Here is a 105,348-nt window from a genome sequence, read left to right as displayed (position 1 = left end):
ATCATGTTTCTGTTAATCGATTAAAATTGTTTATGCTAATTGATTAAAACTATTTTTGTTAATCGATTAAGATTGTTCAAATTAATCGATTATCTTCATCCTATAATCGATTAATTAGGGGTGATTCAACATAAATTGTTGAGTTTTAAAAAGCGGCTATTCTAACCGCGACACCTATTCAAACCCCCTTCTAGGTGTATTGTAACCACTGATACCAAACATAAACTTGTCCAAGGATATAGCTTTTCAATCCAAAAACAACGGAAAAGTCTCAAGTTTTACATAAGTCAAAAGCTCCTTAAAGGTTCACTTGATTTCACTATCACTCCCTTTAACCATGACCAACAAAAATTACTTTAAAAAGAACATAAACTCAACCCCAAGAACAACATACTAAGAGATGATAAGTATCTTTAGTGCAATTTGCTGATCGAATTATGAGACAACTTGTAACGCCCCGAAAATTACTCCAACAATATTGCCCAAAAATGGGTACAAAAAATTTTGTAATGTAAAACTCCTTCATTTACATTTGATTCCTTTTTGGGACATCACGTTAAGTAACCTAAATTGCGGAAAAGACAACAATCGTTACCTAATGGTAACCAAAAGCCACTTAATATATCGTAGAATAATTCTTTATTGAAAATGACAAAAAATGTTTACACAAAACCAAAGGCGGAAATACAATATTTGTCCTAACTGAAAATATATACCATAGAAATCAGCGCATTAAAAGTACCCTACACAAATACCCCTCTCAAAAGTAAAATAGAAATGGAAATGGCTACTAGTGACTAGCTCTGGTGTTTGCGGGTTCACTAGGGCACTCGCTTGGGTTATCCTCCGTCTTAGAATCGGAGGAGAAGTATACCACCTCGATGGAGTCCTCTCTATAGACTAACTCTACACATTCCTCCTCTTCGGCTTCTAACTCCTCCTCTTCAGCCTCCATCTCCTCTTCCAGGTCCTTGGATTCACCCTGCGACCTACTTCCCACTCTCGCACCTTCCTGAAGATCGGGCATCATCTTTCGAGCAGCTCTCCTCTCTAGTGAGGAATTGAGCAAGTCATCCCAACTCCGTCTCCTAGTAGATGGTCCTGCAGCAGTGGGTTCGTGAGGAATCACATACTGAATGGATGGTTTAACAGGTGCTAATCTCCGAGCAGGTAAGGTGAAAGAAGCCTCCAAGTCCGCATGATGTGAAGGAAAGTACATCGTAGAGTCAGCATAAACCATCTCTATCTCTAAGGCACAAGGGCCTATGTAGGTGTATCGATGTCCATCACTGCTCCATGTCCCCTCTTGGGACATCGAGAATCGGTAGCTCCGAATCTTCGGGGTACGATCCATCTGAAACGAGAACGCGAACCGAAGACAAGCAGAAAGAAAAGGGAGTAAGACATCTAATGAATTTATTCATTGACGGCGTGGAATTACACAGAATATCACATCTAGACAGGCATGCATAATAATCGCAATATATATCTCATACATAAATGCACAATGATGAATAATGTTAGAACTCTGATCATGGGCATCAATATCCACGATCGCAATGTATGAATATTATGCTCATTTCATCCATCCTTACACCAATGTCCTCCCAATAAACTATTTGGAAATAACAATGAGTACAGGTCCCATAACAAGTCGATTTGAATGCACCAAAAATTATCCTGCAAGGATATATGATCGATCTGTTCGGAAGAATTGTCCATTTCAGGACGGTGTCGTATCAAACACTTTCTGGGCATCCTTCTCATTGATCCTGATTGCAAAGAGGATTGTTAGAGATCGTCTAGTTTGCACTGTGATAAATGTCCAATCTAACTGAATACCTTATCTAGGAATACAAGGGACTCGTCTCACCTAGACTCGCCCTCAAGACTTTGCTGACGAATCACCGCCATCACCGTCCCTCTCAATATCGCGGGGCTCATTCGTCTCGCGTAAATTTACTCTCCACTACTTCGTTATTCATAATGAGTATGCACACTAACCGCAATTAGCCGATTAAATCTTTTAATCAGTCTTATATATCGATCGGCTCATCCTAAGATATCTCCCAAAGGAATGCTTCATGTGGGACTCGATCTTACGTTATCACGTAATATAGGAATAACATCCCTACCACTACGAACCATCATTGAATTATCCTAGATGGCCACATGGCCAAGCCTCTTACGGACAGACAACCTTGCTGTGTGGTATCATGTAATCATTTTTAGGCATCGCCTTGATCATGATGTCATCATCGGAATCCTTGCCCGAATAAGGCACAAGAATAAAGGTAACTTTATAAGTTCGTTGATTTGGGTATCGGGCTCCTCGTTCAAGCCAATCCTACTTCACAGATGGCCTCAACATTTTTGGGAGAAGGTTCCAACATCAATCGCCATCCAAGCTTCGTTTGCGAATACTATGATTTCTGGACAATCAGGATGAGAATCTTTATAGAGTCTCAAGACCTGGACATATGGAATGCGATTGAGGAATGACCTTATGAACCTTTCACTGTTGTTAATGGTGTCAGGGAAGTAAAGCCAAAACCCTCTTGGAGTGATGAAGATAAGAAGAAAGTGCAATATGATCTCAAAGCCAAAAACATTCTCACTTCAGCCCTAGGTATTGACGAGTTCTTTAGAGTGTCAAGTTTCATATCTTCAAAAGAAATTTGGGACACTCTAGAAAGGATACATGGCACAGAAGAAGTAAAAATGTCTACAACAAACAGTGAAGCATCAACATTAGGTCAAGACTCCACATGCTCTATATTCATAAAATTAGATCATGTTAAAGGTGCTTGTCCAAGATTACAAAAGAAACATACTTTCAACAACAACAAAAAATAAGAAGTGCATAAAAACAAATGTCATATCAGAAGACAATGATGCTGGTTCAAATACATCAATTAAGGAGCAAGCACATATTTCCTTGATGGCTTCACACCAGTCAAACAATGATTATGAGGTTAGTAACTCTGAACCAACTGATAATTTTTTATATGATGAGTTACAAAATGCTTTCAATGATTTACATTAAGAATATTGTAAGCTTTCTAAACTTTTCTTAAAACAAAAAAAAATGAAATTTTTAGTTTGGAAAGCCATAACAAAGTTCTAAAGAAAGATATTGAAAAATTCACTTCTTCATCATGTCAAAAATGTGTTGCTCTTGAAACTAAAGTTTCAAGATTATGTCTTGAACTTAATAAACTCAAGAAGAGCAGTCACAATTTAGACAAGATCATAAATGTCCAAAGATATTCAACAGACCGTAGAGTTCTTGGCTATGCAAATAGTCATATGGCTAAAAAAGGGAATATCATAGAAAAAACAATCGTCGGAAACACTATAATGTTCCATAAAAAAAGTGTTCATACTAATCCTATTTTTAAAATAAAATCTTGGGCACATAAGCATCTACCTAGTTGTTCTTACTGTAATAAAATTGGTCACACACCTAATATGTGTCATATTAGAAAATATGGTGTGTCATCTCACCAATATAAATGGATAGAGAAAAGTGCTAACCCCGTAGGACACAAATCACATTGGGTACCTAGAATTTCTTCTTAATATGTTTTGTAGGAGTACTTGAAAGCCATAATCAAAATGTGAGATCATGACAACGGTTGTTCAAGGCACATAACATGAGGAGACTCAAAATTATTTTATGATACTCTTCAAGAAACAAAGGCCTTGTTACCTATGTAGAGAACATCAAAACAAAAATCCTTGGTATATGTAACATTTTTATTGTCTTTAAATCTAAGGCCTTGATATGACTATCTAATATGTTTTTTACTTGATAAAGGCTTTACTAAAGGATAGGTCGGCACTATATTATTTATTATAAAAATAGATCATCATACTCTACTTGATCAAATCTATGTTTATGATATCATTTTAGGTTCCACTAATGATCTTTTCTGTAGTGAGTTTGGTAAAATGATGCAAGGGGAGTTTGAGATGTCCATGATAGGAAAGTTGAACTACTTTCATGGACTACAAATCAAACAGCTCAAGGATGACATCTTTGTTTGTCAGTCTAAATATTGCAGGGATCTTCTGAAACACTTTAAAATGGATGACTACAAACCTATCACCACTCCTATGGGTTCCGCAACATACATAGATGCTGATGAGACTGGTAAATGCATTGATATCTCTAAGTATCGAGATATAATTGGTTGCCATCTTTATCTTACTGCAAGTAGACCTGATATCATGTTTAGTGTTTGTCTTTGTGCATATTATCAATCACAGCCCAAAGAGTCACATCTTACTACCGTGAAAAGGATATTAAAATATCTTAAAGGCGGACTTGATGTAGGTCTATGGTATCTGAAAGGAAGTCTATATGACTTGGTAGGATATTCATATTCAGATTTTGTTGGATGCAAAACTAAGAAGAAAAGTACAAGTGGTACTTGTCACATTCTCGGAAATGCTCTAGTCTCATGGTCTTGTAAAAAGCAAGCATGTGTTGCTCTAAGTACTATTGAGGTAGAATACATAGTAGTAGGAAGTTGTTGTGCCTAAGTGTTTTGGCTCAAGAAACAATTGCGAGATTATGGATTAGACTTAGGATGTATTCCCTTACGATGTAATAACACTAGTGCTATAAACCTAACAAAGAATCCGATTTTGCATTCCTGAACCAAACATGTTGATATAAGGTATGACTTCCTTAGGGATCATGTCCAAAAGAAAGATGTTCTCTTAGAATTTGTTGAAACACATGACCAACTAGCAGATATCTTTACTAAACCTTTAGCTAAAGAACTTTTTTATAAATTTAGATGAGAAATAGGCATTCTTGATGAAGCATATTTGTCCTAAGCATGTTTATATATATTTTATATGCTTTATTATATGTATCTCATGTCTACTTATGCTTCTATGTGCTTTAAATTTCTAAACTTTACTATTTTTGAGGTGTGTAATTTGTTATTACAATATGGTAATCGATTACAAGACATCAGGTAGCCTAAATATTCAAAAACTGGTCACTACAATCGACTAATACCTTCAATTAATCGATTATTGGCCTGGAAAGTGAGTTAAAACAATCGATTTCTCAAAAGTGGTAACTGATTACACTCTGCACTATTTATGGCAAAATCTCATATTTTTCAAACTTCATCTTCTCCATTTTCACTCTCTCAACCGTGGTAACCCCCTAACTTCGAAAACCCATTATTCTCAATCGTTTTGAGTGACTTTTTAGTTGATTAATACTACATTTTCAATTCTAAAATATTCCAATCATCATTTTTGTGTTTAGTGGTCTAAATAAAAAAACCCAAATCTTAAAACCTCCAAAACCTAGTTTTTCAAAAAGCTCAACTTCATGGCTTCATCCTCTAGAACCAAGAAACAACATACTAATGTGACACAAGGAAAGCAACAAATCTCTGATGAGATCAACACATTGGACTTGGCGCGACTACTTGCTAACGAGGACCAACACGAAATCTTGAAGGAGCACTTCATGAAAAGACCCATTTTGACTCCTAAGTAAGGTATGTTAAGTTCTTTTGAGAATAATGATTTTATTTTTCCTACCCTATTTAAGCAACAAAGACTCTTTGAGCTTTGTGAAATACATTATCTCTATTATCCTGAACTTGTAAGGGTATTTTACTGCAATTTAACCTTCAAGAAGAATAAAATCTTCTCTTTTGTCAAAGGCAAAGACATTGCCATAGACTTCAGAACTTTAATTTCTATTTGCGGTAATATGCCATACATAGTGATGATAGTATAATCAGGCATTCAGTTTGACTTAGAAGGGTATAATAAAATGGATTTCTACTACTCTATGTGTAGACATTCAAAAAGTTAAATTGAATTGCGTAAGCAAAGGTCTGTCGGTGATTTTGTTAGAAATCAAAATATTTTACTTGTTGGAAATTTAAACCTAGAGGACCATATGTTTCTTTACTTTTTGAGTTATATCATGGTTCCAAAGATTTCAAATCATTCACAATTAACTGATATGGAACTACAATTGATGTATGCTATCAAACATAATGTGCCAATTAATTGGACATTAATTGTAATGAAACAAATGTGAGCCTTTAGAGGTGATTTTGAACCCTTGACTTATATTATTCTCATAACTGCTATACTTGAGTATTCTAAGATACCACTCGATGTTCGGGATAACAAATTTGATGTGGATGTGATCCACAAGATGAGATTCTTTCGAGATACCACCGACATGATTTATAGCAATCATGGTGATCAAGAGGCTGCTAACCTAGAAAATCCTTATGTTGACCCTCCTACTTGACCCTCGTTTCGTGCTGAATCTTCCTCCTCTGACTCCACACCTTCCAATTAGATGATTAAGAATGACTTGTTTTCGCTTCAAGCCTACATCACTACCAGGATGGATGCTCTTGATACTGCGAACCATCAAGTCCAAGATGGGATTTGACGTTTGTCAAACCGATTGGATTGCATGGACTTAGATGCTGAGTGGGATAGTCCATATTCTAAGGAGTAGTGGTCTAGAATTTTGCTTAGTTTGTTGTTGTTGTTTTTAAAACTAATGGTTTATGGTTGTTAATTTTTTTATCTTAACTTTTAGTCATGTATGAACTATGATTTAACTGTGTGAATAAATGTTATGTTATGTCATGTTTATTCCATTATCTTATAGCATTTGATATTATTCACAAATTCATACTATGTTTTAAAAGAATTTCTAACCTAACCTTTCTAATCAAGTCAAATATATGTTGTTACCCTTTGATATATATATAGTATTGGGAACCTAGCTTTTCTTATTTTTGATGAAGTCAAAAGGGGGAAAAATTGGAGTTGTGTATTTTCTTTCAAAATTTCTTAGGCCCATACATTAAAACAAAGGGGGAGCATTCAAGATAGGGGGCATACTCAAGTCAAACAAGTCATATCATATGAAGTATGATGTTTTTCAAAAAAAAAATCAAACACAAACCTTTTTAAAAGATGTTTGTTAGTCATCAACAAAAGGGAGGAGATTGTGAAGAAGATCTTGCTCCTGACCTTGCCACGGTTTTGATGAAGACACCAAAATCACAAAAAGAAGAAAAAGGAAGAAGACTATGAAGAAATAGAATATTCAAGCTTCAAGGAAATTATAGATTAAGTTTCAATAAGTACTTCTATCCTTCCACTCAATTTATACTTAGTAGCAATGCTCAAAGAATTCAAAATTATTTTTATAAAAATTGAATATATCTTGAAACAATGTCAAAAATGCTAAGTAGTAAGTTACTTGGCCTGTGTAACAAGTTATTAGATCTAAGTAACATGTTACTAGAACTACATAATAGGTTACATGACTAAGAAAATAATTACAAAGCGTAACTGACATTTAGTAACTAATTAATGCATTGTATTAATTGATTATTACTTGGGATAAAAAAATTTGGCAATCGATTACACAGTCGTGACAATCGATTACCCATAGTTGTTGGAAACCATATTTTAAAATTTAAATGAACAACTTTCATCTAAAGTGAATGAGTTTCATTCCGATCGTGTTTCCTCTTCATGGAATGATACTTTAGCTTATTTGAAGCATATTTAAAGACATTGAGACAATCAATTCAAAACACAATAAATAGAACAAATTTTCATAACTTAGTTAAACAATTTCTACACTTTTTTGCAACTTTGTTTCCAAACTTTAAGATTTTTTAAAGTTGCTTTAAGTGCTAAGTTCTAAAGTTTCAAACATATAAGACCATTGTTTTACTAAGTATATTGAGAGGAAAAAGGATTGCAAGTTATAGCATTATCAAACTTGTAAAGGCAATCCTCTCATTGATTTATTCTTCATCGTGTTGTTAACATTTCATCACAAGAGTGTGGTGAGAAGGGGAAAAGAGTTCATTTGGAAAGGTTGTTTTCTAAGGGTAGATAGTTGTGAGTATGTAAGGTACAAGGGTCTCAGAGAGAGAATTTGTAATTGCAACTCAAACTATCTAGTAAAATCTCTTGTGTGGCAAGAGTACTATATGTAACCTTCAGTGGACGAGAAGGTGAACCAATATAAAAAAATTTGTGTACTCTTCTTCTTCTACTATCTTTGTGTGCTTATTTTTTGTCTGTAAATTGGTTGATTTCTGCATCAACATTCTGCTACACAAACACTTTGATATTTTATAAAAAAATCGGACATTTATCCCAACAACTAATTCCTCCCCTTAGTTGTCATTTAATATTACAACTAATCTTTTCTTCAAAAAAAAATCACAATCTTATTTGATGATACTCAAATTTTATTACATCAAATTGAATTGTTTTGCCATTTCAACAATTATTCCCCCTACTTGACAAAGTATGTAACTTGTCAAGAGCAAGTTTCTTTGTTGGTTGTGGTTTTAGACAAGATAGAAATGATAGTTGTGTATCAAAGAAGATTAATCATAGATAGCAATATATATTTTTATCAGCGATAATTTCATTAATGATAAAATAGAAGAAGATTAGGAGATAATATTTCAAGGAGTAATTTTGGTGGATTGAGATAACTTCATAACATGATTATATAGTATTCCAATTATCACCCTTCATCACATCACATATTAGGTTACACTACATCTCTTATTGGCTACTTATAGGCTTCTATAGGCATAAATATTTTCTACATGTTTCATGAAAGTAGTGATATATCATGATACTAATTCAACCTATTATCTTATACTACAAAAAAAATTAAATGTCATAAAAAATACTTTAAAATGATACTTTGTGACATGTCACTTTTTTTTATGGTGTAAGAGAAATTGTTGATTGTTTTTTAAGAGAATTTGTTGATTACTAAATATAAAAATCTATATACAAGCTACAATTTTTGTACATACTACATGCTTATAAAATTCTTTAGAAATGTGTATCACATAATACCACTTAGTAAATGTCACAAAAGAAAGAAATAATATTAATCTCCCTACAACAGATAATGTGTTAGCATGCCCAACCCGTGGATCCGAGACTACAAATTTCAAGCACATGAGAGGTAAAGAGAATGTCGTAGTGGATGCATTATGAAGAGCAACATCTTAAATATGGGTCCGTGAACATTATAGATGTTGGAATGTTAAGAATTTTAGAGAAGTTGAAATTGCATTACAATCATGTACAAGTGTGATCACATCTGTCACATTTCCCTAAAATAGTTTTTAATGTCAATGCTTTGGAAGTATCTTAAGACATAATATAGAAATTTATGATAATAACTATGGGTAAAACTCAAATATGAATCTAAATAATAAAATAATAACAAATCAACTAATAAATAACAAGATACACATAAATTATAAATAAATTTAAATAAAATCTTAATAACATTTAAGCTAAATCTTAATAAACTTTAAGCTTGTTACAAATTATTCTTTTAAAAATAAAAATAAACAAATAATTATATGAGTCCACAAAATTAATAGAAATATGTTGTAATTGTGAAATCTGCAAGTAAAATCACTAGAGAATAATCGTCACTAATGTGAAAAGAATACATTAGTGACATAATTTATAATTGCGAGAAAATGCACCATTAGAGTGATCGCCTGCGAAAAGAGAAACCACTAGTATAAAAATCATTGTTGGAAAAAAGAAATCACAACTAAGATAATTTGTCAATGGGAGAAAAGACACAATTAGAGTGGTAGTCACTGGGAAGAGAACTCAATAGTATAATCACCATAAGAATGATCATCAATGAAAAAAGAAGTTAATGCAGATATAATTCACCACTTAAAAATAAGGCATCATCAGAGTGATCATTAGTGAAAAGAGAACTCAATATATATAAAACGAATAAAGTGAATTTTTTGTATTACATCATGTTCATATTTGTTTATTTGGATAACTATTAGGTTGAAGAAGAAATGAATGAGTACTAATGAGAAAATGATACGATAAATAATCAAAGTTCTGAATTTTCTACAACTCAGTAGCGAGATTGTCATGAGACATGTCACAAAGGATGAAGTCGCTTTGATTTATACCATATAAAAATTTGTGATGGTAAAGATTAGTCAAACTCAGATATAAATCAAACAATAAAGATCATAACAAACCAAATAATAACTAATAAGATAAACATAATCATAGGAAAATTCAAATAAAATGAAACTAACTAATATTATATAAGATGACGTTCTATTCTAATCAGTGACGGTGCTACATGCACCTCAGGGTGTGCAAGAGACCCTGAATTGTTTGAAAAAATGTGTCTAAAATATTTACTTTTTTTGTAAACATGACATATTTTATGGAGTTGTACTAAATAATTTTATATTATTGTGAATATATAATTTAAATAATTTCATAATCGTTTCTCAAAAACGAATAACTCAATTGATTCTTTGTATATCTTGTTTGAGTCTAACCAATTAGTTCTCTAATTTTGATATGGGAAAACTGAATGAATTTGTAAAGTTCTATCTATATGTTTTTTGTTCAATTAATTTGGTGATGCTTGATAATCAACCTCAGAGTTATATAAATGAAATGTATATTAATATTGAATTTGATTCTTTAAAAGGAATCAATTATTTTTTAGAAAAGTTGTTTGAAAGTATCATTGTATACTCATTAACTTATTTTTTTAAATTAAAAATGATTTTACTTATTGCCACAACAACAGTAGAAAGAGTCATTTCAACTATGAAAGTTATAAAAAATAGGTTACATGATCGAATGAGAAATGCATGGATGAAAGACTGTCTAGTCACTTATATTGAGCGAGAAGTGTTTAATAACATTGACAACAAGTTGATAATTTAATGATTCAAAATATGAAGTCACATATAGATCAATTATGAAATACATAATTTATTTGATTGATATATTTAAATTTTGTCTTCATAATCATATTTATTATTTTAATTTTTAACATACGGCACACACTCAGTCTTTGGGTCCTAGATACGTCACTAGTTCTAATACCATATAGAAATTTATAATGATAAAAATTAGTTAAACTAAAATATGAATCCAAACAATAAAATAATAACTACTTAAATAAAAAATAACAAGATAAACATAAATTATATAAATTCAAATAAAATAAGACTAGGGTAGTAATAACCAAACTTACTAATTTCCCAATTGGATCATACGAACCATCATTTTTTTGAATTTTACCGAAAGAGGCTCCCATTTTTGGATTTTCTTATTCTATAACATAGCAATAATGCCCTCTCATTCTACTTTGAGAAGCCGATTATTTACTCACTATGTGGCCATATTTTAAACATAATTAAATATTTTATTTAAAAACAAAAACTTTTCAAAATATATAGAGAGAAATTAATTAAGATAAAAATTAATAAACTGCAAACACTACTCTTCAAAAGGCAATGTAATCCATTATTCATGCACGTAAATTGAATCTGTTCATAAAAACCCATTAAACTTTATAACTTTTATGAACATATATTATTATATAACTATTTTGTCCCTAATTATCACAAAATTTTTAACTCTTGGTATCAACTCCAATATTGGAGAAACAAGTAATACAAAAATAAAAGAAAAAATAACATACTAAAACAAATTTATCTTCTTAATTTTTATAAAATTATACTTTTACTATTAAAATAAAAAAGAGATAAAAAATTTCATCTTTCACTTGAGAAAATCCTCCTTCCCCTTATTTGTAGATATGATCATTTCACCATGCACGATATTTATCTATTTGCCTTGATGATATGAAGTGTCTGCTCTTTGTGTATGCTGCCTTGATGGCCGGATCTATACTTCTGCATCACCCCATCCAATGCAGCCAAATATTTGATTGTACAAGATAGAATAGTCAAGAATCACAACTCCTTCATTAATAGGGACATTTGTTTCACTTTCCAACTCCATAATAAGTTCATCATTGGAATTCCAATCTATGTCATCTATGTAAATATCAGGATTAGGCAAAGATATATCACAGGGAAGGCCTTTAATAGATGCTGAAAACCTCTTTTTGGCGTTGTCAAATGCATCTCTGCATGCAGAATCATCCCAATTCATCACATTTTCATGTAGCGATAAATAGTTCTTGGCTTCAACTAGCTTTTTCCATGGAACTGCGCCTATTTCAGTGCAAAACTTCTTTTCCCATAGAGGCACTGTTGGCACCCATTTTTGTTTTACTGTGAAAAAAAGAAGGAAAAAAACAATTAATTGATCAATATAAGAAAGATCTTCTATAAGAGACCATGATTATAAATTCTATCATAAATACAACAATAAAAATGTGTGCTGGTTTTTAGAAAGAAAGAAGAGAAATTAATGAGTTGAGAGCAATGAGATATACTCGTGAGGTAACTTTAAAGTATTTCATTCTCCTCCAAAACTCAACTCGCAAAAGTCATGGTTTTGGAGGTGAAGAAAATGTTTCAAATTTATATCACAAATATATTTCATGGTCTCAAATCTTTTCTTTCTCTTCATTCTATTCTAAAACTTCACTAGCAAATAAAACCTCAAAGAATGCAAAATATATTATTATACACACTAACCCAAAGGTGGCTTCCTGTGATTAAATGGTCGTGATTTCCTCAAATTAGTAGCCATGATCGAAAGGAGATGAGAAAGAAATGCAGAAACTGAACGAAAAGTCTTGTTATTTTAAGGTGAGCGTAAGAGTAACAAACTAAAATAGCATAAAGGATTTGTGATATATGGAAACAAAACAATTCATTGAAAGTTAGGCAAGGAAGGGTTGCAATATATATAAAGTGAACAAAGTAATCTTTGTATTAGATCACGTTTGTTTATTAGATAGCTATTTCATTTGTTTATTGAATAGATATCTCATGAAATTTGAAATTGTTAGCTTTAGGAGAAAGACACATTAAAAAGTGAGGTAAACCAAAGTTGCAAATATAAATCTAATAGATAAGATAGTAACCACCTACATAATAACATAATAACTACCAATAACATAAACATAAACAAGTTTAAATAAAAAAAAGTAATTAATTCTAGATTTGATAATGTTAGGATAGCATTTAGAAATATATGATAATATAGATTGGTGTTACTTAAATATATATGAATCCAAATGATAAGATAATAATGTCCAAGATAATAACTAATTAAGAAGATAAACCTAAATTATAAATAAATTTAAATAAAATAAAACTAACTAATTATAAATATGATAATATTATATGAATACAAATATAATGACAACTTACTCATTTCAGGAGCATGCCATCCATTAATGTTTTGAATTTTACTAAAGGTGGCTAACATTTTTGTATTCTCTTATTCTATAAAAAAAAAATAATGCCCTCTCATTCTAATTTGAGAGGCAGATTGTTCACTGAATAAGTATGCACATTTAAAACATAATTAAACATTTTATCAACAAACAAAAACTCTTCAAACTATATATAATAACGTCCTAGATAATAACTAATTAAGAAGATAAAAATAATTATAGATAAATTGAAAACTAACTAATTATAAATAAGATAATATTCTCTTATTCTATAAAAAAAATAATGCCCTCTCATTCTAATTTGAGAGGCAGATTATTCACTGAATAAGTAGGCACGTTTAAAATATAATTAAACATTTTAACAACAAACAAAAACTCTTCAAACTATATATATATATAGATAGATAGAGAGGAATTAATTACGATAGAAATTAATAAACTACAAACACTACTCATCTAAAAGCAATATAATCCATTATCCAATCAATAGCACATACAATTAATTTGTGGGGGAAATCTATAAAAACCAGATAAGTATTTATAAATTTGATCACCACAAAAAAAAATTAAAAATTAAAAATTAAAAATTCCCATTATGCATTTTTTTAATATTGAATGTCTAATCAATATTAATTTAATTTTTTTATATATCAATATTATTTTATTATCCTTTTTAACTCTAGAATTTATTTTCCTTTTCTTCTGAATCAAATTGAATTTTGACAGTGTTTCCTTCACATATCAATTCATTTAATGTTAACTTTACACATTAATCAATTTTACTAAAATGTAAAGTTTAAAGGTTAATTTGCAGGAATAAATAATTCATAATAACTATTTGCAAAAATATAAATTTAAGAGGTTTTCATATACTTTTTCCTAAAATAAATTAAAGAAAACCAAAAAATTCAATATCTTCTTCTAAATACTTTTATCATTCATTATTAATTAGGTTTAAAAAGTCGTGTAAGATAATTTTTTTTATGAATTTAATATATATACATGGTTAGTGTAAATATTTTTGTATTGTTACTATATTATTCACCCCTCATTTAAATTATTTTTTTATAAAAGTTAATATTGATTAAATATGAATGTTGGATAATGCAGTGACAATATATAGAAGTCATATATTGTTAATGCATACATATTTTTTCTCATTTTTTAGTCAACTAAAGTTTCAATTTAAGGGAGTCATAAGGTGGTTCGATGATTAAAGATAAGAGTTTAAGGAATAAAGTGAGTGAGGTTGTGGATTCGAGTCTCACCTACAACAAATTTGAAAAAAAAATTATAAATTGGTTTGATGGCTAAGGACAATGTGTAAAGTGAAACAGGTTAACGTTTCTAGTCTTCCCCGCAACAAAGATCTCATTCCAACTTTAGTCTAAACTTGGACATCTTATTTTTTTTATAGAGAAAAGGGTTATGGTATCGAATAAATATCTATTGTGCCAGATTATGTTTTATATGTTGTCTTGAGTCAATGATAACAAAAATAATAATAATAATAACAATTATTTAAATTTTTAACCGACGTAGCATTTTTTATTAGTCCGTTTTAATATATGAAACATGATCTGAGACATCATATTATGTTTTGTTATGTGATGTAAAAGTTTTTAATATTATTAATTAATATATCATTTATCATGTATTAGTGAAAGCTTAAACCAACAAGTGGCAACCAAATAAGGATGTCAATATGGGCATTGCCCGCAAAAAAATGCGGGCATGGCATGGTATCTTTGTCTGTTAGTCAATATTGTCCGGCCCGTTTGCCGCTTTATTAGCGGGCATTTTAAATGGGCTCCGCGGGCTGCCCGCAGACATTACATGCAACCCTTTAAAATTTTAATTTGGCACAGTGGCCCAAACTTCTTTACATTATTACATATTTATATATTTACATTTTCAATTTCTTTTATTTTATCCACCCACAGCCACAAGGAGTCAGTGACCGTGTTCTACAAAATGCATGCGGGCCGCCCATTAGCCCGTTTTAAAACGGGCAGGACATGACTTTTTGTCCGTTAACCAATTGCGGGCATGCCCTGCCCGCTTAAATTATTGCGGGCATTTGCGGGAGCGGGCTAAACGGGCCGGTTGGCCCGTTTTGCCATGCCTACAACCAAACAAAAGAGATAATTGCCACCAAATTCATCTACATGCACCATCAGTGAAAATATGCAAACAAAACCGTCCAAAAAGGAAATATCTCCAAATTTAACTAACAATTTTATCATTTCCAAATGAATGTGATGTTCTAGCTTCGATCCTATGATTGTTAAAACCTTACTAATCTGTCTTCGTGAACCTTAAAGCATACTACCTAGTTGCACACTTGCACCATTGTCCACTACTTTAATCATTTCAAACTAGGTGCAGCCACAGTCTCGTTGTTCTCATCCCCAATTCCAAAAGCTTGAAATGGTAGTATTGGCTGCATAGATGTTATATGTTCAGGTTACTCGAGGAAGGAACAGGGATTATGTGCCAAATCATTATGTCTTTATGTTCCTAGCCAAAAATGGTTTTAACAATTTTCGTTTTAACTAAGTGATATTTTTTCAATAGATCGGAATAAGAAATTGAGACAAGAATGAGACATGTGATTTGTATCTTCTAGGAAGAGAGTCTATTTTGAAAACGTGACCACCAATGATTGTTGTTTTTCGAAACTAGAATAGGAGGAGGGCACAATCAAACTCAGACCCACAATTGAATTAGTATGGGATAACATCAAATTTCGGTCAAAATTGCGGAATATTGTGAAAAAATGTGAACGCAATTATAGTCACCATACTGCTGGATATGCTCTTAAACCTTAATATTGGTATCACAATTACGACTAAAACGTACAATTTAAAACAATACTATAATTACTAGACATGTGCTTTAACTGAACCAAATGTTTCAGTCACATTCCATGTTACTATGAAAGACATTTACTAATCCTTTCTTCCATGATACTCAAATTTTATCACATCAAATTGAATCGTTTTGCCATTTCAACAGTTATTCCGCCTAGTTGACAAAATATGTAAATTGTCAAGAGCAAGTTTCTTTGTTGGTTTTGGTTTTAGACAAGATAGAAATAATAGTTGTGCATCAAAGAAGATTGATCATAGATAGAAATATATATTTGATATAATTATATTTAGAGAAGTAATTCTGGTAGATTGACATAACTGCATAACATGATTACATAGTATTTCAAATATCACCCTTCATCACATCACACATTACGTTACATTGCATCTCTTACTGGCTACTTTAGGCATAAATACTTTTTCTACATGTATCATGAAAAGATGAAAAGATAGTGATATATCATCATACTAAATCAATATATAAATTATCTTACACTACAAAAAAATACTTGTCATAAAATATACTTTAACATGACACTTTGTGGCATATCACTTTTCTTATGGTGTAAAAAAAATTGTAGAATGATTTTTTATGACAATACTTCTATGAAGTACAACAATTATCATCACTAAATACAAAAATCTATATACGACCTACAATTTCTTTTACATACTACATGCTTATAAAATTCTAATATGTATCACATATTAAGACTTAGTAAATGTTACAAAAGGAAAGAAACAATATTAATCTCCCTACTGTGTTAGCATGTCCAACACGAGACTACAAAATTCAAGCACATAAGAGGTGAAGACATTATCGTAGTGGTTGCATTATGTTGAGCAACATCTTAAATATTGGTGTGCCAACATTATAGATGTTAGAATGTTAAGAGTTTTAGAGAAGTAGAAATTGCATTAAATTTTTTGTAAAATTGTGATTGTATTTGTAATGCCCCGAAAATTTCTCTAAAAATATTGCTCAAAAGTGAATAATTTTTTTTGAATAATATAATATAAAATTATTTTCCTTATATTCGTTTCATTTTCGGGACATCACTATAAGTAAATAAATTGTGGAAAATCGATAACCATTACCTAATAGTAACCAAAACATCTCAACAAATCTTCGAATAATTATTCATTGAAAGAGCGTGTTACATTAGTACAGAATACAAGGCGAAATGAACTATTGACCCTCTATGTTGATTAACTCCACACAATTCTCCTCTTCAGCTTCCAGCTCCTCCTCAGCCTCAATCTCCTCCTCCGGGTCATAGGACGAATTATGTGGCCTCATCCCCACTCTCGCATCTGCCTGAGGTTCGGGCATGATCCGCCAAGCGGCTCTCCTCCATGGTGGGGACATGATCACGTCCTTCCAACTTCGTCGCCTCGTATGTGATCTCGCAGCAGCTGGTACGTGAGGAGTCACAGGCTGAGTAGATGATACTGCAGGTGCTGGTCTCCAATCAGGCAAGGTGATGGAAGCCTCCAAGTTCGCATGATGGGATGTGAAGCACATCGTGGAGCCATCACAAACCATTTCCAACTCTAAGGCACAAGGGCCCGTGTAGGTTTATCGATCTCCATCAATCTTCCATTCGCCCTCCTAGGACATCGAGAATCGGTAGCTCTGAATCCTCGCTGAACGATCCATCTGAACAAGAATGTGAACCGAAGATAAACAGAAAGAAAAGGGAGTATGATATCTAATGAATATTATTCATTGACAGCATGGAATTACACAGAATATCATATCCAGACAGACACGCATAATATACACAATATATATATCACATATACAAATGATGAATGCTGTTATAACTCAAACCATGAGGATCAATATCCACGAGCTCAATGTATGAATGCTATGTTTATTTCGTTCATCCTTACGCCAATATCCTCCCAATAAACTATTCGGAAATAATCGAGAGTACAGGTCCCATAACAAGTCGATTTGAATGCACCAAATTATTCCTTGCAAGGATATATGATCGATCTGTACCAAAAGGACTGTCCATTTTAGGACGGTGTCGTATCAAACACTTTCTGGTCATCTCTCTCATTGATCTTGATTGCAAAGAGGGGTTTTCAGAGATCGATGTGGTATATAATCAATACAACATCGTTTGTGAAGCGTTGTTAATGATGACTATATACTACTACGGTCAAACTGAAAGCGCCCGAAAGCACTATTATACATCTAAAATAAGCATTGTTGAACGGCAAATCGGGCATAGTGAGACACTTATGAGTCGGGTTAATGTTTTAGAAAGTAACAATCAAAAGAAGGCGACTGAGGGGCATCAATAGTGCGTCAGTCCTACCATCAAGATAGATGCACATTTGCTAGTTATAGCATTCCAAAGTTAAACTTATATTGACTAGTTTTCTTTTTTTTTTTTACCTTTTTGTTTAATTAAACTCGTAATATTCTAAACTAACTAATACATTTGAACTAACATTTAGAGTGTCAACAATTGCAATTCATATTTGGATATCTCATCTAAGCATTTAATGAGTATTGGTAATAAGGAGCATAACTTACTAGATGATATGCTATATAATACATGTATTGATATTGTAGTAGATAGTGATGCATTGATATCAATTCCTATCAATGATATATTAATAGTGGGAGGGCCATAAACACTTATGTGGCTTGACCAATAAACCTTGTAATTGTAGATCTTAAGTATAGTTCAATATGATTTTTGAAATTTTCAAGTACATACGGCAATGAAACAATGTCTCAAGATACAAGGGTGTCAATGACATCCCCTAAAAGAGTTAAATATAACATTTTCAAGGTGACTTGAAAATATGACAATGATTATTTGTTCACTATCTACTTCTGAAGAAGACTTTCTCCCCTTCATTACATAAAAATGAACTTGTGAGAAAGAGATGGCAAACAAGTGAAAATAGAAAGTTAGAAAGTTGATATCTACCATAGTGTGAGACTAATATTACTAGTGTCAGACTAAAAAAAGACTTTATATTTTAGAGTAAATTACACTGACATCCCCTGAGTTGTAGTGAAATTACACAAATCACCCATCACTTTTCTACACCTACACAAACGCCCTCATTTTTTATACTTTCATTACACTGACCACCCCTGCATGAGAAATAAGTGTAATTTTGTGAACAAAAAATGTGATAAATGCAATTAAGTTAAACAAAACATGATATATTGTGGAGACCAGTACAAATAGTATATGAGTCGATACATCTTTATTATTTTTGGTTTATTACGATATAGTATAAGAGCGATATAAACAATATCTTTTTAGAATTGTTGATGCATTTTGTAACAAAAAATAATAAAGATGTATCGACTCATATCCTATTTGTACTGGTCTCCACAATATATCATGTTTTGTTTAACTTAATTGCATTTATTACATTTTTTGTTTACAAGATTACACTTATTTCTCATGCAGGGGTGGTCAGTGTAAGGAAAGTATAAAAATTATGGGAGGTTTGTGTAGGTGTAGAAAAGTGAAGGATGATATGTGTAATTTCACTAAAACTCAGGGGTGTCAGTGTAATTTACTCTATATTTTATCATTTTTAGTGAGATTGAGTGTTATCATCTTTGAAAAAAACTGCAATTCATGTGATTATTTAATTCTCAAATTTGAGAAGGTTTTCCATGTTATACTACACACAATACATGGTTATTTACACTATTCTATTTCCACATGTACATACTATGACTTGAAATTTTGAATTATAACTTTTATCCCTTGTTGCATGCATGCTATAGACTTAGACTATTATGAAGTTTATTCGGTGACGTTGATAAAATATCTATTCAATGACAAGTATAAACACTAAATATATAACCATTTTGAAGCATGTAAACCATTCTTCTTTAATTAATGAAAATCAATTTACGAAACCTTAAAAAAATTAATACGAAGAATAAATTAAAGCTATTGCCATATATTGAAATAAACACATTAATTTTATAATATGCATCATGGATGGTGATTTCTACTATTTGCTTTGTTATTGTACATATTTTCATATCGGTATTTGAAAGTAGCCATCCCTTCTCCAGCGCATGCAAGCAAAAATGGATCAGAAGTTGAAGTATGATTTCTACTAATGGCTTTCAATGTTGGCTCTCAATTGTATACTAAACTTGATGGTGACAATTACCATGTATGGCGCGTTCAGCTTCTGTCTCTTTGAATAAGTTATGACCATATGAGTTATATAGATGGTAGTATGTCATGCCACTCCGAATAGTTGGAGGTTAATGCTATTGTCATAAATTCTGCATTCACTCATTGGGTTCCTCATGATTACTAATCTTGCACGACATTGTCTCCTTTGTGGCTGCAATAGTGGTCACTCATCTTGACGCTATCAAAACTACTAAACGTGCGTGGGATACACTCAACCATGTATGCAAGTTGATCATGTGTCCGCATCATGGCTTTAAAACAATGCATCACCACTATTAACAAAGATAAACAATCTATGGCTACCTATCATCAGGGGATTAAAGCTATTGTTGATGAACTCTCTATCATTAATCATCCTCTTTATAACACCGATCTAGTTATTTACACTTTGAATGGTCTGAGTGTTGAATACAAAAAAATTTATGCTGCTCTTTGTAGTAGAGAAACACCTTTCAGCTACGTTGAACTACATGAGAAACTCATGGATTTTGAGACAATCCTATCTCGTGAAACCAATCCTACTTCTGATACATTGGTTGCTACAACTAATGCATTCACTCACCAAAGAGGCCAATCAAGGCACAAAACAGTTTAATGGATAGACATTTTCATCGGCTTCCACTCCTCATAAACAAGTTGTGTGTTAAATATCGTAAAAAATCTAGCCATGTTGCCAAGAAATGCTATAAAATTAATGGATATCCTAAGAGGAATGGAAACATACCTTTGGTTAATATGGCCACTCATCAGCCTCCTATGCAGAATTCCAATTGGATTATGAATACTAGAGCCTCTCATCATGTTACACAGGATCTTCAACAACAAACCTTGGCTAATTCATATCTAGGGTCTGATTAGGTCATTGTTGGTGATGGCACAGGTTAGAATATTACACATATTAGTCATTCATAGTCCTACCAAAACTAAATATCTTTCTCTTAATCAAGTCGTGTGTGTTCCAAATATCCAATCAAATCTTTTTTGGTTTCTAAATTGTGTCAATCAAATTAATTTTCTGTTGAAGTCTTTCCTTATTGTTTTGTTTGAAGGATTTAAAATTGGTCCAGACTGTTTATCATCTACCATCACCGCCTCTACATCTCATCAAGCTCACACCACTAGACTTCATTCTGTCTCAATATGACATCATAAACTTGGTCATCCTTTAACTAAAATAATTAAAATATGGTTGATAATCATCATATTCCAATAAATTAAAGTTTCCTTCTTCACATGAATATAGCTCCTGCCATTGTACTAAGAGTCACAAGTTACCTTTCTCACCAAATCTTTTGAGCTTATTTATTTTGATGTATGGGGACCAGTTCCTTGTTAGGTCTTTAGATTGTTATCTTTACTATTTAATTTTTGTTGATCACTTTTCAAAACATGTATGGTTGTATCCAATAAAACATAAGTAAAGAGTACTATTTAAAACAATGTTATAAACTACTAGCCATGTACTTTAACTGAAAAAAATGTCTCACTCACATTTTATGTTACCATGAATGACATTTACTAATCCTTTCTTCCAAAATTTGTGATAATCTTCTTTTGGATGATACTCAAATTTTAATACATCAATTATTGGCTTCTGTAGGCATTAATATTTGTAATAAATGCTTCATGAAAGAGTAGTGATATAATTATACTAAATCAACCTATCAATTCTCTTACACTACAAGAAAAATGACATGTCATAGAGTATACTTTAAAGGTGTATTTTGTGACATATATTACTTTTCTTACATTATTTTTGTAGGAGTAACTCAAGTGAAAACATTTTTCATATAAAAACAGTGAGAACAATAAATATTGGTCTTACAACCATATAAGGATGATTAGAATTAGAAGTTAGTTATTAGTCCAATGATCATTTCTTTTGATCTTGATCGTTCAAATAAGATTTAATGATTCATATTAATTATTCTTATTTCTCACAATAACAATTATTTTCACCAGAGTCACTTCATGTTTTTTTGTTATGATAATACTTCTATAAAGAACGCCAATTATCATTACTAAATATAAAAATCTATATACAAGCTACAATTTTTTCACTTGCTACATGTTTATAAAATTCTCTAGACTATGACATATTAACACTTAGTACAATGTTACAAATTAAAGGAAAGAGACAATATTGATCTCCCTGCAACAAATACCATGTTAGCATGCCCAACCCCTACACAACAAATTTCTAGCACATAAGAGGAAAAAGCAAGGTGGTAGATGAAGATATTCTGTCTCTATCTCTATTAGTATCTCTATTTATGTCTCAAGCTAATCAAAATGTCTCTTTTTATTGAAAAAATAAAAATAAAAACATAAATTTATATTTTTTATATTATTTGATATTACTTCATTAGATAGGGACATGAGGACAAAGTCCTTTTGGAATAGAGGATCCCCATCCACAAGGTGGCAGTGGATGCATTATGAAGAAATTCCATTATCACATGAGTGATATTTTCCCGAAATAGTTTGTAAAGTCAATACTTTGGAAGTATATGAAACCATAATTATAAAAAAAAAATTATGATGGTAAAAATTGGTAAACTCAAATATGAATCGAAACAATATGATGATAACGAATCAAATAATAATTAAAAAGATAAACATGAGTTATAAATAAATTAAAATAAAATGAAACTAACTAATTCTAGATAAGATAATTCTCTTTGAATTCAAATATCCTCTAACATGCCCCCTTAAGCTAAAACTTAATAAACTTATTACAAATAATTTATTTAAAAACAAGAATAAACAATTAATTCTATGGGTCCATAAAATATTTAGAAATGTGTTGTAACGGTAAAATCTACATGTATAATCACCACAAAACAATTGTCATTGATGAGAAAAGAATTCACTAGTGAAATAATTCATCATTGGGAGAAAATGTACCATTAGAATGATTGTCACTAAAAACAAAAAATACTAGTATAATCACCATTGAAATAATCATTGATCAAAAAAGAAATCATCACTAACATAATTCGTCCATAGCAGAACATGTACCACTAGAATGATCGTTGATAAGAAAGAACTCAATATTATCACTATAAGAATGATTTTCAATGGGAAAAAAGTTAATGCTAAGATAATTCATCAATTGGAGATAAATCATCACCAAAATGTTCATTGGTGAGGAAGAACCCAATATATATAAAAAGAAAAAAGTGAAATATTTTATTATGTTACATTTGTTTATTTAGATAACTATTGCATGAATTTTGAATAGTTAGGTTGAAAAAAAAATGAATGAATATTAACACGAAATAACACGATAAAGGGTGATAATTAATCGAAGTTCCAAATTTTTTCACCTCAGTAGTTGGATAGTAACAAAACATGTCTAGAATGATAAAACCGCTCTAATACCGTGTAGAAGTTTATGATGGTAAAAATTGATCAAATTCAAATATAAATCGAAACGATGAGATAATAATGAACCAAATAATAACTAACAAAATAAAGTAAATATTATACATAAATTCAAATAAAATGAAACTAACTAATTCTAGATAAGATAATGCTCTGATACGAGTGGTAATTTATGATGATAAAGACCGGTCAAACTGAATTTTGAATCTAAATAATAATATAATAACAACCCAAATAATAACTAATATGATAAAAATAAATTATAAATAAATTCAATAAAATAACACTAACTATTTCTAGGTAAGATAATATTGTAAGAATTAAAATATCATCTGACAATAACCCCAACTAACTTATTTCCAATTGGAGCATGTCTACCATTAATGTTATGAATTTTAAGCAAAAGAGGCTCCAATTTTTGGATTCTCTTGTTCTGCAACAAAATAATAATGCCATCTCATTCTACTTTGATAAGCAGATATTATTCACTGAAATAAGTAGCGATATTTAAAACATAATTAAACTTTGTATCTACAAACAAAAACTTTTCAAAATATATAGGGAGAAATTAATTACAATAGAAAATTAATAAACTGCAAATAGTCGTCTTCAAAAGGCAATATATAATCCAGTATTCACTCAATAGCACATAGCATGATTCTATCTTATGATCGTGAAAATCCATAAAAAACCAATAAATTTTATGATTTTTGTAAATAGATATTAATAATTATTTTTTATTCTTAACTATCTTTTAAACTTTAATTATTTGTGAAGTTGACTACTGTATAAAGAAAATGTTAAATTACTAAAATTAAACAATTCACATTGTGCTTTTTTTAATATTGAATGTGAAATCATTATTATTTAATTTTAAATTTTTTATATTGTATGCCCCTTTTTAACCGTTCAGTTTATGTCCTTTGCTTCCCAATCAAATTGAATTTTGATGGCAATTTCTTCCTGATAATAATTTAACTAATATGCATTGTTGTATATCTAATGTCGATAATTTTCTTGATGTATTATTAGTCATTTAACTATCTTTATATATGGACCAACTTCACTAACATATAAAGTTTAAGAGTGAATTAAGAAAGAATTCATGGTAACAACTTACAAAAGATAAAGTATAAGTGGTTTTATACATTTTCGCTATAAAATAATTAAAAAAAACCTAAATCTTTTATGGTGCCTGCTTACAAAAGATAAGTACTTTTTTTTATCATTAAAGTAAATTTGTATTAAAAGAGTACATGGTTAGTTAGCCCCAATACAAAGTTCATCACAAATTTAGCCTTAACTTACATTGAATTTTATAATTTTTTTAAGGGAAAAGAAACAAATATATTAAGCCAACACAATGATTGAATTTTATAATCTAACATGTTCACATGTTCCACAGACAACATAATCCATATTATATCTTAACTACTCAAATCTGAACCATTGCAATTCATTGATATCCTTGCATAGAGTAAAGAAAAATAACATAGCATGACACTTTAATATTTTTATTCACAATGAAAGAACATTTTTATTATTGAAATTAAAAGGAGAAATAAAAATTCCACTCTGGAGTCCTGGTGATGAACTTAGTTGTTGATAAGTTCATTTTACCATGCACTACGTTCATCTATTTACCTTGATAATATGCAGTGTCCGCTGCTTGTTTTTGCTGCTTTGATGGGTCTTCTACTTCTGCATCACCCCATCCAATGCACCCAAATGTTTCTTTGTACAAGATAGAATAGTCAAGAAGGACAACTCCTTCATCAACAGAGACATTTGTTTCACTTTCTAACTCCATAATAAGTTCATCATTAACAGTGGAGTTCCAATCTATGTCATCTATGTAAATATCAGGATCAGGCAAAGGTGTGTCATAGGGAAGACCCTGGATAGAAGCTAAAAACCTCTTTTTGGCATTGTCAAATGCTTCTATGCATGCAGAATCATCCCAATTCATCACATTTTCATGTAGAGATAAATACTTCTTGGTTTCTACTAGCTTTTTCCATGGAACTGCACCTACCTTACTGCAAAACATCTTTTCCCATTGAGGCACGGTTGGCACCCATTTTTGTTTTACTGTGAAAAAATTATAACACTTAGTTGATTAAAACAGAAATCACTTCTATAAGAGACCACTATTATCAATTCTATGATAAATACAACTATACAAACACTTAAAACCTAAGGGTTTGTTCCAAAGTCAGTTTTTGGAGGAAAGGAAGAAAAATTGAAAACTCGAGAGGCATAAAATATAATTGTGATATAATTCTGAAGTTTTGTTTTTTTCTTAAACCTAACTCGCAAAAGGTCTTGAGTTTTGGAAATGGATGAAAGGTTTAAGAATAATATCACAAATGTATTTTATGACCTCAAGCATTCTCTTTCTCTTCAATTTGCTCTAAAACCTAACTCTCAAAACGTAACCTCAAAGAACGCAAAATTTGATATAGACACTAACCCAAAGGTGGCTTCCTCTGATTAAATGGTCGTGATTTCCTCAAATTAGTAGCCATGATCAAAAGGAAATGAGAAAGAAATGCAGAAACTGAAAGAAAATTGTTGTTATTTCAAGGTGAGTAGAAGAGAAACAATCAAAAATAGCAGAAAGGAATTGTGATATATATAACCAAACAAAGGGGTTTCCACAAACCAAAACAAAATCGTACAACTGTGAGGAAGGAAGAGTTGTAATATGGCGACAATGACAAGTTGTAATGCTTCTTTCTTAGAGTGAGTAACGCACTATAATCATCATCCTAATTTGTATTTATATACCTGGCCCTAAGTTTTCATGCTGAAGTAGGAATTTGTGACTTTTTAAGGAAAACATTAAAATCATTTTACAAAAGCTAAACCTTCCAAAAGTTGTAGTTGGTATTCCGAAACCACCATCAAATCCAGCTATAACCTTTTCCTAGTTTGAACCCAAATGTCACTACGAAAACTCGTCTTGGTTGAGGTGCGTTGCATTTCCCAAAGTGGTAAAAACATTTTCATAAAAGCAAAGTGGTATTTCTAAAATGGTTTTATACTTTTATAACATTGTTTTTCTAAAATAGCTTTTTCATTAAATTAATTTGAAGTGTTTTCTATAAAAGAAAAATATGTATCCACTGATAATGTAAGAATTTTTTACACAGTCAGTACATAATCCATCATTTATTTTCAATTATCATTAATCTCTTACATAAAAATTATACAAATGAATGACAGATAATACACATATTGTATATAACTCTTTAAAGTGTTAGTACATAAACATTATCCTCTTTCCTATAAGTATAAATTACAACCATTTCCCCACGTTTGAAAATAGAACGATTTTTACATAAAATATATATTGTGATTAATGATTTCTTAATAAAAAAATGTAACTAAAAAGGAATGCTTTTACAATACGTTTCTATGAAATTAATTAATTATTTACTTTTTATTAGCAAAAGATAATTTTATAAAAAAATGTACGTAGATATACACAATATTACAAAAATTAGGTAGTGCTAATAAGTAAAAAAAGAATACAAGGAAAATGATTAATAAGTGTAATTAATGTCAAGAAAATTGTAACAAACATGAGACTTGACATCTCATTCTGAATAAGATATTCCTCATCTTCCCTTTCTCCGATGATCTACTCAAGATTTTATATTTGCGGTCTCTATTATTTGTTGTACTAACTTCTGATATGAGTTAAAGATGATATTATTTTTAACAAACTAAATAGACTAAATTGTTGCTGATTATATGATACTTTAGAACTTTGGACACTTTTATCAATTAGTATATCCATATAATTAGTAAAATTGTATTTGAAGTTATTTGTTCCAAATGGAAATATTTTAAAATAAAATATTTTTTTAAAAAATATTTTAGAAAGAAATTAACACGTATACTTAAAATAATTAAGACGTGTGGAATACTAGCATGCTCCTAATCCAACTACAAGTTAATCCACTTATGTTAATGATAAAGAACACAAGGCTCAATGATATTTAGGATTTCTTGTATAGTTAATAAATATTTTTATGTGGAATACCAATTAGGACTCTAAAATATTTTTCTAATATTACTTTAAATAAAATAATTTTTTATTTATATATTCTTTTTCATTAAATTAAATATTTTCAAAAATAATTTTTTTTTCAGATCACATTAATATAATTATTAAACAATATATTAAAATTAATGTTTTCTTAATGAAAGACAAATTTGAAAGTAAAAAATAGTTTCTTTTATTATATAATTTTTTTATGAAAACGGTGATATGTTTAGTGGATAATTATCTTCTACTAAAATTAAATAATTTTATTTTAGATATTTATTTTTGAAATGAATAAAAGCATATTTTCTATATTCAAAATAAACTAGTAGACCATGTAAGAGCATATATAACGCTCAAGCACCTTTATGAACTTTAGATAGAATCATAAAAGTAAAGTGAGTAATAGGTATTTGTATCATTTGTAAAAATAAATTTTCTTAAAATAAGATGAATTTTCAAATATAGTTTCTTTATAAAATCCTTTTTCTAAAATAGTTTTTCATTTAATGAATTTAACTGTAGTTTATAAATTTCAATTTAAATTTTTTTATCAAATTAAATTAGAAATATTTTATTAAAAATATATTTGTATTAAATGTATATTAAAAAACAAATTTTATAATGGAAATATTTTTATAATGAAAATTTGTGAAAACATATATATTTTTTGTACATCCATTTTCTCAAAATAAATTGCTTTTGAATTTCAAATAATAATTTTGAAATAAACAAAAAGATTTTTTTTGAAATCAATTAAGGAATATATGAATGAATTTAAGATGCAAAAAGTTCTTTTTATCCTAATTGATATGAAGCTAAACTCCATCTTCGAGGATGATAACTTATGTTACGTACTCGGTAAGGAAAAATTTGTTCCTTATATTTGTCAAATTCAACCAAATAAAGATTGTCTCCTTGGGTTTATAGATGAAATAAGAGTAAATTACACTGACACTCCCTGAGTTTGAGTGAAATTATATAAATTATTTCTCATTTTTTTACACTTACACAAACCCCTAATTTTTATACTTTTATTACACTGACCACCCTGCATGAGAAATAAGTGTAATTTTTTAAACAAAAGATGTGATAAATGCAATTAAGTTAAACAAAACATGGTATACTGTGGAGATATGTCCAAATAATATATGAGTTAATACCTCTTTATTATTTTTGGTTCATTACGATATAGTATAAGAACAATTTAAACAACATCTCTTTAGAATTGTTGATCTTATAACAAAAAATAATAAAGATACATTAATTTGTTTAAAAATTCTCTCCTCGAAACCCTTGTACCTTACACACTCACAACTATCTACCATTGGAAAACAACCTTCCCAATTGAACTTTTTTTCCCCTTCTCGCCACACCCTTGTGATGAAAAGTTAACAACAAGATGAAGAATAAATCAATGACATGATTTCCTTTACAACTTTGACAATGCTATAACTTGCAATCATTTTTGCTCTCAATATACTTAGTATAACAATGCTCTTATATGTTTGAAACTTTAGAACTTAGCACTTGAAGCAACTTTTGAAATCTGAAAGTTTGGGAACAAAGTTGCAAAAGAGTGCAGAAGTTCTTTAACTAAGTTATGAAAATTTGTTCTATTGATTGTGTTCTTAAATTTAATGTCTCAATGCCTTTTAATAGGCTTCCAAACAACCAAAGTTTCCTTCCATGAATAGGAGACACGATTGGAATGAAACTCATTCACTTTGGATGAAAGTTGTTCATTTAAATTTGAAAATCCGATTTCCAACAACTATGGGTAATCGATTGTCATGACTATGTAATCGATTGCCAAAAGTTTCTATCCAAAGTAATAATCCATTAATACAAGTAATAATCAGTTACTCATTGTAAGTTATTCTTTGTAATTGTTTTCTTAATCAGGTAACATGTTATGTAGTTCCATTAACCTGTTACCAACTGCCACACAGTTTAGCTAACATGTTACTCAGATCTAATAACCTGTTACTGAGGTCAAGTAACTTGTTACTTAACATTTTTGACATTGTTTGAAGACTTATTCAATTCTTGTGAAAATAGTTTTGAATTCTTTGAGCATTGCTACTAAATGTAAATTGAGCATAAAGATAGAAGTACTTATTGAAGACTTAATCTATAATTTCCTTGAAGCTTGAATCTTCTATGTATTCATAGTCTTCTTCCTTTTTCTTCTTTTTGTGATCTTGGTGTCTTCATCAAAATCGTGTCAAGGTTAGGAGCAAGATCTTCTGCACAATAGCTTTTGGTGGACTAGAAGGTGAACGTTATAAAACATATGAGTACTTTCTCTCTTCTCTTTATTCTCTTACTTGTACTGTTTTAACTGAGCATTGTTTATGCATCGTTTTTCGCCGTAACACTTTCTGATTTTATAGCAAAAAATTAGCCATAGAACCAATCAACTAATTCACCTCCATAGTTGTCATCTAATACTTACAAATTGTTGTGTAAAAGTTGTGAATGTATCTAAGTGTCTAAGTGTCTTTAAATAGATCTCCAACCAACCATCATACCCCTATGTGAAGGTAGAAGTCGATTGGAATAACATCCATTCCTTTAGGGTGAAGTTGTTTCAGTTTAGATTTGAAAATTTGCTGTAACAGTTTTCGGTAATCGATTACTTCAATAGGTAACCGATTATATAAAATTCCAAATGAGTAGTCGCTTACTCCAATGAGTACTCAATCACTCTGCATAGAAAATGTAGGCTAACTTGTTACTCAGTTTGGGTAAAATATTACTCAGTCCCTCTAACATGTTACTTGGTTCCAGTAATCCATTACTTGGTTCCACTAACATGTTACTTAGGTTCAGTAACCTATTACTCAAGTCAAGTAACATGTTACTTCGTTTGTTTTAAAAATTGAGTTCATTTTAATTCCAAGTTAAAATATTTTTCAATTTTTTTTATTAATTGAGCATTTGCTCAAACATCATAAAAGACTTTAAGAAGGAAGTGCCTATCTTAGAAGACTTTGATCATATTTTTTCGAAGTCTTTTTCCTTTTTCTTCACTACAACAGATTTTGTATTTAGTGGAGGTTTTTTATGCGATTACCGGAGGTTTTTAACCTCCACAGTTATGACCGTTAGAAACGTTTTGCGGAGGTTTTAGAAAACCTTTGGTACCTACACATTTGCAGCGGTTTATTTGTGGAGGTTTTTAACCTCCATATTTAAGGAGGTCTTTTTAATGTTTACCATGGAGGCTTTAAACCTCAGATGAGGTTTTTGTAGTATTTACCATAATTTTTGTAGTGACACGAATTTGCAATATCAATTTTACATATAAATACAAAAAATATTAGAGATAAAAATTTACAAATACATAATTGTTATACCTTTATGATTGTATCAAAGCAGGGAGTAAAATAAGTAGAAGGTTTAATAATGTGCGTACAAATCACCTTGTCCCAATATAACATTTTGCTCCTCTAATCAGCTTCCAATAGGAAAAATAATCACACAGATATAAGTTTTTTTTGAGAACTTCAGCACCTCAAACATGGGCTATGCCAATCATCACTTGGTTCTTGAGGTACATGAATATATATACAAAAAATGTTCTATTCTTCAAGCAAGGATCTAAGATTCTGAAGTCCCTCAGCAGATATGCTTCTTCTGACTCTTGTTCTTTCTACAATCAGAGGTGGGGTGGATTAGAGTTAAAACATGCCATCACAACAGTTAAGTTATATGTTGATGCTCTTTTCTTTGCTTCTTGTACTATTTCCTTGCAGCATAGTTTCTCATTATTATGCTCTTGAAGCCTCCTTCTTGCAAAATCTACAGCATTTTGGCTACTGAAAACATCCTAGATTCCATCGCTACCGATTATCAAGAATTCATCTTCTTTGGTTAATGTGGTTAATTTAAGTTCAGGTTCAGCACTCAATGGTCCACCTTTCACTAGTTTCCTTCATTCCTTCAAGGTGCCAGTCACGTATAGTGCGACAAACACCTAACTGACCGTTCAGGTGACCATCATCAACAAATCCACCTATGATCTTTGGACATTTCGAGAGGGATACAGAGTGATATATACAAGAATAAATCATAAAAGATGTTGTGCCTTGATTTTCGATCAAACACCGGCTACACAACTAAGGAAGAGGTTAAACACAATTTCGACATCTCCGAAAAGATTTTGAGAGGGATACAGAGTGATAGATACAAGAATAAATCATAAAAGATGTCGTGTCCTGATTTTCGGTCAAACACCAACTACACGACAAAGGAAGAGGTTAAACACAATTTCGACCTCTCCCAAAAGATTTCGAGAATCATACCTTCACCGATAAGCAATCTATAACATCTGCAGTTATATAAATTATACCTTTGTTAGACTTAGAATCAACATCAACATCAACATCCATCTCATCATCCTCACTGTCAACCTCTCCAATTTTATTTCTTTGAGTGGTTCTTGAACCTGGTAGTATATTATCCAAGTCCCATAGCTGTTCAAAAGGAAAATTCTTAGCAGTTCAGACACAGAGAAAAAATGGTATATTAATATTCCTTATAAGCATCTTGCTAGGATATCATTTACAAACAACAATAACATTGGTATGCATCAGATAAGTTAAATCAGTTACATTATAATATAAGCACCAACACCTCAAGTTGGGGAAATTCTTATATAAGCTTAATCTAGACTAAGCAAAATCAGCATATCATTTTACATTAAGCAATTGCTTCGACCTTTGTGTTACACAATTGCTTCATCACTGTCACTTAATATTACCTTCAAATATGAGCAGTTTGTGTAAATTACTTAATATTACCTTTATGTAATAATAATTGAAGGCTGTTGAACTTGAGAATGACAACAAATTGCCCGGCCCCTGGCCAATAAAATGTCCACACAAGCTTACTAGATCGTGATCATTAATCAAGATGTGTATAAATAAGCCAAAATTTAATAGAAGATTGACACATGATTAAATTCCAAACACAAGGACCAGTGCTCTCATACTGCAAAATACTCAGGATGGTACAAAGGCCTAATGATGCTGAAATAATCATGTTATGTTATCTGCTCACCTTCAACATAGTATCAATAGAATTAGGTAAGAGATCAATGAACCGATCACTGGATATTTTCTATTAGGACTATCTTTATATAGGTTATATAAAGATTTTCAATTAATTTTTTGAATGCAACCATCACAGTGCAGCATGGTCTTCAAAACCACCATACTCTAAAACCAACCACAAATACTAAAAATCAATCTAAAATTGAAAAAAAAAACGCCAATTAACAAAATAATACGAAAAAATGACGAGATTATGACTCAATTGTAGTGAAATTAATGCTCTATTTTGTGACTGCTACCTTTTTCGGTTTTTTCTCTTCTGTCTTTTTGTCATCGAATTTCTTCTCTTTTGTCTTTTTCTCATCGGATTTCTTCTCTTCTGACTTCTTCACCGATGGTTTATAGGTGTCGGCGTCTTTCGTAGCATTTGACGAAATGAGATCGACGTTCTTCTTTGTTTTCTCGACCTGTTTATCTCGTAACATAGCGGTGTCAAGTTTTCCGATCTATGTTATGGATGAAGGTGAGTTGGGGAATTCTTTCACGAATTCGGCAATTCTAGGAACAAGAAGTAGAAATTCTTAGGAAGAAGAATTTGAACTATCTTATTGATTGAACCAAGAATTACAAGAAGAAGAATGTGTGTTTTGTAGCAAATGTTAATGAATGAATCAATAACTTGCTCTACAAGTTACTTATACAAATCAACCAAAACAACTAACTTTCCCTTCAATTTTCTTTCCAACTAACTAATCACAATGACTCTTCTACCCTTACAATAATACTGCTCTTACAATAATACCCCTAACAATCTATTAGCGGAAATATAAGCCCTAAAACCACATCACAATTCACAACACCCTAGTGGAATTAGCATAACATTAGAGATGAATGTAGTGTTTTGTGTGATCCAACTAAAGTGCCTCACAACATGAGAAATTTGCACCTTTGTTCCATCTGCCACTGTGACCATTAAGGGTTGTAAGTCATCAATCTTGCATCCCATCTGTTTGGCCATGTTGATATCAAAGAAATTGTGAGTACTACCACTGTCAATGAGTATATGTAATGGCTTCTTGTGATATCTCCCTGTGATTCTCATAGTTCTAAAATTTGGTACTTCAGTCAATGCATTGACAGAAATTTGAGGCTCATCAAATTGCTCACTTACCTCCTCACTGGCACTGATCAAGCCCTGGCCTTCATCATCTGCATCCTCCACTTCCAATAGGTGGATTTGTAATTTCTTATGTGATAACCCATGCTCAGGTGAATAAGGTTCATCACAAAAGTAGCATAACCCCTTAGCCATTCTCTCATTTATGAAAGCTGGAGATAAGTTCCTTGCAAACCTTATTTTTGGTTTTAACTGCTCCGGTTCTATAATTGTACTTGGTTTAAGTGTTATCAATGGCTTTTGTGTCACTGATGGTTTGACCTTTAATGTCAACCCTACTTCAGCAGTACTATTATGGGAAGACTCATATAGCTTAGCCAATGCAAAAGCCTTTCTCATTAATTGTGGTTGGAACATCTTCACCATCATTTGCACCTCATTCTTCAACCCTCCTAAAATAGAGTAATTATTGCATCAAACTCCTCATGATACTCACTAATTGACCCATTCTGCCTCAACTGCATTAACTCGGCTATGGAATCATCACAAATCTCACCAAATCTTTCCATGATTACCTTTGCATATTCCCCCGTCAACCAGGCAATGAATTCCATAATGACTTAACACACGCATGATGTCATTTCAATGCCTTCTCTTCAAAATGCATAATAGCTAATTTGACTTTAAATTCTTCAGGAGTATCATCAATCATAAAGTATGTCTCACATTGGTAAAGCCATTCTTTTACATTATCCCCACTAAATCTAGGAAAATCGTTTTTTGATAACCTAGTGTGGCAAGAATAAGGAAAAGATTGATCTTGCCTATTTTCCCGGTCTGATTGGTAATGCTTTGATCTCCATGTTAAACTTTCCTCCTCCCCATGCTTCGGCAAAAAAATTTCAACAAAGTTCTCTAAAGACTCTCCTAATGTTCTTTGTAAAGAACTAGTCAAATCCACCAACTTCAACTCCAATCTTTTAGATATGCAATTTTCAAGCCTTTCCTCCACCTCCCTTGCTGCTGCTTGCATACGTGTAGCTTCTGCCGACTTGATCCTGTCCAATACATCAGAGTGAATATCATGAACCACCAAAGCCAAACATTATACTTGGAATGGTTGTGAATTAAGAAGGAAGGGGAAACTAGTAGGGGGCCAGGATCTAGTACTCAGACAAGAATTACTACAATGGCTCCACGATGCTACTAGAGGGGGTCATTATGGTAGGAATGCTACAACTAAAAGAGATAAATATGTCCTGCACTGGACGGGATTGAACAAGGATATCAAGCAGTTCATTCAACAATGGTAAGTATGCCAACAATGCAAGTAAGACACACCTAATACTCTTGGTTTTTTTGCAACCCTTGCCCATTCCTGGTCATGTTTGACAACACATTACTATGGATTTCATAGAAGGTCTTCCTAATTCACAGGGTAAGCAAGTTATCTTTGTGGTGGTGGATAGGCTTAGTAAAGCTGTTCATTTCATGTCTTTATCACACCCTTATACTGCTGGAATAGTGGCTCAGTCCTTTATGGATAATGTTTTCAAGCTACATGGGTTCCCTAACTCCATAACAAGTGATATGAACCCCATTTTTATTATCCAATTTTGACAAGAGTTGATGGCATTCCAAGGAGTTCAACTCAACCTATCTATAGCTTACCATCCTCAAACAGATGGACATATTGAGGTAATGAATAGATGCTTGGAAACCTACTGAAGGTACATGTGTACAGATTCTCCACAATAGTGGTCTAAATGGTTACCCTTGGCTGAGTCATGGTACAATACCACCTTCCATACTTCAATTCAAGCCACTCCATATGAGATAGTTTATGGACAAGTGGCTGATAAGCATAGAAGTGATAGGGAATTCTAGGTGGGAGACAAGGTCTATGTTAAGCTTCAATCCTACAGGCAGATTTTAGTGGCTGCAATGGAAAATGAAAAACTATCTCCTAAGTATTTTGGACCCTTTGAAGTATTAAGCAAGGTAGGAGCTGTAGCCTACAAGTTGCAACTACCAATTCATTCGAGAGTGCATAATGTATTCCATGTCTCTCAATTAAAGAAGCATATTGGCCAAGCAACTGTTGTTGCATTCATCCCTGCAAGCATAGCCGAAGGCACAAAGATAGAGAACCTGAAGCCATTTTGGACAGGGCCACAGTGAAGAGAAGAGGTAGGGTTGTCATCAAGGTCTTGGTTTAGTAGAAACATCATCTACCTGAAGATGCTACATGAGAGTTTTACTTTGTTCTATGTAAATAGTTTCCTCATTTCCATTCTTGAGGACAAGAATGTTTCTAAGTAGGAGCAATGTTAGGGGTATTATTGTAAGAATAATATTATCGTAAGGGTAGAAGGATCATTGTGATTAGTTAGTGGGAAGGAAATTGTAGGGAAAATTATTTGTTTTGGTTGGTTTGTATAAGTAAATTGTAGAGCAAGTTACTAACTCACTCATTAACATTTTCTACAAAACATACAATCTTCTTCTTGTAATTCTTAATTCAATCAATAAGACAGTTCAAATTCTTCTTCTTCTTCCTAAGAATTTATACTTCTTGTTCCTGGAATTGTCGAATTCGTGATAGAATTCCCCAATTCACCTACATCGATAACAATTTCTCCCTACTTATAGGTGTTGGCGTCTTTCGTAGCATTTGACGAAATGATATCGACGTTCTTCTTCATTTTCTTGACCTGTTTATTTCGTAACGTAGCGGGGTCAAGTTTTCCGATCTATGTTATGGATGAAGGTGGGTTGGGGAATTCTATCACGAATTCGACAATTCTAGAAACAAGAAGTAGAAATTTTTAGGAAGAAGAAGAATAATTTGAACTATCTTATTGATTGAATCAAGAATTACAAGAAGAATATTGTGTGTTTTGTAGAAAATGTTTATGAATGAATCAGTAACTTGCTCTACAAGTTACTTATACAAAACAACCAAAACAACTAACTTTCCCTCCAATTTCCTTCATAACTAACTAATCACAATGATCCTTCTACCCTTACAATAATACTGCTCTTATAATAATACCCCTAATAATTTATTAGCGGAAATATCAACCATAACTTCTTCCATACCTATATGTGACACTATCATTATTCCATATGAAGAAGAGGAAGAAGTGGGAGTGTGATTGGAAATGAGGGTTTGGAGAAGATTGGTTTATTTAAGCGTGAGTATTTGAAGAAGATTGGTTTATTTGGGCGTGAGGGTTTGGGCATGTGAAAGTGAGTTTTTTTTTTGTAATGAGAAAGTAATGGATATTTAGTATTTTTTAATTGATAGTGGAGGTTTCAACCTCCATAAATTAAATAAAAACTTCCGCTATATATTTAGTAAATGGTCTAGCCCACCTCATTTGATTATTTGGGGAGGTTTGAATAACTTCCATAAAAAAACCATCCATAAAATGCAAATTTTGGTGTAGTACTTGTTTTAGGTGATTTTAGTGTCTTCATAAAAAACATGTCAAGGTCAAGTGCAAGATTGTTTTCACATATATACTATATATAAAGGCAAAACGTCATGGATCAGACTAATTTCCAATTCTGTATTTTACCTTTAACTTTTTTTTTCATTTTTACAAAAAACCATATAATCATAGGTAACCATATAATTAACACAATAACCATTTATTCACCTTAAATTTGGCATTATAATAATAGAGTAGTGTATATTCTCACATTAGAAGATAAGTTATATCCACAGTCAACTAAAAATGTGACATATGTCATATTTGTTTTTTCATCAAATATTATATCTTATATTTTATTAAAATATTGTTGACATATCAATCTATTATACGTGAACATAATCTATATTATCTTCTTATAGTAAGAGATATTTTATTTTCTTAAATTAAATATAAAAGAGTATAACATAAAGTATCCCAATACAAAAAATATATCCGAATCATTTAAAATGAAATGTATAATAACATAAAGTAAGAATATGGTTAGGCAATCATGAAATATCTTGTCAACATGTTACTTATTATAATATGTAAATGAATTGTGTTAAAATTATTGACAATTTTCAATCCTCCCAATGTTTCTTCTCATCATATTGTTCCCAATATGAACAATAACAAATAAGATAAATATACAATACATATAAAACCATTTGATATATATACAATACAAACATAATATCATTTCATAAATATCATTTTTTCGAGCCACAAATTATAGATATGGCTGCATCTGTCTTCTATATACACTTCCTTTGAAATGAGATTAAACAACAGCGTGAACATTACAATTAAATCCAACTACTCTAACTGGAGTTGATTTAATTCCAAATTTGGTTCTGACACACCCTCCTTTTCTCCACGATGAAGAGGACGGTGATGATAAGCCTAGAGATGTTGACAATGGTGATGTTAAACTTGGAGATGATGAAATTGAAAATATTGGTCGAGAACTATTTTTTCCATATCCAAATTGGTCATCTTGGATCAAAGGGTTAGTTGCCCTAACCGGAGGAGAACCCGGAAAATAGGGAGGTGATGATGGTTCATGGTTTATACAATAACCCTCCTCCAAAATGATGTCTACAATCTCTTCCCATGATTTAGAATCAGAATCATCACTTTGTTGATAAAATTTCCTTTTTGATGACGTTATAGTTATAGGCATGTCAGGGAAAACCATAACTCGTAGAGGCTTAGGGCAAAAAACAGTGTCCTTCATATCATAAAGAGTAGAAGGGCCTCTCATTTCTTCTAGGGATTCCAAGCCAATATCCTGAAAATTGTAATGATTCATCTTCAAAAGAAGAAGATTTCTAAGGAAGATAAGACCCCTTGAATAAACATTAATACTTTTTTCTAGGTCATGCAAAGTATGACAAATTGAAACCAATGAAAATTCAAGACTTATAGTTTAAAATTTTCCAAATACATAGACTTTGGTTTACAGTGGATGTTCTGTGTGGTACTATGTGTAAGGTTTACAACTCAGAACAACTAAGATTTGAGTAAATTAAAATAACAGAAGAGAGAATAAGTAGCATTGTTATGGTCGTTTTGGGAGATATAGCTATTATATCAAAGTTTTAAGCGGTTAGTTAACCAAAATTAGAAGATGACTAGTGGTTACAATACAGAGTCTATCCGCATAAAGGGATATGTATTGGCAATAGAAAACACATTTGTATTGGTATATCATATTATATTTAATATTACCTATTTTTATAGCAATTAAAAATAAATGCAAGTATCTAATCATTAGTGTTTATGTGTTTAAACAAAAATGATTCTAACACATTTTCTTTTTGCGTTTAAACAGAATTTACGTTTCAAACTATTAGCCGAAAGCTAATATTTGATTCATTGACTTGATGAGTTTTACAATACTGAGTAAAATATTTTTATTCAAGGAAGGAATTGAACCAATGTGTGTATGCAAGAACATAAGATGGGGTGCTAATGACTCTTCACTTCGTGTCCTTTATGGGGAGCTAGATGAATTAACCACCCATTTGTTTTTCTCTTGTTTAAAATCATACAATGTTTGGCAAAATCTTTATTTTTGGTTTGGTCTCAACTCAACCATTCATAATGATGTTAAGATCAACCTCTTTATTCATGCAAACATGTTATGGATGACTAACAAGAATAAACAAATGTGGTTATCCTTTTGGTTTGCAAATACTTGGTCAATTTGGTATAATAGAAACAAAATTATTTTTGAGAACGCACGACTCCATATTAATGATGTGTTGGAGCTAATTTTTTTACATGCTTGGAATATCCTCAATGCTCGGTTCCATAATTTCTCATTCTCTCTTGTTGAGTATGTCTTGAGCCCCTCCAATTGTCTTCTTCATTGTTAACTTCTAGAAATTTGGTGGACAGGAGTACCACTTGTTCTCCTAATTATTTTTTTAATAAAATTAATTGCTGATAAAAAAAGAACATAAGATGGAGTCGATCAACAACATAACACAAATGGGGTCTCAAGATATTTTCTTATTGACATAGGACTACACCAAAGATCAACATTGAGCCCTTGCTTGTTTACATTGGTATTGGATGTGCTTACTGAGCATAATCAAGAACTAGTACTTTTTTTGTTTGGATGATATTATCTTAGTGGAAGACTCGAGAGAGAGAAAAATTAAATGGGAAGTTAAAAGTGTGGACACGAGCTTTAGAAACATATGGACTTCCAATAAGTCGAAGTAAGATGAATTTTATGGAGTGTAAGTTTAGCACGAGACAGACAAAATATGCTATAGATATAAAGATTTTGGGATCATATCATACTACAAGTCACTAGATTTAGGTGGATTGCATGAAATAGAGGAGTGTTTCAAGAGTCATATGTGATAAAAAATTACTACTAGGTGTCAAAATTTGTTTATGTGAAGAAAATTAGGTGTTGGAAGCTAAGAAAATCAGGTTATACAATTGGAAGATCAATTTGGGTTTCCCTATGTACCAGTGCATTGTACTATCTTAGGATTATGTTGACATTTGTTAAAGGAATAACATGTTATGATGATATTATGACTGTTTCAAATATTCAGTATGCAACATTTAGATATGCATGCTTTGCCATTGGCTTATCTAAGGATGATAGAGAATATATTGAAGCTTTAAGAGAAGCAAATGATTGAGGTTCTGGATTCTACTTGAGGAAATTATTTGTCACAATGCTTTTATCGACATCTATGAATAGGCCAAATCGTGTTTAGAAAAAGACATGGCAATGGTTATCTGGTGAAATTCTTTACAATAAAAAAACATCTCCAATAATCAAGGTATCCAACAAGTGGGTTGCCTTTTTCCAAAGTGATTGTGGATATAGAGTATGAGAATCTACCTGAATTATGTACTAGTTATCAAGAAATTGGACATTTAGCTTACAACTGAAGGAGAAATTACAAAAAAGAAGGGGTTGAAGAACCCCCCAAACCTACAACAAAAAAGGCTCAACATGTGCAAGAAACTCCACAGGGTGTGAATGATAAGGATTTATTCATTAACCTGGAAATAGATACCAGTGAGGCTAATCTTATTGATGGAATGGAGAATATAGGTTTGTCTCCTCCAGATGAGGCTCAAAATGTGATCTCCTCTGATGAGGAGGAAAGGTTGGGCACTAGAGATGAAGACTCCCTAGACAATGTCCCTCCAGAGACAATGGTGAAAGTTGCCAACACAATTAAAGGAAAGGAGATCAATAACAATTTCACTATCCAAGCAGATACAAGTATGGTGAATCCAATAACTGCTAGAGATATGAAAATTGTGGGAAGGTTATATGCTGATGATGACACAATTGAGGAGGTCGAGGAAGAAGGAAGCTTTACCAGTGTCTTTTTTAAATCTCAAAAGAAGAGAATGAAGAAAAAATGCAACTCAGAAAGGATTCACAATACCTGAAAGGGTACATATTTAAACTCTGCTCAATGAAAGTTACCTATTGGAATTGTAGAGGTTTTGGTAACCTTAAAACTAGTTTAGTTTTAAAAAATCTATGCTTATCAAATTAACCTAATTTGTTATTTATCTCAGAGTCTATGATATCTCCTCAGGATGTGAATAACATATTTTGGTCTAAGCTAAGCCTAAATTTTTTTGTGGTAAATGATAGAAGTCCAATGATTGCAAACATCTAGGGGTTTTGCAGAGCTGACCTCACCCCTAATGTTATTTCCAATTCTAGTCAACAATTGTCTATTTCTATAACAATTAAGGGGAACTCTGTTAATCTTTATGGTGTTTATGCACACTCTAATTACATTCAAAAGAGGCACCTTTTGTCTGACATTCAGTCCATAATGAGTTCGCAGGATGGTCCTTGGTGTTGCATTGGAGACTTCAATGTAGTCATTGGTGCTAATGAATGTAGGGGCTTTAGACTCCCAAGTAGAGGTCCCTCTAAGGAATTCAAATCTTTCTCCAACAATGCAAACCTCATTCATTTGGACACTAGAGGAGTTGCCTTCACTTGGTCTAACAAAAGAAGAGCCTATGCTCTAATTGAGAAGAGGTCGGATAAAAGCCTTTATAGTGATGATTGGTTAAATTCTTAGCATCATGTTTCTTGTTGTACTCTGCCTAGAATATCTTCGGATCACCATCATATTCTATTACATGCTTCTCAGTCAGTTGTTGCTAGGAAAACTCCTTTTAGATTCCACAAAATGTGGTTGAATCATCATGGCTGTAAAATAGTTGTGGTTGAAGTTTGGAGGAAGGCTTTCTTTGGGTGTCCTATGTTCATTGAATCTGAAAAGCTAAAGCATCTAAAAAAAGAGCTGGGGGATTGGAACACCAATGTTTTTGGCAACATTCATCAAAAAGTGCAAGTTGTTTCAGCTTCTCTAGACACAATGCAAAACACAATCTCTATGTATGGTCTTGATCAAGGTCTTCTGGATCAGGAAGCAACTACTCAGAGTGATCTAATTCATGCTTTAATAGTGGAGGAAGATTTCTAGAAAGAAAAATCAAAACTAAACTAGCAAATAAATGGAGATAGGAACACATCTTTCTTCCATAAGATCACTAAAATTAAGCAGGTTTATAAATCCATGTCATTGATAAAATAGAGGGATAATATCTTGACCACACAAGAGGACATTGCTAGTCATGTGCAAAATCACTTAACTCGGTTGTTTGCCTCAGCAAATGACACCTCTACTAATAGCTTGATCCAATATGTCATTCCTAATATGGTAACTATGGATGAAAATAGCATGCTTACTTCAAATCCAACTATTGAGGAAATAAAACTTGAAATTGATGTTATGAATGGTGATGGAGCTCCAGGTCCTAATGGTTTTGGATGATGTTTTTACCATGCTTTTTAGAACATAGTAGAATAGGATGTGTACAATTTTGTGCAACAACTTTTCAGACAAAGGGGGGATTCTGCCTAATTTGAATTCAAACATTGTGGTCCTCATCCCAAAGCATGCTGAAGCTATTACAATTGATGAGTTTAGGCCTATTGCTTAGGCAAACTTTCAATTTAAAATAATCACCCAAGTCCTGGCTGATAGATTGACTTTAATCACCTTTAGAGTTATCTTATCTCAACAAAGAGGCTTCATAAAGGACATGAGCATTTTTTTACTGCATTTGTTTGGCATCTGAAGCTATAAATCTGTTGGATAACAAATTTCTTTTGGTAATTTGTTCATATAGTTAACACAATTTGGTATTGTAGGAATCAAGCTCGATTTTAGGATAGTCGAATCAACATTTATAATGCAATCTCTAAAATTAAAATGGCAATATCTCTATCAGGGAATACTTCAAAACTCAATGTTAGTAACTCTATTCAAGACTTCCACATACTAAGGTCTCTCAACATTTCTATCAATTACAGCAAAGCACCTAGGATAGTGGAAGTTAATTGGATTCCATCCTCTCATTGAAGGATTAAAATCAACACGGATGGAGTAGCTTAGGGGAATCTTGGTAACTCTGCAGGGTTAGGGATTTTCAGAAATCACAAAGGTGAATTAATGGGTGGTTTTTGCATATTTTTATGGAATTCAAGATGTTCTTTTTGTTGAGCTCAACTCGACTATTTTGGCTATTCAAATTGCAAACAAAAGGGGTTGGTTCATAGTGTGGTTGGAATGTGACTATACTTTAGTGGTAGACATCTTTAATGACAAAGCAAATGTCCCTTGGAAACTACTTAACAAATGGAACCTTTGCATAACTATTTTATCTTCAACGGACTATATTGTTACACATATATAGGGAGGGTAATAGTTTTGCTGATAAACTTGTAAATTGTGGTCTACAATCTAGGAACTTAAATTCGTGGAACTTAATTCCAAATTTCCTTATGGAGGATTACTCTAGAAAAAGGTTTGGTCTACCAAACTACAGGTTCACCTCATTGTAATTTCCTTTTTTCTTGACTCTTTATTAATATATTTGGGGTGTACTTGCACCTTTTCCCAAAAAAAATGATCAGTGTTTGTCTATGTCCTCTATTCCAAGTTAATTCAAGGATAACATATTTATCACCAATTAAGAGAAATTTTAGATATTTGCAAGGTACCAATGATCCTCTATTTGATTCCTATTGCAATTCTCAAACGAAAGCACGCAGTCGCCAGTTACGTTCTCAGCTTCGTTCCATCTCACATGGTTCGAGTTCAATTTTTGACTAATTCACAACAATTAAGGGACTTGTGGATGCTCTAATATACATCTGTACACCGATTTCAAGTGCTGAACACATCGATTATATTCTCGATGGACTTAACGAGGAATATCAACCAGTTATCACCTCCGTCGAAAGTCAGTTGGATCTTCCTTCTGTTCATAACCTTGAATCTTTCTTGCTTACCTTTGAATCTCGACTTGAGAAGAATAAAGGTAAAGCACTCTCAGATGCTCTCTTGACTAACGTTGTTGTTCATTCTACCTTACCTCCATCCTCAAAAATGATTAATTCGTTCTCAAGACAATAAACAATTCCTTCGCAAACTCCTCCATCACACTTCTCGCCTAGGTTTGAATTGCAAAATCCAGGTTTCACTAATGGGTGTGGAAATTTTAATGGCTATCAAGGAGGTCGTGGTGGTGGTCGGAATAGAGGAGGAACAGGTTCTGGATGCTTCTCTGCGTTATTCTGCATTTACTGTAATAGATCTGGTCATGATGTCATCTCTTGCTACTATGCTCCACCAAATTTTGGTGCATCTTATTGCCCTTCTTCTTATCCACTGCCACGTCAGCAACCTTCTCATTTTTTCAATTAGAATGGGCCTCACTCATGTTTTCCAACCCATTTTCTTCCTGACTTCAACAATGACTTCTACTTTGGGCCTCCTCAGTTATACAATCATGGGCCCTCTTATTATCAGACTCATGACACTTCTCTACTTCGGCCTGGCCCAAATAATTCTGCAAGACAATCACTTCCTCATTATGCAAGGACTACAACAACACCACATCATATTACACCTTCTGCCATGAACACCAAGAAAGTCACATGGTATCCTGACTCTGGGGCCACCAATCATTTGACTGCTGATCCAAAATTGTTGCATGAACTAGCTAAAATGTTCTCTCTGATAAGGTATACATGGGTAATGGAACATATATTCCTATTATTTCTATTGACACCTCTTATTTCACCACTGCTGCTAATTCACATAATATCTTCCAACTAAATAATCTTCTTCTTATTCCTTCCCTTACCAAGAACCTTTTGAGTGTGTCACAATTTGAAAAAGATAATTGTTGTTACTTTGAATTTCATCCTAATGTTTCTTATGTAACATCACAGGATTCTAATGACATATTACTGAAAGGATTTCTCACCAAGGAATGACTCTATGCTTTCTGAGGTGTTCTACCCACTTATGTGTCTTCCTGTGTTGTTGCTTCTTCTAGCAGTAATAGGCCTAGTTCCAATGTTTGTAATAAGTCTAACTCATCATCTTGTAATAAATCTAGTGTTACTTTGTGTAATGAGCCTAGCTCACATACTTCAATATTTTCGCTATTGCATTTTAGGTTGGGTCATCCCCATGAATATGTTGTTAAGAATGTTTTGAAAAATTGCAAAATCTAACACAATAATAAAATTGTATTTGATTTCTGTTCATCTTGTTGAATTGGTAAATCACATAGAATTCACTCTGCAAATTCCCCTATTGTTTACAAATCCTCTTTTGATTTAGTCTATGTTGATCTGTGGGGTCCTGCACCTGTCTATTCTCAAACAGGATTTATGTATTACTTTTCCATTGTGGATGCCCATACTAGGCACACATGGATTTTTCTACTCAAACAAAAATTTGAAATACTCTCACTGTTTCAGTATTTCTTGACCTATGTCCAAACTCAATTTCAGCTCACTATTAAAGCTGTTCAAAGTGACTTTGGGGGTGAATTTCGACCATTTACTAAATTCCTTAGAAGTCATGGGATTTTTCATATTATTTCTTGCTCTTACACTCACCACCAACAGGGAATTGTGGAAAGAAAACATAGGCATATTTTAGAAATTGGGCTAACTCTACTAGTTCATTCTCATCTTCCCTTAAATCTATGGGATCATGCCTTTACAATAATTGTTTTCCTCATTAATAGACTACCCTCAGTTACTCTTAAAAATAAATCTCCTCATGAACTTCTTTTTGGTCATCCACCAGATTATAAACTATTCAAGGTCTTTGGTCGTGCATGCTTTCTTCTTCTCAGGCCCTATAATAGACACAAGCTTCACCCCAGAAGTTCAGAATGTGTCTTCATTGGCTACTCCTCTAGTCACAAAAGGTAAAAGTGCATGTCACATGATAGAAAGATCTATATTTCAAAATATGTTATCTTTAATGAGAATATATTTCCCTTTGCACTTAAAGGAAATGACCAATCCAATAGTGATAATAGGCACTTAACTTCATCTCTTACTACTTGTCACATTTCTCCTATATTCAATCCTTATGTTGCAGACACTCTGTCAATAGAGACTTCCAACTTCACAAATAACTCTAGTCCTCTTCCTGCACATAATTCTCCTATTTCCCTCTCATCTCAAAACTCTCAGACTCCCTCACTAACTACCAATCACACACTACAACCAAACACTTTTTCTTTTGTTAGCCATTTACCCTTAACTAGTAGTTCTACTCTAATGTCCTCTCATCCCATGCAGACAAGATCAAAATATGGGATATTCAGAACTATATATGCTAGAGTTCACCTTGCTCAGTCTGAACCCGTGAGTGCCAAAGCTGCATTAGTTATCCCTGTATGTTAGCAAGCAATGCAATTGGAATATGACACACTCATGAAATTGGGAACATGGTCTCTAATGCCTCTACCACCTCACAAGAAAGCCATTGGGTGCAAATGGGTTTTTAGAGTCAAAGAAAATTCAGATGGAACAGTCAACAAGTACAAATCTAGGTTGGTTGCAAAAGGGTTTCATTAGAGGCAAGTAGTGGACTATAATGAAAAATTTTCTCTAATTATCATGTCAATCACAATTAGGGTACTTCTTACCCTTACTGTTTCTCATCAATGGATGATCGAGCAACTTGACATAAACAATGCCTTCTTAAATGACATTCTTGATGAAGAAGTCTACATGAATTAGCCATTAGGGTTTCAAAACAAGGACAAATCCCTAGTGTGCAAAAGCTACACAAAGCCATCTATTGTCTAAAACAGGCTCCAAGGCAATGGTTTGAGAGGTTAAAAGGTTCCTTACTCAAGCTTGGTTTTCAAATTAGCAAATGTGATAATTCCCTTTTCATTCACACCTCTAAGACTTATAAAGTGTATGTTTTGGTATATGTTGATGACATAATTTTCATTGGATCATCCTCCTCACATGTTCAAAATCTTATCAAGGATCTGAGTTCAACATTTGCTCTCAAACAACTAGGACCTTTGGATTATTTTCTTGGTATTCAAGTCAAACACAAAAAGTATGGGTCTCTGTTTCTACCTCAAGCTAAATACATTCATGATATTCTTGAAAGAGCTAACCTCTCTTTATCTAAGTCTCTCCCTACACCAATGGCTAGCAATTGTAAACTAACTAAGAATGGAACTGACTTATTTGAAGATCCTACTTTCTAAAGATCCATTGTTGGTGCCCTTCAATATGCGACAATCACCATACCATACATCACCTACTATGTGAACAAGGTGTGTTAATTTCTTGACAAACCTTGCAATTCTCACTAGACAGTAGTAAAAAGAATCCTTAGATATCTCCAAGGGACTCATAATATGGGATTAACAGTTAAATCTGTTGGGCACCTATCTAATCTATCCATTGTAGCCTTTTGTGATGTTGATTGGGCCTCATACATTGATGATAGAAAGTCTACCTCGGGTGCTTGCCTCTACTTGGGTCCTAATGTTGTCACCTGGTGGTCAAAGAAACATCATACTATATCTAGATCCAGCACTGAGGCAGAATATAAAAGCTTAGCCTTGGTTTCTCAAGAAATCATGTGGCTTGAGTCTTTGCTCAAAGAACTGCAGGTCACCTATCAAACTCCTATTATCTTTTGTGATAACTTAAGCACAGTAGCCATGTCTCGCAATCTTGTGTTGCACAACCGTACCAAGCACATTGAACTAGATTTGTATTTTGTCAGAGACAAAACACAAAACAAGACACTTACTGTCAGGCACATCCCCTCATAATTTCAAACTATTGAAATCTTCACAAAGCCTCTACCTAACACTCAATTCATTACAATCCAAAATCAGCTGAGAATTCAAGACTACAACTCAGCAGATAAATCAGAACTGCATCTCCTGAGGAATTTTGGATTCAGGGGGTATATTAGAAGTGTACTAGTTATTGATTATACATTACTTAAGTTGTTTAGTCAGTTACTCTTAGTTAGAGTTTGTTAGAATTGAATTCGCTCTATCACTCTCTACATAAAGGACTCTGCCCCTCATTGTAAATCATAATAATACAATTCTTGAATTACGCTTATCTTCTTTCTCTCTCTACTTCAGAATTCTCTTATCTCTTCTTTCTTACATCAAGATTTACATAGTTCATTTTGCACTCATCTTCTCTCCAAGGTGATGAATCCCCATGACATATATGGCATGCTAGAAAAACATGTCATTTGAAGACCACGCTCAAACCCTTCTTAAGAAAAGCCTCTTAAATTCACTTTTGGGAAAGTAAACTTGGTCAATGTCAGGCTTAGTATGGTCCAGTGTTTTAAATTGTAGTTGCGATTGCGATCCTGATTGTGATTATTGTGATTTCATCTTTGCGATATGGATTGCGGTTATTGCGGTATAAATTATTATGAGTAAAAAATATTTTTGCAGTTGTTCTGGTTGTATCATTGCAATTCGGTGTCACACTCCAATTACGGTATGATGCGATTGCAGTGGTCACCAGAATCGCAATATTGTAGTCGCATCAAGTGATGCATTCCGCAATTTGAAACACTTGTACGATCACAGAGGCTAGGCTAGCTATGAAACAAGAGTAACTTTGGATCAAGAAGGAAGTTTAGGTTGTGCATGTTGGTTACGTAGGGAAAGCCAAGAAAAGAGCAAAGCAAACCTATACCAGCAAGGAAACCAATTACAAAGGTCAATAATGTTGCTTGAACATATAATAGAAAGAAACAATCTCTAACAGAAATTCCTTATGCTGATAATTCCTTATGCTGATATTCTTGTTGAGTTAGTTATGGAATCTCTAACAGAAAGCCTAGATCATAATACTATTATTCCATCACAATCTTCACAACAAACATCAATCTCTCACCTTAACCAAATGGAACCATGTATGCTTTGTAATCAAACATTGACTATGAATTCCGGTGTTTTAAATTGCGGTTGCGATCATGGTGGTGGTTAATGTAATTGCGGTCATTGTGGCGTTGTGATGTGGATTACAGTTGTTGTCGTGTGAATTACTTTGTGAGTAAAAACATATTTTTAACATGAATGCGGTCTGATGTGGCCCGATGTCATTGCATTGTGCCTGATACAGTCCAAATATGGTTCGATACGGTTGCGTTACGGTCTATTGCAATCGCATCATTGTGAATCAGTATCACACCACAATTGTAGTATGATGTGGTTGTAGCGGTCTCCACAACCGTAATATTGCGGTTGCATCACGTGATATGGTTTGTAATTTGATACATTAATGAAGGCGACGGTCCACTCCCTTTTGAGCAAGTAAACGAACTTTGACCTTTATTTCTCCACTTACCCAAATACAAATTTTCATAATGCAAAATTTACCCAAACCTAGTGAAATCACCACCCTTTATCCCTCACGATGGAGTAAATAGGCATATGATAGGATATTTATTATGGGGATTATTAGAAAGGGGATATGATAGAATATTATAGTTAGTTATTTAGATTTAATTAAATAATTTTTATTTAATATTTCTAGAATGTTCTTATATTTTTTTAGATGATGACACTTGTATGATCATCATCTTATGATTTCTTTATCATCTTTATATGATAACACTTGTTTCATCTATAACGAGAATCAATCCATGAAATATGAATATTATCTTATGGTATTATCACTTTCCTTGGGAGTAGAATAATTTATAACCTAATTCTTTGATAGTAGGCAATTTTATTTCCTATTAGTATGTGATCTCTAATTGGAGATAGATGCTAACAAAAGATGATTGTTGAAAGGAGGAGTATTGGATATCAATAACATGTCGAAATCGTTGTGTGGTCTTTGATAAGGAACTAAAGTGCAAGAAATTTTACATCCTTGCATCCAGTGTTTTAAATTGCAGTTGTAGTCACGATTGTGGTCACAGTTGCAGTTATTGTGATTATAGTCGTTGTTGCGGTTACTGCAACTGCGGTCATAGCGATGCGGATTGCGGCTGTTGTTGTGTGAATTATTTTATGAGTAAAAACATACATCGATGTGGCCTGATGTGGCCCCGATGCGGTTACGTTGCGGCTTGATATGGTCCAAAGGCAGCTCCATGAGATTGCATTACGGTACGTTGGATCACATCACTGTGATTTGGTATCACATCGCAAGTGTAGTGTGATGCGGTTGCGGCAGACATCGCAACAGCAATATTGAGGCCATATCACATAAAGCGGCCCACAATTTGAAATACTGCTTGCACCTATATATGGAGAAGTTGGCATAATTGAAGACTTCTTTTTGTTTGCTCATTTGAAAGTACAATTTGACCTCTCTAGAGAATTTCAGAGTTGCCAATTTTATTCCTACCTCATGGATGAATCATTTATAAGGAACTAAAATAGGCATGGTTCCTTATAAGATATGTCCATGACTTCTTGTGATTGATATAAATATGGACAAAGCTATCAAAGGAACATATATACTGTCAAGACTCCTATTGATACTAAGATGATTGAGTTCATATGCAAATATCCTGCAGAAGACATGGATATGATTATGAAGTTGCTCCTATCTGAAAATACATATCAGAAAGTGCTCCAAGAAAACATATTTTCATCAAGACTAGTAGGGTTTGTCTGGGAGTTGGATTTAGAGGACAATGAATGAAAAGGAAAGGCTTGGGAGTCACCTCACAAGTATATTTCATGGCTACCAAGCCTTCCATTTCCCTTCATTCCCCTCGAAAATCTGACTCCCAAACTAACCCTTAGAGATTGTTGAGAAGGACACTACTTTTAGAGAGAATATTAACTTCTCTCAATGTAGATATCTTCTTCAAAGATGTTTTGGGTGTACCTACTTTTATTTTTTGTACTACCAAGAGTATCCCTCAGCCACCCCTCCCAACAAATGTCATTCTGAAATCGAACTTTCGACCTTTTGGTCATTTTGGGAACTAATATGGCCTTACACCACTAGACCAACATCATGTTGGTCCAGTGTATACATACCTTAGCATTATATTTGAAGAATCTCATATTTGGGGTAACTAAGTCCTCCTGCACCCTAGAGTCTATGCATTATATATGAGAATGATGAAATTAGTGTTGAAGATCTTAATCTTGTTTTAGAGGTCGAGTCTGCTTCAAAGAAAGATCATCTCCAACCCCTTGCACTAGTAGTTATTAATCTAGGAAACCAATTTCAAAGTTCTCAAGTTATGTGCACTAAAAAAGGAATATGGAAGGTACAATGGTCAAAGAAATTCCTCAATGCTATAAGGATTACATTGGAAATTTGATCAAGGAACAATTCGATCTCATGATGGTCATGCTTTAGAATTTACACTTTCAGCACCCCATAAATCCAAACTATGTACCCTCTTAATCTAAATCCTTGCAAATCTATTTTTTTCATTTGACAACGTTTTTCCTTGCAAATCTATGTTTTTTTCATGGTACCTGACATGTTAACTTTAGATAATGCTTCTTCCAAAGATGTCATGCAAGAGCAATTGAAAAATAAGTTCATTGTGGAAAACTCATTATTATATGATGGACAATTCTTCCATGTGTGTTGTTCTGTACACAAATTGAACCTAATTATCCAAGAGGGGTTGAAGGTAGAGCATCAATTATGTGAGAGGTTCGGAAGGTAGAATGCTCAAATTTAAGGTATGCATTAAGAAGATAGGTGGTGTTGATACTTCTGTTGGCTTGTGTCTTGATGTTCCTACAAGGTGGAACTCTATTTATTTGATGCTCGAATTTGTTCTTAAATATAAGCATGTCTTTGAAAAACTCCATATGTATGATGATAATTATAGGTTTTCTCCTCAGTATAAGAGTGGAAAAGAGCAAAAAAATCCATGTGCTTTTGATGTCTTTACTATCATACCACAAACTTGATTTATGGCACAGCTTATCCTACTTCCAACTTGTATTTTTTGTAAGCTTGGAAGATTCAATGTGTACTCCTTGAAACTTTAAGAGATGAAGATGAAGTTTTGATGAGCACGGCTAATAGCATGGTTAAGAAGTTTGAGAAATATTGGGATGACTATAGTGTTGTGCTTGCAATGGAGACAATTCTTGATCCAAGGGTGAAGTTGGAGACATTGCATTATTGTTTTGAAAGAGTTGATGATTCTACTTTTGAAACAAAGTTGCAGTTAGTTAAGAGAAAGTTATATATGCTATTTGAACAATACTGTAGCGCAAATGCTTCTACTTCTATGCAGACTCTGACTTCTGATACTCCTAAAAAAAGGCTAAATTTCAAGATTTAGACTATGTGTTTGATGTAATTATTTCATATTTTTCTAAATTAATTGTTTAAATATTTAATTTTTTCATTATATATTTATTTGTTATTAACATGTTTTATTTGTGAAATATTTAGTAGGAACTCGATAGGTACAAGATGCAACTTGCCACAAAAACGGGAAAGTCACAACAGACATCTTTAAATTTTAAAGATAATAATGATTTGGATGTGCTACAGCGGTGGAAAGAAAATAAAAGTTGACTTCCAGAGTTATCAATCATGGCTCGTGACTTATTTTGCATTCCTATTACAATTGTTGCATCTGAGTTTACATTTAGCATCAATTCACATGTTCTTAATAAGTACAGAAGTCGACTTTTATCCAAAAATATGGAAGCTTTGATTTGTGTTATGAATTGGTTGAATGACTTTGTTTGTGAAGGTAATTTATTGTTTTTCAATGTAATTATCATTTATTTATTATTTAATTATTTTTATAAACATATATTAATTTAACCATGTACATAATGTAGATGAAGAAGAAGATTTGAAAGACATTGATGATAGTAGTAATAGAAAAGTTGATGCATCCTCTTCCAACAGAGCATCTAATGTTTAAAACTTAGGAGTTAAAAGTTTTATTGTGAACTAGGTGTCTAAAAGTCAAGACTATGTTAACTTATTCTTTAGAACTTATAAGTTTTAAACTAAGATGATATGTTATTGTGAAATTGTGGACTTTTATTTATGATTTTTTTGTTTTAAAAGACTTAATTTATAAGGCGTGATCATTAATTATTTTTGTTTAAAGGCTTTAATGTATATTTTGAAAAGAACAAAAAAACAGGTAGTCCGTCGACCTGTTTGCCTTGCCAAATATGGGTTGAGCTAACATTTTGAACTCTTTTAACAATAATGATTGAGCCGGGCTAGCCATATTTTGACGGGTCAAAGGCGAGTCAAGTTGGGCTGACTCATATTATTATAAATATTATACTCTTTAAAATGATTATCCACTTAAAAATGAAACATTATTTTAAAAATATATATTCACTTATAATTTTAGCAAAGTATTAAATGATTACTTTTCAATAATATCTTTACGCGGAGAGTAAATAATGCAACATATGAATGTACCTTAAACTTAAAATAATAATCCAAATATTATCTTTCTAATTTTTTAAAATTAATAAATTTCTTAGTATGTGTTTTTCTCATTCTAAACTAGCGGATAAAAGCAAATATAAGGATAACTTTTAATGATGATAGGAGTTGAATTAATTACTGCTGTAAAACTTAGAGTTGAACACCAATTTAAGTGATTAAAAAGATGTATTTACTCATCTTTTATACAATTATTATATTGTTTATCATTGATATTTAATTAGTATGTACTTTTAAATATAAATAATATAAATGATCGGTGAAATGATATATTATGCATAAATTTATTTTTTTATTATTAAGGATATTCATTCACTTTTTTAGATAAAGAATTAATCCATTTCGAAATGTGTGATTTCTCATTTTAACAAGGTATATGATAATCCATAAATTTTATACTTAAAATTAAAATAGTGGATTATACTATAGTAAATAACTTATGAAGTGACATACTTACATTACGTGTATGTATTAATGTAGAGTAATATACTAAACAAATAAATTTCTTAGTATGTTTTTCTCATTCTAAACTAGCGGATAAAAAGCAAATATAATGATAACTTTTAATGATGATAGGAGTTGAATTAATTACTTCTGTAAAACTTAGAGTTGAACACCAATTTAAGTGATTAAAAAGATGTATTTACTCATCTTTTATACTATTATTATATTGTTTGTCATTGATATTTAATTAGCATTTATTTTTAAATATAAATAATATAAATGATTGGTAAAATACGTATTATGCATAAATTTCTTTTTTTATTATCAAAGATATTCATTCACTTTTGTGGATAAGAAATCAATCTATTTCGAAATGTGTAACTTCTCATTTTAATAAGTATATAATAATCCATAAATTTTACACTTGAAATTAAAATAGTGGATCATACTATAATAAATTACTTATGAAGTGACATACTCACACTACGTGTATGTATTAATGTAGAGTAATGTACTAAACAAAGCTTTCATGAAAGTGGTGAAAGTGGAAAAGTAATAAATGAGGAATGGTTGCAAGTTCCAATCTCTATATTATTATATTAATTTGCTATAAATAAGGTAAGAAAACAAACATTATTTTATTCATATAGTAAGAAAGAAAAATAATAAAAAATAGATCAATAAAGAATATAGCACATAGAAAATTTCACCGATCTGAAACTTTAGCTGAAGAGATTTATTAGCCACATGCACTGATGCAACAACTTCTTCTCTGTTTTGTGAACAATCATTGCAGAAAACCCAGTTGATGAATTGAAGAAGAAGAAGGAAAAATAACAATGGGGTTTTTTGCTTTGGGTTCAGCTTTTGATTCCAAATCTGGGCAAATTATAATGATTTCTTTGCTTTTGATGATTGTTTCATTTTATAGTGGCACCCTTTTCGGAAATAATGCTCCTCTTTATGTATCTCAGCTTGTCTCTAATACTTCTTCTAATGGTAACACCTTTTTTTAGCTCATTGAACTTTACACTTCTTTTAATGTTATTTATGGAATCTTGATTTGGGTTATGTGGGGAATTCACATTCTTATTGTTTTGTTTCAATTTATCATAAAGTTTTGTAATTTATGTAAAATGGTTATTATGTTAGTAAAATCTCAGCTTTAGATTGCGTATGTATATTTAATGTTGGATCCTAAGTGGGTTAGAAGTGTCATTAAAAATCTTCAATTTGTGTTATTCAAGTAAATGAACATTAATTAGGAGTGTGTTCTTTCTAGAATGGTTTCGATTCTGTTACCGAATCTAAGTAATGAAGAAAGAAAACACTGAAAGTGTGTTAGAAACTCAGTTGATTTGATTTCTTGGCTTTACTCTTCACTCTTAGATTTTCTCTCACTTGCCTTACTTGCAAATGCATTTAAAGATAGATACACTAAGTACCTTATGTTGCATTTGAATCTACTACTCTCGGAAACAACAAGTTCTTGAATGTAGATATACAATCACAGGAAAAATGCTATGTACCGAAAAGTACATTAGATATATGTTTAATGGAAACCACTTTATCACTTGAATCTACTAATGAGCTTGGTTGAGTTGCAAACAATTGTTAATTACACTTCTGGGGGGTTATGTTATCACGTAAAGTCTTATTCGTAAGCTTATGATAAGTTGTTAACCTTCTTATCTCAGATTGCCGATTCGTGACTGATACTAAAATATGTCTAGCTTCTGCAGGAACTTCTACATTTACTAACAAAGTTGCCCTGACTTACCGAAAGACACCCTTAGTAATTCCAGAAACCGGTATGGATGTATGCCCGTTGTTGTTCAATGAGTATATTCCCTGCCACGATGCTTCCTATGTGGCAACATTGATCCCAAATCTTGATCTTTCTAGAAAAGAAGAATTGGAGAGACATTGTCCTCCACTTGAAAAGCGTCTATTTTGCTTGGTTCCTCCTCCAAAGGATTATAAAATACCTATCCAATGGCCTCGTAGCAGGGATTATGTTTGGCGAAGCAATGTGAATCATACACATCTTGCAGAAGTCAAGGGAGGCCAAAATTGGGTCCATGAGAAGGATCAGCTCTGGTGGTTTCCTGGTGGTGGTACCCATTTTAAGCATGGAGCATCCGAGTACATACAGAGGTATCCATAATTGACTTATTTCTTTGTCCCTTGTTTTTTTTCTCTGACGTCCATGATGAATGTGGATGATAGAATATCTTTAATATATCTTAGTTTATTTTTCAGAATATATTATAGAATCAAATAGTCGTCTAATTGAAGAAACAGCAAAGGGAGTTATTTCCCGAGTTCATAATATTTTTTAATTTGTTATTTAATTATGCTTAAGAAACTAGTATTAGTTAAAGTAGGAGTAACTTAGTAGTTTGTATCACAACACATCTTTCAATAGTGCTATGGATTTTGTCCTCTCTTTCTTTTTCTTATACCCTAGCCTTAATCTAATTCTTCAGCAGTTGAAATGGTTTTATAATGATCTTATAACTTTTCTTGGATACATGACAACTATTATGATGATTCCATTAACGATCACTTTAAAGACATCATATTAGGGAGCATCATCACAAGTGTGTTACTGTCAACAACATTTCTTTTCCTGAATAAACTCTATGTTTCATGGTATATTTTTAGGCTTGTGGCCTTCCAATGCAAATCATAATAGAGAATAATTCATTACATGCTAGTTTCAACATATTATCAGGCCATAGCTTTGTTGAAATTTGTGCTTCAGTGTTGTTAGTGGAATAAGCTGAAACCACGAGCAGCTAATTAATAATCGATTTAGTTTTTTTTTTCATAGACATAGGATATATTGTTGTAGTATTCATTTCCACCTCCAGTGTAATGCTGTTACTTGCTCCTCCAAAGTCCGAACTCATTTGGCCATGTGTGCTGTGCGAGTAGTCCAATGGTTTTCTAAAGATGCTAGTTTCTGTCACTTTTCCGCAAGTTTTTTCTCTTTTACGGGTGCTTTGATTATTTTCCCATGATTGAAATGCAACTTGTACTTGTTATCATTTAAAGGACTTAATATGCAGGTTAGGAAATATGATTACAAATGGGACTGGTGACCTGCGTTCTGCAGGGATAGTTCAAGTTTTGGATATTGGCTGTGGTGTAGCCAGTTTTTCAGCTTATCTTCTTCCCTTGAATATAAGAACGATGTCTTTTGCCCCGAAGGATGGTCATGAAAATCAGATTCAATTTGCATTAGAGAGAGGGATTGGTGCAATGATCTCTGCCTTGTCCACAAAACAACTACCGTATCCTACTGGGTCATTTGAAATGATTCACTGTTCGCGATGCCGTGTAGACTTTCATGAAAATGGTAATCACATTTCCTTATTCTGTTTCCGTATTCAATGGTACGTTGAAAATGGCAGATACTTTTCATACTCGCATTAATGTTAGAATATATTGACATACTTTATATTTACTGGAAAACAAATTAAGGTGCAACATGATCTATTTATTCTAGCTAGTAAAATAGCATTCTGCTCCTTAAAAATGTTCGACACATGTAATTTAGTCCTTAATTCAAATTATGTGTTGTTTCAGTCTACAAATTATTCAAACTCATGCCCTGTTAATCCATACCAGATAGCGAAATGAGTAACTTAAAACCAGCTTGAATAAGTTAAGGTCTGGCTGATATTTTCATGGACCAAAATCCAGTGTACTCTATCTATTAATGGAGTAGTGATCTAAAGTTCTTGTCCGTTTACCATATCGAAAGACACAAATTAGGTTTGTCTCAATTCAATCAGTGTATTGCAACTCATTGTTAATTTGTGTATGTATTCATATTGTTTTCCATTAGATTGGTCTGAAAATGCCGGAGGGTTCTAATAATTCAGCTGTAAGACAATATAGAAACTGCTCACTTATTAACCGTGTAGGTCAGATTGTTTAGCTTATACTTGAATGCCTCATAGTACAACTGTGTCACATCGGTGGTTCAGTGAGCGATCTTAGGGTTGGGAGTCAAGTGGCAGAATAGATGCAATGTACTTCTGCCAAAGACTGTTGTAAACATTGGTGGGTGATGCCTTGCCTAATTGGACTTACTTATTACTTACATTGTGTATTGGATATTTGTCAAAGTTAAAAATGGTGTTAGCCTTACCGAAATGGACCTCTTTATTTGTTGTTAATTTCTTTTGTTTTCTGCAGATGGGATTCTGATGAAAGAGTTAAATCGCCTCCTTCGCTATGGTGGGTATTTTGTTTATTCGGCTCCACCTGCTTACAGAAAAGATAAAGATTTTCCTGTTGTTTGGGATAAGGTGGTGAATTTGACTACAGCAATGTGCTGGAGACTTATTGCTCGGCAAGTTCAGACAGCAATATGGATTAAAGAAGATAATCAGTCGTGCCTTTTGCACAATGCTGAGCAAAAGCTTCTAAATGTCTGTGATACCAATGATGTTTCTAAATCGTCATGGAATATCCCACTTAAAAATTGTGTAGATATAAAGACAGATTCTTACAAGCTTCCTCCAAGTAATGAGCGTCTTTCAGTGTTTTCTGAGAGCCTGAATAAGATAGGTGAGCCCTTTCACTTTTATATAAATGGAGGAAGCTAATTTCCATATTTTATGCTTTCCTTATTCTTAAATTATGCTTTTCCAACCTCTGGTAGTGTTGTGCCTGGTCAGACAAACATGCATGGGTACCCAGCCATATTCATTCATGCATATCTGCAAAGATTTTTGTTTGGGGTGAGGTCTCAAATGATGGTCTTGGTTACATATCTCAGATAGCAAATTATATCAACTTCTGTTAGAACTTTCTGTGAGAGTGATTCTGATGTGTGTTTTTCTTGATGCATATGCTTTGTTATTATCAACGAGTGCTTTTCGATGGGCCACATTTGATATTCACGCCATGATTTTAATCAAGGCTTTATCTGCAGCAGAGCATAAATTAGCATTGCTAATATTATCTTCGATTGCATTGTCGGACTTCAGCAGTAGATGCTCTTCTAATGCTAGTTTCTCTTAAGCCATGAGTAATTTTTAAAAAAAACTGAGAAAGTTCAGAGCATAATTTGACTGGTTTAAATGATAAACCGAAAGAAGAGTGAAACTTAGTTATTAGATATATATAGCTGAGCACTACTTGAAATTGCAACAGATGAATATGTTCCCACGGCGATCATGTAATATCCCGTATCAATATCAACAGTTATTCTCTATTCAGTTAGTGTCGTGTGTTGTAGTAGGGATAAGTAAGAATTAATACATCTCATACTATTGTTCAACTGTTCAATCTGAAATAAGAGTAATGACATAAAACATGCATTACTGCAGTTCGTTCAACTGTCCCTTTGCTTATAATGTGATGACCCTTTAACCTTGGAAAAACAGGTATAAATCAAGATGAATTTACATCAGATACTCTCTTCTGGAAAGATCAGATTCGTCATTACTGGAGATTGATGAATGTCAAGGAGACAGAAGTTCGGAATGTGATGGATATGAATGCCCTTTATGGTGGATTTGCTGCAGCATTAGACAATGTTCCTGTTTGGGTTATGAACGTAGTTCCCTCAAGCATGAAGAACACTTTATCTGGAATTTACGATCGGGGACTGATTGGAACTTTTCAGGATTGGTAAGACATTATCTTTACAACTGAAATCCTAGATGCTTTTCTTTAAACATGTATATGTGTGTATGCATTTATATGCATAATTATACGTGTGTGTCTGTATATATATTCAATATGAACATATATAGCTTTTTTATATTATTAGTTGGGTGGAGCTAATGGAGATATCTTTACAGGTGTGAACCATTTTCGAGTTATCCTCGGACATACGATCTATTGCATGCCAACTACCTCTTCTCCCACTACAAAAACCAAGGGGAAGGTTGCTTATTGGAGGATATCATGCTAGAGATGGATCGTCTCACGCGGCCACTGGTAATGTCTGTTCTAAAAGATTATCCTACTGTTCCTACAATGGTTATGTGCATATGAAATCAAAGTAGAAGTTTATTTTTGGCTGAAAAGAGAATAAACATTTGGTCTAGTCTAACGGGAATGCATAAATGCATGTCCATGTTTTGTTTTGTGTGCTTGCATGATGCATTTAAGAATGTACTTTGAAGCTAAAGGCACTTCATTTCCTTTAATTAAACAAAGTAGTGTTATAAGTTCAACAAAAATTGAAGATTAAATAGAAAATCTTGTTTAAAAAACATTGCCTTTTAAGAAATCAGTAGTTTTGCAAGGGAAATTTGAACTTTTAGAATAGCAATGGGAGTTCCATTATATTATCAATTTATAATATCTTTTGTTATGTGAATGACTCATATTCCAGTGTACCAACCTTTTCTCAAGAAAACTACAATGCAAGTTATGAGTATAGATTGTCATAAAGGACTGGAGCAAAGAGCTATATATTTATGTGTTATGTAAACCTAATGGAACAACAATCACAAACACAAATCTTTAGTCTTAATACATAGTGCAGCTCAACGCTCCTAAGGACATAAGCACAAGTTGACCGAACATCGTTCACAAATTCCTTGTGTTATCGTGCCTTCTCTAAATCCTCTTTACAGTCACACCTTTTTACAAAAGAGAAAAACTAAGTTCCACTTCACTAATCACCTTTTCTTTTTGTAATTTATTTTTTGTGCTTGTGATAAACTTATATCATTATATCCACCATGGTACCGGTTGAGATAAATTTAGAATGTCCTGAAAGCAATGTTTGCTTAAATCAGATTATTTTGTGCAGGGATTTATTATCATTAGGGATGAGGAACATATTGTATCAAGAATCAAAGAGATGGCACCAAAATTTCTGTGGGATGTGGAGTCACATTTGATAGAGAACAAAGAAAAGAAGACAGAGCCTGTTTTAGTTTGTAGAAAAAAGTTTTGGGCAATTGTCTAAAAGGTGATTTAACCAATCACACGGGTAATTTGTAATGTTTAAGTTTTGTATCTGCTTTGTTTATTGCTTGATGAGCTTGTGTAGATTTTTAGAGGAAATCAATTAGTAAATGATCTCACTTTCAGTATAACTATTATGAATAGAAATGTAAGATTATGAGGAAAATAGTTTATAATATATTTTGTATCATTAAATCATAACAGATCAAATTGCATTACAAATATTTTTTATAGTATCTTTGATGCTATCTCCATTTTTTTAATGGAGATCTCCTATCTCGGTGTCCCATTTGTACGGAAATGGATCCTCTCCGGTACTGGAGAGTCCAGTGCTGGATAGGATGATGACATCTGGCCAATTTTTTTTTTTAACGACTATGATTACATGTTATAATTTATTAAAAATAAATAAAAACTCTTTAAAAAATTCTCAACCACATATTTCAGTACTAGTTTCTCCAGTACTGGAGAGGAGAGGAGTTGAACTCCATTTGTACGCCTCTTATATACTTTCGGTATAAAAATTTATACACAAACAGTAGTGTATATGCATTTGTATTACTTTTTTGAAAAGTTAGTGAAAATTGAAAATGAAAGATGAAGGATGTAACACCCATTTCTGACATGCGATCTCTTAGACCCATGAATATATTGAGTGTGCCACCGGTAATACCCAATCCCAATCCTGACATGTGACCTCCCTCGCCTATGAATACATTGAGCGTATCACCCACCAGCTTAAATAACCCTGCAATATTTTATTCCTCATAAAAGGAGTCTCCCGCGACTCGAACCCATGACGTCAGGGACAAATAGCCATTATTCACATGAGTCGCTACCATTAAGCTACATACTCATGGGAATAATGACTATTTGTCCATGAGGTTATGAGTTCGAGTCGCAGGAGACTCCCTTTGTGGGGAATAAAATATTGTATGAGCTATTTAAGCTGGTAGGTGGCAGGCTTGGTATATTCATGGGTCTGGAAGGTCACATATTAGAACTAGGGGTTAGGATGAACTGATAGTATATAAAAAATCTACACGCATAATTTTTTCTTAAACAAAAACATATTACTGTGTACTTTTATTGGATGGAGACACAGAGTCACGGTTTATTGGTGTAGGGGTCTCCTAGTGAGGCCTTTAGATCTCTAGTAGGATCCAAGAGAGGAGGTGAGGGAAAGAGAGTGTGAAATTGAGATGAAGAGGGGTGATTGAACCCCACATTTATCATTATATGTCCTCAACTCTTACAAACTGAGAGATCAACATAAGGCCATGCATATTTCATTTAGTTTTACTTCAGTTATGCACCTCTCTCTCTCTCTGCAATCATGTCATCATTCATTCATTAACGCAGGCTGCAATAAGAGCTCAAATTGATATTCTACTGAAATGAGACTTTATAAGTTAAGAGACTTGAGAAATGAATAAAAGATGGGGAGACTCGACTATCGTCCAAAAAGAGATACGACTATGTTCAACACGACATAATTTTTCTATCATTCCAAACAAAGTTTGGTCACTATATGCATTTTGTCTCTTCCATTATGCTTATCCTGAAATGCAAAGACTTCATCCGGGATTTAGTTTGGTTTTTATTCTGTTATGTGCTCTACAATGACATTTTTTCTTTTGTCATTTTTTTATGAATATAATATTTATGCAATGTGCAAAGATTTATACACTATTTTTTAATAATCAGTAATGATAAAACATAAATAGTAATAGTATATAAAATTCATACATCGTTAGTGCTTACATTGTTTCCTTATTTTTTTTTATAATGAAAAGTTTAAGTTGGGTTCTATGGGCTCACCTGGGCCATTCAAGTCTTGTAGCTTGATAAGTATTTACAAAGATACTTATAGATTATCCACCATTTCATTTTCTCCATTGTCTTTCCCAATACCCTGAAGTTACTTTTAGTTTATGTATTATTTTAAGTAATAATTATACTGACACCTCTGAGTTTTAGTGAAATTACATAAACCACTCATCACTTTTTTATACCTACACAAACCTCCTCTGGTTTTATACTTTCATTACACTGATACTTCTGCATGAGAAATAAATGTAATTTTTTAAATAAAAAATGTAATAAATGTAATTAAGTTAAACAAAACATCGTATACTATGAGGAAAATTCCAAATAATATACAAATCAATGTATTAATGATAAACCGAAAGAAGAGTGAAACTTAGTTATTAGATATATATAGCTGAGCACTACTTGAAATTGCAACAGATGAATATGTTCCCACGGCGATCATGTAATATCCCGTATCAATATCAACAGTTATTCTCTATTCAGTTAGTGTCGTGTGTTGTAGTAGGGATAAGTAAGAATTAATACATCTCATACTATTGTTCAACTGTTCAATCTGAAATAAGAGTAATGACATAAAACATGCATTACTGCAGTTCGTTCAACTGTCCCTTTGCTTATAATGTGATGACCCTTTAACCTTGGAAAAACAGGTATAAATCAAGATGAATTTACATCAGATACTCTCTTCTGGAAAGATCAGATTCGTCATTACTGGAGATTGATGAATGTCAAGGAGACAGAAGTTCGGAATGTGATGGATATGAATGCCCTTTATGGTGGATTTGCTGCAGCATTAGACAATGTTCCTGTTTGGGTTATGAACGTAGTTCCCTCAAGCATGAAGAACACTTTATCTGGAATTTACGATCGGGGACTGATTGGAACTTTTCAGGATTGGTAAGACATTATCTTTACAACTGAAATCCTAGATGCTTTTCTTTAAACATGTATATGTGTGTATGCATTTATATGCATAATTATACGTGTGTGTCTGTATATATATTCAATATGAACATATATAGCTTTTTTATATTATTAGTTGGGTGGAGCTAATGGAGATATCTTTACAGGTGTGAACCATTTTCGAGTTATCCTCGGACATACGATCTATTGCATGCCAACTACCTCTTCTCCCACTACAAAAACCAAGGGGAAGGTTGCTTATTGGAGGATATCATGCTAGAGATGGATCGTCTCACGCGGCCACTGGTAATGTCTGTTCTAAAAGATTATCCTACTGTTCCTACAATGGTTATGTGCATATGAAATCAAAGTAGAAGTTTATTTTTGGCTGAAAAGAGAATAAACATTTGGTCTAGTCTAACGGGAATGCATAAATGCATGTCCATGTTTTGTTTTGTGTGCTTGCATGATGCATTTAAGAATGTACTTTGAAGCTAAAGGCACTTCATTTCCTTTAATTAAACAAAGTAGTGTTATAAGTTCAACAAAAATTGAAGATTAAATAGAAAATCTTGTTTAAAAAACATTGCCTTTTAAGAAATCAGTAGTTTTGCAAGGGAAATTTGAACTTTTAGAATAGCAATGGGAGTTCCATTATATTATCAATTTATAATATCTTTTGTTATGTGAATGACTCATATTCCAGTGTACCAACCTTTTCTCAAGAAAACTACAATGCAAGTTATGAGTATAGATTGTCATAAAGGACTGGAGCAAAGAGCTATATATTTATGTGTTATGTAAACCTAATGGAACAACAATCACAAACACAAATCTTTAGTCTTAATACATAGTGCAGCTCAACGCTCCTAAGGACATAAGCACAAGTTGACCGAACATCGTTCACAAATTCCTTGTGTTATCGTGCCTTCTCTAAATCCTCTTTACAGTCACACCTTTTTACAAAAGAGAAAAACTAAGTTCCACTTCACTAATCACCTTTTCTTTTTGTAATTTATTTTTTGTGCTTGTGATAAACTTATATCATTATATCCACCATGGTACCGGTTGAGATAAATTTAGAATGTCCTGAAAGCAATGTTTGCTTAAATCAGATTATTTTGTGCAGGGATTTATTATCATTAGGGATGAGGAACATATTGTATCAAGAATCAAAGAGATGGCACCAAAATTTCTGTGGGATGTGGAGTCACATTTGATAGAGAACAAAGAAAAGAAGACAGAGCCTGTTTTAGTTTGTAGAAAAAAGTTTTGGGCAATTGTCTAAAAGGTGATTTAACCAATCACACGGGTAATTTGTAATGTTTAAGTTTTGTATCTGCTTTGTTTATTGCTTGATGAGCTTGTGTAGATTTTTAGAGGAAATCAATTAGTAAATGATCTCACTTTCAGTATAACTATTATGAATAGAAATGTAAGATTATGAGGAAAATAGTTTATAATATATTTTGTATCATTAAATCATAACAGATCAAATTGCATTACAAATATTTTTTATAGTATCTTTGATGCTATCTCCATTTTTTTAATGGAGATCTCCTATCTCGGTGTCCCATTTGTACGGAAATGGATCCTCTCCGGTACTGGAGAGTCCAGTGCTGGATAGGATGATGACATCTGGCCAATTTTTTTTTTTAACGACTATGATTACATGTTATAATTTATTAAAAATAAATAAAAACTCTTTAAAAAATTCTCAACCACATATTTCAGTACTAGTTTCTCCAGTACTGGAGAGGAGAGGAGTTGAACTCCATTTGTACGCCTCTTATATACTTTCGGTATAAAAATTTATACACAAACAGTAGTGTATATGCATTTGTATTACTTTTTTGAAAAGTTAGTGAAAATTGAAAATGAAAGATGAAGGATGTAACACCCATTTCTGACATGCGATCTCTTAGACCCATGAATATATTGAGTGTGCCACCGGTAATACCCAATCCCAATCCTGACATGTGACCTCCCTCGCCTATGAATACATTGAGCGTATCACCCACCAGCTTAAATAACCCTGCAATATTTTATTCCTCATAAAAGGAGTCTCCCGCGACTCGAACCCATGACGTCAGGGACAAATAGCCATTATTCACATGAGTCGCTACCATTAAGCTACATACTCATGGGAATAATGACTATTTGTCCATGAGGTTATGAGTTCGAGTCGCAGGAGACTCCCTTTGTGGGGAATAAAATATTGTATGAGCTATTTAAGCTGGTAGGTGGCAGGCTTGGTATATTCATGGGTCTGGAAGGTCACATATTAGAACTAGGGGTTAGGATGAACTGATAGTATATAAAAAATCTACACGCATAATTTTTTCTTAAACAAAAACATATTACTGTGTACTTTTATTGGATGGAGACACAGAGTCACGGTTTATTGGTGTAGGGGTCTCCTAGTGAGGCCTTTAGATCTCTAGTAGGATCCAAGAGAGGAGGTGAGGGAAAGAGAGTGTGAAATTGAGATGAAGAGGGGTGATTGAACCCCACATTTATCATTATATGTCCTCAACTCTTACAAACTGAGAGATCAACATAAGGCCATGCATATTTCATTTAGTTTTACTTCAGTTATGCACCTCTCTCTCTCTCTGCAATCATGTCATCATTCATTCATTAACGCAGGCTGCAATAAGAGCTCAAATTGATATTCTACTGAAATGAGACTTTATAAGTTAAGAGACTTGAGAAATGAATAAAAGATGGGGAGACTCGACTATCGTCCAAAAAGAGATACGACTATGTTCAACACGACATAATTTTTCTATCATTCCAAACAAAGTTTGGTCACTATATGCATTTTGTCTCTTCCATTATGCTTATCCTGAAATGCAAAGACTTCATCCGGGATTTAGTTTGGTTTTTATTCTGTTATGTGCTCTACAATGACATTTTTTCTTTTGTCATTTTTTTATGAATATAATATTTATGCAATGTGCAAAGATTTATACACTATTTTTTAATAATCAGTAATGATAAAACATAAATAGTAATAGTATATAAAATTCATACATCGTTAGTGCTTACATTGTTTCCTTATTTTTTTTTATAATGAAAAGTTTAAGTTGGGTTCTATGGGCTCACCTGGGCCATTCAAGTCTTGTAGCTTGATAAGTATTTACAAAGATACTTATAGATTATCCACCATTTCATTTTCTCCATTGTCTTTCCCAATACCCTGAAGTTACTTTTAGTTTATGTATTATTTTAAGTAATAATTATACTGACACCTCTGAGTTTTAGTGAAATTACATAAACCACTCATCACTTTTTTATACCTACACAAACCTCCTCTGGTTTTATACTTTCATTACACTGATACTTCTGCATGAGAAATAAATGTAATTTTTTAAATAAAAAATGTAATAAATGTAATTAAGTTAAACAAAACATCGTATACTATGAGGAAAATTCCAAATAATATACAAATCAATGTATTTCTATTATTTTTTATTACAAAATGCATCAACAATTCTAAAGAGATATTGTTTAAATTGCTCTTATACTATATCGTAAAGAACAAAAATAATAAAGAGGTATCAACTCATATATTATTTGGACTTGTCTCCACAATATATTATGTTTTGTTTAACTTAACCAAAAATAATAAATGAAGTTATTGACATTATTATTGTTCTTGAAGCTTGGAGGATAACCATGCTTTTTGTAGCAAACATCAACTGTATGTCTAGATCTATTGTAGTAGGTGCAGATTCTTGCATTATTCCTCTACCAAAATAGCTTATTCCTCTTCCTAAGTTGCTTGAAGTGGAACCTCGAAATCCTCTTCCCCTAGTCCTTCCTCTTCCAAAGGATTCTTCTGGATTGTTGGTCAAGATTATGGGTTCTTCATAAGGGGTATTCAATTGCCTTTCTAGTTGGACTAGGAGGGAAAATGCTTTATTTATGTCAGGCAAATGTTCCTTGAACATGATTTAAGATCTCACAGCAGAGTATTGTTCATTCAATCGCTTTAAAAATCTTATAACATAGTCATTTTCCATATATGCCTTCACAATAGGAACCACAGTACTCTTGCACTTGAATTCACACATACAGGTTGGGATAGGTCTAAAGTTGTCTAACTCTTGCCATAGGTGTTTTAACTGAGTGTAGTAGGCATCAATTGAAAGGTTACCTTGCCTTAAGCTGTAGAGATCTTCTTGCACTTCACATATGCGAAAGGTGTCCCCTTGGTAGTATCTCTCCTTGAGGTCATCCCATACTTCAAATATTGTTTCTAGCCAAAGAACGCTCTCAACTATGGATGGATCTATAGATTGATTGATCCAGGATAGAACCAAGGTGTGGCATCTGTCCCAAGTAGCAAACTGAGGGTCATCGTTAGGAGGTTTTGATAAACCACCATCAATGAATTGAAGTTTATTCTTGGTTTTCAATGCCATTGCCATGACTTTTGACTAAGAATGATAGTTCCCTACTTTTAAGGGCACAGATACAAGGGCAGAACTAGGGTTCTCATTGGGGTGTATGAAGTAAGGACTAGATGGATCACTCAAGACATTGGTAGCCATTAAAGAATCTTGAAATGAGGCTTTGATCGAATGTGATGGGAGGAAGAAGATGTGAAAGAAAGTAAAGCGCAGCAGAGCTTATAGCTCTGATACCATCTTAAAAAGTTGGTATAAACATGAATTGAAGATGGAAATACAAAGACTAAAGGTGAGGAGGGATAATCAACCTTCACCTTGAATTAATGAGAAAGAGAAGACAAAGATACAGAAGACGAAAAGCTTTAATTTGAATAAACCTCACAAATATTTATTATTATTCTTGATTTTCAATGGAAGGAGAAAACCAGATATATATGTTCAAAACAGAAAAGAGAAAAAAAAGAACTTTCCCAAACTGGAAAACCGATCACAATAGAAAACAGAATTAACGGCTAGAAATTACTAAAAAGGGAAAGATTGAAAAACCAAGTAAAAGAATATTAAGTTATTGATCTAATTGTTAAGTTGTTGATCTGATTGTGTCTTCTCTTTGCTGGAATCACAATTCAACAATATATATCTACTATATTTATATATGAAGTGTATTGTGACTCATCCTTTTATCTATCTATTAACTATATAATAAAATCTACTAACTATATAATATAACTACATAATAAAAAAAGGTCTCCGTCATGTCATTATGGATACATGTTATCATCTCATTCACTTTTTTCCTCCAAAAGAGCTGCATGTCTTATAGAGAACTTTCACATACTATATTTATCTTCTACTATTCTACTATCTATATATTTACTATCTATATATGAATTAAAATGAGTGATGAAAAGACTAAATTAGACACCCTATATTTGTGACAATTGTCTAAAGAATAGGTTGTTTTCATTAAATAAAACTGGAATTTCAAAAGTCATTTTCTTTCCTCGTGTCATACAATGATATGCATGTTAGAATTAATAAAAAAACAAATAAGATAATATAAAATGTAAGGTATATAATAATAATTAAAAAAATCAAATTTGAAATTGAAGTTTTTTTGTAACTTTTAAATATTTTTTAATAAAAAACATCATATAGTATCACAATTTGACTCTCTCATTGTTATATCATCAAAGACACATTTCACTATCTCATTCACTTTTTTCCTTCCAAAAGAGATTCATGTCCTATAGTGAACTCTCACACACTATATTCATCTTCTACTATTCTACTATCTATATATGAAGTGTATTGTGACTCATCCTTCTGTCTATCTATTAATTATATAATAAAATTTATTAACTATATAATAAAAAAATATATTTGTTTTGTCATCATGGACTCATGTCACCCTCTCATTCATTTTTTCCCTCCAAAAGAGTTTCATTCCATGTCCAATAGTAAACTCTCACACACTATATTCATCTTCTACTATCTATATATGAATTGAAATGGCTGATGAAAAGACAAAATTAGATACCCTCTATTTGTGACAACTGTCCAAAGAATAAGCTATTTTTGTTAAATAAAACTTCAATTTCAAAAATCATTTCCTTTCCTCACGTCATACAATGATATGTCTGTTAGAATTAATTAAAAAAACAGATAAAATGATCTGAAATGTAAAAAATATAATAATAATTAAAAAAATTAAATTCGAAATTGAAGTTTTTTTGTAACTCTTAAATATATTTTTAATAAAAAAGACTCATTTAGTATCACAATTTGATTTCTCTATTTTCATTAAAAAAAATCAAATTCAAAATTAAAAAAAACATTATTTTCTACAACTTTTAAAAATATTAATATGTTCATTCTAGCATGCTTAACTTCATTAGTTATCCCATAAGTAACTTGTAAAGTATCCTACACATGTCTTTAACACTAATGTATTGAAAAACGGTAAAGTATTTATCATAAGATAATACAAAGATAATGACAATTTTAGCCTTATTTTGACTCTCTTTTTCTCATCATCAGTCCACAAAGGTTTGGGTTTATACATTGGATTGCCATCAACAAGTTTTATGGCATACTAGGTCCAATCTCTATAGACTCTCAAATATCTATATCCATATCTATAGCTACAATGGTCATCTGAAAAGAAAGTAATCCACTCTATTTTATCAATATGATATCTTGGTGAACTTAGAAGTTAACTTTTATCCATTTCTTTTATAACAATGTTATATATTCTTAAATTTGTATTTCAAAAACAACTTTTCTTAAAAAAGAAACCAGTGCTTACAGTTTCTCATTGCTGTTACTTACCTCATTATTTTCCTAAAGAAAAAGCGGTGCAATTTTGATATAGAAACTTAAGAATAAATTATAAAAAATACTGTACGGCTATAATTTGATTAATGCATTTTTTTATAAATTGAGGGTTTTGATTGGTACAGTTTTTTACTAGAGAATATCTCAAGTTGCTTAATCAACATGGTGGCATATTAAGTAGTAAGCAAGGGATTATACTGGCAAGGCACTTTGAAAATTTGCATTATGGTTTCTCATATGGATCAAAGGTCAAAAACTTTTATCAAAACCAATAAGAGAATATATGGCCTAGAATCCATGTGGCTGAGGTAAACCATATATTATCAAATGTTGGCCTTACCTCTCTTTGATGAATGAAAATTATCTCTATGAAAAAGCATATCCCTAACTCTCTCATTTCAATAAAATTTTGATACCTAATAAAATTAACAAATATATTTCTCATTTTTCAAAATTGTATAGTAAATATTACATTTTCATTGAATTTAAATATAGTTGAGACAAAATTGGAGACAATTGAGCTACATTCCTCTTTAATATCTCATCCATCATTTCAAATCTACCCAAACTCCTATGTAAAGAAAAATCAACAACATTTCCTCCTCAAATACAAAATGAAGGATTTGGATCTATCATGTCACCTTGAATCTTATGTTTTTTTTGTTTTTAGGAAAAATATAGAAAATGTTTTTTGTTTTATGCTTCATTAAATTACATAGATGCATCAATAAAGCATTGATCTATAAAGCTCCATTAGATCTCCAAGGTTAATGGTTTGATTCCTAAGAGCGACACTTATTAAGAGGTGCAACCACAAACCTCGAAAGAGAATAATTCCTTACCCAAAAAAATAAGATAGTATTAAAAAAACTAGAGAGGTGCAACATCATGGTGTTTTTGGGAGACATTTAGTACAAAATATGCTATTGAGAGAAGGACAGTGGAATGTGATATTAATGAGACAATTTGCTAATGGATGAAAAGGCTTTGACCTGAATCCAATAACATTCCACCACATTATATATATTGAGGCAGATGAGAATAATTATTATCGTAAGAGATAGTAATAATTAATATAATTATTCAATTTTATTTGAATAGTACAGATTAAAAAAAATAATTATTGATCAATAATTAACTTTTAATTTTAATTATTAATGTATAACTATGAAATCCATACTTATTAATCTCACATTGTTCAGAATTGTTTGTGTGTGAATTTAGATTGTGAAATTTACATTGTACACCCTCCACCAAACTTCAATCTGAGAATTTCATCCACTGCGGATATGTGGAATTCCCATCGTTTCCCAATAACATAATATCAACATCATGTCAAATACCATACATAAATTTCAATAACAACATATCAGACCTGTAATATATTGAAAATATTTTTAGTTTTAAATTAATTTTTTTAAATATATACCTGATTAGCTGAATTTGTAATAAAAATCATTTTAAATGTATATAATTTGATTTTTTGTAGAATTATTTAAAACTTAATAACCCTCGGCATAATTAATTTTTATGTATCTATTTATTAGTCAATTGACATTACTTTTAGATAAAAATCACTCATACAACAAAATAATGGATTGCACCTATTTGTGAGGGTCAAAGGTCAACTAGATCTTGTGATTGTTAATCATCCAAATGCACATATAGCGACACAATCTCCCATTATTACCAATTCCTTTTGTCCCTTAACTTGGAGAAGAATAATAATATATGGAAGATTTCAATCAATCTTTTTGCAATATGACTTAGCTCAATTGCATTTAGTAGTTGGTACTAAAAAATGATATGAATTTTAGTCTTACTAGATTAGACATAGTGGCTAGCTTGGAGAAAATGGAGAATTTGACAGCAATAAGACAATAAGTACCTCAAGTTTCAATATTGACAAATCTAGTCTAATTCATTCAACATGCAATAATCGTAGGTCACTGTATTTGTGCTAGCTATACGTTTAATTAATGAGAGAAAATGTATGGAATAAACAATATATGAATTTTATATATTATTATTGTATTATTCATCATCCATATTTAATTATTATTGACTTTTAAAAAAGTAATATTAATAAATGATAATAATATATTAATTGTGTATAAATATTTATACTAACAGTTTATAAATATTATACTAATGTGGGCTTTGTTAGGTATATATCATATAGCTTAACTTTCCACATAGCATAAAGGTTCAAAATCACATCAATTTTTAAGTTTCTCGTGTAGCACATTGCTAATAATATAGTTTCAAGTTTCAATATGCATGTGTGGTTGTCATATTTTATTTGGATATAATCAAGCTTCCTTATTTAATGATTAGTATGGTTTAAATCGTGATGATTGTCTTCACAGTAATTATGTTTTGTTTATCGTAATTATGCAGTGTTGTTAAAACCGTACCGGTTATCAAACCGGTCAGGGTACTGGTATAGTGGTACAGTGGTTCAACCAGTGGTTCAGTAATTAAACCGCATGCCGGTTAAACCGGACATACCTATTTATATTTATATTACTCAAAATTCACATAAATAAACAACTTTAAGTCTTTAACAAATTTAAAGTCTAAATTAAAAAACATATATCAATCTAAAAGTATCACTTAAGAACCACAAAATATAAATAAATGACATAACTTCACATCTCACTCTATAAAACAAATAAATTTAGAGTTTTAACATTTAACATCAAGGAGTCAAAGTTATATGATATGAATATTATATTTTTCTACCAAATCCTATCTTCAGACGGTACTCCAAGATTACACAAATGTCACTGAGATTACACACGAATGTTAGGAACCAAAATGTGTAATCTAAGTATGTTTTGGAAGCATGTGCTTTGAAGTGTTGAAGAAAAGTTTGGAAGATGAGTCACCTTGTAATGGGTTTTTTAGTTTTTTTTTAAAAAAAATATATGTGTATAAACCAACCGGTTTAGTAAAATACCGGCCGGTTCACCGGTTTTGGGCGGTTTTGACAGGTTTTGACCAGTTTTGATACTTGGCTGGTTCAACACCTGTACCGTACCGGTTAGGGGCCCGGTTCACCGGTTTTCCGGTTGAACCGGCTGGTACGGTACGGTTTTTATAACTATGGTTAAAACGGTACCGGTTATCAAACCGGTCGGGGTACTGGTATAGTGGTACAGTGGTTCAACCAGTGGTTCAGTAATTAAACCGCATGCCGGTTAAACCGGACATACCTACTTATATTTATATATATATATAAACCTATAACACACAAAAATTCCAAATAGGTAGCTCAAATTTATAATCAATATTTATAATGTACTCAAAATTCACATAAATAAACAACTTTAAGTCTTTAACAAATTCATAGTCTAAATTAAAAAACATATATCAAACCAAAAGTATCACTTAACAACCGCAAAATATAAATAAATGACATAAGTTCACAACTCATTTTACAAAACAAATAAATTTGGAGTTTTAACATTTAACACCAATGAGTTAAAGTTGTCTCATATGAATATTATAATTTTCTACTAAATCCTATCTTCAGACAATACTCCAAGATTACACAAATGTCACGTTAGGAACCAAAATGTGTAATCTAAGTATATCTTGGAAGTATGTGTCTTGAAGGGTTGAAGAATGGTTAGAAAGATGTGTCACCTTGTAATGAATTTTTAAGTTTTTAAGTTTTTTTTAAAAAAAAAAATATGTGTATAAACCGGCCGGTTTAGTAAAGTACCGGCCGGTTCACCGGTTTTGACCGGTTTTGATACTTGGCTGGTTCAACACCTGTACCGTACCGGTTAGAGGCCCGGTTAACCGGTTTTCCGGTTGAACCGGCCGGTACGATACGGTTTTAATAACTATGTAATTATGAATTATTATGAGAAAATGTGATTATAATTATAATTAGCATCACAATTTTGGAGGTTATTAAAATCATATAATGGGACCCCAAATATGATTGTAGAGGAAAACTTAAATACTTCACAATGTGTGTCTCTCCCTTATTCATTGTTTGAATTAGGAAAGAAAATTAGAAAAGAAAGATAAAAAGAAAGAATTTGGATGGAGAGAAAGTGGTACGAAAAATAGTGAATTTTAATGCTTGTTTGGTAGGAGAATAATATGGAGGGAAGTGAAGAAAAAAACTTAATTTTAATACTTAGACAATTATGCAGCCATAAAAAATAATGAGTTGTCATTAAATATTAGGATATTTTAGGAAAGTGAGCAACATTTTTTTCTTTGCTATTTTCTTCTCAATATAGCCGCAATTGTTTGAAAAGGGAGAAAGATTAAAGAAAGAAAATGAGATGAAAAAGGAGGATCATCCTTGTTTGGTTATGGACAAAAAAAATGTAGAGAACTTATCTGGGAACTAACCAAACAAAATTTCTCTTCATTTTGGAGAGAAAATAACGTTTTCTCAAATCATCAAAATTGTCCTCTTACAGAAATTATATAAAGATAAGTTTGTATTTTAACAAATTAATTAATTTCTTTAACATTTTTATCCAATAAAAAAACTAAATTTTTTCTCTTATTTCGTTTTCATCATTTTTATCTCATATTATGTAACCATAAAATTCATTCATTTTTATCCCGTACTTCTCTTTCATTTGGTTTCTACCTCTAATCCGGTGCTGAAAGATTTCGATATGTGGCGGAAAAAAATTTATGATCATAATTTTAAATTTTTTAATAAAAAGATTATATTAAAAAGTTTAAAATTAATAATATTCCGTTTCTCATCATATTTCAGAGGAGTCGGTGTCACCAAACATAATGTATGTGAGAAAACAAAAAGGGCATATATCCAATAATTTTTAGTCTCTCTTCCCAATATCTCATTTCTCATCTATTTATTTCCTTACTGTTAATTAAACAAACGTTATTTAATAATAAATGGGGTACTGCATTTGTGATAGTTTAATTGACACAATAGACAAAAAGGTTAAGGTCCATCTCCTTTATCTGATGTCTGTCATCATTTATCACAACTTATCTAATATGCTCTGAAAGCATTTATTGAAAGGTAAATTAAATTAATTCAACCTACATTTATTATTTAGTGTAATAAATATTCAAAATTTATATATAATCAGTATATCATTCATCCTTTACTTATGTTAGTTCATGATAAAAACAACAATGACTAAATGTGAATAATAGATGATATTGTATCAATGTATAAAACTCTTACGTGGTGAGTATATACATTTTTTCTCTTTATTTTTATCTTCCATTTCACTTTTTATATCATTGACATTATTATTAAATCTCCAATTTATTTACCCATACCTATAAATCAGTAAATTAGACTATAAATAAGGATATTATGTAGTTTTGTGTTTCCAAAGATCCTAAATGACTTATACAAGTTAAACAAAAGTTATTTGACAAATTATAAGTTAGTTGATTATGTTTAACAAATAAACTTACTACTTCATGACATGTACCCAAAAAAATTCATGACATGAATTATAAACTCATACTTGATAAGTTACATGGAAATAACTTATTTTTGTATTACACGTATCAATTAGCTTATAAGTTAAGTATTGTTTGATTAAGTCGTACAGGTTATCAAACCGGTCAGGGTACATGTATAATGGTACAGTGGTTCAGTAATTAAACTGCATGTTGGTTAAACCGGACATACTTACTTATATTTATATATATATAAACCTATAACACAAAAATTCCAAATAGGTAGATACTCAAATTTATAATCCATATTTACAATCTACTCAAAATTCACATAAACAAACAACTTTAAGTCTTTAACAAATTCAAAGTCTAAATTACAAAACATATATCAATCCAAAAGTATCACTTAATAACCACAAAATATAAATAAATGACACAAATTCACAACTCACTCTACAAAACAAATAAATTTGGAGTTTTAAACCAAGGAGTCAAAGTTGTCTCATATGGATATTATATTTTTCCACCAAATCCGATCTTCAGAAAGTACTCCAAGATTACACAAATGTCATTGAGATTACACACGAATGTTAGGAACCAAAATGTGTAATCTAAGTATGCATTGGAAGCATGTGCCTTGAAGTGTTGAAAAAGGATTGGAAAATGAGTCACCTTGTAATGGGTCTTTAAGTTTTGAAGTTTTTTTTCAAAAAAAAAAATATGTATATATACCGGTCGGTTCACCGGTTTTGATCGATTTTGATACTTGACCGGTTCAACATCTGTACCATACCGGTTAGGGGTCTGGTTCACCGATTTTCCGGTTGAACCGACCGGTACGGTTTTTATATCATTGATTTGATCAATAAGGCATTGGTCTAGTAGTGTAAGGCCCTACTAGATTCTAAGAAATATCAAAAGGTCAAGAACTCAATATATTATATCTTATGAGCAATACTTGTTGGGAGAAGCAATCATGCACGCCGAAAACAACGAGTTCCTTACCAAAAGGTAATAAGATATCTTTGGTAGTACCACACGTAAGCTCTCATCTCTATTATAAACTAGTAATTTATAAGTTAATTATGTCAACATAATATTAGAAAAAGCAAACAACCATCATTCATAGCTTTTTTGTGAAATACATAATTCCTATTTTGATGTTAAAGAAAGAATTATGCTTTATTCCATTTTGTTAGTCTAAGTAACACCAAGAAGAAGATATATCCAAAGTCTAAACAATTATTCTAGAGGGATGCAAACCAGTAAGGTGCCAATGGTATAAGCCATTCAGTTTATCTTTCCTTCTAAGCTCGGTTCAAGTGAGAACTTGAAGTAAATTATGCTATGCCCAAGTGTCTATTTAATTGGGTGATGCAGAAAAAGGGCAAAGTCTCATGTAGTTACACTCAATATTTTAATTATAACGTGTGCACATTTCATTTGCAACAGTCAAAGAGAGTGGCACCAAATTATTTACCATTTGGGGTAACAAAACGACTCCTTTTTCCTATTGGTTTTTATCCATCAATCTCTTACACATATTTGAAGCCTTGACTATCCCTATTCAACCCATGAATAAGGAATTAATCTATTTTGGGAGTGGTTGATCCTCGTAATAAATATCACTTTGAGAAATTAAACCCTTAATATTTTAGTCTTTTTAGGATTTAGCAAGGTCTTATATCGGTAGACCGACATCTTGTTGGTAACTTTTAATCTTTATGTATTGAAACCCTTGACTTCATTTCTTTACTTCTTATAAGTTAGACCTAAATATAGAATGAAGATTAACTGTTCCATTTTTTGTTTCTCATTGTGTTTCAATCTAATGGAAAGTTGTCATATATTTGAAAATAAAAATAAAATAATATAAAATAATATTTTTATGATATTTAGTGGGATATGACTGACATGAAATAGAAAGTTTTAGGAACAAAGAATCCTCATTACTAAATATAACCCTCAAGAAAGAAGAAACCCTCTTACCTCTCAACAATTATGACGAGGTTGGTACTACTCTTAAATTCCACTGATCGATAAAGTCATACTATTAACATAATTTTCTCATGTAACTCCCACAAAATGTTGATATATATGGTTGTAAATTACTATGGAAAGATTAACATATGCTTTAGAAAGTTTGATTCAAACACTAAAGATTCATCCTCACCTTTTTTATTGTAAATGTTATATTTTAATCACTAAAGATCAATAGAATAGTTTAATTTAAAGATAGATAATGAAATTATTTAAGGATATTTGAAACATCTAGAGGATATAAAGTTTATAATTCAGAACCTTGTTTGTAAAAGAATCAATCCATATAAGTTTTGATGAAAAACTGCCTAATAAGAAATTATCATACCTACATGAATCTTTTGTATATCTTAATGACTCAAAATATCAAACAAAAGATAAGATTTGAAGATCAAACAAAATAAAAAAAATTGTCAAAAAACTTGAAACTTCAAGAGCTATCATCTAGAAAACCTCATCATTCGGAACCCAAGTGATAGGATATGAACCGGTTCAAGTTTCATAAAGCTTGAACATTCTGCGTTAGTATCTGAAATAGAATCAAAGAATATGTACAATGCTTTACTTGGTCAATGTTGGATTTAAACAATACAAGAACAATTGAATCAATTTCAGCAAAGTTATGTCTTGACATTAGTCCTTCTACCTAAACAAAAAACAATCACTATGCTAGAGTTGTAGTTCAACAGCGCTTATTTTAGATGTATAATAGTGCTTTTATATGCTTTCTGTTTGATCGAAGTAGTATATTGTTATCAATAACAACGCTTCTCAAACGCTGTTGTGTTGAATATATACCATAGCACATCACACGAAAAGTGCTGTCATATAATGCATAAATATAATTGTGCATCGTCCACAAAGCGTTGTCATATAGGTCTTACATAAACAATGTATTTAATAGGTCTTATTAATAAGTTTATTGTTGCGCTGTTGCAATTCATATATATCACAGAACATTAACAGAAAAGCGTAGTTGTATTATTCATAAATAATCTCAAACAACACCTTAATACAACAGCGCAACACACACATAACGTTGTTGTATTAAGCATGTACAACAACGCTGTCTATAAAAATCACTATTATATTAATCCTTTACAACAACGCATGCCAGAGCTTCCCCTAGAATTCGCTGTTGATTTGTATAAATTAATACTTGCATATACATGTATTAACAGAACATACATTCTCAACACCACAACATTTATACAATATGAACAACATATACACATTAATACATGTCAAAAATTTGTTTTATTAACATCAATACAATACAAACTACAAACAATGAATATCATGTCAATTATGTTTTTACAGAGTATATAATTACAAATAAAAAATTACACAAATTACAAAGAAATAAAATTATATAAATTACAAACAATCAAAATTAAGCTATAGTTATTATACAAAGACTACTCACATCTACTTTTTCCTTTTCTTTGATTGTTTTTGGCTTGTAAGATCATCCTTGTTTGGAGGAACATATTGATTTACCCAAAGCCCTTCATCGTGATAATCTCTTGTATATAAATCATCATTCGTAGTTTTTCTGCTCTCACACGACTGATATGTCCTAGAAAAAGGATCATCTTCATCAATATATTCATATTCTTGGTCATCAATATTATTGACGATTATTTTGTTAGTTAAAAGAACAATGGACCATTTCATATACTTGTTGAGCTTACGATGCTAGAATAAATGACTCATCTTTATATCCTGGCCTATTAAGATCCACTTGCATGAACTCTAACTCAACAACTCGGAAGCCATTGTTGTTATCAACCCACATACAATAAAAAACCGGTATCCGAAACATTGTGTAATCCAATTCACATATTCGTTTAATCATACCAAAGTATGACATGTTCGCATATATTGCGTTTATATCTTTTGCACTTGACATGTGTAAAGTTCGAGCAACAAGAGTCGAACCACTATTTTGCATTTTACTTTGCTCATCTTGTTTTTCGTATAAAATGTGAACCTATTAATTAGGTAATCAGTGCAGGATAAGACATGAATACTTGGACCATTGGCTAACCATTTCAATGTTTCAGAAACCGAATATGCATTTATATTTAACTCCTCATCAATGTGATTTTTAGCCACTTTTTGAAACACCGATTATGCTCTTTGGAAATCCAATTTTCATTCTTACTCGGGTAAGACTTCCTTAGCATTTCCTTGTGTATTTCAACATATGTCTCAACCTCGTTGACATTATGTAAAACATATAAGTGCGCTTGCTCGAATTCGGTTTTTGTTATAGTCAATATTTCATTCCCAGTAATACCTTCACCAATTGTTTTTTTTCATAGTCAATATAAGTCCGCTTGCTCGAATTCGGTACAAAAATAAAGAGCTTCTTCAACAACATATTGCTCAACAATACAACTCTCTTGTTTTGATTAGTTCTTCACATACCCTTTTAATATCTTCATATAACGCTCAAAGGGGTACATCCATCTCATATAGGAAGGGTCACATAGTTGTGTCTCTCAGACAAGATAAATGCTTAGATGAACCATTATGTCAAAAAAAGAAGGTGGGAAATACATTTCAAGCTCACACAAAGTCAAAATAATTTATCTTTGCAATGCAGGTAATTTCTCAGGGTCAATCACTTTGCTAAAAATTGCCTTGAAGAAGAAGCATAACCTAGTTATGGTTCCTCAAACGTTTTTAGGTAGAATTGATTGTATTCCAATAGGCAAGAAATGCTCCATAAGTACATGACAATCATGAGATTTAAGACCTTTTAACTTGAGGTCTTTCATTGATACGAGGTTCTGAATTTTGGAAGAGTACCCCTCTAGAACTTTAACACCATGAAGAAATTTACAAAATTACATTTTCTCCTTCCTCGACAAAGTATAAGGTGCTGGAGGTAGAAATGTACGTTTTCCCTTCATTATCGGCCCTAATTCCTTTCTTATTCCCATACTAACCAAGTCCAACCTTGGATTCAAGTCATCTTTGTTCTTACAAGGGACATTGAGTAAGGTACCAAGGAGACTTTCAAACACATTTTTTTCTATATGCATAACATCGAGGAAATGTCTTACATATAATGAACTCCAATATGGCAATTCAAAGAAAATTGACATTTTCTTCCACCCATTTCTGACAATTTCTTATGCAAAAGGTTTACCAATGTTATTATTCAAACCCTTTATCTTTTGAAATAATTGGTCACATGTGAATGGAAAAGGAGCATAACCTTCTTCATTATTTCCGTCAAATGATTTTCTCCATCGTCGATAGTGTTGATCTGAATGCAAAAATTAACGATTGCCAAAGAAGACGTTCTTCTTATAGTGTTCCAACCTCATTGAATGAGTATTGTATTCACATACAGGACATGCAGAATGTTCTTTTGTACTATATCTAGACATATTATCATAGGCAGTGAAATCACTGATTGTGCCGAACAACAAAGCCCTCAAGTTGAAGCTTTCTTCCCTATATGCATCATATACATTTATGCATGTCTCCCACATTTGCTTCAAGTCTTCAATTAATGGAGCCAAATATATGTCTATGTCATTTCCTGGTTGTATAGGTCCAGAAATTAACATAGATAACATCACATATTTGTGCTTCATGCATAGAGAATGAGGTATGTTGTATATGACCAATATCACTAGCATGTACTGTGGGAGAAAATTTGAACACTATGTGGGATAATTCCATCCGTTGACAATGCAAGGTATATATTTCTTGATTCTTGGCCAAAACTAAGATAGTCGTGATCAATTCTTCTCCATTGAGGAGAATCTGCAAGATGTCGAAGCTTCCATCTTTAATCCTTTCTTCATCATGCCATGTTAACTTCTTTGCATATTTGTTATTGCTAAACATACGCTTGAATCTTGCTTTGATGGGAAAATACCATACAACCTTTTTGGGAATTGAGTCTTCCTTCTTATATCGTGATGCATTACATTTAGGACAAAACTTTAATGAATCAATAAGATGCAATCATTTTCACAAGCATGTATCCTAGTGTAGTCTGTGCCTATGGAGCGTAACATTTGTTTTGCAGCATAGGTTCGAGAAGGGAGCACATTATCTTCCGGCAACATATCCTTCAGAAGTGCAAGCAAGTCGGTGAAACTCTTATCAGTCCAACCATTAACATATTTCAACTTCTACAACCTTGACATCGCTGCCAATCTTGTGAATTTAGTACAACCATCATATAATGGTTTCTTAGCATCACTTATCAACCACTAAAACATCTTAGGACAATCTTGAGGATCCTCTTCGACAATGTTTGCCATTTCCTCGAAACGATCGTCTTCATATGCATTTGTATAGTTGTCTTTCATATGCATCTCACCATCACAATCCATAACGTCTCTCTTCTCACCATGTCTTGTCCAACATGTGTAACTTTGATCAATACTGTGACACACTAAATGAACTTTTAACTTATTTTGAGTAATTCGGTTTGAGTAACAACATCTTAAGAAATGACATACAATTCTATTAGGTTTTTCAGCATTCTCAATTGCAAACCTAACAAATGGTTTCACTCTTTCTTCATACTTCTTCGTCAATTGATTGACACTCATCCATTTTGTATTAAAAAAAAAATATAATGACCATAAATTCCTAAAGCTTGGAGTTAAGCTCACCAAGCAGAGCAAATACATTATTATGTAATTAAAAATGGGGGAACCCTAACTCATAATGTAATGGTCAGAACTCAGAAACTCCAACTTAATACAAGCTAAATGAGTGAAATCACTTTCACTCATTTATAAGGAAAATATTTATAACTCAATACAAGCTAAATATAATGTAATTAAAAATGGAAATAACTATAAGGAAAACTCACTTTCAATTTGGCGTTGAATGCGTGAATGATGATTTTGAGGTTAAACGAGTGAAGGGTTTTTGAAATCGGTGTTGAATGATTTTCATGTTGAATGAGTGAATGATATTACGTGTTGAATGAGTGAATGATGATGAGGTTGAATGAGTGAATGATGATGAGGTTGAATGATTTTTGAGGTCGATTTTGAGAGTAAATGAGTTTCATTGCTGAGTAAATGAGTGTAAAAATTGCTGAATGTGTGAGAATGCGGGAACACCTTAATTTTTTAGGGTCTGATAGTATCTTCAATAGCGCATAATGAAGATGATGATGTCAATGATATCTAATCAACAATGCCTCCTACACATAGCGCTATGGAAGAATTCTCAATTCAAATATAAAAAAGGTAAATGTTTCACAGCGCAACCTCAAGGAAAACGCTATGGAAGATGTAATAATTTTTTTTACTAATTCGTTTTTTTAATGAAGTTCAAATTAGTAATTACATTATGACATTCGATTAATGACAATAAATTAAATATATAGAACAATTAATAATGACAATAAATAACATTCAAACAATCTAATAAATGGGAACTCGTTAATCGATTAAGAAATGAGATAATTGATTACATGGAGTTACAGTAGTTGAAATCTTGGATTTTGTAGGCTCGTTAATCGATTAAGAACTGTACTAATCATTATGTGCAGAGAAAATAGTTGTTGACCATATCGACAATTCTTCTTCTAAAATGCGTTGTTGTATAGCTAAAAGAAAATAATATGATAGATAAGTATTCAACAATGTTTTTTTATTAATGCGCTGTTGAATTCAACGTAATCAACAATGCATTGTTAAAAAACGCTATTGTATAGGTATAACAATAGCGCATTCATAAAAAAATATTGTTAAAGACCATTATTACTAATTCTACACTATTAAACACACAACATAAAATGACCTGAATGCATACAGAAACAGAACAGAACAACAAATTGAATGCATACATAAACACCAAATCAAAACTATATGAACACAACTGAATTTATATATTGAACATTAATTATACTGTAATGTTATAGAAACATATATTACATACACCAAAACATATACATTACATTGAACATTAATTGAATTCTCTAAGCTACAATCTCTGCAAAAATCTATAATACCTATGCTATACATTGATTTCCCTAAACTTCTCTAAGTACAAATTGTGACCAATGTTCTCTAATCTGGTTGACTTGGCCATTTGTATATGATTTGCCAACAAAATTGATTTCATTAGTTGGTCATTGCTGAATGATCTCCTTCGTGAATTTCAGTACGTAATAGCCACAATCTACCTCCTTTTTTGGCAAGGAGTCTACAATTAAAATGAGGTAAACATATAAGTATAACCTTAATTGAAATATGAATACACTACACATATGATTGTTTGAGAGGATTCATGCCAATACCTTTATATGAGTCCACTTGTTTTGTGTTGTGGTAACTTGTTTCTAAGACGATTACAACTTCTGTAAACTCTCACTGCAATAAATAATAGAAAATGTACTTAATTACTAAACAACTAGGAAAGTGAAAGTGTAACTAAAAGTTTAAATGAGTAGTCCACTTACCTAGAAAACAATTCTTTCATAGCGGGATACTTGTTTGGATCATCATGTGTCAATGAGTCAAATTAGTATATTTCATCATTGACCCGATTGATGGCAACCAAAAGCCAATGTTGCCTAACAAAACATATGGACATGGTTAGGAAATGTTAAGCACAACAAACATACTAAAGACAAAAATATAAAATACAATTAGAAAATGCTCACCTGGTATTAAAAGGTATAAGAAATAAATATGCAGCTTCTTTATGAATGAGGAGAGTATCTGCAATTTGTTTTGTTTGTTCCCCAATCTTATTTTTGTCACTAGATACCAAAGCGATAATGTGTGAGGATATGAACATCACCTTTTTATTATTTACTGAAACAAAATTTTCATACAAATATCTAATATATATAACACAAATGTTAGTTAATTATAACACACGGCCATGCAAAAGCGAGATGTTAAGAAAACATAATTTACCTCATATATACACATATAGCAATTGCACCTATCCATTCATGTTTATATACATCTCGGACTTCATTAATGCTAATGTATTTAGCAGCATCAATCCCGAAGACTTCCTTAGGAATTGATATAATTGTTATATCATATCCCAACTTCTCTATATGCTCAAACAGTTGAGTGTAGTAGTTTGTAGTCTTCTTGGAGCTCACATTCACCGTAGATGGCTTCGAGCTCACATCACCCTTAGATGGCTTCGAGCTCACATCTCTGGTAGATGGCATCGAGCTCACATCCCTTGAAGATGGCTTAGTCTTTTGGTTGCTATTGGGGGTGGAGTGTACATTTTCCTGAAATATTCAATAAATAATATATCAATTATAAATCAATATATATATATATATATATATATAATATGAGTGAGAATAAGATGAAAAACTATAGCTTAGAAGGAATTATTACTTGTACAAGGTCTACTGGCCAAGCTACAAAAGTGCCTAAAGCTCCTCCAACTGTGAAGATATCCTCATCGAGAGGAATTGCCAACAATGCATCATCATCAATTACAACGTCAATCGAGACCTTCACATGATGGTGTGGGATACGTGCATTATGCAGCATAGCATCGGCCGATTTGTGCACTTTCCCAACACCCACTACTCGGCTAGTTTGGGTATCCAGGAAATTTTTGCAAGAACTGATTCTCTGTATGTAAGTTAAAACATATAATTAGTTAACGACTAAATTAAAATAAGTTAACTAAATTACCTCAGGAATGAGAATCAGAATGAGAATGTTGTAAGGTGCAGGTGTGCAACTCTTATTGATGGTTGAAGGAACAGTGCGAACAACACTAGCTAGTTGTTGCCACTCAGCTTCCTTCACTTTCATTGATTGCTTAAATTCGTTGAAAAGTTGCATGAGACCATCCAATTTATTTTGAACCTGACTCATTTGGGCTTTGGTTGCACGTTTTGGATGAAGTACAAATGTTCGCTAACCCCAAATCCTACACCTCTAATACGGCCAAGGTAGATATGTAGTCTTAGTGTCTTATCAAGTATTATGCGACTATCCGACTATGCCTCCTTTTCTTTTAGGGAAACCTGACAAATCAAGAAAAAATGAGCACTTACAATACGTCTTTCCGCTTCTTGAACTTGCTCATTGTCGATGACACCATCCTTGTTCTTACGGGCAACCACCCATAGAACATCGAGTTCTTGTATTGCTTTTGTTCTCCAACTAATAAAACATAACCAATAATAATGTAATTAGATATATATGCATACAAAACATAAACAATAATATACTTACAAATTAACAATACTTACAATTTTTTCCTCGATTCCTCTATACCTCACTCAAGAAGCTCGGTATAGATATAAAGGCTTGGATACCCTCTTGCGGTTTTTATTACTTAATTTCTAAAAAAACAAACAACATTAATATCAACAATTTTATATATGTATATACAAAAACATATATACAAAAGTCAATACAAATAATATGATTTTACCAAGAAAGACTCGTCTTGTGTACGTAGGGAGACAAAAGTCTTCCAATCGTCTTCTTCAACGATATTTGCATATTTAGTTGGAGGTTTTAGGTTGACATTACCATCAACATCTGTAAGTAATTTTTCGGCATTAGTTCGGAATTTTCGGAGAGTCTTGCCAACTGATTTAAGGATATAATCCTTATGTTTCTCACCAACATCAAAAGTTGACTGAAAACACATATACATTAACTATATTGCACGCAAACACATGCATATACGTACATTATATGAAAACATAACACATGTACGTACATTGCATGGAAACACAAAAATACAAAAACTGAAAAATAAAGTTACTGTTATTTCATTCCAAATATGCTCTTTCACGACATTCCCTACACCAGACCATCTGTTGAATGTTAGCTTCACATTCTACACTGTTGTATTGACGGTTGTACTGTTGTATTGACCTCTTCAATATCACATATTAACGGTAGCGCTGTTGTATTGACCTCTTCAACATCGCTTCTTAATGATTACGTTGTTGTTGTGTATCCAGTTGTTTACTACTCATTTTCATCAACATCACATATTAACGGTAGCAGTGTTGTATTGACCTCTTCAACTGCACTTCTTAAGAGTTGTGTTGTTGTTGTGTATCCAACTGTTTACTACTCATTTTCATGAACATATCAATAGCGCTTCTTGGATGATGCGTTGTTGAATAGAATATATTGACAGCGCTATCTTAATTATGCGATGTTAAACTGAACTCATATTCCAAATTAACATTGTATTCCTAATTATGCGCTGTTAACTTAATATTTTACATAACGAGTCAAAATATATAGAACATGAAAATAAGTTAATTAACATGAAGTTGTCATGAAGTAGATTACTATATTATTGTGTTTATTAATATGAAACTGTAAAAATATTAAACATTAAGTTTTGTTAATTTGTTTTTTGTGTTTATTAAGTTTTGTTAATTTATTTATTGTGTTTATTAATATGGAAGTGCAAAAATATTAAAGAAAATAATCATTCAAATAAATAACAAAAAAATAGAAATTAACAATCAAAAAATTGTTCATTTTCATTCAAAGATGCAAAATACATTATAATGAACTAAATGATTTGTTAGATTACAATGAACCGAATGAAAAAAATCAATGAACTAAATAATTTATAAATTACTTCTTCATCTCACACAAATCTTGTATAGCAACACTTTAATTTCCTTATGAAATCTGGGTCCTTTTGTCAAATTAAAAGATTTTAAAGACCTCATTGACAAGATTTCAATGAAGGAAATTAATGACCTGGATGAGAGAAATCAATGAACTAAATAATTTGCAAATTAATTATTCATCTCACTCAAATCTTGTATAACAGTCACTTTAATTTCCTTCTGAAATCTTGATTTGGTAGATTACAATGAAGGAAATTAATGAACTGAAAGATTTGGTAGATGAATGAACTAAATAATCTGCAGATTAAATCTTCATCTAACGCGTATCTTGTATAACAGCCACTTTCCTTCTGAAATCTAGGTCCTTTTGTCAAATCAAAAGACGTTAAAGACCTCATTGACATGATTCTGAAACAGAAACACAACTTTAGCACTTTTAACACTTCAAGTTGTTGAGATCTGTTGTCCGCTCTCTTTTTGGTTACTTTGTGTTTTATTTCTCCTATCTTCATGAACATACTCCTATAAAAACACATACTCTTAATGATGAATATTTCAACAAACGAAGAGACGCATAACCACTCTACCATTTATATTTCAACAAACGAAGAGACGCATAACCACTCAACCATTAATATTTCAACAAACGAAGAGACACACAACCACTTAAAAAGTCGTATAAAATCAACAGCGCATAATTAAGAAAGCCTTGTTACTATGTCCTTCAACAATGCTTTCTTATTTATGATGCGCTATGGAATTGATTAATTGTAACAACGCTTTCTATCAAATACGTTGTTAAACATAACTCATTCAAGACAGCGCTAACGTTACTGATGTTCAACAACATTGTGTCAAGAATGTGCTATTGAAGTTACACACATTGACAACGCTTGCTTTAGAATGCGTTGTTGATGTTCTTCCGCCTTGTTTCAACAACGTTGTTCAAAACTACGCTGTTAAATGACCGTTGTTTATTACGATATTTGGCATAGTGAATTATTGAAACCTGGTAGGTTTTCAAGAACAAATTTAACAAGGAATATAATATGGTAAGAAAAGGCTACATTGTTTGAAAGGGGTAGTCTCATTAGGAAGTTATCGATTTTTCTAAGACATTTGCTCTAGAGGTTAGATTAGCAGTAATACACATTTTTCTATCATTTGTTGCACGTCATAAAATAATATTTTACCAAATTGATGTAAAAAGTACAATTTTTGATGAGTTAATTATTGAAGAAGTATGTGTAGCACAACGTCTAGTTTTTAAGATGATTCTCATCTTGAACACATATATAAGCTTAAGAAAGTTGTTAGACGTAAAACAAACACTTATAGCAGGTATGAGAGGTTCAGTAAATTTGTGACAATTATTGGATTTGAGAGAGAAAGCGTTGAAGGAGTGTGGTTGCCCTTTCCAACAAGTGTCGCTCCCAAGAATTGAATTTTTGACCTTTTGGTCATCCTAGAAATCTAGTAAGGCTTTACACTACTAGACCAACACCTTGTTGTAATCAGATTCATTATTGTGAAAATATATGTTGGCAATATTATTTTTGGTACAACTAATTAATCTCTATGTCAATAATTATCTAATATGATGCATAAGGAATTAGAAATGAGCATGATTGAAGAACTGAAGTTATTTCTTGGACTTAAAGTAAAACAAATGAAGGACAAGGTGTACCTCTATTAAACAAAGTTCACTAAAGAGCTCCTTAAAAAGTTTAAGATAGAGGATTGTGAACTAATGAACACACTTATATGTCCCACGTCCATCTGAATAAGAATGATAAATATAAAAATGTAGACCAAAAAGAAGTATGATATGATATCTCTTTTATCTCACTACATCGAGACCTCATATTGTGTTCAATGTTTATAGATGTTCTCGATTCCAAGCTGATCAAAGGGTAACGTGTTTATTAGATATTTGGAAGTTACTACTAATCTTGGTTTATGTCATAAGAAAAATGATGAGTACATAATAGTTGGATTATGGGATGTTGGAGACAGAGTTGAATAGAAAAGCACCAGTGCAGGAAAACATTTCATTAGAGAAAATCTAGTCACATGGTCAAACAAGAGGAAGAGTATTATTGTTGTATCAATAGTTGAGGCATAATAGGTTTCTGCTTCAAGTTGTTGTTCACAACTTCTTTGCATTAAACATTAGCGAGTGGAATACAATATATTTGTAAATAAAGTTCCCTTAATGTGTGATAACCTATATAAAAATCATATTTTGTATTCTAAGGCAAAATATTTAAAAATAAAACATCATTTCATTAGAGATTACATGTAGAAAGACAAAATTGATACTCAATATGTGGACGTTGGTCATCACAAAACCTCTTTGTAGGGATAGATTGACTTTCTTTCAAAAAACTTTAATTTGATTTATGTGTACTGATTTAGGGAATTTGTTTTAATAAAAGTCAGCGTCATTAGACTATAGTAGCACTTTTGTGTTCATATCATAAAATTTGTATATTTTATTGTTAACAACATATATAATGAATATACATTCATAGACACTACTTACGAGATTAAATCTCTTACTGTATGAGATTTGAAAATAAGCTAGACAACCCCAAGTTTATAGATAAAACAAATTTGGTTATCCATTCTTTAATATTTCGTAGGAAGATGTTTTGTTTTTTGCTATGCGGACTCTATTTAGCATATAACATACTGTTAATAATATTTCACCCCACCACGAAAATGCAGCACCAATAACTGCAACTAATTCAATAAAAGTTCTATTTTTTCTTTCGGCTTTATCATTCATGTCGAATAAATATGGTGCTATTTTTTCATGTGATTTTGTGCATCTTATAAAATTCATTTAATAAACTAAAATATACTTAGTGTATCTATGCCTTCAAATTTTATTAATCTTTCTATTATATGAATTTTAACTGTTAGAATTTCTGACAATTTGTGGGTCACAAATATAATTCTATAATAGTGTTATGACCATTATGTAATTAGCCAAAATATAAAATGATCTTCAGTAATTAATTTGGTGGCTAAGGGCATATGTGTCATGAAATAATATAAGTGTAGATACCTTCAGACAATTTCTGATTTGATGAAGGGAATGAATCAGAATTATTACAAAAGTAGTAACCACTATGGGGTTACTTTTATGGGTTATGGTCCCCATTTGTAGAGCAACAGGTTTTAAGGTGTAGGGTTAAGGAGAATGAAGGTGGATTAGGATAGTGTTATCCATAGGGATAAAACACTATCCTAGTTATCCACATCTATATATAAGGCTTCTCTCCTCATAAGAAGTGGACTCTCACCATAAGGCACACTCTTAAGAACTAAGGCAATTTTTGTCATTCCCCTCTAGATAAACTAAGGAAAACCATTCGGTGCTCTATCATCTGGAAGATTATCGCACCCTCATACCTTCGAGATTCCGGAAATGACTCAACAAGGTATATTCGTCATCTTCACCATGAACTCATTTGGGGTTTCTTCGGTCTGGACCATGGTTGTTCCATTTGGGTTTATGTATGGGCATAAACATTAGGTTATGGGAACAAAGTCATGGTCATAGGGACTTCCGCATTTAATCTATGGATTTCGGATGGAGATATTCTCCAACATTAATATCATACATATATATTTTAAACATATCTAAAGCTTCACTTTTATTTTTCATAAGATAAACATATGTATAATTAGAACAGACATTAACAAAATTGATGAAATATTGTTTTTTATTTCTAGTCAAAGCTTCATCTAATTCACATATGTCAAGTTTATCAAATCTAATGGATTAGTCTCTAACTACTCATTTATGCCATTTCTTGATAATTTTAGTTTGACTATAAAAATTACATTTTAATTATCTTTCACATATAACTTTGGAATTAGTCATTGGCTAATCACGTTAGAAATCATATATTTATTTATTTAATTATATGACAAAGTTTAGTATGTCAAATATCAAAATGACATAACATGTAAATAGAATGAGAAGTTTTATTCATGTCTCTAGGAATTTATTGAAAATGATGAGTTTTTGAAGTGGTTTTAATGCACATTAATGATGTCATTTATGGTGACTTTTGAGTTTGTGAAATGAAAAACTCACTAGTCCCACATTGCTTGGAGAAAGGAAGTTTGAAGGCTTTATAAACCTTAAGTTTCATCATTACGGTGTGCCCCAAGGGGTACAATGGATTTTGTGGGCGGGTGAAGACTCACACAAACAAAACCCCTCTGCACACATGCGCAAGTGTGCACTACCACCTCCGCCGCCGTCCGGCTGGCTCGGCTTGGTTCGTGTTCGAGTCGGGTTCGGGCTTGGGTCAAACATTCTTTTTAAATAAACATTTATCTAGTTTTTTTAATTATTTTTGGGCAATATGGGCTTGACCGTGTGTTGACCAAGTCAACACACACATGACGCACGTGTGAGACTTAGTCCACACGGTTGAAGAGTGGGAGGAGAAGATCTCGGGTGATTAGAGTGGAGAGTGTATTCAGCCGTCAGATCATGTGACCGTTTGAGATTTAGCCACCGTTTTGGGTCATCGAATGGGGGATCCGTTGGAGGCCTCACACTATAAATAGAGGCCTCCTCCCCTTATTAAAATTCTCACCTCAAGTTGAATGCGTTTCTTCTCAACTTTTGTTTCTCCCCCCTAATACTTTGTCGATGCATTTCCGGCAACCTTCTCCCCCTTTCTTTCCGTGACACTTAAAAATTGGCACAACCAACCAAAGTGGGATTTCGAGAACTGACACTGATAGTCAGTATTATGGGTAAAGAATTGGCACGGATAGCCATACTGTGGGATTACGAGAACTGACACTAGTAGTCAGTATTGCGGGTGTATTTGAGAATAATTCTTACAGTGCAGTAAGAAATTGTATAAATAGAGAACTGGGCTGTTTTATCCTAGGGACGGCGTGGTTGATAGTCTGCTTGCATAATTTTAGCAGTACCACGAAACGTCTTAAACAGAGTGACCTGGTCGTGACTCAGCCAGTAAAGATTATCTCGTGCTATTCCAAATTGTTGCGAGCTATGCAAACAACAATTTTAAGATGGTTCGATTGCAATGACATTCGTAGATAATATTACTGGACCGAACAACTATGACCTGAACAAGCCATTTTGGTTTGATGGGACAAATTTCAAACGTTGGCAACATAAGATGAAATTTTTCCTCAGTATGAGAAAGGTTGTCCATGTTCTGAAAATCGACATCCCAGTGATGTCGGATGAGGCTGAAAACGAGGAAATGGATAAACTGGCTATTGAAATAGCTCTTTGGAATGAAAGTGATTCCTTATATAAGAATTTCATTCTGAATGGGTTGTCTGATGATCTTTATAATTTCTATAGCCCATACAAGTCTGCCAAATTAATTTGGTATGCACTTGAGAAAAAATATGATACTGAGGAAACTGGGACTAAGAAATATGTTGTTAGCCGCTATCTCAAGTATCAGATGACTGATGATAAATCAGTAGAGTCTCAGTCCCACGAGATTCAAAAAATTGCTCATGAAATCATTTTTGAGAGTATGCCCCTAGATGAGCAATTTCAAGTGATTGTCATAATTGACAAGTTGCCTCCTAGTTATAAGGACTTCAAAAACCTTATGAGGCATAAGACCAAATAAATCTCTTTGGAATCTCTGATCACTCGTCTTCGTATTGAAGAAGACGCTAAAAAATATAACTCCTTATTGGTTTTTATCTACCAATCTCTTAGAAATATTTGAAGCCTTGACTATCACTATTCACACCCCATGAATAAGGAATTAATCTGTTTTGGGAGTGTGGTTGATCCTCATAATAAGTATCACTTCGAGGAATTAAACCCTTAACATTTTAGTCTTTTTAGGATTTAGTAAGGTCTTATATCGGTAGACCGACATCTTGTTGATAACTTTTAATCTTTCTGTATTGAAACCCTTGACTTCATTTCTTTACTTCTTATAAGTTAGACCTAAATATAGAATGAAGATTAATTGTCCCATTTTTTGTGTCTCATTGTGTCTCAATCTAATGGAAAGTTGTCATATATTTGAAAATAAAAATAAAAAAACATAAAATAACATTTTTATGATATTTGGTGGGATATGATTGACTTGAAACAGTAAGTTTTAGGAACAAAGAATCCTCATTACTAAATATAACCCTCTAGAAAGAAGAAACTCTCTTACCTCTCAACAATTATGACAAGGTTGGTACCTCTCAACTTTCCATTTTTGTCTTTTTAGGATTTAGTAAGGTCTTATATCGGTAGACCAACGTCTTGTTGATAACTTTTAATCTTTCTATATTGAAACCCTTGACTTCATTTCTTTACTTCTTATAAGTTAGACCTAAATATAGAATGAAGATTAACTGTCCTATTTTTTGTATCTCATTGTGTCTCAATCTAATGGAAAGTTGTCATATATTTGAAAATAAAAATAAAATAACATAAAATAACATTTTTATGATATTTGGTGGGATATGATTGACTTGAAACAGGAATTTTTAGGAATAAAGAATCCTCATTACTAAATATAACCCTCTAGAAAGAAGAAACCCTCTTACCTCTCAACAATTATGACAAGGTTGGCACTACTCTTAAATTTCAATCGGGAGTTCCAAATATGGCACCCGGATCTCCCAACTACTTCAAAAGTTGGGAGTTATATTTGTTTTTATTGACAAACTCGTACTTAACCAAATGATTGTGTGTCTGGATTAAGTACGGATGATTTCTTCATCTGTATGCTCTAGGATAGATTAAAATATCAAGTATTGTGGCCGTTATTCATGAAGGAACACCACTTGAGAAACTAAAATGGGCAGGGATCAAAAATAGCGGAGATTTTGAATCTGGTGGCCCAAAAGGGCGAGGAAGTAGTCCAGGCTACTGGACACCCCTCGCCTGGGCGAGACACTCTCGCTTGAGCGAGTGGTTCTTGCCTAGGCGAGGGCCAGACAATGCGTTTCGCCTGTTCTAGGCAATTCTGGTCGCCTGAGCGACAGTATCTCGCCTGGGCGAGACCCAGAGGGTGATTTTGACCAATTTTTGGTGGATTTTTCGCTTGGGCGAGAGCCACGCAAAGAACTGAGACTATTTGGATGAAATCGTCGCTTGGGTGAGAGACATGCAATCTTTTGATTGCTTATGATGGGTTGATTACTTAAACAATAATCCTAACTTGGGTGAGAAGTATATTTAATAATTGAGAGAGATCGTGGCTCGAACGAGGAGCCCGATACCCAAATCAATAAACTTATACAATTACCTTTGTTCTTACGCCTTATTCGGGCAAGGATTCCGACGATGATGCCGTGAGCAAGGCGATTCCTAAAAAGGATTACATGATACCACACAATGAGGTCGTCTGACTGTAAGAGGCTTGGTCATGTGGTCATCCAGGATAATTTAGCGATGGTTCATAGTGGTAGGGATGTTATTCCTATATTACGTGATAACGTAAGATCGGGTCCCACAATAAGCGTTCCTTTGGGAGATGTCTTAGGATGGGCCGATCGATATAAAAGAATGATTAAAATATTTATTCGGCTAACATCGGTTAGTATGCATACTCATTATTAATAACGAAGTAGTGGAGAGGAAAATTACGGCAAACGAACGAGCCCCGTGATGTTGAAAGGGAAGGTGATGGCAATGATTCGTTAGTAAAGTCTTGAGGGCGAGTCTAGGTGAGAAAAGTCCCTTGTATTCTTGGATAGGTATTTTGTTGGATTGGACAGTTCTTATAGTGCAAACTAGATGATCTTTGACAACCCCTCTTTGCAATCAGGATCAATGAGAGGATGCCTAGAAAGTGTTTGATACGACACCGTCCTGGAATGGACAGTTCTTCAGAACAGATCGATCATATATCCTTGCGAGGAATAATTTTTTGGTGCGTTCAAATCGGCTTGTTTTAGGACCTATGCTCTTGATTATTTCCGAATAGTTTATTGGGAGGATATTGGTGTAAGGATGGATGAAATAAGCATAACATTCATACATTGAGAGTGTGAATATTGATCCGAGTTATAACACCATTCATCATTGTGCATTATGTCTGTGATCTATATTTTGTATATTATATGTGTCTGTTTGGATGTGATATTCCGTGTAATTTCACGCCGTCAATGAATACTATTCATTAGATGTCTTCCTCTCTTTTCTTTTCTTTTCTTTTCTTTCTACTTGTCTCCGGTTCGCATTCTCGTTCAGATGGACCGTACCGCGAGGATTCAGAGCTACTGATTCTCGATGTCCCAGGAGGGGACATGGAGCAGTGATAGATATCGATACACCTACTCAGGCCCTTGTGCCTTAGAGCTGGAGATGGTTTGTGATGGCTCTATGATGCACTTCCCTTCATACCATGCAGACTTTGAGGCTTCTTTCATCTTACCTGCTCGGAGATTAGCACCTATTGCACCATCCATTCAGTCTGTGATTCCTCACGGACTCACTGCTTCAGGACCATCTACTAGGAGACGGAGTTGGGACGACGTGCTCAAATCCCCACCGGGGAGGAGAGTTGTTCGACAGACGTTGCCCGATCTTCAGGAAAATACGGGAGCGGGAGGTAGGTCGCAGGGTGCGTCCAATGAACCGAAAGAGAATATGGAGGCTGATGAGGGGGAGCTGGAAGCCGAAGAGGAGGATTGTGTGGAGTTAGTCTGTATAGAGGACTTCATTGAGGTGGTGGACCTCTCCTCCGACTCTGAGACGGAGGAGGACCCCAATGAGTGTCCTAGCACATCCGCTAACACTGGAGCTAGTGACTAGTAGTCATTTCTATTTCTATTTTGCCTTTGAGGCGGGTATCTGTGTGGGTACTTTTAAGGTGTTGAATAAATCGGTTTATTGTGTATATTTCCAGTTTGGATAAGATTTTATTTCGGCCTTGAATTTTGTATAAACATTTTCGCATTTCAATAAAGAATTATTCCACGATATATTAAGTGGCTTGTAGGTACCATTAGGTAACATTGTTGTCCTTTCGCAATTTAGGTTACTTAACGTGATATCCCGAAAAGGAGTCAAATGCACATGAAGAAATTTTACATTACAAAAAAAAATTGCCCATTTTTGGGTAATATTTTTGGAGTAATTTTTGGAGCATTACAAAGCTTGAGCTGAAAAAAATAGTTTGGCATTGAACTCAACTTAAAAATTGACCCGAGTCAATCTTAATTAACAAGTCGAGTTGAACCAAGTTCAACTCAGATCATTTCCACCCATATTTAATATTCGTTGTCTCTTAAATAAAAGTAATATATATATATATATATATATATATATATATAAAGGAAGTTACTCATGTAAAAACAATTGTTATTATGAGAAATGAGAATAATTAATAAGTATCATTTAATCTTTTTTGAATGATCAAGATTAAAAGATAAATACACCTAACTATCATGTGACCAATAATTAACTTTTAATCATAATCATCGATGTATAATGATCCAAATTTGTTGTTATTATATGAGAACACTTAAATCACTCCCTACATATATTGAATGTATCAACCGAATAAAAAAATATCAAAAGTCTAAAAAATGCTTATACTAAGTTGAGTAGAAAAAAATGCAAATGAAAGCTGATTGTATATTAGGTTTAGAGTTGACAAAGTTTGTTTCTAGAAATAAAATGTGGCAATATACACACTACATAAAAATACCCTTCCTTTTACAAAGTAGATGTATTTATCTTCAATTAATCAAACTATTTTATATCAATTAAAATAATTTAACATTTATAACTTGTTTATTTTAGCTTTATTTTTATTAATTCAAAACATACTTAAAGATATAATAGGAGACGAATAAAACAATTACGCTACCTACTATCAACAACAACAAAAAAACAAAAACATAAAACTAATGAACCAGACCTTTTCATTCCTCCTTTCACTATTTCATTCCTCCTTTCACTATTTCATTCCACTCACTCCTTCTCTTATTCTCTCTCTATCTCGATGAGTTATTATCATAGCTCATAGGGAACCCTAAACACTTGAAAGTACTATTCTTATCTCTCAGCTATTGCAAACATCACCATCATAATCAACACCATGTCCCTAGAAGAGTCACTAAGATCTCTTTCCCTTGACTACCTCAACCTTCTCATCAATGGCCAAGCCTTCGGCGACGTAACCTTCCAAGTAGAGGGCCGTTTGGTCCACGCTCACCGCTGCATCTTGGCAGCAAGAAGCCTCTTCTTCAGGAAATTCTTTTGTGGTCCAGACCCACCATCGGGTCTAGACCCAGTAGTAGGAGAACCCTCTCGAGTTAATTCTGGAGACACTAGGACAACGCCCAGAACCCTGAGCGTCATCCCAATAAACTTGGTGGGATATGAAGTGTTCTTGTTGCTACTACAGTTCCTGTACAGTGGACAAGTCTCTATTGTGCCTCAAAAGCATGAGCCAAGGCCTAATTGTGGGGAGAGAGGATGCTGGCACACGCATTGCTCCTCAGCCGTTGATCTTGCCCTTGATATTCTTGCTGCCTCTAGATACTTTGGGGTTGAACAGCTGGGATTGCTTACGCAGGTTTTCTTGCTTCCACCTTATTGTGAATGAACAATGTTTCGTAATTAATTCTTTCTTTCTCCCTTAATTTTCTAGAATCATTCTCTTCACTTGTCAATAAGATTAGGTACATCTATTCTCTCCATACTCTACTAAGTGAGAACTGCACAAGATACCCTTTCTTACTCAATCTATTGTGTCTTCATTTTTCCGTGTCTTTTTTATTTTGTGTAGGGACTGACCAGTCTTACCCTCTTACTTTCTAACAAAGTTTCACATATATTCCAAAAAAATATATTTCTATATTTAATCAATCAAATTTTAATAAATCATATTATACTGAGGAGCAGTTTATTCTATCAATTGAAAGACATACCCCACAAAGTATTATACTTACTTTTCAGCTTATGTGTTTCTTAGAAGCTTTTTAAACTGGTTTTCACTGACTTGTGTATGCGTTATCAATTTCTTTTGGGAAAATTAAATATATAGTTGTTTATTAAATATATAGTTATTTGTCAAATATATGTTGGACGTTCCTTGATTTCATGTACCATATTTTAGATACATGGAGTTTTCTCTAAATGGTGTGTGTTCTTTTATACCCATTACGATGCAAACCAAAGATTTTCTAAATTTAGATTATAAAAGTCTAGTCTTGTCTTCCACACAACAAGCGCATGAAATCTTTCCCGAGTATTCACTTTCCTCATTTGGGTTTAAACACGAAAAGAGATGAAACCATAACAAAAGAAAGGGTTTGTTGTTTAAACGTTATTTTAGCAAACATTCCGTCCATTTTATTCTCTTCCCTTTATGTTAGTTTTTAGACATTGTCATATCTCTTTACCTATGGCTAAGGAATTAATCCTTCTTGAGATTTGTGGTTGTCCTTTTAACAAGTGTCTCTTCTAAAAAATGAACTCACAACCTTATTGATAGTTTGATATTAGTATTGGTATACGGTAACCGGTTCTATGTGGTAACCAATGTTACTCATTTGTCAATTTTTATGTCAACAACAACCAAACATTTACTACACTATGTTGATAGACTAAATATGTCAACCCATATCATAATACTTTATTATAAATTGTGTCATTGACAAAATATTAATTTTAAAAAAAATTCTTAATCATTTTACTTATATAATATCTTTAGAAAAATTCATTGAGAATAGGATACATTATACACCATATTCCAAATTCGATACACAAGATATTGTAGGGGAATGGGATCAAGTATCTCAAATGGTATCTCATTCCATGTCTCAAGCCAATTAAAATGTGCCTTTTGTCATTTTTTGTTTTTAGAATTTTTGTTTTATTCATGTGTCAAAATATGATACACAATTGAGAGAGGTGATCTATACGTAGGTATATCTAAACCATGTTCTAAAATGCAAATTCTCTTTACCCTTTTATCTTTTTTCCTTGTTTTCCCTTTCTCTTACTTGATGTTGGGGTTTCACTTTCACAGAAACAACTAGCCAACATGGTGAAGAAAGCCTCAATTGAAAATGTCATGAAAGTACTCCTAGCTTCAAGAAAGCAAGAAATGCACCAACTATGGACTACTTGTTCCCATCTTGTTGCCAAGTCAGGTCTTCCACCTGAAGTCCTCGCCAAGCACCTCCCCATTGATATCATCACCAACATCGAAGAGCTTCGTTGCAGCTCTTCAATGCCGCTACACCATCATCATCACCACCACCACCATGACCTCAGCACCGCTGCTGATCTCGAGGACCAGAAAATCCGGAGAATGAGGAGGGCCCTCGAATCCTCCGATGTGGAACTAGTGAAGCTAATGATAATGGGAGAAGGCCTAAACCTTGATGAAGCATTGGCCTTACACTATGCAGTGGAGAATTGTGGCAGAGAAGTTGTGAAAGATTTGCTTGAACTTAGTGCAGCTGATGTCAACTACCGGGCAGGGCCGGCCGGGAAAACCCCGCTCCATGTCGCAGCAGAGATGGTATCGCCAGACATGGTGGCGGTGCTGCTTGACCACCATGCTGACCCTAGTATTAGGACCGTGGATGGTGTAACCCCTCTTGATATGCTCAGAACCCTAACCTCTGATTTCCTCTTTAAAGGTGCTGTCCCAGGACTAACACACATTGAACCTAACAAGCTTAGGTTATGCTTGGAACTTGTTCAATCTGCAGCACTTGTTCTTTCACGTGAAGAGTGCAATGCTAACCCTCCTTCCACAACAGCCATATACCCATTAATGAGTGGAGACCCTAACAGAAGTGGCAACAACAACATTGGTGACCACGACTCCGGCTCTAGGCTGATGTATCTCAACCTGGGTGTCACACATATGAGTGGTGGTGATAGTGGCGACGATGATAACAGTCACAATACTCGTCATGGATCACAAGGTGGTGGATGTAACCCAGCAATGTATCACCACCTCTCTCCAGACTACTAGTCTAGCATAAAATGTAGATCATTTCTCCCTTGTCTGTCTGTTAATTAAAATATGTCATTCAATTAAATAGAAATCATAAAAGTATAATTATATACTACTTTGGTGTATTTTGATTAGATAGAAATAGGGAGAGATAGAGTTTTGAGGGACAAGTGATTTATGTTCGTCTAACAAGCTACTTAGCTACTAGTCTAAATTAATTTATATGTGAATTACTAAAGATATAATTTAATGTTTAATTTCAATTGCTATAGATGATTGAAAATGGTAAGGAGAGGAGGACAACAAGGAGGCATTTGTTAATTAATGCAAAATGGATAAGACAAAAGGACATGAAGATGGACAATGGACACTATTGGATGAATTGATGGAACATAAAAAATTTCTTCTTCTTTTGTCAAGCTGAAATAGTAGTGTTGTTCACTATTATTCATCTCATTGGACTACTCTTCTGAAATTTTCTGTTTTTGGCTCTTTGGTCTATGTTGGGTTCTTTTTTTGAGGCCATTCAAATGGTCACAATTGGAAGTGCAGTTTCATAGGAGATGAAGATATAAGCGACAACTAGAATCTAATCAAATTTTTATATAGACAAGGATCATCTGTCTCAAACCAATCAAATTTTATAAAATAATATTAAAATATTAATTTCTTTTTTTATAATTTTTCTTTTTAAATGAATAGATATTTATAATTAGTTTAATACACAAAATGAGACATAAATGGGAACATATGATCCACGTCCTTTTATATAATGTAAAACTAAAGGGTGCACGGAGGAGACAGTTCAATCTTTTCAAACCAACATTCACCTCTCAACTCCTTGTTTTTTTATAAGTATTTAGTTATTTTATCGGATAGCTATAATATCATGGCCAACTAAATCAGGATAAGGATCTATTGAATGGAACTTTTTCCCAAACCATGTTAGGGGTGAATAAAAATAAGTTATGTCAATTGAAAAAATTAAATATTTATTAATTTTTTTATTTTATTTTAATATTATTAGTTCAGAACATGATTTAAAATACAGTTTGAGACAACATATATTATGATAATTAGTAGTTTGATCATTTTGCTATTGTAATTTCAATTCTTGTCCCACTTCACCCCACTTTCTCCTAACCTAAACTATTAACTTGCTTACTTACATCTAGCTATTAGCTACTATTTTTTGTTGGGGTGTGTAAATTGAAAGAAGTTCTTATGGGAAATTTATTTTTCTTTAATTTTGGTTCATTTTCAAAGGCTTGTTTGAATATGGTTACCTTCATATATATTAATTCTACCTAGCTAGCTAGTTAGGAGATGATATGAGATGCCCCTTCCATTCTCTTTACAAATTATATATTAGGTTTTCTTTTTCTTCTAACATCATATAGTCCATTGGAGGAACTCATTAATGATTACTTTAGGGTTTTATTTGTTTTAATGAAAAAGATGTGGTTGAGGACAAATTGATTGGTTGTCTTGCTTGAATGCAACAATGAGTCTGGCCACATATGTCAAGTTAAAATATTGGCAATATCTCCTTCCATTTAATCCTTTTTTGTCCCCTTGCCTTTTATAGGAATCTTAATTAAGAGGGGGAACTCTAGAGTTAAAATATACTATATTAGTAATTATTCATTCTATTGATACTGAATTTTGTCTAAATTCATAATCAAATTAGGGTCAAGGAAGATTCTTGAGTTTATTCTATAATTTCCTGTGTGCACATGCATAGATATGTATCAAGGGTAACTACATGCACCTCAGGAAGCATTTTCCCAACCCAAATGGAACACTTATACTTTTTTTTTTGCCAGATATGGATTTCTACAATTAATGTTAGTGTCAAACTATTTCTTACATACCCATACATACTTTTACATACAATATCTTTATTTCCACCTGCTACATAATGCATTGACATTGTCCTATGTAACAATTCTAGTAATGCTTAGAATTCATGTCATATATGTTCAAATACACACACTTGTTTATGCATGATAAGTTAGAGATTGAAAATAGAAATTAAGAAAGGCTTAATACATGATTTAATTTGTTCATGATTTTAACTAAAACTTAAGAAAGACTTGCCTCACAATATCAATTGTGGATCATATAAAAATAGCGAATTTTCTACTCATTAATAATAATAATATTGTCATGGTTTATATGAATTTTACCTAGTCATAATTACCTTGCAACATGCCCAACCAAATGATTCCAAGCCAATAAATAATAGGTTAAGAAACTAACATTTTAGGTCGTGAGGATAATGGAACACATGAATGGCATATCAAGAGATTCTAATGTAGCTGCTCTTTCTAAAATGCATGTCTTTAAAGATAAAATAAATTTATTTTATATATTGTGTTCATTTAATTTGCTCAGTGCATCTATTCCTTTGTTCTTGCATACATACTTGATTCCAACCTTGACCACTATTATTCCATGAGAGGGACTTGTAAGATTGAATTCAAACAAGTCATGATTCTTTAAAACGAATTATTTTAAATGTAAATGTTACTAAAAGTTAGATAATAAATAATGTCAAGCAATATTGTTATTTATGGTAGTTTATTTGTTGTATACCATCATTTTTGTTTTGAAATAGATGCTTTCTGGTTTTTTAATTTGTATAATTTACTTTGTTTTCAATAGTATATAATTGTTCTTAGCTTGCTTGCAATATTGTTGTCAAGATCTTTTTTGTCATGACTTCTCATTAAACTCAATAAAAATAAAAATAAAAAGCATTAATTTATCTGAATTATTCAATTCATCTAGTTTTCCGTTACTTGAAATGATTGTAGTTTCCACTTATAACTAGTTAGAGATTATACTAAAAAAGACATGGCACTGAATGACATTATTATATATCCCCTCATAGATAAACATTTTCCATATCTTTGGTTTAGTATTTACCCTTTGTCTTTGGCATGTCACCCAAAGTTGTAACACAAGTTGAAAGCATATAATAAAAATATCTTCTTATATCTTACTTTTTAACACTACCTATCTTTTTTCCTTTTCTTCTCAACAAAGCAAAAGATGTGGTTTTCCCTCTTCCACACCTATCCACTTTCAAGTTTCAATAATTCTACCCTTAAAATGGTTTGCAATTTCGGTTAGAATTTGATCAACACTGATGTGTAAAAGAAGATGATGCCTTGATGCCATATACAATTCGTGGTGGTTAAATATATTATCATCTTATTGTTTCTTTGACTAAAGTTAGTGGTGCGGTTATGTATTTTGTTTTTCCTTCATGAAGATATCTTGAAACTTTTTAGCAAAATAAAAAGATATCTTCAAAATTTATGCCAATTGGGTAATAGGTTTTTCAACAATATTAAGGAAATAAAATTGGTAATTCAACTACGATATTTGTTATTAAAAAATTAAAAAAATTGTATTAATTTTTGGTATATATCTACACACATAACAGTTATATACTTTTTATGAACAAATATTATTAAGAAACAAGTAAAATAGTTATTCAAACTCATTCTAAAAAAAATGGTTGAACTCCTAAGGTTTAGAACGTAACTACTCCATTGTTTGAGTCATATAATAATGAGGGATAAATAAACTGCACATACTTTACTCTCTGAATGTTTAACTTAATTTATTCATTATTATTTCTCTTTCAATGTTATATTCGCCTCCCATACGTGAAATAAAATAGATTATGTGTAATTTCACTAATATGCAAAAGTGTCACAATAATTTATTCTATGAGGACTTGATATACAGGAATAGAAAACAACAAATAAATATTGAAGCTCTTTGTGTAGTTCAATAAATAGTATTATCTCAATTCAAAATTTGAAATTAGTTTAACCGGATAAACCTTTTATTAGCCAATAATGATGTTCCTCAAAATAATGTCCATTCATGTCAAGTCCCAAGCCAAGCAAAACCAACTTCAGCAAGCTCCTTATGCCAACTAAGAAACTCTTATTGTGATCATTACGTCCATGATCGTGCCAAAAATGTCATAAATGACAAGGCCACTGACCTTGATTCTGCTAAGCCAAACACCAAGCCTGACCGAGACATGAGACCTCAACTTGACTGAGACGCAGAGGAGTCTAACCGAGACAGAATAATCCAGCTTGACCAAGGGATGTGTGCCAACCATGACCAAAGGTATAAGAGTCTCACAGAGACATGATGCTATAGCTTGATCAAGGAATGTGTGAAGAAGATCTTGCTCCAGACCTTGACACGATTTTGATGAAGACACCAACATCACCAAAAAGAAGAAAAAGAAGATGACTTATGAAGACAAATGAAGATAAAGTTTCAAGACATTAGATTAAGTCTTTGTAAGTACTTCTATCCTAACCTCTTAAGTATATACAAGTATAATTGCTCAAACTATTTTTTAGAAAATGTGAGACACTTTTAAAAGACTTCAAACATTTTTCAAAAATAGTGTGTAACACGTTACTTCATTGAGTAACAGGTTACATGTGTGATAAAAGAGTTATCCAACTGAAAAACTGATTTTTGAAAGCTGAGTAACTGATTACTCAAAGTGAGTAACCGATTACTCAAAATAATTTTTAAAGCATCTGTTGGACAGAAAGTTTGAGTAACCGATTACTCAAAGTGGGTAACCGATTACTCAATGTAAAATTCAAATTTCAAGTGGACAGAAAGTTTGAGTAACCGATTACTCAAATGAGTAACCCATTACTGAGAG

At 32.4% G+C, this 105,348-nt stretch overlaps 5 protein-coding genes and 1 long non-coding RNA gene across 7 annotated transcripts; 4 read left to right on the top strand and 2 right to left on the bottom strand.

Annotated features, from left to right (window-relative positions):
* LOC109347145 lies at window positions 10,510-32,766 on the top strand. The gene is made up of 3 exons (XR_002107563.1): window positions 10,510-10,523; window positions 10,756-10,761; window positions 32,686-32,766. It is a non-coding gene; the product is annotated as an uncharacterized LOC109347145 (long non-coding RNA).
* Window positions 25,286-26,417, bottom strand: LOC109347144. The gene is made up of 2 exons (XM_019586866.1): window positions 26,170-26,417; window positions 25,286-25,787 (listed from the first exon to the last, which is right to left on the bottom strand). The coding sequence occupies exons 1-2, from the start codon at window positions 26,222-26,224 to the stop codon at window positions 25,333-25,335; spliced, it is 510 nt and encodes a 169-aa protein (XP_019442411.1). The 5' UTR covers window positions 26,225-26,417; the 3' UTR covers window positions 25,286-25,332.
* Window positions 38,058-38,873, bottom strand: LOC109347143. The gene has a single exon (XM_019586865.1). The coding sequence runs from the start codon at window positions 38,716-38,718 to the stop codon at window positions 38,188-38,190; it is 531 nt and encodes a 176-aa protein (XP_019442410.1). The 5' UTR covers window positions 38,719-38,873; the 3' UTR covers window positions 38,058-38,187.
* LOC109347505 (probable methyltransferase PMT7) lies at window positions 54,844-61,318 on the top strand. Of its 2 annotated transcripts, none has more exons than XM_019587399.1 (7): window positions 54,844-55,173; window positions 55,917-56,331; window positions 57,249-57,538; window positions 58,384-58,758; window positions 59,580-59,826; window positions 60,000-60,138; window positions 60,962-61,318. In XM_019587399.1, exons 1-7 carry the CDS (start codon window positions 55,014-55,016, stop codon window positions 61,118-61,120), a joined length of 1,785 nt encoding a protein of 594 aa, XP_019442944.1. In that variant the 5' UTR covers window positions 54,844-55,013; the 3' UTR covers window positions 61,121-61,318. The 2 variants fall into 2 exon arrangements, with proteins under 2 accessions (XP_019442944.1, XP_019442943.1); XM_019587398.1 differs by having other exon boundaries at window positions 55,908-56,331.
* Window positions 63,395-65,341, top strand: LOC109347507 (probable methyltransferase PMT7). The gene is made up of 3 exons (XM_019587400.1): window positions 63,395-63,849; window positions 64,023-64,161; window positions 64,985-65,341. Exons 1-3 carry the CDS (start codon window positions 63,674-63,676, stop codon window positions 65,141-65,143), a joined length of 474 nt encoding a protein of 157 aa, XP_019442945.1. The 5' UTR covers window positions 63,395-63,673; the 3' UTR covers window positions 65,144-65,341.
* Window positions 97,553-100,655, top strand: LOC109347504 (regulatory protein NPR5-like). The gene is made up of 2 exons (XM_019587397.1): window positions 97,553-98,231; window positions 99,690-100,655. Exons 1-2 carry the CDS (start codon window positions 97,752-97,754, stop codon window positions 100,647-100,649), a joined length of 1,440 nt encoding a protein of 479 aa, XP_019442942.1. The 5' UTR covers window positions 97,553-97,751; the 3' UTR covers window positions 100,650-100,655.

The sequence above is a fragment of the Lupinus angustifolius genome, chromosome LG05 (genome assembly GCF_001865875.1).
Source record: "Lupinus angustifolius cultivar Tanjil chromosome LG05, LupAngTanjil_v1.0, whole genome shotgun sequence".
Classification (NCBI taxonomy): domain Eukaryota; kingdom Viridiplantae; phylum Streptophyta; class Magnoliopsida; order Fabales; family Fabaceae; genus Lupinus; species Lupinus angustifolius.
The sequence above is the reverse complement of the archived record's forward strand: the minus strand, read 5'-3'. Positions and strand labels throughout refer to the sequence as shown.

Excerpts from the sequence above, each read along its gene's own strand:
- LOC109347144 (XM_019586866.1), bottom strand. The coding sequence starts at position 26,224 with ATGGCTACTAATTTGAGGAAATCACGACCATTTAATCAGAGGAAGCCA. Across the intron at positions 25,788-26,169 it reads TCAGAGGAAGCCACCTTTGG|TAAAACAAAAATGGGTGCCA; the intron begins GTTAGTGTCTAT and ends ATTTTTTCACAG.
- LOC109347143 (XM_019586865.1), bottom strand. The coding sequence starts at position 38,718 with ATGAATCATTACAATTTTCAGGATATTGGCTTGGAATCCCTAGAAGAA.
- LOC109347505 (XM_019587398.1), top strand. The coding sequence starts at position 55,014 with ATGGGGTTTTTTGCTTTGGGTTCAGCTTTTGATTCCAAATCTGGGCAA. Across the intron at positions 56,332-57,248 it reads GCATCCGAGTACATACAGAG|GTTAGGAAATATGATTACAA; the intron begins GTATCCATAATT and ends CTTAATATGCAG. Across the intron at positions 59,827-59,999 it reads ATTGGAACTTTTCAGGATTG|GTGTGAACCATTTTCGAGTT; the intron begins GTAAGACATTAT and ends ATATCTTTACAG.
- LOC109347507 (XM_019587400.1), top strand. The coding sequence starts at position 63,674 with ATGAATGTCAAGGAGACAGAAGTTCGGAATGTGATGGATATGAATGCC. Across the intron at positions 63,850-64,022 it reads ATTGGAACTTTTCAGGATTG|GTGTGAACCATTTTCGAGTT; the intron begins GTAAGACATTAT and ends ATATCTTTACAG. Across the intron at positions 64,162-64,984 it reads ATCGTCTCACGCGGCCACTG|GGATTTATTATCATTAGGGA; the intron begins GTAATGTCTGTT and ends TATTTTGTGCAG.
- LOC109347504 (XM_019587397.1), top strand. The coding sequence starts at position 97,752 with ATGTCCCTAGAAGAGTCACTAAGATCTCTTTCCCTTGACTACCTCAAC. Across the intron at positions 98,232-99,689 it reads AGCTGGGATTGCTTACGCAG|AAACAACTAGCCAACATGGT; the intron begins GTTTTCTTGCTT and ends TCACTTTCACAG.